This window comes from Microtus pennsylvanicus, chromosome 9 (genome assembly GCF_037038515.1).
Source record: "Microtus pennsylvanicus isolate mMicPen1 chromosome 9, mMicPen1.hap1, whole genome shotgun sequence".
Lineage (NCBI taxonomy): Eukaryota > Metazoa > Chordata > Mammalia > Rodentia > Cricetidae > Microtus > Microtus pennsylvanicus.
This window is the reverse complement of record NC_134587.1, coordinates 404,863-549,041: the sequence shown is the minus strand read 5'-3', so window position 1 is coordinate 549,041 and position 144,179 is coordinate 404,863. Positions and strand designations below refer to the sequence as shown.

At 45.0% G+C, this 144,179-nt stretch overlaps 2 protein-coding genes, 1 long non-coding RNA gene and 1 pseudogene across 4 annotated transcripts; 2 read left to right on the top strand and 2 right to left on the bottom strand.

Annotated features, from left to right (window-relative positions):
* The first annotated feature begins 23,706 nt into the window (after nucleotides 1-23,706).
* Nucleotides 23,707-27,187, top strand: Aplnr (apelin receptor). Its single transcript, XM_075984668.1, has one exon. The coding sequence runs from the start codon at nucleotides 23,914-23,916 to the stop codon at nucleotides 25,042-25,044; it is 1,131 nt and encodes a 376-aa protein (XP_075840783.1). The 5' UTR covers nucleotides 23,707-23,913; the 3' UTR covers nucleotides 25,045-27,187.
* Nucleotides 27,188-64,511: 37,324 nt separating this feature from the next.
* On the bottom strand, nucleotides 64,512-64,750 carry LOC142856714 (TSC22 domain family protein 1-like; annotated as a pseudogene).
* Nucleotides 64,751-73,449: 8,699 nt separating this feature from the next.
* On the bottom strand, nucleotides 73,450-83,972 carry Lrrc55 (leucine rich repeat containing 55). Of its 2 annotated transcripts, none has more exons than XM_075984666.1 (3): nucleotides 83,646-83,972; nucleotides 81,255-82,736; nucleotides 73,450-77,525 (listed from the first exon to the last, which is right to left on the bottom strand). In XM_075984666.1, exons 2-3 carry the CDS (start codon nucleotides 81,952-81,954, stop codon nucleotides 77,290-77,292), a joined length of 936 nt encoding a protein of 311 aa, XP_075840781.1. In that variant the 5' UTR covers nucleotides 81,955-82,736; nucleotides 83,646-83,972; the 3' UTR covers nucleotides 73,450-77,289. The 2 variants fall into 2 exon arrangements, with proteins under 2 accessions (XP_075840781.1, XP_075840782.1); XM_075984667.1 differs by having other exon boundaries at nucleotides 81,255-82,277; nucleotides 83,646-83,755.
* Nucleotides 83,973-113,076: 29,104 nt separating this feature from the next.
* LOC142856712 (uncharacterized) lies at nucleotides 113,077-136,430 on the top strand. The gene is made up of 3 exons (XR_012911710.1): nucleotides 113,077-113,140; nucleotides 118,300-118,426; nucleotides 136,205-136,430. It is a non-coding gene; the product is annotated as an uncharacterized LOC142856712 (long non-coding RNA).
* The last annotated feature ends 7,749 nt before the right edge of the window (nucleotides 136,431-144,179 follow it).

Below are 144,179 nucleotides of genomic sequence, written 5' to 3'. Positions count from 1 at the left end.
AGCTGCCATGTGTGTGTATTGGAGATTGAACCCAGTTTTATTTGGAGAGAGAGAGAGAGAGAGAGAGAGGTGTATGAGTCTATAAAGGTTCCTATGTGTGTGCACATGTAAGTAGGGGTCAGAGGTTAATTTTATAAGGTATCATCCCTTTTCATGCTTCCACCTATTTTTTGAGTCAAGGTTGCTAATTGAGCCTGGAGCTCACCAGCTGGCTGGAGACATCACTCTCTGCCTCCCCAGCACGGAGATCACAAGTGTACACCAGCACACTTGTGTAGAAGAACATGAATAAAGTAATTCCACACTAGCTCAGAATTGAGCATAAGAAAGGTTTATTTTTATTTATTTATTTTTTATTTAGGGAAGCTCACAGATTACAGTCCTCTGCATGAATGGGGAACAGCAACCAAACCCAGCACGTGCAACCTGATCCAGACTCTCAAAGGACATCAGCTGAAGGAGGTTCCTCAACACACTTGGCTTTTTTCGTGAGTGTTGGTGATCCAAACACGGATCATGTTTACGTGGCAAGGACTTTAGTGACAGAGACTTCTTCCCAGCCACCCGATCTAACTTTGATTAAAATCTAACTTTGTTTTTGGAGTTGGGAGTTTATCTCAGGACCTGGAGCATGCTAAAGCACACGGTGCACCCTGAGCAACATCCTCAGCTGTGAGTTAATGGAAATCAGAATGTCTCTCAGCGTCTACCACGTTGGATAGAAACAGTACTGAGCTGCATTGCTGCCTCCGTAAGGTTGCATGCCTTACATCATCAAGGATGAGGAGACAAGACAATCCTCAAACCATCACAGCTTCCAGCCATAAAACTGGCAGCCCCATCAATGCTTCAGTGGCAGCCCCAGCTTTTGTCCCAGTTCTGCCTCTCCCCTGATAAACAGACAAAGGATAGCCCTTTCCTGAGAGGTGCCAAAGAGCGAGTCTTCCTGCAGCAGTAGATGGACCTCTTACTTTCCTGGTGAGAGGTTAAGCACCCTGTTCTACTCTCCCCTCCCCACCTTCTTGGCATGAAGACCATGCCGATTAGCCTCCAGTTCTACTTCCCCACACAGACAGAGAGAAGCTGAGGCAGAAACTGTACCAACTGCTGTGAGCTGGAAGCCAGGCTGGCTGATGATCAGGGTTTAATTGGCTGAAATAACTGCACACAATCATCTTTCAAATAATAGTGGTTAAAGCCCAGGCCTCAGTGCTGATTATTCAACTGCCCCGCATGAGCTTCCCGTTGCCAGCTCAGCCATGCCAATGAGGCTGCCAGACTGTGTGTGCGGCTTCAGCTGCTCTTACCGAAGCTCTGTCCTGCCATTGGCTCTCCAGGTGATGGAAGAGGCAAGTAGCATTTGGGGCTTAGCTCTGCATCTCTTCAAGGACACAGATCTCTTTTTTCAAAGGCAACATGCTTAGGGCGGGGGTGGGGATGTCTCTCGGAGGTTTTGTAACACTATCAAATGCTCCCAGACAGTAGTGATGAGAGGGTCTCCATGGAGACCACAGTCAAGGAGATACTGGTCCTAGCTGATGAACGACCATAGTATAACATTTTTTTTTAAACGTGGAGACGTGTTTCTTTGTGTGGAAAATGGAGGACACCTTTTAAAAAAATTTATTTTGTGTGTATGGGTGTTTTGTTGTAATACCTGGTACCTTAGGAGCCCAGAGAGGTCATTGAAGACCCTAAAACTGGAGTTACAGACAGTTGTTAACTGTCATGTAGTTCCAGGGAATTGATTACAGTTCTCTGCAAGAGTAGCCAACTGCTGAGCTGTCGCTCTAGCCTCCATGAAAAATGGAGAATGCCCATTTTAAAGGTGTCTTGGAGTAAATTCGATTAATATAACTTAAATTATTATTATCATTTACAATTTCCACAATGCCTGACTGGATATCCTGGATATCAATTGCTCTGCAGCCTAATTCAGATTAAGAGCAAGGTTGGTTTGCTCTGACCTTCAGGGTTCTTAGCTGTCTCTCATCCTGAGTCTCACTGGTATTCTAGAAGACTCATTTCTTTGACTCTGACAGACCATCTAATTGCTTTCTTCCTGATGAGCTCTGACATTTCTGCTGCCATTGAGAATGACCTTGAACTTGATTTTGCCTATTTTCTGTTTCAGACAAAGCCAGTCTCTTTGCCGTGAGCTCTGAAACCTTCCGTGCTAATAGACTGTCTTTCCCTCTCACCAACATCTCAAACTCTTTCTTCTTCAGAGCTTGGAAGAGGCAGTGGCCCAGTTTTCTCAGAGTGACAATCCTAATTCATCTGGCAGGGGTGGCTACCTCTGCTTGTCTTGACCCAACATGAGCCTCTGTCTTAGAAATGAACCAGGTGAGAATAGTTCAACATCCCACACTTACAGTCAGCTGTACTAGGCACACTCTGCTCCGTAAGGGAAAAGACTTTCCCTGGGAAAAGTCCTCATGCTGCCAATGCAGAAGACCTCCCCCTCCCCCACTGCCCATTTCCCAGCCCGATCCCTCAAGTTCCCATGTCCACCCACCCCCACTAAGGTTCCTGAAATACCACTTAGTTTCAGACCTGGTCCCGTTCCCTTGATCCTCATGTGTTAATTATGGTAAACGTTAAAGTGTGGGTCAGAGCAACAGGGCTTCGCCATTTTTTTATTCTGTTAATCATCAAAAATATTAGATGGGTGATCATCTTAGTTGTGGTGTACAATGGCTGAAAGCAAGAGGATGCGCGGCAGCGCCCAGGCGCGAGGACCTTTTGCCTGCTGCCTGCGGGCTTATCAGAGCCCTTGCAGAGCTGATACTGGAGAATGGAGAGACTGGGAGGTTGTGGGAAACTGTGATTGTCAGAGGGAGGAGGACAGGGCACAGGTGTTTGCTGTTTCCATTTGGTTATACTTAAATAATCAAAGGGTGTATTACACCCCTTTCCAAGTGTGACCCTCTTCATTTGGGTCCAGAGAACAGGCAATCTTGGTGCTACCCTGTCATCCCCCTTTTCCTTATGTCTGCATCTAACTCCAGTCTGCTCACGTCTCTCGGCTCTGAACAGTGCGTTATTAATCCAGGCTGCTGTCATCTCTGCTGAATTGTATTCTCGTGATTGTATGCGCCACACCGCACCTGTGGTGTACAGAGGACAGCTCAGATGTCAGTCCTTGACTTCTACCTACTTTGAAGAGGGACATCTTGCTGCTGGAGGCCAAGCTTGCTAGCTCACCAGATTCCAGGCATCCTCCAAATCCCAAACTGATGTTGTCTGGCTCTATATAGGCTCCTGGTTTTCGAACTCAGGTCCTCAGACCGTGTGGTAAGTGCTTTACCACCGATCCATCTTCCCAACCCTGAACTCATCTTTTAACAGACATCTAGGCTGAGGCCAGATCTTGACTAGTATAAAAATCCCTGTAGTTAATATGGGAGCACAGATGTCTCTTCAGTGCAAGACCAATCTCCCTTCCTTTGGATGTGCCCAGTGATGGATACACTGGGCCACAAAGTAGCCCTCTTCTTTGTTTAGCGAAGCCCCTCTGTATTGTTTTCCATAGTGGTTGTAACAATTTGTGTTCCTACCAACAGTGTGTAAGTGTCCCCTTTTCCCTCATCCTTGATCACATCGAATTTTTTAAAGCTATGAAATTCATTTCAAAGAAATCATTAAAGGAGAAATAGGACCTTGCCAAGGATTTCTTTATACTCTTTTTGGAAACACTGAGGATTGGATGGAGGGTCTAACACATGCCAGCACACATAGCATTTTCTGTTTTCTTTCATCCTGATAGGTCACAGAGACTGTGGCCAGCATCAAAAGGCTCAAAGTTGGACTTTCAGAACTCTTCCTGTACTGGAACTGCATTAGTATCTGAAATGCACTTTTCTTCCCAACTCTCTCCCCCACAAGACTCTAGGTCCCATGAAGGCAGAGGCTGAGGTGGTGTTTTGACATTGCTGGACTTAACCTGGGGTCCTTTGAAGAGGAGAAACAGGTGGCAGTGTTAAGTGAATGGCAGGGGCCTAGAACTCTAGCTCCCTTTGACAGCTGATTATCTCTGCCTGTCTGTGCTGAAGTTCGTATTCTTTTCAGTGGCCAGAGCCAAAGACACAGGACAGTACAATCTCAATCAGCCCCCTCTCCTCTCCGCTCCTGTTAAATTTCTGTACAGTGTTTATTTTACCCAGAGCAAAGAATGAAATCTCTTTGCAGGATTATAAATAGACACTGCCTCCCTGCATCTGTTACTTGGGCTAATTTGATGCGTACACACTTTTTAAAAGCTAAACTTAGTAGGGATAGCACAATAGACTCCAGAGTAAAGTCCATGAAGACGCATAAGGCAAAGAAAAGGGGTTAGTGAAGAAACCAAGGCAAAGTGCATAGAAGAGGTTTTGTAGAAGATGCATTTAAAAAAAATCATTTAATTTTTTCCTAATCTCTCACACATATGTGCATTTCTGACCAGACTTTGAAGAAGTGTGAAGTCGGAATGGTAGTTCTAGAAGTAACCACCAGGTGGTGCTGTGTGCTCAGCAATGAGCTTCTCTTTGCTACGCACCTCACTGTCATCCTTTTCTCACCAATTATCAATTTATAAAAGCAATTTCGCAGCCGCTTTCTAGCCCATAATTTTCCTCAGTCAAACATTTTCATTCCGCCTTTGTTGAATAACCTTTGCAGAATGACATGCTTAAGGAAGAGTCATGGGCAATGCTGTGTTTATGCCTGCAACGCCCAAAGAGAAAATAGTAACACAAGATCATTCCTTTCCTCTCTGCCAGAGTCATAGCATAATAGTGTGCCGTGACAGCGTGCTCTAACAACATTTCAAGAAAGAACATGTACCTTAAAACCCTGAACAAGGTGGAGGGGTGTTAGCTTGGTTTTGGGGGTCACGGGGACCTGTGCTGGGTTCTGGGTTCACCCTCAAAACCATCAGCTGATTTGCTTGGGGTAAATCTCCTTCTTTAATGGTTCACTCAGTTCAAAAGACACAAGATTCTGGAGTTATCAGTTCCAGAGGCCTGGGGGTCCTTCAACAAGTGAAGAGGTCAGTCACAGTTGGATCTTCTGGGCCTTTCCTTGGTAGGTCTGAATCCCTGAGGCCCGTTTAGGAGCCAGTGCGGCAAACCCGGGAGGTGGGGAGAGAACAGGCGGAGTACCAGGACATGGCCAGCAGGGGTCAGCATCACCAAGCAGTTAGAGGCCCTGAAGAAACCTCCCAAGCCTGGGTATTCTAGCGGAGTTCACCTATGTCCAGAGCCTTATTCTATCTGAACAACCACAGCAGCCCCGAGCAGTTTCGAGTATGGACACAATGTAGCATTAGTATTTTGTCTTTTTGGCAAGATATATTGTTATTGGGCATCTGTGATCTTGGCTGTGTCTGAAAACTAATGGGCAGCTCACAAGCAGAGCCTTTGGTATACGTAGGGGCTGTTCATACAAAACCATGGGTCAGCCTGCTTGTTGCTAATAAATCTGTGGCTGGAGCTAGGTAGTGTAGTGCATGCTTGTAATCCCAGTACTCTGGAGGTTGAGGCAAGAGCAATGCTTTAGAGTCAAGGCTAGCCTGGGCTATATAATGACATTTTTTTTTTCAAACCAACTAACCAAGAAGCAACAACAACAGAACAGCCATGGATAGACAGAATGATACCTTTGTTAGTTTTTATTATTTAGTTATTTATTTTTTGAGATATGATATTGTGTAGCCCAGGCTGGATTTGAACTCTTGATTTTTTTGTCTCAACCTCTCAAGTGTTGGGATTGTAGGCATATGTCATCTTGCCTGACCAAGCTCTTGTATAGCAAGAGACGAGGATATAAGGTATCATTAGAAGAACAAGTAAAAAAAAATCATGGTTCTGTGAATTGCTTAAGACCACAAACTGTACGGCAAGATGGTTCTGACTTCAGACCTCGGGACCAGCGGTCTCCAGTTAGAATCCCAGCTTTAGCAGTTAGAAGTGGAGAGACTTAGGCAAGTTTCTGAATCTCAGTCCCCAAGTTTCTGAAATCATAACTAGGGAAGATCATTACTTCAGTTATCATTGCTGACTCTTTCTACCGGTAGGGTCCCCGAGAGGATTTACGGGTAATGCGGAGGTAATGCTAAGGAAAATCTCTGTAACCTGGTGCATTTACTGAATCCTCACTTCGTGCTCCCTCGCGCCCGCATTTTTAGTGCCTCATTATTCTGATGACCAGTGTGTTCTCCTTTACAGTTGTTTTCACGGAGGCTTGGCTACATCAGCACACCCAGAACGTAAACCAGACATTTCCCTCTCCAGGTTTGCCGCTTTCCTTTTCAGCCTGCTCAGGGAATAAACAGCCGCGGGGCCAATGAGATGGCCCAGAAGGTAAAGCACTTGCTGTGCCCGCCTGAGGACTTGAGTCCCAATCCCCAGCACCCATGTAAAAGTCAGACTTGAGGGCACCTGCCTGAAACTCCAGTGCCCGTGGGCGCAGAGGCATGTGTGTGGGTGGACCCATCTTGCAAGCCAGACAGTTCAGCCAAAATAGCAAGCTCCAGGCTCAGCAGGAAACCCAGTCTCAAAAAATATGGAGAAGCATCTCACTTAATAGTATACTTCCCGTATCCACTCATTGTCTTACAAATCTTATTTTCTTTATAGCTGAGTTAGATTTTGCTGTGTGTCTGTCCCACGCTTTCCTGATCCAGTCATCTGTGGATGGACATCAAAGCCGACCCGGTTCCTTAGCTGTAGCAAATAGACAATAAAAAACATGGATGGGCGAGCGAGTGTCGCTGCGGTGGAATATGGATAGGGTTTATGCTCAGGAATGGGATATCTGCATTCTGAGGAACTGCTACACGAATACCCACAATGGCTTACCCCAGTGTCTACTCCCACCAGCAGTGAATAAGTGTTCTTCGTTCTCTACAGCCTCTTGGACATTTATTGTTAGCTTTCTAGATGATACTTATTATGCCTGGGGTGAAGTGGTATATCACAGTAGTTTTAATTTGCATTTCCCTGAGGATAAGGGCTGTTGAACACTTTCCAAAAATACTTACTGGCTGTGTTTCTTCTTTTGAGAACTGCCCGTACATTTAACTAGCCTATTTGTTGATTGGCAGTTTTGATTTTACTGGCATTTAATTTTTGTACTTCTGTGTAGACTCTAGACATTAGCCCTCTGTTTGAGGCATAGTTGGCAAAGATTTTCTCTCATCCTGTAGGCTATCTTAAAAATGCATGACGATGTCTAATGTATCTTATGCTAATTAAAAATAAAAACGAAGAGGAATAAATTGGAGAAGCAGTCAAGGAAGACATTGCAACACCATCTTCTGGTGCTTACAGACACGCCCACACACCATTTATTGTTACTACGATTATCAACTATTATTGTAATGGAGTGATCCATGACCTGATCTTCATGTCTGTACTATGTAATCACAGACTATATTGACCTTGCAGAGTTTGATATTTTTATTTTATGTGTTTGTATGTGTGCTTGAATATATGATGTGCACTCTAAGCATGCAGGCATCTGTGGAGGCCAGAAGAGGAATTAGGTTTCCTGGAGTTAAATTACAGTTGTTTCTGAACCATCATGTGAGCAACCAAGAACCAAATCCGGATCCTCTGCAAGAACAGCAAGTGTTTTTGATCCCTGAGCCCTCTCTCTGGCTTAGCTATCCTGCTAGAATTTTGCTGTCAACTCATGTGAGTTTGCTTTCATCCAGCCTTTTCTTTCCAACAGGTAGGGGAAAGTCGGCTCTGTCTCTGAGACTCCTCTGCTGTCTCCTTTGTAGGTCTTCTTCAGTGAGGCATTAGCCGCTCGCTCGCCTCTGGGTGCACAAACTGGGTGCTGTGCACGAAAAATATTTCCAGGAAGTGTAGTTCTCAGGAGGCTGGAGTCAAAGTCAAGATCTTTATCTTTAAGGAAAAACATTATGTGTCTGCATGTGGGTATGTGTGTGTGAGTGCAGATGCCCATGGAGGCCATGTTAAATTCTCATGGAGCTAGAAGTACGTGATGCTGGGAACTGAAGTCATCGCCTCTGCAAGGGCAGTAAGTACTCTTGGCTACTGAACCATCTTTCCAGGCCCCTGAAGTCAAGGTCTTACCACTACTCAGAAGTCACATGATCCTAAACTAGTGATGGAGCCCTCTGTGCCTCAGTTTACCAATCTGTAAAGTACGTGTAACTTCACAACATTTAATATTTATTTATTCTTATTGTATTTTATGTATGTATGTGTATGTATGTATGTTTTGCCTGCATACATATGTGTACACCATGGGTATGCAGTACTCATGGAGCCAGAGAAGGGAAGCAGCACCTCAGGACTGGAGTTTTAGATACTTGTGAGCAACCATGTGGATTCTGGCAATTGAGCAGAATTAAATTAAATTAAATTAAATTAAATTGAGCTGGAAGAGCAGCTAGTACTCTTTACAGCCTAGCCATTGCCCAAGCTCCACTTAATGTCATTTAAAAGACAGATCTGGTTGGGATCTAGTTTAGTTGGTAACATGCTTTTTGTGTAAGCCTGAGCTTGATCAGAGAGTATGTGTAAAACATTCCAGGCGTGGTGGTGCACAGTAACAGGGAGCTGGAGACAGGGGGATCTTTGGGGGTCCTGAGTCAGTCAGCTTAGCTGAGTAAGTAAGGTCCAGGCTAGTGACCGAAGTGGAATGGCCTTCTATATATGTGTTGTTTTTATTGGCTAATGAATACAGCTCTTTTAGCCAATGGCTTAGCAGAGTAAAGCCTTGTGGGAAATCCGAACAGAGACAGAGAGCAGGCAGAGAGATGCCATATAGCTGCCAGAGGAGAAAGATGTCAGAACATTACCAGTAAGCTGCAGCCTTGTGGCAATACATAGATTAAGAAAACTGTATTAATTTAAGATGTAAGAGCTATATAGAAATATGCCTGAGCCATTGGCCAAACAGTGTTGTAATTAATATAGTTTCTGTGTAATTATTCAGGTCTGGGTGGCTGGGAAATGAATGTGCAGACTCTGACTACAAATGGGATTTCCCACCTGTCTTTACTCTGCTAAGCCATTGGTCAAAACAACTTCATTCCTTAACCAATAAAAGCAACACATATGTAGAAGGACATCCTACTTCAAATGACAGATACTATTAATGAACAAAAAAAGCAACAACAAGGTGAATGGGATCTTGAGTGACAACCCTCAAGGCAACCTCTAGCCTCCATGTACACGCACATCCATTAACTTGAACCCACATATGCAACTACATGCACACATACATACACTTACATACTCACACATAACACAAAACTAAATTAGACAAACAAAACAAGTAACTGATTATGACAGTTTCTCAGAAAATTGGGAATCAATATACCTCAAGACCCAGCAATACCACTTTTGGGTATATACCCAACGGTTGCTCAATCATATCACAATGACATTTGCTCAGCTATGTTCATAGCAACACTATTTGTAATAGCCAGAACCTGAAAACAACATAGATGCCCTCAACCGAAGAATGGATAAAGAAAATGTGGTACATTTACACAATGGAGTATTACTCAGCTGTTAAAAACAATGACGTCAGGAAATTTGAAGGTAAATGCATAAAACTAGAAAAAAATCATTCTGAGAGAGATAACCCAGACCCAGAAAGACAAACACAATATGGACTCACTCATAAGTGGATTTTAGATGTAAAGCAAAGGATTACTGGACTACAACCCACAGCCCCAGAGAAGCTAGGTAACAAGAAGGACCCTAAGAGGGACACACATAGGTTGCCCTAGGAAGGGAAAATAGATAAGGTCTCCTGAGTAAACTGGGTGTTGGGAGGAAAGAGGGGGAGAGGATCAAGGATGAGAACATGAGGGAATGGGATGGTTGAGTTGTGGGAGGGACAGAGAAGAAGAGCAAGGAAAGAGATATCTTGATAGAGGAAGCCATTATGGGGTTAGGGAGAAACTTGGTGCTAGGGAAATTCCCAGGAATCCACAAGGATGCCCCCAGCTAAGACTCCTAACAATAGTGGAAAAGGTGCCTGAACCGGTCTTCTCCTGTAATCAGATTGGTGACTACCCTAATTGTCGTCATAGAACCTTCATCTAGTAACTGATGGAAGCAGATGCAGAGATCCATAGCTAAGCACTGGTCTGAGTCTGGTCAAAGAGAGGGAGAGAGGATTATATGAGAAAGTGGGGGTCAAGATCATGATTGGGAAACCCACAGAGAGAGCTGACCTGAGCTAGTGGGAGCTCATGGACTCTGGAGGGACAGCTAGGGAGTCTACATGGGGCTGTCCTAGGTCCTCTGAATGTGGGTGACAGTTGTGTGACTTGGGCAGTTTGTGGGGCCCCTAGCAGTGGGACCAGGAACTGACCTGGTGCAGGAACTGACTTTTTGGAGCCCATTCTCTGCTGTGGGACAATGGTCTTGTACTCTGTAAAGATTTGTCACTTGTAATGGTTTAATACAATGCTGATTGGCCAGTAGCCAGGAAGGAAGTATAGGCAGGACAATCAGAACAGGAGAATTCTGGGAAGAGGAAAGGCTCAGTCTGCAGCCGTCACCCAGATGCAGAGGAAGTAAGACGAAAATGCCTCACTGATAAAAGGCACCAAGCCACGTGGCTGATAGAGACAAGAATTATGGGTTAATGAAAGATGTAAGAGTTAATAAGAAGCCTGAGCTAATAGACTAACCAGTTTATAATTAATGTAAACCTCTGTGTATTTCTTTGGTACTGAATGGCTGTGGGACCGGGCAGGACAGAAATCTCTGTAAACAATTCCCTAAGGTGGGATACCTTGCTTAGCCTTGAACTTGCTGGGAAGGGCTTGGTCCTGCTTCAACTTCATTTGCCAGGCTTTGTTGATTCCCTATGGGAGGCCTTACCCTTTCTGAAGAGTGGATGTTGGGTGGGGTGGAGGGGAGGTGTGGGGAAGTGGAAGGAGGGGAAGAGGGGAAACAGTAGTTGGTATGTAACATGAAAAAAAATTAAAATAAAGAAATAAGTGTCTGATAATGAACTTAGCCTACCCAGATGTGAGATTCGGCTATTGCAAGTACTGACAACTCTGGCTTAGAGGGAGGAAATTGCTTCATGACAAATTACCCCTGATTCTAAGATACAAACCGCATCTCCTTTGTACTGGTTGTGAGCTGGAAAACTGCACCTGTTTCTTATGAACCCCTCCCTCCCATTCTCAGCTACCACCAGCGATGTCTCCAGAGCAAACAACCTGACGCTGATGTCTGATTCCTTGTCTCAGGCATTGCCCAGTAGTATTACACAGGCTATATATGTAATTCTAGTTTTGTAAGCAGTCAGAGAAAAGTAGGAGAAACAAGCGAATCCCATTCTAATAATGTGTCATTTGACCTAGTATAAACAGGTAACTGTTGGGAGCCATGCAACACAATTCTTATAAGGTTCACCTGCCTTCTGTTTCACATTGACCCTCTCAGGGAACTGTTTAAGGCATTTTCGTGCTCCCAAGCCAATTGCAGACATTACTGTTAACACCTCCGTGTCTAGCTTTAACTATCTTGATACTGCCATGTGCATTCCCGTCTCCTCCAGCATACCCAAACAGCCTCCGGTTTAGCCAATTCTTCATAGTCTACTTCTCATAAGAGAAAGTCCCCTCCTGTTAAGCAAGCTCTCGCCCCTTCAAACCAGTCATAAGGTGTTTTTCATCTGCCAGTGAGCCCCTCTACCAAAGTAACCTTGTAAGTGGGGGTGGTGGTACCATAGCCTGCCTGTTTTATTTCATCCAAGAGTTTATAAGGAATAAATTCCCAAGATGGACTGTCTTTCTATTCACTATCAAATATCACAGGGGAATAGGACAACTGTTCACCTAACTTGTGAGTCTCCTGGAGAGCACCCCAAATCAAACTAGAGAAGGAGAGAGCTTAAATCTTCTGGGAGCCAGAGTAAATTTAGTTAAAGAGGCCCTCAAAGAAGGCCAATTTGGATACTTTGTTGTTGTTGTTGTTTTGGTTTTTTTGAGACAAGGTTTCTCTGTAGCTTTGGTGCCTGCCCTGGAACTAAGTCTTGTAGACCAGGTTGGCCTCGAACTCACAGAGATTTGCCTGCCTCTGCCTCCCGAGTGCTGAAATTAAAGGTGTGTGCCACCACAGCCCAACTGGATTATGATACTTTGTAGCTTCCTTTTCAAGGCATCCCCAGGATCTAAAGGGTAGATCATTCTCCTCCAGACCATCTTCCTCTTCTTCCTTGAGTTTGCTGTCTTGTAAACGGAACAGTTTGAGTCGAGGAGCTTTTAGGGAACTCCGTCAAACTTCCTCTTTTTACTCTCAATGTAATATTTGGGCACCAAAGTCCCTTTCCCATGCACTGGAGTATGGGAACCGTGAACTAAATTCCACAAAGTAAATGTAGTAATAGGAATTTCAGTTTCCTCGTGTTCTGAGTACCAGGTATTTTTTATTATTTTTTTCATTTTATATACCAACCACAGTTTCTCCTCCTTCCCTTCCTCCCACTCCCCTCAACTTTCCCCCCACCCCACCCAACATCCATTCCTCAGAGAGAGTAAGGCCTCCCATGGGGAGTCAACCAAGTCTGGCAAATCAAGTTGAGGCTTGTATCAAGGCTGAGCAAGGTATCCCACCATAGGGAATGGACTCCAAATATCCAGTTCATGCCCTAGGGATAAATCTCGGTCATACTGGCAGTGGCTCCACAAATTGCCCAAGCCACACAATTGTCCCCCACATTCAGAGGGCCTAGTTCAGTTCTATGCAGGCTCATCACCTGTCAGTCCAGAGTCTCTGAGCTCCCACTAGCTCGAGCCAGCTGTCTCTGTGGATTTTTCCATCATGGTCTTGAACCTTTTGTTCATATGATCCCTTCTCCCTCTCTTCCACTGGACTTGAGGAGCTTGGCCCAGTGCTTAGCTGTAGATCACGGCATCTGCTTCCTTCAGACACTGGATGAAGGTTCTATAATGACAGTTAGGGTAATCATCAGTTTGATTACAGGATAAGGCCAGTTCAGGCACCCTATCTGCTATTTCTTGGAGTCCTTGTGGATTCATGGAAGTTTCCCTAGCACCAGGTTTCTCCCTAACCCCATGATGGCTCCCTTTATCAAGGTATCTCTTTCCTTGCTCTCCCTCTCTGTGCCCCCTGCTTCACTCATTCATCCCATTCCCTCAATTTCCTCCTCCCCCTTCCATTTCCTCCTCCCCCTCTCCCCCACACTCCCACTTTACTTAGGAGATATTACTTATTTCCTCTTCCCAGGGCAATCCATGTATGTTCTTAGGCTCTTCCTTGTTACCTAGCTTCTCTGGGATTGTGGATTGTAGTCTGGTTATCCTTTGCTTTACATCTAATATTCACTTATTAGTGAGTACATACTGGGTTTGTCTTACCTGGGTTACCTCACTCAGGATGTTTTTTCTTTAGCTCTATGTATTTGCCTGCATATTCTAAGATGTCATTGTTTTTTTTACTGCTGAGCAATATTCCATTGTGTAAATGTACCAAATTTTCTTTATCCATTCTTCAGTTGAGGTGCATCTAAGTTGTTTCCTGTATCATGAGGTAGGTTGATTCCCAAATTTCTGAGAAACGGCTGTACTGATTTCCAAAGTAGCTGGACAAGTTTGCACTCTTACCAGCAATGCAGAAGTGTTTCCCTTACCCCACATCCTCTGTGGCATAAGCTGTCAACAGTGTTTTTGAGCTTAGTCATTCTGATAGGTTTTTTTTTTTTTTTATCTCAGAGTCTTTTTGTTTTCCGTTTCCCTGATAGCTAAAGATGTTGAGAAAATTTTTTTAAAGTGTCTTTTGGCCATTTGAGATTCTTCTGTTGAGAATTCTCTGTTTAGATCTGTATCCCATTTTAAAATTGGACTATTTGGCATTTTGATATCTAGTTTCTTGAGTTCTTTATATATTTTGGAGATCAGCCCTCTGTCTGAGTTGGTGAAGATCTTTTCCCATTCAGTAGGCTGCCTCTTTATCTTATTTACCATGTCCTTTGCTTCACTGAAGCTTCTCAGTTTCAGGAGGTTCCATTTATTAATTGTTCCTCTCAGTGTCTGTGCTACTGGAGTTATATTTAGCAAGTAGTCTCCTGTGCCAATGTGTTCAAGGCTACTTCCCAGTTTCTCTTCTATCAGGTTTAGTGTAACTGGATTTATGTTGAGGTCTTTGATCCACTTGGACTTGACTTTTGTGCAGGGCAATAGATATGGATTTATTTGCATTCTTCTACATGCAGCCATCCAGTTATGCCAGCAACATTTGTTGAAGATGCTTTCTCTTTTCCATTGTTCATTTTTGGCTTCTTTGTCAGAAATTAGATGTTCATAGGTGTGTGGATAAATGTCAGTGTCTTCAATTCCCCATTTTTTCAATTGCCATTTTTACTATGTTGATCATACTTATCCAAGAACATGGGAGATCTTTCCATTTTTCTGATATCTTCTTCAATTTCGTTCTTCAAAGACTTTTCGTTCTCTAAAACCTTTATCATGAAGGGATGTTGGATTTTGTCAAAGGATTTTTTCAGCATTCAATGAGATGATCATGTGTTTTTTTCTTTCTGTTTGTTTATATGCTGGTTTTTATGCTAATACCAAGGTTTTTATTTATTACTACAGCTCTATAGCAGAGGTTGAAGTCAGGGATGGTGATGCCTCCAGAGGTTCTTTTATTGTACAGGATTATTTTGGCTATCCTGGTTTTTTTTATATTTCTCATATGAATTTGAGTATTGCTCCTTTGAGGTCTGTGAAGAATTGTGTTGAAATTTTGATGGGGATTGCATTGAATCTGTAGATTGTTTTTGGTAAGATTGCCATTTTTACTATGTTGATCATACTTATCCAAGAACATGGGAGATGTTTTTCTTACCAATGGCTTTATTATTGGCTTCTATTTTTGCTTTAAGAAATACATCACAACTTATGGAGGCCATCATGATCATTACGAAAGCCCCCGTTGTTCCCCTTTATGCTTCCCCAAATACATTTTCCCACTCTTGCATAACCTTATTCTGGATGTAGAGATCAGCATTTTTGGAGGGTTAACCAAATATGGAGCCAGACACACCCTGCTCTGATGTCAGCTGTCAATCACGTGCGGTTATCAAGTTAAAAAATAATAGACATGGGCACAAAGGTATAAGGGCAACAATACTCAATCCCAGATAATTCTTCCATGTCTGCAAGATATGCTTGTATACAGTTCCCTTTTCCACAAGAGGGTCCCCTGTCTCCACCTTTCTGTAAAAGGCAGACTTTGATAAGGCACTCTTTTCCCATCCCCTATGCCACACTTCTTCCACCAATATAGGCTTCTGTATGTGGTAAAGATGGGTCTCTCCATCCCATATTTTGCATCGTACTTTTTCCTCTTGGAGCATACCAGATCCTACCAATGATTCTATGCTTGCTGCCCAGCGAACTTACTCTAAATAGTTAGCAGTACGTGTATTCTTGAGACCTTCTTCATAGTCTGTGTATGTATGTCCTGTTCTCCTTCTTGGAACTGTAAGACGTGGTTAATGTTCCAAGTGTTGTTTTCTCATATGTACCTAACTAACGCCATTGAGTCAGAAAAGTTCCCAGCGTTGGGAGTTGTAGTTAGTAATTCCAGGTAAGAAATGTAAGAAGGATTAACCCTCTGCTAAATTTTAGGGGAAATATTTGCAAAAGAACAGAATTGCTATGGAAAAATTTTAGCTGTTGCACATGTGATTGACAAAGTAAAACTAAAAACTGCCCAAAGAATCACCAATATCACGAAAGAGAAAAGAGCCCGGAAGCTGCACAAATTTTGCAGATTCCTACACTGTCTCATGGATTACTGGTCCTTCCGAGTGAGAGTGTTTCCACAGGTGTCTTGCCCCGTGGAAACCCGTCCGACAGGTACCCATATGCTGGTCCGAGACCAGGCTGCAGCTCCCAAGAGGCAACCTGTATACAAATTTCAAATGAGTTCTGATCACAATTTTTCATAGTTTGTATCCCTGACACTCAGCCTGTGTTTTATCCTCACCGACGCCCTGTCTTCTAGGTCACGTGTCTGTGGTCACATATCCGTGGCTCATGACTATGTGCTGGGATGGGTCCTCAGAAGTACATTATCTAAGATAAAATGGCTGATTTTCTGACCTTATCTGACTTTATATGTGTTTATTAGCATATGTAATTGTATAAAGCAAAGAATTTCCCACTGGTCTTTCCACATGTGCACAACGTATATTCCTCTTCCATTCCCCTTCCCCATCCCTAGTGGTTTTCCTCTCACTTCCAAGCCCTTCTCCTTGCCTAAATCTCACACTGTGTTTGTCTTCATGAGACTGGCTTATTATTCTTGACATGATGATATCAAGTTCCATCCATTTAGCTGCAAAAGACACAATTTAATTCTTTATGGTTGAGCAAAACTCGATTGCGAACATATACCATATTTCTTAGTCTATTTATCTGTGATGGGCATCTGTCTGACCCCGCACCTTGACAATTTTGAGTGCTGCAGCAGGGCCTTGACTGGCCGCAGCCTGGGGACATGCTATGCTCTTTTCTCTGTGTCCCCATAGCTTAGTCCGTACACCCTTAGCCTTTCCTGAGTGTAGTACCGCTTCACCCTCTCATTCTGCCCTCTTTACCCTCATTTCCTCTCGAATATTCTTGCTCTTCACTGACTTCTAGCTCTAGTCCCAGGAAGTAGAGCAGTCTCTAAAATGATTTCTGTCTTACAGATGAGGAAAATGAGTCTTGTAAGGATTGAGCTTTCAAGACTTCAAGTAGCAGCACCAGCCCCAGCCCCTGCTTGAACCCTGCTTTAGTGGCAGGATACTGTAGGAGGGGTAGGGCTGTCCAGACTGGAATGAGAATGGACTGTCAGGGTCAACTGGGGAACACAAGAGGTTCCAGGGTGGCCTTCAGGGTTCAGTAGAGGAGATTGTCACACTGGATGGAGGTGGGAAGGGCAGGCTGAAGACACTTTGTGCAGCTCTGAAAATGCAGCAGGCTCGCCTTTCCTCGGAGAGAAGGGACATGCACTGTTGTCTGCAGTGCTGGCGGGCTGGGATTTCCTCCTTTAGCTGTGCAAGGCTAGCCTTCCCCAGCCTCAGTCCCCTCAAGCAGCCCCTGGTGCTCATTGCGTTGATCTTCTCCCCCTGGAGGACCCAGCCCCACATCCTCCCATTGTCAGAGCTGATATAGTGCCTCATTAATTTAGACTCATGTAAATATTTTTGGAAACGTTGCTTTGCTGTCCTGAAGGGTGGTAGGGCTGAGTGTGAGCTGGCTGGGGTCTCATCCGCCTCTTCCTGACCTCCTTCCTGCTTCTGTTGTTTCCTGTCCTCTGCTTCTTGCCCAAATCCCTCACCACAGCCAGACAAAGGCCAGGGGGCTGTGGGGAGAAAGGCTTCCTCTCCAGGGCTTCTTGGGTTGGGATGGGCAGACTAGGCGGCCCAGGGACAACTGGGCAAAGCCCTTTCCCTCCCGGGACCTCGCCTTCCTCCCCGGTAGAACCCAATGTGTGGAATAGCTTAGTTACCACAACCTTTCACCATCAAAGGCCACTTTGCTTGCTTTCCTGTTCTCCCCCAGTGAGTGCTCTTGGGGGAAAGATTCTGTTTGCATAACCCACACAGTTTATTAAATAATAATGATTCTGTCGTCTCAGTTTTTATTCAACAAAGGCCCGCTGAGCAGCGTGAGATGAACGAGAGCCACCACATGGACTCGCTAAAACCCAGGCTTGAGCTGCTGGTGCTTGGCATTTAGAGGTTTATCTTGTGAAGGGAACAGGGGCTGTGCCATTTCTGAAAGGTTTTATGCAGTGCTGATGCTGGGTTCACGATACTGCCCTCTCCGCCTTTACTGTCTTCTATGGCCTATGAGCTGAACTTCAGCAAATTCAGGAGTCTTCCCTGTTACAGGTTCTAGGAGCTCAGTCCTTACACATGGCCACCCTGATCCCTTCTGAGGTTTATACACATGATGGCACTATGACCCACTGGGTTTATTAGAGTTGTCATATATGGGGTTCTGTGTGTGGGGCAAAGGTGGGTATCGGTGAGTAAGAGCACAAGCGGGTGGGCAGAGAGATCAGGAAAGACTTCCAGATCCATCAGACAGGGCTTGGTGACATGATCGCCGTTCAGGGACTGCAAGATGGGTTCACGGTCCCGATTTGACATTGTTGGCAAGAAACCCACTTGACCAACGCTGTTGGAGATGCTGCCACAATCACCAGAATCCTAGTGAACTAGGTCTGACTGGTCCTGCGTCTTCATGGGTAGATGGAGGAACTGGTTCAGGCCATAAAGCAAGCTGATTGATCATTCAAGCTAGGATGTCAGAGACCCCCAAGAGGTCTCCACAGGCTGTGCTTTCTTAAGCTGCCAGCTGTCATTCATCTCCTCAGCCTTGCCCAGCTTCTGTGGTGCTCATCAGGACCCCACTGCACGGCCTTTACTCCCCCATCACCCTCACTCCCTCACCTCTAGCAAGTGCAGGCAATCAGAGGCATGGTCTGAATTATTCGCGTGTTCTCAGAGCCACAAACACAGCCCGCCACAGGCTAGCTGCTCAGCAAACACTTGCTGAGTGACTGAAGCAGGAGGGCATTGGAACTTTCGTTCCTGGGTCTCAGTCTAGCCCACTGTTTCTGCCTTCACTGTCCCGGAGCCCAGGGAGCCTGCAGAGTCTGGAATAGGGCCGAGAAGTTGGAAATAGTACCAAATGGTGGAGTGAATGGAGGCAAGGGCTGTTGTCGGTGGGGGTGGGGTGGGGAGGTGGGGAGATTGGCTTTAATTGCTGCAGTTGACCATTTGGCTTTGGCCAGATAAGGCAGGTCAGGGTGGGACTGTAGTGCTGCTGAAGGCAATAACGGTACAATACTGAACTGAGGTGGGTAGTCAAGTTTAAGCTAGGTCTGACCCCCTGCTCCCTTCTGACAACAAGCCAGCTGTTAGGGACACAGCTGTGGCTGCCTCTTGGGGAGGAGAGAGAGAGAGAGAAAGGGCCCTGTTGCCCTGGGTGAGTTCCCAAGCTGTGGAGTTCAAAGCAGACCTGTGAAGTCAGAGACTGGAGCAGAGAGCTGGGAGGGAGGGGGTGAGAAGTCAGCAAGGGGCAGAGAAGGGCTAGGCTTCCACTTTGATGTCCCAGCACAGAACCCGAGCCAGGTCTGGGTGGGGTCCCAGCAGATGGCTTCAGGTTTCCTCCTCAGCTCAAAGTGCTAGAGAGAGCCAATTAAGCACCCTTTCCTGTCTTGTAGCCAGGATGTTTATCTAGATTCCTGATCCGATGACAAGCTTGTGTGTGAGTCCAGTGCACACACAAACCCGCTGCATACACACAAGCAACTTCTGTACCCAGAAGCGTGTGCCCGGTGCACATTCCTACCCCACCATATACACGAAATCACATTCCCCTACATATGGTGATGTATGTGCCTACTGCACATGCAAGGAAGCCTGTGGACATGTGAATGTATACACTGAGTGCCGTTCATATCTGCATTCTGTTTTCTCGCACCCCAGACTTCAAGTCTACGTGGCCTCATCATGTATAAAACTCGCGCCTTACCATTCACATGACACTGTTCATCACAGTGCAAGGCTGTCTCTCTCCTATGTCAGGGGCCAGCCTGTGGGCCAGGTTGGGGAGGACTTCTGAACCCCTGACTCTAGAATTCTCACCCTCCCAGCAGAGTTTGCTCTTCTTAAAGAGCGTGGAACAGGTCCAAGGTGCTTTTGTGCCAGGAGGTATTTCTCTCTGGCTTGTCACAGTGCCTGGCAAAAATCACCCAGGAGAGAGGAATCTTCTAGGATACCTGCTCCTTTCTCTCCCGGGATAGTAAGTTCTGGGGCCTCTGGCCAACAACCCTGTCTTAGTTTCTGGCTGCCAATAGATTATTTGGGAGCAGCTTTGCAAAAAGTTGCCCTTGCTGTTCTGGTAGAATGACTACTTCTTATCAACCCTCTAACACATCCCTAGTGCTTTCATGCAGCAGACACTAATTAGCGGCTAGGCAGAGAAGTCGGATGACAGACAGCTAACCATCCCAGGCCTGGGGTATGTGCAATTTATGGGGAGCCTCTGAGTCCTGGAGCACACAAGACTAGCCTTCACCCTCAGTTCTGAGTACTAGTCTTGCATCTTCTAAAATGCCTAGTGTAGGGGGACACAGGCATGGATCAGCTCCAAGCTGGGTGAGGAGTGAGCCTGACCATCAGTGTTGGGATCACTTAGGCCACCTGGCTCCAGCTGGCTGTAGGCTGTAGGCTGTGTTTTATCAGCACCCCGCCACTCCAGGCACAGATCATTAGTCTCTGCCCCGTCCTTTCTGGCTCCCAATTCCCTTCTTTTTCAGCTAAGTCAGAGAATTAAAGAAATGCATCCATTTCTCTCCATGAAGAACTCTGGGTTTGCATCTGGCTTGGGATCCAAGTGGGGACAGCTGGGAGAGATAGACAAGGAGTTGATTTCAAGGGTATCACATGCCTCTCTGCTTCCCTCCCTCTGTGTCCTCAGTTGCCCAGGACTGCTTCTGGATCTTTCTGGAACCAAAAAGAAAATATGTGTGTGGCTGATAGTGCTGTCAGATTCGGTCTTTATCCTAGAATGGCTACATCAGGAGTCTACTTTCTATCCTGATCTGACCCGAGAAGACCCTGCACCACCCTTAGGTCCTTCCCTACAGGCGAATGAATCTGAAGTGGCTGAAGGTTAACTATTTCTATGCCACTGCACAGCCGTTCTGCCACCTGTTTAGAAGTGAGTGGGCTTGCGTACTGTGAGGTTGATGAATCCCCAGAGCCAGGTAAAACTGAGTGAGATGATCGTATTCTGTGGGAGTCAAGGCTCGAGAGGCAGAGTCCTGTTAGCTCTTCAGTTAGCACAGCCAACCAGGTGTTCTCTCTGGCCATGGCCAATACGTAAATTACAGTCACCCTAGCATCCTCCGTGTCTCCATGATGCTTACCATGCAACAATTCCAGTTCTAAAAGGGTTGAAGGCCTTGCTGTAGTGGTTGAGCGAACAAGTTAAGAGCATATATTTCCTAAGGTTTGTGTGAGTGTGTGTTTGCACGTGTGCGGTGGTGTGTGCGCATGTGCATATGTGTGTGTGTGCCTGTGTGCTCATCTGTGCATACGGAGGCCAGAGTTTGATGTTGGGTTGGTTCTCCCAATAGTTTCTCCACTTTGTTTTTTGATTACAGTCTGTTATTGAACTTAGACCCAACTGCTTTGGCTAGACTGGTTGACTAGCGAGGTCCCAGAATCTCTGTCTCTGTTCCACCTAGCACTAAATCACAGATGCCTGCTGTCTTTCCTGTTTTTATGGGTATGCTGGGGATTGCTGGGGTTATGAACTCAGCCCTCCAGGCAGTCTCCCCAGCCTACTCCTCACACTGTTTTGATGACTGAAAGAGACAATAAAACCTAGAAGAATGCCCGGCACTCAGAATGTGAACAATGTATAGTGCTCACGAGAGCCAGACAGGGCTGTAATTACAGCTGCTCATAACTAAAGGTCAGGGGAGGCCCCTAGAACTTTTCTTATCTTTCTCTCCGTTCATCTTTCCTGTTTCCCCATTGCATTCTAAGACCATGGTTGTTTTTATTTGTTTCTTTCTTTGCATTGTTTGTTCTGGCTTCCTGTCTGTGGATCTTCAGTGTTTCTTCTACCTTCCAATCTCAGGAAGCTCCTCCAAACTTACCAACTGGAGATGCTAGGATCTGCTTTATAGCTTTTTTATGTTTGAGATGGATGTTAATGGACTTGAACTAATGCATCTTCAGTTTCTGCTTCTCAAGTGCTGGGATTAGAGGCATGTAACACCATGCCCAACACCTAGTCTACCTTTTTTAAAAAATGGAATTAATTTCCTTTGATAATAAGTCTGGAAATTTCTGATAAACATTTAGAATAAGATTTGGTCTTGAAAAATCTTGAGGTTTGGTTGACACTGTTCATATTCCTGCAGGGACCAGAGACCAGAGACCAGAACTGAGATCTCTTGTCTTATTATTTTATTCGAGACAAAGTCTCATTGTGTTCCCCAGGTTGTCCCTGAACTTTGGATACAGGTGATCCACCTGCCTCAGCCTCTAAAGTGGCTGAAACTGCAGCAGGCATGCACATTGCCTGGCCAGTTTCCTCTGATGGATAAACTCCAGTTTGTCATAGTCTAACTCCGGTTATCACAGACTTTGTCCAAGTACATGCTTAGCTTGTTCACGCGGGTGTCTGAATTTGGGGTCTCAACTTGAAGATCCTTGTGGGACGTTTACTGACAAACCCTCCTTCCAGAAAGCAACTGTCAGCTTTGTAAGTCCTTCGCCATGGATGGCTAAGACTTACCAAGTTTGGGCCCATTTCATTCTAGCTCAACTTTCCCCTCCCTCTCTCCTATATCTTCTCTCTCCCTCCCCTCTTCTCCTTGCCAGTATGGGGAGGAAGGGAACCCAGGGCCTCACACTCTCCTTATTAAGCTAAGCCTGTAATCTTCCTGGCCACATTCAGGTAGCTTCCCTCACTCTTGGGGGTTGAGGTGAAAAGGATGCTTTTTGAAAAACATCTTATCTTGTGCATCCTTCCTCTTCCTGAAGATCCTGGAGAAAAAGCCAGATTGGGGGGGGGGGGTGAGCACTACAACATCTGCTCAGGGGCTGTTTTCTTTTTCTGCGTCCTCCTCTAACTCAACTTCCTGACCCTCTGTGATCTTACGAAACCTCCTGGCCCATGGATATTGGTGAGAACCTGAGCACTGAGCTGAGTTCGCGATCTTAACACGTAGTAATCCTGATATTTACTCTTCTCTTCTTCTTACTCCTTTCCTCATGAATCCATTTGCTTAGTCAGCCAACAATCAGAGATTCCTGATGACTTGCCAGAACTGTGTTCCCTATGTGCTTAGAGAAAAAGAAGAAGAAGAAGTAAACAACCAACCACAACACAGTTTATCCCGTGACTTGTGGTAAGACACTCACCTTAAGCCTGGGCTTCCCCATAGACTTTAAGGGCTTGACTAGCCGTCACTTTGTCCCTGTTTCTTTCCACCTGTGACCCTGTCACCAACTTTCTATCACCTCCTATTTGCAAACTGCAATCTGCGGTCCACCAGCCATTTATGAACTGTGGAGAAATTTCACTATGATTTTGCTTGCAAAATACCAAAGTTCTGAAAAAGAGGGCTGGAGCAAAGGCGTGCTGAGTTCCAGTGGGGGTGGGGGTGGGGTGGGAGTCAGCAGGGTCTGCAGGGACTGTCCAGATGCTGGGACAGCCTTGTGAAATATCACACCCTCTCTGCCCCATGCTTGCCCCGGATTCAGGTCAAACTGGGTTTCAATCTGCATAATTTGTCCCAGTTAGGAGAGTTGGGAGAGGGTGCGAATAGGAGGGTGAAGACTGAGCTGGGGATAGAGACCCTGGAAGCAGGCATGAGGTGGGGGCCAGAGAAAAGGAGAGGAAAGAGTCTGGGGTGCAGGCTGGTGGCAGCAAGAGAGGAGGTGGGGCCAGGAGGAGCAACAGGCTTGCAAAGCTCAGATAATTGTCAGCCCAGCACAGTAGGGGTCAATTTAGTCTACTTATCCAGTGACAAGAAGAAAAAAAAAGTGGGCTGTAACTTAAAGATCTTAAGACTCTCTAGAGAGGGAGGGCTTGGCCTGGGGGTGGGAGGAGGGAGTTCTGAGTTTAGGAGGAGGCAGAGACTCAGGAGGGTGCAAGGAAGTGTCTTAGCTGAGCTGGGGTGGGACGGGAAAGGTAGAGAGAGGCTGCTGAGGAGCACATCCTGCTGGGTCTGAGCTTTCAGAGGAGCTCGGTTTGCATGCCGGCAAGGGCACCCTCAGATCTTCTCTTACCTTGAGGGCACTAGCTGAGTGGGTGCTGTAGCTCCGGAGCTGGTGCCCCTGGGACTCACGCCTACCTTCGCCGCATTCATCAATATGGAAGATGATAATTACTACTATGCGGCCGACAACCAGTCGGAATGTGAGTACGAAGACTGGAAGTCCTCTGGGGCCCTCATCCCTGCCATCTACCTTCTGGTCTTCCTTCTAGGCACCACGGGCAACGGCCTGGTGCTCTGGACCGTGTTTCGGAGCAGCCGGGAAAAGAGACGCTCAGCTGACATCTTCATTGCCAGCCTGGCAGTGGCCGATCTGACCTTCGTGGTGACTTTGCCCCTGTGGGCCACCTATACCTACCGGGAGTTTGATTGGCCCTTTGGAACCTTCTCTTGCAAGCTCAGCAGCTACCTCATCTTCGTCAACATGTACGCCAGTGTCTTCTGCCTCACCGGCCTCAGCTTTGACCGATACCTGGCTATAGTCAGACCAGTGGCCAACGCTCGGCTTAGGCTGAGGGTCAGCGGGGCTGTGGCCACAGCCGTCCTGTGGGTGCTGGCTGCCCTTCTGGCTGTGCCTGTAATGGTGTTCCGTTCCACTGCTAATACAGAAAACGGCACCAAGGTCCAGTGCTACATGGACTACTCCATGGTGGCTACCTCAAGCTCAGAGTGGGCCTGGGAGGTGGGCCTGGGGGTGTCCTCTACTGCTGTCGGCTTTGTGGTACCCTTTACCATCATGCTGACATGTTACTTCTTCATTGCCCAAACCATTGCGGGCCATTTCCGGAAGGAGCGCATTGAGGGCCTGCGGAAGCGACGCCGGCTGCTCACCATCATCGTGGTGTTGGTGGTGACCTTTGCCCTGTGCTGGATGCCTTACCACCTGGTGAAGACGCTCTACATGCTGGGGAATTTGCTGCACTGGCCCTGTGACTTTGACAGCTTCCTCATGAACGTCTTTCCCTATTGCACCTGCATCAGCTACGTCAACAGCTGCCTCAACCCCTTTCTCTACGCCTTTTTTGACCCTCGGTTCCGCCAAGCCTGCACGTCTATGCTCTGCTGCGACCAGAGCAGGTGCAAAGGCAGCCCTCACAGCAGCAGCGGGGAGAAGTCAGCCAGTTATTCTTCCGGGCACAGCCAGGGCCCTGGCCCCAACATGGGAAAGGGAGGAGAGCAGATGCATGAGAAATCCATTCCCTATAGTCAAGAGACCCTGGTGGACTAGGGCTGGGGCCAGAGAGAAGTCTGCTGCCTTGGGTCTGACCCAAACGTTACCCTCACGCTCTGAGAACCAGGTAGCATGGTTGCACCTTCTCCCTGACTGACCCCTGGCTCCATTCCCTGCTTCCCGGCTCCAAGCTCTTGGTCTTGCCGACTTTTTCCTCAGATGTTTGTGGTTTAGAAGGAAGAGATGGAGCCTTGCAAACAGACTCTTGCTCAGCTGATCAGTATTCCCAAGGCTCGCACAAGTCTTCCGTCCTCTCTAAGACTCAGTTATTTTGTTTGTTTGTATTAAATGGGGGAAAGTTATATGGACCCTAAAACGTTGAAGTATGAATTTTGACTAAACGTGTTTCTGCTCTTTCCTCAGCCCTGTAGCCCCCCTTTCCCCTCTCTTCCCTTTTTGTTTTCTGTGCTGCAGAAACTTTCACTGTTTAATTACCCGCTCTCTCTAGCGGATTCCTCCTCCCTCAGTCTGTCCTTCACCTGCCTATACCCCCACACCTCTTCTCCTGCTGGACTCCTAAGGGTTAAAAACGCTGAAGCATGAAGTATAACCCTTTGAGTTCTTATGTTTTTTTTTTGTTTGTTTTTTGTTTTGTTTTGAGAGCCAGCAGGGCAGGGCGGGTTGTGGGTAGGCAAAGAATTAATGCTTCAGTCCCCAGAGCCAGGAGTTCTGGATTGTTCCAAAAGTTGGATGAGTTCGCTCTTGGTCCAGACACTGGGGCTAGACTGACTTTTGAATAGAGATTTCTCTTTGGCAGAATCTCTGTGTTGCTTAGTAGATAATGTATCCTACCAACAAGCCAGTGTCCTTTCCTGCTTGTTTATAACTGACTGCGAGAATCACAAGGCCACAGCACCTAGGAAGCTGTGGACCATCCCGTCCCCGTGAACGGGAGCTGGGAAGGGGAAACACAGAGAAAGGAGAGTTGGAGGGGAATCTGTATTTAGTCTGTTTGCTGCTTGGCTCCCCTCCCCCATCCTCACCCACCCATCTCCTACAGAACTGTGAACAGTAGAGGAGATCTTTCTCCTGGCTCCTTCCTCATGCCATCATCTCTTGGTTTTCCATAGGTGTTGGTGCTACTTGGCCCCAAGAATCATTTGGTTGAGTAAGGCTGTTTGCTTTTTGTCTATGTGGGCATATATAAATGAGTGTGCGTGCACACACACACATACACACACACACATATCATATAAACTTAGATGAACTCTCACCCACTTTCCCCTGCATCTCTGCAGGTCTTGCAGTCCACTTGGGGAAGAATGGACATAGGGAGGAAATGTAGACTAGGTATGAGTCTACCCCCACTGGATTTGGGGAACTCTGACGGCTGGTCCGTATTTAGGAAAGAAGTCTGTGTTTGTGCTAGGCTTTCTTCGGTAGGGAGCTATTTCCTCAGTCGCATCTGGTGCTAAGGCTGGAGAAGCCCAGAGCTTGGCCCCAGTTCCTCCCCAGTTCCACAGTGGGAAGAAGAGACTTAGAGACTAGAGCACAGCTTTCGAGTTATTCCTTGCTACTCTCACTTTCTTCAGGGTATGTGGTCCTCTTTCTAAGGAGGACACTTTCTTGCCACAGGATGAAAGATACAGGGTGAGCTTTTGTTCTCCTTCCTAACAGGACCGAGCCTCTTGGCTTATCCTGTGGAATGGGGGAGGTAGGTGAAGATTGAGTGGAGCAGCAGACCCCCATGTCTCAAGGACAAGATTCCTAGTGGGGCCTTTGTGCACTGGAAGTGGGTGTGTGTATTCCGGGTTTTGTTCTTGGAGGGCTCTGGAAACGAAGGAGAAGACATGTGCCACGGAAACAGGAAGAGCCTGGCTTGATGCAGGTGGACCATCTCTGGCACAGATCCTACTCCTGGAGCAGGAGGCTGGGGGTTGGGGTGGGGGAGAAAACAGCTCCTCTCAGCGGAGTATCTGCATGCCTCAGGCCAGAAACTTTCACACAGCCACTTTCTCTGGCCAGGGCCACCCTCAGAGCAGCCAGGACAGGCGCAGGGCAGGCAGGAAACGCAACCATGGCACGGGACAGATAGCAGCGGAGGCTGCCTCTTTCCCCTACCTCCACCCGTCTTCAGAATGTGCTCTGTTTTGATCTTGTTAGTCACTGTGGTTCATCAAATAAAACTGTGTTGTGTCGCTGGTGTGTCCAAAGGCTCCTCATTTGTAAATGATCAGTAGCCGTGAGAGGGGGCACATGGTGGGGAGGGTGGATCAGTGGAAGCCAAAGATGGAGGAAAAAATGGGGCTGAAAGGAGGTGGAGAAACAGGCGCCAGGAAAGTGAAAAGAGGGGGGCTGGGAAAGGTAAGGGCAGAGCTAAGCCTCATGCTCTAAAAGTCACAGAACAAACAGCCACACATTTTAGAGAGCACAGGTATATCTGGGGGAAATGACAGCAACTGTCTACTCTCCATCCATCTGCTCATCCCTCCCTCTGTCCCTCCATCCCTCCTTCCCTCCCTTCCTCCCTCCTTCCCCCTCCCTCCCGCCCTCCCTCCCGCCCTCCCTCCCTCTCTTCTCCTGACTCCGTCATTCATCTCTACTAATCCGTTATCACTTGCTGATTGATTCATTCACTGCCACCCATTTAAGTCAGACATCTGAAGCTCTGTTCTCTAATCGGAAGCATTGATCTGATCAATGCCTGTTCCTGGATGCTATTCCTGACCTACGGAGTCAGAATCGTCTGCAAGGTGTTTGCAGGCACTGAAAACAGCCCAGGTGCTTTCTGCGGGAAGGTCAGGTCAGGGATACCTCATCCAGATAAAGTCTACCTGAATTAAGGCAGCACACAAGCAAGACAGTTGAGGCCATGAAAACTGGGCTCTGCATTGCCATCTGTTCGAAGGGGGAAAGACTGGAGTGATCTTTGTGGGGAAAATATTAGGTTTAGATGTCCTTCAAAGAACGCGTCCCTGAGGTCAATGATTTTACAGGTGGTGCAAAAGCAGTCGAGAGAGAGAGAGAGAGAGAGAGAGAGAGAGAGAGAGAGAGAGAGAGAGACTGTATTAACAAGGAGCTAGTGTTTATATAGTTTTACAAGTGTGTTAAGAATTTTCCAGGCATTTATCTCATTTAATACTTGCAACCTTCCTCTGAGAGGGGCTTTTGTGCCTGACTTTGGTGTTAAGAGATCTGAGATACAGAGATTAGTGGTATCTCCTGACCTTAGTCACGTGACTTCTATGAGGATGAGCCAGGCCTAGAGGCATGAATCTAACTCCAAAGCCCACAGTCTTGACCATGGAATACTGCTGCTTCCCCAAGTACAGAGGAGACAGCACCAGATGGTTGGGAAGGAAAATGTAATCCCATCTGCAAGATGCCAGGCGCACATGGCACATGGAGACCGGGCAGAATAGGGACTGCCAGGGAATGGTGAAGATGCAGGAGAGACAGACAGATGGGGGAGAGAGAAGCAGATGAGAGAGGACATGTGAAAGAGATGGCAGCAGAGACAGAACAAGGAGCGAACACACTATGAGAGAGAGAGAGAGAGAGAGAGAGAGAGAGAGAGAGAGAGAGAGACAGAGAGACAGAGAAAGACAGAGAGAGAGAGGGAGAGAGACAAAGAGAGAGAGAAAGAGAGGGAGGGAGAGAGAGACAGAGAGACAGAGGCAGAAAGAGACACACACAGAGAGGGAGAGAGACAGAGAGAGACAGAGAGAAAGAGAGAGAGAAAGAGGGAGAGAGAGAAAGAAAAAGAAAGGGAGGGAGAGAGACAGAGAGAGACAGAGGGACACAGAGAGACAGAGAGAAAGAGAGAGGAAGGGAGAGAGAAAGAGGGAGAGAGAGAAAGAAAAAGAGAGGGAGGGAGAGAGACAGAGAGAGACAGAGGGACACAGAGAGACAGAGAGAGAGAGACAGAGGGACACAGAGAGACAGAGAGAGACAGAGGGACACAGAGAGACAGAGGGACAGAGAGAACACAGAAAGAGGGGGGCCATGAGAAAGTAGCGGCATAATGAGGACAAGGCACCCACTTTTCTTAAAAAGGAAAATCCATCAGGAATGTATGACTATACCAAGGAGCTGAGTTTTTCTTTTCTTTTAATATGGGTGCTGTTTAAAGCCGCCTGTGAAATTGAGTCAAGTTGTCCAGAACATTATACAATTACAGAGCAGTCAGTAGTTCAGTTGTTCACGCACGCCTTCCTTTGCTTACACACCAGGCACTGTGCTGGTTAGGATCAGCGAGCAGACCGCTGGGGCTCACTGGTTGCTGGTTGAGACTGAGTGCTGAGTGTTGACAGCAAGAGGGAGGGTCAGCTCTAAGATGGAAGGCTCCCGAGAGCTTATCACGGAGGCTTCAGAGTGAGTCTCGGCAGGGTAGCAGAGGAGATGTCAGAGCCCCCCAGGAACCTGCTTTTTGGAGTGTGGCTGGTGAGCTTTAATGGTGGAATGTTTGGGCAGAAGAAATTCCCAGGGATAACGCAGAGCACAGCTGTCCTGGGGAGCTGGGAAGAGCTGCGTTCTGGCGTCATACATGAGCACTCCAAGTCTGGGAGATGGGCTGGTCAGCCAGAGAAAAACTTGTCTGAATTTCAAAGCGTGGACACAAGGAAGACTGGGAGCTAAGACTGAAATCCGAGTCTTTATATGAATTGAGGATGGGGATGGATGCTTAAAAATCTTTGTTTTAGTGACTTGAGGTTTTGTCTGTCCTTGTTGACATAAGCTATCTTGTTCCAATCATCTGCCAGGGACTGGGGACTTTTAGACCCTCTTACTCTGGGCTTATTGGAAAGAGATTCTAAGAAGAGGTGGACAGATTACTTAGCAAAATCCTCCCCTCCAGCAGCCAGGGTGATCTCGAAGAGGCCACCCACCATCCAGCTTCTGTTCCGTCTTCAGCTCTGTTGAGTCGGCAGCTTGCAGCGCATGATCCAGAGGGCATAGCTTTTCAAAAAAGCATTTGAAATGCTGGGCAGACTCCTGTGCTTTCCACGTAAAGTTAGAATGCTAAAATGTTAGAACCTAGCTAGGTGTGGTGGTGCAGGCCTTTTATTCCAGCACCTGGGAGGCAAAAGCAGGTGGATCCTTGTGAACTCAAGGCCATTCTGGTCTACACTGTGAGTTTGAGGCCAGCCCAGGGTTGTATTCCCCAGTCCTTGATTAGTGTCCCCTAGTAGATGGCTGGAAGAAGAACAGTTTATGTTAGTAAGGACAGACAAAGCCTCAAGTCACTAAAACAAAAAAAATTTAAGCCCTGTCTTAAGAAGAAAATAGTTTTGAGAGAGTGTGTGTGTGAATATATATACATATATGTATATAGTTCCAGACCATTCTGTGTAGCTATAGCAAAATACTCTAAACTGATTGATTCATAAAAGAAATAGTTTATACAGATAGATCACAGTTCTGGAAGCCCAAGAGCATGATGCTAACAATTGTTTGTCTCTTTGTGAACTGCTTCATCAGTTCACGGTGGGGATATGGTCAAAGTACAAGGAGCAGGTTTGCTTTATAACAAGCCCCTCTCCCAGTCACTAATCCAATCCTATAAGATCAAAGCTGCTTCCAGGAGACTTAATCCAGTCTCAAGGGGTCTTGCCTAGTCTCTTGAAAAAGATATTAGCCCATTCTTGATGGGAATATTCCTATGAATTTTCCAACGATCCCATCTCCTATTGCTGCCATATTGAGTGATTAAGCCCCAATTCGAGCTTTGCCAGGTAACAAGCATGTCTAAGTCCTACCATAGCTTGCTCATCCAAGAATCTCTACTCGTAATGCAGAACTATCTTAGCTCGTAATGCAGAACTATCTTAGAAGCTAGGGATAACCATGGCCAACCAGCCATCACCTGGTTTGTGGAACGATTTGAAAAGCTTTCTAGCCTTATTTTCTTCATTGACTAGATAGTTCATCCGAGGCCTAAAGAGAGGAAGAGGAGAATAATTTGCTTATGGTCACACAGTGGGAAAGAGGCATGGCTGGGGCCTAGAACTCAGGCTTTTCTCTGTTAGGCAAGAGCATATCAGGCTGGTGGAGGAGAGCTATGATTGACAATACATAGGCAAATGGAGTCAGACTGAAGATGAGCCCTGCCAGGGAAGGGAGAGATGCTTGCCGGTTATCTAAACATTTGTTAAACCTTTTGTTTGAGAAGAGCTTCAGATTCGGAATCTTCTTGCTGATTCAGTACAGAGAGCTCCTGTGCATTTCACACCCAATTTCCTTTATAATTAACATCTTATATTAGCATGATAACGTGTCACAGTTAATGAACCATGCTGGTACATTACTATTAATTAATGCCTATTCCTTGCTCAGGTTTCCTTACTTAAAAAAACAAAAAACCAAACCCAACCCGAATATACTTTTTGTTCCAGAATCTGATGCTACAATTCAGTCATCCTATGTCTTAGGCTTCTTGTAGCTCTGGAAGCTTCTCAGACTTTGTATTTGATGCCTTTGAGAAATACTGGTCAGGTATTTTGTTTCATATTTCAAAAGCAAACATCCTTTTAAAATCTTCATTTGCTCGGTATGTGCTAGGTGATGAGAAAAAAAACCCCAGAAAATAACATTGAAGTCATGCATGTTCCTCTGTTGTTTAACAATAAATACTAAAGGTAATGCATGCCACTGCAGACACACAGGATGCTGTAGAGGCAAACGTCTTTTGTTTCTACCACGGAGGAGTCACAAATTAGAGCTAACATACTGGCTGGGTCCAGACACAGTTTCTATGAGGTTTGAGCGTCTGGCATTCTTTCTCTTCCAAGTCACCTTAAGACACATTTTCTTGCCTGTGTAAGTGGAGCCTGGAGTGTATGAGACAAAAGAATGTTTGTGTTTGATGGGCACCTCATACCATGTTGTCGTCATATATGACATCACTCAATCATGTGGCACACCTCTTAATTGTGTGTCTGTCTGAAGTTGCTTTTAGATGTGTTATGGATGGATTTCTTAAACCTGGGTGATAGGCACCACCCAGCCAGCACCCTGCTATTCCTCAGCCCACATTCCCTGGTACTAGGAAGAAATCTCCAGGATAGCCCTGCTTTTATAAACGTTCTCCATTATTGCCCGTGCCATCTACCCCATGGGCAGCTCTAGAGCAGGGTTGTGTTGACTGATGTTTGTATTCCCGGCGTCCGGGATGCAGTAGGCACACACAGGCAATTAAACAAGTGGAACACTGGGTGATGAAAATTCAGGAGTGAGAGGTGAGAAAAATTGTTTTTTATTTACAGCAAACAAGTCAATTTCTTTTCAAAGAAGCAAGGGAAATGAGGTAAATCATGAGCCAGGAGAGAAGCAGGGGAATTAGAAAGTACTGACCTAATTAAACCCAACGGCTCTTGTCTCTCACAGCTGCTCCCGTGGAACATGCAGTTGGAATAAAGAACAAGTTGGGTCATGGGGTGTGGACGCTTCTGGTAATTTTCTCTTGATTATTTATGGATTTTACACATATAAGCATGCATACACACCTACACATATATAAATATGCACACATATATACTGTGTGCTGAGCAATTCCCCCTCCATCCTCCATCCTTCCATTCTTCCCTTTATGCCCCCTCTGGTCTTCTTTGTTCCCCTAGACAGTTTTACTTTTGTGTCTTGTATACAAACATGTTTTAATGTTTCTATATAAAATCGAGGATACATGGATGAGGGGAACTATGATCTTTTTTTTGTTTTTCTGGTTTAATTCCCGGAGTATGATTATCCCAGTGAGTGACCATTTTTCAAACAACGTAACTTCCTCCCCTTGTGTATATACACCACACTTTCCTTATCCATTCTTTGGTTGCTGGCTCTGTAGTTTAGCTATTGTGTGTACTGCTGCAGCAACCTTGATGTTGAAGTGTCTCTGTTACACACAAGACAAGTAGTTTTTAGAGGAACCTGCATTCTGACTTCAGTAGTGGCTGGACTAGTTTACATTCTCAGCAGTATATAAGTGCTCATTTTTGTCTATGTTCTCGATGACATTTGTTATTACTTCTCTTAATGACTGCCATTCTAAGTGGGATGGAATTTCAATATTGTGTTGACTTGCATTTCTTAAGATGCCTGGTGAAGCTGAACATCTTTGCACATTTTTTCTGAACTCTACACATCATGGCTTCACAGTGACCACCATTAATGCTGGAGATTAATTTTCAAGCCTATTTTGTTGGATGAGTGAGTGCAAGGCTGGTTGGTTTCCTGGGAAAGGTATCAGTGCCAGATGGAGCCGGTACTGAGTCATTCAGCTGCTGGGAATCCATGTCTAACCATCTACTGTTCGTGGAGGAAGAATGGCTCCGATGGAGGGGATGTACTGACTGAATGGAAAAGAAAATCCCGAACTTCCTTCTCTACAAAAACACTCAAGGAAAACCTCCCCTTCCTGTCTCTGAAAAATCTGCATCAGGGTTAAGGTCATGCAGGAAGATTTGGCAATCTTTCTTCTTACTCTAAAATATAGCTATAAGTTCAAAAGGTCTTCCTGTATGATGGGATGGACAATGCCTGATGATGGCAGGGATTGAGGATTTGCCCTAGTTGGTGTTAATATGGTCTCTAGTGGACTAAGGACTTTAGGAGGAGGACTCAGCAACCTAGATTCTGGAGATTGACATCCTAAGGTCCTAGGATTGAAGAACACGGACATAACCTTTGTTCTTTGGAAGATAGACACACCAATATGGTGGCTAGTTGGTTTCCAGCTGGAGACCTGGAAGCCCTCAAGCAGTGCTGGGATCCAGCTGGGAGTGGTTTCTCTACTGGGGGTGCTGTCAGGCTTTCAGAGACCCTGGAAGATGGTGGTTGTTTGCTGTGATAACAACAAGCTATTTCTATGCTTGAGGAAAACCACATAGCAATTACCAAAGGGATAGTACAGTCCAGGGAGGAGGTTATTTCAGTTACAACTGTTTCAGGAGTCTTGGCAGAACAATGACTGACTGGCCTGAGACCACAGCATCATGGGGGCTGGAAGGGATTGCTCCAAGCCTCCCCTCTCACTGGAGGAAACAGAGAGTCTCTGGCATAATGAACAACTTCTTGAACGACATTGCTAATTACGGCTGGTTGGTTGATTAGCTTCTCTTGATTCCGAAATTTACTTGAATGCTTTTCATAACACCAAGTGCCTCTTTTCTGTGTAATAGACTGCTTTGGAGGAAATACTCCAAGATAGGTGGTCTAAATAGTCTTGGTACTTATGGTTTATGGTGGGACAAGTTAAGTTGTTTTCTTAAAAAAAAAAGAAGTTTGTATGTCTCTTGTTTATTGTATTAAGAGAGATTTAATTTGAATCTCAGCTTAGCTTGTATTGGGTGTGCCATCTAGATCATTGATTTCCAAAGTTCTGTGTATGTAGAAGAATTAATAGACGATGTTATTAAAATACAGAACATGACTCAATAGGTGTAGGAAGTAACCAGAACATCCCCCCTTTCATTTTCTTTTGGTATGATATATAGATCTGCATATAAGTGGGTACTCATATATTTGGAGGTCAGACATTGATGCCAAGAATCATTCTGGATCACTTTTCAACCATATTTATTGAGGCTGGATCTCTTATTCAAACCCAGAGCTTGATCGACAATATGACGAGTCTTGCTAGCCAGCTTTCTCCGGGAACCCCTTGTTTCACCTTCCAAGGCTGGAATTGCCGGTGAGTTTCCACACTCAGCCTGCATTAATTGTGACTCTGGAGATCCAAAGTTCTGGTCTCATGCTTACACGACAAACTCTTAAACCACAGATCCATCTCCTTAGCCCTTGGACATCTTGTTTCTAAAGGAGTTTTTTATCCATGGTAGAAGCTATAGTCCTTGGACCGTGCTCAAAAGATCAGCAAATTAGAGCACAACACTCATTATTATTATCTGTCTTCCGTCATCCCCCCCTTTGCCTTTCTTGTTACAAGGGAAAGCGACTTGATGACCTCCTTTGCACTGCACAGGGCTTGGAGCACCTCTGCCTCTGAATGAAGGGCAGTCGGAAGAAAGGAGTGCTGAACTTGGGGAATGTGCCATTGGCTTTTATTACTTCTTGCATTAATTTTTTTATTATTGTGGTGGTAACAACAAAATAAAGCTAGGAACATTCGACAGAAGTTTGCATATAAGTTAATCTGGTCAGAAGTTTGTTGGGAAAGAAAGATCCAGAACAGTATACTACATAAATAGTTTTAGATTTTAAAAATTCACAGTCTCTGTAGCCTTTCAGATTTGTGTGGGCCTCAGTTTCACTGATTCAGGGAGGAAGGGTAGAGAAAAATGCTTGAAATATTTCCAAAGTGAAGGACTAGAGTGACATACTTTTTTCAGCCTTGTCTCACTGTCACCCAGAAAGTCATGGGATCTGCCTCAGCTCCCCAGGTATAACATGAGGACAGACAAACAAGAATGGAGTGCTACCCTGGTCTCCTTAGCTGGAGTTTTGGAGGTTCCAGTCTGTGACTGATTGGCCTGACTTTTCTGTGTTTCTGGAGAGTTAGGGCATGGTGGTGAGAACATATGACAGAAAAAAAAGCACCCAAATTATGGCCATGAATTAAAGACCCCTGGTCCCCTTCAAGGACATCCCTCCAGTGGTTTAAATCCTCCCTTCCTAAGTGTTACACTTCCCCCAATGGGCCACCTCAGTGATCAAGGTTGTAGCACATGGGAGATATTCACATTTCAGCCCACAGTAGGTGGTTGGAAGATAGAAAGCTCTAGACATGAGCATCCTCTGCGGAGCAGCACTTCAGGCAACTGAAATGGCAAATGTAATTCTGATGGTCTATGGCATACATATCATTAATGGTGGACTCTCAGGCATCAGAGCTGATGATGTCTCTGGAATGATGACTAGGTTTTTGGCGAGTTGAATGTAGACTTGGGTGGCTTGAGGCATCCAGACAGAGGAGATATGGCAAAGGAAGGCAAGAGAGTAAGAAAGGACTCGGGGAATGTAAGAAATAGGGTAGCTTATGCTTAAGGTACACACGTAAGAACATTAGGTTGTAGACAGTCATGACGGTTCATTCGTTAGTCTACAAATTTATACTGAGAAATCTCTTTATGCCATTCAACTAGTTATTGAGACCATAATGGAGAATACACCTTCCTTTGTATGAAATCTAGCATTTTCATAGGGATAGATAATAAGCATATTCATAAATGAAGCTACTAGACATCCTGTTTTGAAATGCTATGAAAGAAATGATATCCAAGGTGAAAAATGACATTAAGGTGGTCTAGAAATGCATCTTGAAATGCGACCTCTCAGTAGACCCTTAAAGATCAGAGCGGGCCTGCTGTTTGACATGCTGTCTAAGAGAGTTCTAGGCCCAGGGATCAGCAAGGCAGGCATTGCAGTGGAAAAGATACTAGTAGGTTCTAAGGTTAGGGCAACTGGAAAGTTAATGGACAGGAAGCCAGGGGGAGGTAGCATGAAACAAATTTAGAGAGACAGGTAAGGGCAGGACCCCATGGGGCTTTGAAGGCCAGGGCAAGAGGGTAAGTTTATGCTAGGGGCAACGAGAAGCAATCTTACAGGCGTTTGTAAAGAGATGGAATAGGACAGAAGCAGGAGGAACTCAGAAGCACCAGATGGATGCTACTTTAGAGGCCAGGAGGAGCTTGAAGGCGGGTCATAGAATGGGGTATCCATAGAGACTGAGAGGAGAGGCAGATTTGAGTCATAGTTTTTGATGCAGAACACGTAGTACTTCTGATGGCTGGGAGGCAGGCACACGTGGGACTTTTCAAGGTTTTGGGCTTGAGTAGCTTGGGAGAGGAGGGTATCCAGTAGTGAGAGGCAGTACAGAGGAAGGCTAGGAGAGGGAGAGGGAGGGTGAGAGGGAGGTGTGAGGGACTAGGGAAAGAGAAGGGAGAAGGGGGAGAGAGAGAGACAGAGAGACAGAGACCGTGAACATTCTAAAATGGTCTGAGAGAGAGAGAGAGAGAGAGAGAGAGAGAGAGAGAGAGAGAGAGAGAGAGAGAGAGAGAGAGGACATTCTGAAATGGTCTGACTGCTAATAAAAATCCGAACATTGTGGAGATGGTGCAGTGAAAAGAGGTACTGATTCGTCATCCGAAATGAGGTTGGAAAGCTTTTCTGTGGACTGGGACCACAGATGCCCTTGGTGATCTGAATCAGCGTCGTTACATGAGCTGTGTTGTTAGAAGCAAATTGAATGCTGCTGGAGCCTAGAGAGGAGCATGGGAAAATGCTTGCTTGCAGAAACTTCAACGACTGGGGGTAGGGGGACGGACAAACAGAGAAATCAGCAGTAGCTAGAGAAGAATGCACGCTGAAAGGAAAACATAAACACTAGACATACCAGGGCAGACTCTGTGCTAATAGTGGCCTGGGAGAGCCCCCTACTACAAGGTAGGATGTGATGAATAGGAGATTATTGAGGGTGATACTTCCATGGAAAAGAGATGATTGGAGGAGAATGTAAGCCGAAGACATTCCTACCAATAACCATGGCTCCAGGGGCTTCTGTGAGGATATAGATGCAGTTAACTGTTGCTGGTTAAAAGATAGGCAATGGTGGCGGTGGTGGGGGGCTTGCTGGGAAGAAGAGGTCATTAGGAGTTGGGGGAACCAAGAAAGGTTATGGGGTGGATGTGATAAATATATATTACATACACATATGAAAGTGTTCTAATGAAACCCATTATCAGATATAATTAATGTGTATGAAAAGCTAGAAGAAGATCAACACAAAGGAGAAAATACATTGGTAAACTTCGGTGGTGGGACCGTGATGGGTTCTACCTTTGTGATTTTTAGTTCTTAAATGAGTTATATTATGATCTCAGCGCTGAGCTGGGTGTAGTGAGAGGCTTATAGGAAGCTTTGTGGGAACAGTTTTTATTTCGGGCAACGACAAAACAAAATTCCCAAGTGCTGATTCTCCAAATGAGATTTGTGTCCATGAACTGAAAACAAAATCACTTAGCCAGGCTGTGTGATTTTTCTCTGGCAGTCTTTCGCTGCAGTGTGATAGGCCCAGAGATGGTGCTGAGCAAATGTTGGAGTTTTTCAAGGTGATGCCGGCAGAAGAAGAGATTAGAGGGTGTTGAGGCAGCTTGCTGGAGTAATTAAAAGCAGAGGACAATTTGTGTCAGGAAGGAAGGGGAAGACAGAAGGTGAACACGTGGTAGGATCAGTGGGTGGTCAAGATAAGAGAAAGAGATGTGGGAAGGGGAGGGACTCGAAGTGGAGGTCAAAGACAAGGACACAGAGGTAGAGATTTCTGGTCAGGAGGGTGACCACCTGGTCTGAGAAGAGAGGTTTCTGGGTGGGAGACATCAAGGATTGAGACACACAGAGATGACGACATTTTGGGTTACTGTTGGAAGTGGGCAGTGAGGACCACTCTCAAGTCTTCTGAGCAGTAGGAGCAATGAGGTGGATCAAATGATACCAGCAAGGTGGGCAGATGATAGCTGTGACCAGGGATGTAACTGTTCTATTGTAAATCAGGATGCAACTGCCTTCTCCATGGCAGAAACAGGTCCTCCCAGTCTGCCATGTCTTGGACTGGGTTTGACTTACTCTCTAGGTGTGTATGATTTGCTGAGGCATAGGAGAAATATCATGAAAGAGGCCAAGGGGAATTTTAAATAGGCAACTCTAGTTTCACAGACAGGGAAACTGAGGCCCAGAGAACGGAAATAACTCAAAACATAGGAGGCTGGTGGAGGATCGCAACTGAACCCCACTTTCCCGACTCAGGGCATCCTGCTGCACCCTATAATGGAAGTGGCATTCTGGCAAAGTTTCCAAAATTACAAATTCAAAAATATGTTGTCCCTCAAAGTCACTTCTGTGGGAGGTGACAGACTTCTTTCTAGTGAGGCTGCCATTGTTCCAGCCATTTCTGGAAACTCCTTCAGAGAAATGATCTTTGGAGCCAGCTCCTGAGTCACAAAGACAGCCCACTGCACTGTCAAGACTTATCGAATGCAGGGGTGGGAACCACTAGGTCACAGAGCACAGAATGCAACCAGGAGACAGGGACACCAGGTCTAGCTTCATGCTTTTCAGCACGTATTATTCTCTGCTCAGTGTGTCCTAGACCCACAAAGACTTAGTCACTGGAAGTGTGTGTGGGGGTGTTGAGATGTTCCTGGGGGTTAATCTGATCAAGTTTGTTTTGCTAGGCTAGAAAGCAGGAGATTTACATCCTTCTGGCATTTTAAATGCAATCAACAGAACCTCCCCGAGCTATTTGTGCAGAAAATGAATTTGATAAAGGATATTAGGTAGCTTACAGACTCTCTAGAGGATCGGCTTCAGGAAGAAGACATTCTTGGATGATCTTAGCTGAAATAGGGGCATCTCCACTTGTGTCTGGAAGTCCAGAATGGGCTCCCCAGAACTTCCACCACTGCTCTCACTGAGACATTTCAGAGATTGGGTGTTCTTTCCTCTCTCTGCCGGAAAGAAGGTCCCATGGAGTTCCTCTGTCCTCCAGCTGTGGTTGTTCTCTTTCAAAGTGAATTCTCATGTGTGCACGAACCGCAGAGCTGCATCTCAAAATGGGAGGATGGTCAAGGGGATCCCAGCGTGAAACTTGAGAGGTAGTGCTTAGATTGTGGGAAGTGGCCCAGGCCTTTAGTCCCAGGACTCCAGAGAGAGAGGCAGATGGATCTCTGTGAGTTCTAAGCCTCCTTAGCCTCCACAGCAAGTTCCAGGTCAGTCAAAACCCTTTAAAAATTAAATAAAATAATTCACAATTTATTTATTTATTTATTGTGTGGCATTTGTGTGTGCAGAGCATCCTCTCTCTCTCTCGTGCTCTCTCTCTTACACACACACACATACTCACTCACATTTACAACACACACTTTCACACACTCACATTTACACACACATCTACAACACACACACTCACATACTCACTCACATTTACAACACACATATCTACAACACACACACTCACATACTCACTCACATTTACAACACACACACACACACTCACGTTTACAACAAACACATTCACTCACACAGTCACATTTACAACACACTTACACACACGCACACACTCACTCCTATTTACAACACTCAAGCACCACAGCACAAACATGGAGGTCAAAGAACAAGTTGCAGGAGTCAGTTTTCTCCACCCTCATGTGGGTCCTGGGGCTCAAACTCAGGTTCCAGGCTTCGCAGCAGATCCTTGACCCTCTAAGCCATCTCTCTGACCTTTCCTCAGACTCTTATGCCTACAGTTGGGAGGAAGCAGCTTCTTGATGTACAGTTGTGAATGGATCACAACCTTTTCCAGTGCTGTGACATACTTTCTTAAAGCATTATCTCCAGGTCAGAGATCTCAGCACGTGTAGGCTTTACGTACTATTACACGTGGACCGCGGACCGGCTTAAAGGTGGAACAGGAAGTTGTTTCTGAGTACCTAGATGAGGGGGCGGGGATGGCTTTCAAGGTCAAAGCTCCTCCCAAAGCACGGGTGCACTTTATAAAAGTGAAGACATGGGTCATCTATCATCCAGAATCCTTTCCTCCTGGTCTATGCAATACACAGAAAGATGCTCCAGTGGTCCTCTGTGTGTGAAGAGGAAGGTTTTGAGGGCTTGTCAGGTGGTGAGGACCAAATTTGGGCCTCAGCTTAGCGGGCAATGAGATTTAAGAGATAACTAAAATATAAACTCTGCCCACAAGAATCCCAGTCTAGTGTGAGAGATACAAGCTCAGGTTTTGCCAGTAGGGGTCAGGGAGCAGGGGAGAAAGACCTTAGAATTTTAAGTCCCATGATGGTGTCTTAGGCTTTGTGAACTGGATTCTCATGAGCAAAGCGGGGAGAATAAGAAAGTTCACGCGATGGTTTGAAGAAGCTGTGTCTAGAGCATTAGTGGCATTAGTGGCCCTCCATTCCTCAGGAGCTGTGCTCCCTGTACCACATGCTTCTTGTTCTGCTCTCGGGGTACAGTGGGGGTGGTCAGTTCTGCTCTGGAGATCAAGGACAGAAGGTCAAAGCTATGGAGTTTGGCGCTTGCTGTGTTGGCTTCTGTGTGGCAATGGGAACATGATGAGAGCAGGCTGGGAGGAGGCAATGTTGGAGAAGGACTGACGGACTTCATGAGCTACACCCCAAGCTCTGGGCTTGACATCGCCTGTAAGTCCACCCCGGGTGACTAGTGAGGTGATTTAGAGTAGGGATATTCTGGAAATGCTGGAGCAGTTGCCTTTCGATGGAAGGAAAGGTTTCTGATCTGGAACTGCTGGACTTTGGAATTCCTCACAAATAATGTACTTTGAGAGAAAGGATGGAAGGATGGGCTGTTTCTTCTCCCACATTCAGCCTGGTTAGATAACACCTTCACCATTTTAAATCAAACCGTAGTAATTCCATCTGTTGATCATCTGCTTTTCTTTTCTTCTTTTTTTTTTTTTTTTGGTTTTTCGAGACAGGGTTTCTCTGTGGTTTTGGAGCCTGTCCTGGAACTAGCTCTTGCAGACCAGGCTGGTCTCGAACTCACAGAGATCCGCCTGCCTCTGCCTCCCAAGTGCTGGGATTAAAGGCGTGCGCCACCACTGCCCGGCTGATCATCTGCTTTTCTTACGTACCCTCAGTCCCAAGCCCTTTGAGTAATGTTAAAGACCATTTTGTATAAGGCAAATAAGGGGATCCCCAAATGTTAGAAAATTTGTTTGGCGTCATGCAGCCACTATCTGGCCTTGCCAGGATATGAAGACATTTTGTCCTGATTTTAAAATCTATGCTTATTGCACCATGCCACATTAGGGGGAGATTTCTAATTGACTCTGTCTATATATCTCTGTGTACCTTCCTCTGACTCTTGATCTGCCTATGTATGTATGAATGTATGTATACATACATATGAGTATGTATGTATGTACATATGTATTATCTTTTATCTATCTATCTATCTATCTATCTATCTATCTATCTATCTATCTATCATCTATCTATCTATCTATCTTCTATATCAACGCATTACTGCATAGATCCTTTAGCAAATTTCCTCGTTGTTGTTGTGATAAAATTCCTAACAAAAAACCTCGAAGGTTGGAAGGGTTTATTTTGGCTCAGGCTTTGAAGGTCAATCAGCCCTTCAAGGAGGGGAAACCAATGTGGCAAGGACACAAAGTAGCTGGCTATGTTGTGCCTGCAGTCAGGAGGCAGAGAGTAATGAATGCTCCTGTTCTGCTAACTTAAAAATAAATAATTAAAAATGAATAAAAAATTCAGTCTGGAATTCTAACCCTTGGAATCATACCAACTTTATAGAATCGATGACCTCACCTTACTTAACCCAATTTATAAACTTCCTCAAAGACATGTCTTCTAGGTTATTCTAGATCCTGCTGACAACAGCCAACCGCCACTCGATGTGTTTGTGTGTCCAAACACCTATATAATGTTGTGCCAAAATGGTTTTAGTATCTGAAAACCTCTTGCCTTCCTTTCTCCAAACCTCTGTCAGACCCAGGTCATTCTTTCTGAATGGGAAGCTGAAAGGTGCCTGATTTTTGTCATCGAGAGTGGTTTGGGGTGAGAGGTTCTGCCTGCAGCCCCAGCCAGGCACAGAGAAGAGCAGATGCCTGCTCAGCTCAGGACTCAGAAGACAGACGCCTTCCAGAAGGAAGCTGGGAGCTGGGTGTGAAAGATAATCTTCAGACCCTGGTCTCTTAGGCAGATCTCAATCCTCCAGCTATGCCAGAAACCCCCGTGTTTCTGCTCTATTGTACTGCGGTGTGCTGGGATACAAACAGTTTATCTGGATTCAGATAAACTCAGTTGAGATGTTAGCCTGTTCTCTCCAGTGCCTGGAACCTTCTGTGAGCTGTAGAATGTCTCTGAGCTTCTCCCATTGGTCATGGTAATCACACTTCCAAACTTGTGTGAGGATAAGATGAAGTTATCTGTAAAACCCGGTCACACAGATGCTTCTTTTAAACTTCTATTTTCTGGGCTGAAAATGAATTAAGCCACGGTAGTTATTTTGAAAAGCTACAAGGGCTTAGATCATAATGACACTTGTCTATAGCCGAAAACATTGCAGGAGAAGGCATAGAAGGGGAAAAGAACAAACAGGGCTTATCAAGAGTAAAGTTCAGTGACTTTGTAAATTTCAGGGGATGCAGATTTGAGTCTACCCATCAGAACACCTACAATAGGTGAGGGTTGGCCCTAAATGCTAGTCTAGAAAAGGTTGGATGAAATCTTTCCTAACACATCTGGGCCCTGAACACAACCTTCCCATAAAGGGAAAAATGCTCTCCATAGGAGTGGTGACTTTATTTGGGTTTCTTGGGGTAGGAGTCAGCTCACAGAGACCTCCTGGCAGGAAGCTCTTGGTGGCTCCTGGCCAGACCGGTGCAGCCCTCTGACCTTTCCTCTGGTCTTCAGGAACTTCTGTTTCCCTGGGAGGAGGAAGGTGGAGGGAGGGTAAGAGGAGAGGAGGGGCAATTTGAACTTTCCAGAAAACCAAAAAAAAAAAAAAGAAAGAAAGAAAGAAAGAAAGGAAGGAAGAAAGGAAGGAAGGAAGGAAGAAAGAAAGAAAGAAAGAAAAGAAGCAAACTCACCAGCATTCAGGGAACCAAGGTGAGCAGAAATACCCCAAGGAGATTGCAAGGGTTCTTGGGCTCCTTAGTGCTATTCTTGGCTGTTGTCCGTCTGTCCTGTGTCTATCTTGAAGTCATTGAGTAATGGGGGACCTTTGTGTCTTTCACCCCATTTTCCTTCAAACCCTCAGACAGGGCAGATTTGCTTCTTAGGACCAGTTGCGGGTTTTATCTCCTCACTCTGTTCTCTGATGTTCTTTTATGGTTCATTTATCTCAGACTCAGATGGGATTGCTCCTAACAACAATATTTGTTAACCGCAACAAAACCAACAGCAGCAGCTCAAGTTATTTTAATGTTGTTTAAGATATATACTTCTCAACCCAGAATATTTCATGGACTTCACCTAGGCAGGAATTGTTGTGATCCGCTCCATTTCACAGATGAGAAGACGGAGGCTCAGAAAAATTAATTTCACATTAAGCAATTGCCCGAAATGAGTAGTTAGGAATTTAATGTGTGGAGATAGAACCCATGATCTAACAAGTTCTTCACAACTGGTTGGGAGTAATCTCTTCTCTCCTGTCTCTGTTGTTCATGAGATGGGTATCCAAGGGTCAAATTCCTTAGCAAATAATTTTTATACAACTGTGGGATTTTGTGTGTACATGTGTGCGCATGTGCGTGTGTGTGCTTGCGTGCATGTCTGTGTATGTGAGCAGATTTGCAGAGGCTAGAGATGAATGTTGAGTGTCTTCCTTAATCTTTTTCCACCTATGTTTTGAGACAAGGTCTCTCGTTGAACCTGTAAGTTGCCTATCTGACTAGCAAGCCCTAGGAGCCTCTAGTCTCTGCCTTTTCAGACCCAGGATCACAGGTACAGATGACATCTGGCTTTGTATATCCATGCTGGGAATCCAAACTCTGGTCCTCGAGCTTGGGTGGCATGTAGTTTACTAAATGAGTCACCTCCCCTGAGTTATCTCCCTATCCTCAGAATGTTTGCTTTTTCTGTTGTCAGCTCTGCTTGGGTCTTAGAGCTGTGAATATGTATGCACCAGTATTCAATTGGTTGGTTCAAAATGAATTTGGATGAATATAGAAAAATTGCTTACAGACTTAACAGGCATGAATGTACACATACCCTCTGTACCTTCCTTGTTCTACAAAACATGGCAAGAGAGACTGTGGTCTAGATATGGTAAGACAGATTGTCTTACCTCTACCTAGAGCACTGAAGAAAGCTGCAAGGATTGAACCAATTTGTGTCAGGCAGTTCAGTATTCCTAGACTCACAGTCACTGCAACTACCTCGGGGGAGGGGGAGGTGCTGTATCATAGTATATTACATATTATGATGATCACATTAGAGTGATTAGGCACTCAGAGAGTTGGAACCTGAGACCACAACACGAAGGGACCATTAATGCTGGATGAGTTAAATAAAGCGAGAAGCGGATTTACATAGCATTCTGCATGCCGGGGTGAGATTAGGTGGAAGAGGATGGTCTACTTCTTGTTAGAGGTAAACAACTTTGTAGGAGTCTGATGGAAGACACGGAGTCAATGGACTTGAGTCCACGAGCCTCAATATTTGCCCAGCGAGGACCTCGGAAATATCTGGTCTCTCAAGCAGATAGGTGCTGACTGTGAACCGACCCCTAGCTTATCTCATTTGCTGCAACGTTAGGCTGAAACATCAGGGTGTACCACCAATAGTCTAGGCTCCCTGCAGCGTGGATGAGAGCCACCTGGAATGCTCATGCCTTGCTCTGCAAGGCAAAGGCTGCGTTCTTAGGTTCACCTGTGGGAACTTTGTGAAGGATTACTAGAACTCGGAGGACTTTTCTCCAAACTGAATTCACTGCTAGGGGTTTAGCACCCCTCCAAGCTGGGACTCCTTAGAGTGCTGGTGCTAGGATTTAGTACCCCTCCAGGCTGGGACTCCTCAGAGTGTTGATGCTAGGGTTTAGTACCCCTCCAGGCTGGGACTCCTCAGAGTGCTGGTGCTAGGGTTTAGTACCCCTCCAGGCTGGGACTCAGAGTGCTGGTGCTAGGGTTTAGTACCCCTCCAGGCTGGGACTCCTCAGAGTGCTGGTGCTAGGGTTTAGTACCTCTCCAAGCTGGGACTCCTCAGAGTGCTGGTGCTAGAGTTTAGTACCCCTCCAGGCTGGGACTCCTCAGAGTGCTGGTGCTAGGGGTTTAGTACCACTTCAGGCTGGGACTCCTCAGAGCGCCCAGATGAGGTGTTTACCTCTTACCACCTGCCCCCTAGCTTCAAACAGGATTGATGGCTTCTGTTGAGGTCTCCTGGGGAAGCCTCCAGTGGCCTTCTAGCCTGCTGAATTTGTAACTCTGCTGTCACCAAGTGCTTACAGAGGTGAGAGGCAGGCTTTTTTTTTTTTTTAAATGTTATTCTTGAGACAAGGGTTTGGAGGGTTAAGGTGTTGGGGAATCAGGCTGTTGAGGGGCATCAGCTCCCGGAGGTCACCAGAAGGGTATTTATACTCTGAGAAATGTCAGGGGCTGCTCTAAGTGCAGGACCATGTTTGTCACAGAAGAATTGCTTTCTTAATGGATGGATCCCAGCTGCACCTGGGAAGATGGGGCTGGGGAGCTTGTGCTTGCACGCATGTGTATCTGTATAAGTATGTATAACTGCACGTGTGTACTAGATATGCACATGTTTGCGTGGGGGCATCTCTATCACATAGGAAAGAATATGTATATATGTATATTTATGTATGTGCATGAATATGTATGCATGAATGCTTGAATATGTGGTTATATGAGTGTGTATGTAAGCATAGGTTTTTTTGTGTGTGTTGTGTGTTCATTCCTTTAGGGCTGCTAGGCCATATGTGACTTAATTCAGCAAAACCCCTTTGAAGTGGAAATCAGAAAGCTCAGTTCATCCTTCCTTTAAAACAGATACAGGCATCAGGGTCAAGACATTCTTAAGCCATTTTCAAACTTTCATACAGTCTCTTCCATCTCGTAGAATAGCACAATGTCGTTTGAGAGACCTCTGGCTGCTAAATCTCATAGTTCCCATGGAAACCATAAAGCCCACTTGAAGTAGGGAGGGAGGAGAGGTCAGGAGAGAGAGCTGGGAAGCTCCAGACTTTGTGGGAGGGGGGTAGGAGTCTTCATCTCCCACAAAGAGGCAGAACAAAGTCTCAGGGGAGGGCCAGAGAGGTGACAGCAAGGAAGAGATTTACTGTCCTTTTCCCTGGCTCCCTGAATTGATTACTGAATAGTGGAGCCTTAGGGAATGGAGGAGAGGGATGAAGGGGTAATAACTTGAGACTGTGGTCCTGGGGTCCCAACAGGATTAAAGGAAGGAGCCACCCAGGACTCAAGGTACCCAAACAGTCTCTGATTCTGGGTTTTCTCCCTGACAGTTCTGCAGGGGAATGCCAGTCTTGTTTCTGTAAGTTCCTCCAGGGCAGCAACCATCTCCAATAGCCCTGAGCTGAGCTCTACACTTAGTCAAGTGTGTGTCCTGACTCCAGCACATCCAGCTCAGCCCTGACTGCACAGGCAGTCCTCAAAGCCCAGCGACTGCACTTCCCAGATGGGCTGTATCCTCTTCCAGCTATTGACTGAAGATACTATGATGTTTACCCAGCCCACGCTAAGATCTTCAAAGGATGAATATAGTTCCCTGGTTTGCAAGTGCATATTAATATATCTGGTTTCTCTGAACACCTGTGTCTGCAGTTACTCACAGCCTTTTTGTTTGTAAAATGCAGGCTTTTCCCATCCTCTTGAAAAGAACACACAGCTTTGGTAAACAAAAAGCCTTATCAGTAATTCAGACCCTATTATGACTGTTTGCAGGGAAGGTATCATTTGAAGTAAAATACAGTCTGGTTCTGCGTCTTGGCTCTGTGGGTCTATTACTTGTGAACTTGATCAAGACTTCTCAGTTCTCTGAAATCCAGTTTCCTCACAATGAAATAAGAGAAAGAAAACATCTCCATGGCCAGTCTTACAGAAACAAGACTGCTCAGCTGCTTGTTTTGTAGACCGTGGCCATACTGTTAACGTTGTCAGAAGAACGCTTTGAAACCTGGATGAGAGTAATGGCAGTTATTGTCACAGGTAAGAGGTCCTTGGCCTCACAAAGGGGTTTTGTCCTTTCGTTTTGTGTCACACAGACATACTCGTGGGTCCCAATTCATGCAGCCAGAAACACACCCGCATGATTTGAGTCCAGATAGAGGTGTAAGGCCGGAAAGGGTCTTCATGGTATTTGTGGGGATTTTCTTAGGCAACAAATCCAGAGGTCAGTTGTCACAGATGTTGTTATGAAGAAAAGTCTACAAAAAGGATCTGGGGAAGCTTAAGAAACTTGCTAGGGGGATGGATCAGTGGGTAAAGTGCTTACCACACCAGCATGAGAGCTTGAGTTTGGATTACCAGTACTGATATAGAATCTGGGTGCCTACACCTCTAATCTCAGAAGCTCATTGGCTGGCCAGACTCATGGAACCCATGAGCTCCTGATTCAGCGAGAGACCCAGAAAGATAAGATGGAGAGTGTCTGAGGAATGCACCTAATGTCAGCCTCTGGCCTTCTTCATGCAAACACATCTGTACATACATATACATGTTTTTACCCACACCCACACCCACACCCACACACACACTAAGGAGTGAACATAGGGGAAGCTCCAACTTGGTTATCTGTTGCCTGTTGGATGCTTTTACTCAGTAGTTGTTCTCTGGTTTTGTCTTCACACCCATCCTATCAGACGGGTACCACATCTTAAAGAGCCAAGAGGCTTAGAGATTTGCCTTGCCTAGACCCAGGACCGTCTCTGTGTCTCTGTTTTTCCTTTCTCCTCTTGGTCCAACTTCTGAGGAGGTCCCATTATCCTAAAGGAGCTAAAGTAAGGTGACCCTTGACAGGCCTGCTGAGTGGTCCTGGGGGAGAGGACAGCCATAGGTGTGGTGGCTATAAGGAAACATTTGGTGGAATATCACACTTGTCATCAACAAGTGTTCTCCCACCAGGGAAATGAAACCCAATAGATAACACTTCCTGTGTTATTGTCCGGGTGGTCTGTTCCAGGCAAGACTGCCTGTATGTTTAACTAACAAACATCCTTCACCAGAAGGACAACGGAGAAGCCAGGAGTATGGAGGGGGAGGGGAAAACCCCTAGCTACTGGGACAGCTGGCCTCCCTGGCCTCTCCCCCAGGGCTGTAAGGTTCTCAGGGGGCAGGGGTGAGTCTGATTAAGAATCTTCTGTCAGGACATGCCTACCAGGTGCCTGGTGACCTCTGAGGCAGTTAGATGTCCAGCAACACAATGTCAGTCACAACCTTTGCCCTGTCTGTGCCGTTGGAGGATAGAGCTTATTTTGAAGAGGAAATCATATTTTAAATAGAAACTGGCCACCTTGGCCTGCCCCCTGGCTTTTCCTGTCACTTCAAGGCTCTTGTTGGAAGCCTGGAGATATGTGTTTTCCTTCTTCATCTGAGCTAAGAAAGGGGCCAGGTGGGAGATTACCAAAAGGAGTATACCACTGGGACCAGTAGTCTTAGATCCTGCGAAAACATTCTGATGTCCTAGGAAATGGTCCAGAGAGATTATCCCCTTTTATGAGTGAAGGTCTCTCTTGTATGCTTATTTTTTTCTGTGTATGTGTGTGTGTGTGCTTGAGTGTATGCACACGTGTGAGTGTGTGCCACTGAAACAGTTTGGAGGACATCCTTGATGCTGCCCATCGTCTTTGATCTTGTTTGAATCAGGGTCTTTGTTGTTCACCACAGGTTAGCTGGCCCGTGAGCTTCTGCAGATTCTCTTGTCATACCTGCCTCTCACCTTGTCCCTGGAGTGCTGAGATTATAGATGTGTGCTTCATAGCTGGCTTTTATGTGGGGGCTGGAGATCTGAACTCAGTTTCTCATGTTTGTGTAGAAAGCTCTTTGCCCACTGAGCCATCTGACTCTTTTGTTTTGGTTCTTCTTCTTGTTAGCAATATATACTCTGAAGTAGGATGTTTGGTGGTCCACTAGGGTAGCTACTGATCACAGTGGCTTTTGTATTACCTTGATGGAAATAAGTAAGAATTCCAGTCCTTCACTTGCACTGGCTATATGTAGATCAGCCCCACCACACTGACAGAGCTGATATATGACATTTCCTAAATCTGTTTTCCCTGAGCCTACTCTATCATAAGGATTCTAGAACATTCTTTTTGTATAGATTTGGGTGGAGAGAAGAGGTTCTCTACCCTGGCTGCACAATGGAGTCACCTGGGTACTTAAGTAAAATTCTGGTAGCTGTCTGGGCTCATCTATAAGACTCTAAATGCATGGGTCTGATGGTAGAGATTGACATTAAGATTATTTAAAACTCAGCCAGGAGACTCCCAAGAGTTGCCAGTGTCCTACTGAGATGCAGTTTATCTCATTACATCATATGGCACTTCTGAAGAATTGATTGCCACTAGCTTTCTCTGAGAATTAGAACTCAGCAAGTCTGGGGCAGATGTTAGTACAGTTTTTTAAAGCATTATACATAGAACCCTTATGGTCAATTAAGTTTGGGGAAAATAGAGGTACACTACAGAGAAGAGAGCCAGCCTAATCGCTCAGATGTTGTGTTAGGGCTGTGGTTGCAAGGCCACAGTGACTATAACATTCTTAGGAGGTACACGTTATCTTGTGTTGTAACATAGGACACAGAAAGTCAAGAAAAGCAGAGTGCTTGCCTAGCCCCATCTACTTGAGTATAGGTGATGACGTTGGTCTTTGGACCTGGTCTAAAGAACAGAAGGTGCTGCATTCACCTCACACTGCTAAGCGTGTGAGCTTGGGCAAGTCACTAAACTTCATCTAAAAATATCAGCTCAATCTATCTATGTACCATGTGAGCATGTGTGCAGGCGCATGCGTGTGGACACAAGAGCACAACTTGTGGGAGTCAATTTTCTCCTGCTGCGTGGGCTCTGAGGATTGAACTCAGGTCATCAGGCTTGGTGGCTATGCCTTTACCTTCCGAGTCATCTCACTACAGCCTCTTACAGTTGAGCTCATGTGTAAAATAGGAATTACAAGGTTTTACTATTTGTAAGATAGTATTTACCTCTGAGGTACACTGTGGTGATCAGTTGGGTTAACGTAGGTAAAGGATTCTGTGTGGTTCTGTACGCATCAGGTAGGTATGTGGTAAGTTTGCAAAGACAGAACCACCCCTGGCAGATCTGCCTTCTGCCACACCTTTCTGCTGAGACACTTATTGTGTCTCTCTGCCTTTGCTTTCTGTTTCTTCATTCAGTGTGGGTCTAGATGCTGGCTGCATGAGGGTCTGTGGTCCAGGTGGACCCAGCCACCCCCTTGTCTCTGGTCTACTGTGTCTAGGGCTGTACATACAGCTCCAGGAAAAGTGTCAAAGGACACAAGTAACGTGATAATAGTCATCTGTTGTTCTGAGAGTGTGTTCTGACACACAGTGTGCCAAGGGCTTTGCGTTCCACTTTCCTTAATCATCTCAGCTCACTAATGAGGCAGTCTCTCTCCACCAAGAAATACACACTAATAGGATTGTTAAAATACATGCTCACTTGTGGTCTTATAAGCAGTAACCCCAGGTTCAGGACCCATGGCTGCCAACCAAGCCAAACAAAGCAAGCAAGCAAACTAGCTGTGTAATAGAAACAGGATTCCTTGTACGGTTCAGTATATAAGGCACTTTGTTATGTAGGAAAATAATTAGATTTCAGGTCCCTGGAAGGATATCTGGATGACCAAGCTGTGGGAAGAGAGCGAGATGTTGGAGAAACTATGGTATTGGTCCCTGGAAGGATATCAGGATGACCAAGCTGTAGGAAGTGAGCAAGATATTGGAGAAGCTATGGTATTTTAAACATTTTTATTTGTTTTTATTTTATGTTTATTCACATTTTGTCCGCATGGGTGTAAGTGCCCTAGTACCTGTAGAGACCAGAAGAAAGCATTAGATGCTTTGGAACTGGAGTTATAGATAGTTGGGAGCTACCATGTGGGTGTTGGGAGCTAAACTTGGGTTTTCTGCAAGAGCAGTAAGTACCATTAGGTACTGAGCTATCACTCCAGCCCCGAGCCATCATTGTTTGAGCCTCACAGTTCTTCTCTGCCTGGCACAAAGTCTTGCACGATCTTAAGCTTGTGATCTCTAGCTTTGATTGTCCTCATCCTTCATCTGCCTCATCCTGTGACAAGGGGTGGAACCTCTTTCTCCATGCGTGGAAGTCCTGGGATTTGGTTAAGGCCTGAGCAAACTCAATATGGGAGTTCACCTCTCATCTTGTGCTAACTCTTTCCCAGGGTTGAGGGAAGATCCTGTGACCTCCAGATTCCTTTTAGGGAAATTCTGGCTCCCGGGAAGTCATTCCTCCTTAGTCCACTGCATTTCTCCACGGACACAGAAGAAAAGTCTGCTGGATACTATGGGCCTGTGGGCTAAAGATGGATGCCCCAATGACACAAAAGAACTTTGGGTGACTGTCCAGGCAGCAAGATGTCTTTGTCAATTGTAGAGTTTTGGAAGTTGCTTAAAATGCACTTCCTGTTTACTCAAGTAATATTATATTCTTCTAAATGGAATTGATGGAATTGAAGAATATATAGTTATAATTTTCCTTAGTTATGACAAAAGATAAAGTAGACAACAATATTGTAACTGTAATTCTTGCTTGATACCTGTTTTGTTATATGTAATTTTACTATGTTAAAGTTGAATCCTCCCTTTTTATTTAGACAGAAAAGGGGAAGTGATGTGGGATTCCCTTCTGTATGCTTGTGAATACCATTAATGAGTAAAGAAACTGTCTTGGGCCTGCGCAGGAAAGAGAGGTAGGCATGGAAAACTGAACTGAATGCTGGGGGAAAGAAGGTGGAGTCAAAGAGAAGACACGGGAACTTTATCTGGCAAGCCACAGCCTCATGGTGATATACAGATTAATAAAGATGGGCTAGTTTAAAATATTAGTTAGCTAGAAATATGTATAAGATATTGGCCAAGCAGTGATTTAAATAATACAGTTTCTGTGTAGTTATTTTGAGTGTCTGGACAGCCAGGAAACAAACAAGCAGCCTCATACAACAAATTGGCGCCCGACCACTGACAAAATGCATGATATCCGGATAAGACAAGCAGGATACAAGAAAAAAGACTGTCAAATCCTGCCAAGACAGAGTAAGATGGTTTTGAAAAACTTCCTGCCTCTGAAAATGGTCTGTCAGTTTACTCTATGTCTTAGCCAAAAAGGATCATATAATTATCTGCTAAGGTCACTTTTGCCCTTTGGAAATAAGATTTTCAGAAAATATGGAAGCAGATGAATCTTTTTAAAAATTTTTGATTTAAATAACATTTTTATTTGTTTTACATACCATTTCCCTTCCCTGTTGCTTATCCCCTCCCCTTTTTCATCTACTCCGCTCTCATCCATTCCTCCATCTCCACTCAGAAAGGGACAGGCCTCCCATGGGCTTGCACAAAGCATGGTACGTCAAGTTGAGGCAGGACCAAGCTCCTCCCCTTATGTCGAGTGAGGAACAGGTTACCAAGACCCAACTAAGTACCAGGGAGAAGTCCTGCTCTCACTGTTAGAGGCCTTACTAAGAGACTAAGCTACACGATTGTTGCACACATGCAGAAGGCCTAGGTTGGTCCCATACAGGCTCCTTTACTGTTAGTCCAGCATCCACGAGCTCCCGTGAGCTCAGGTCAGTTGTCTGTGTGGGTTCCCCCATCCTGATACTCTGGCTCCTACAATCCCTCCTCCCTTTCTTCCAGAAGACTCTCGGAGCTCAGTGTAGTTCTTGTCTGTGGATCTCTACCGGGAAGCAGATGACTCTAAAAGACCCTTTCCATACCTGCAAAAAGCTTATGGCCTGGAATTGAGTGAATGATAGCACAGGTGATAAGATGATCGCTCTCAGCAAGCACTTAGGACTTAGGTGGGATGAGGGATCTGGAGAAGAACCATAATGAATATCTCATTAATTTTACTGCTGGATGATAGGCACACGGATAACACCATAACAAGCTACATTTCCTCTTCTCTGGGAGCATCCAGGAACCGTATTTAGCGGATTCTTCTAAAAGAAATGATAAACATTCCCATAGGCCTTTGGAGGTCCTGGCCCAGAGAGTCATAATGAGGCCCATCTGCTCAAGCCAGGGAGTCAGAGGGAAAGATGTCAACTGGATTAAATTTCTGGCTCTGCCAATGAATGACATGTCTATGACCTTGGGGGGAGGGGATATGTAGTTTCTCCTCTGTGGGATTTCGTCTTCTCATGTATAAAATGAGTTTTCCCAAAGGACAGTTGTTTCTGAAGCGCTGGGTTCCAAGGATGGAAGGCAAGGGCCTGGGGAGACAGCTTAGGCAGGAAGCCACTTACTATGCAAGCATGAGAACAAAGATTCAACCCAGTCATGCAAACAAACACAAAACAAAACAAACAATCAACCAAAGAAACTGGGTGTGGAGGCTCAGACCTGGGGTTCCAGTGCTGGCGAGCTGGAGACAGGAAGACTGCCGGCCAGGTTAGCTGAAATGATGAGCTGTAGGTTCACTGAGAGACTTGTCTCAGAAAATAAGATGGAGAGCAATTGAGGAAGACATCTGAGCCTTGACCGCTGCCTCATCAATGCACGTGCATGATTGTGCACACGTGTGCATGCACGCACGCGTATGCACACACACTCACGTGGCCTGAGATGTAAGACTAGGCCACTTTGGCTGGGAAACCTGCAGCCTGGTTTGGGAGACAGATGCAGAAACATAAACACTTAGTGTTCTGTACAGAGCACAGTGCTGAGGTTATGCTCAGTGCTCTGGGGTAGGGGTATAGAGGCACAGAGAGAGCCTGAAGTATGGCTAGTGAGCAGCCTGGAGCGCGAGGCCGCTATCTCACTTCAGTCATCAGTGCATTGAGTGGTAGGGGTGGGAGAGCAGGCACGTTGGATCTATCTGATCATCTTGACTCTCCATGTATGAATGCAGGCCCGTCTCAGTCTCCGGTCTGATGCTCTGGAGCCATTGCTCCATGCACCCCACTAGCTGGGAGGACAGTCAGCTCCCAGAGGTATCAGGGTGAACTTGTGTGTATCCTCTGCTGCAATGAACCTCTAGGGCAGCCCACAGCCGATTTCACGTTACACGCTTGCCCCTGGCAGAGTTCTCCAGCATTCAGCGGCATTTCTGATGGGTAGCCTCAAAGGCATGGATTAGAGTGTTTCAAGCCTCCGTGTCTGCCAGAATCCGTTTTAGGAGATGCTGTCCTTACCCTAGGAGATTCCTAAGGGCAGAGCATCTACTTCCGGCTTATCAGGGCAGCACTGATGGACGGTAGATGGCAGGGTAGGGAGGAGTAAGAGAAAACTGGTCCTCTCACTACAAGTCGCATATTGAACACGAGCAGCTAGCTGGGCACATTCCAGGGAGGATTCCTGAGCAGGGATGCTGGAGGTGAGATCCAGGGACAGGAAGAAATGCACTACTTTAAGAATAGGATGGAGCCGGGAGGGGAGTGAGGGTGGGAGTGGGAAGATAGCTGGGGGACTGTCGAGATGGCTCAGCAGTTAAGAGCACTAGCTGCTCTTCCAGAGGACCTGGGTTTAATTCCCAGTACTCACATGGCAGCTCACCATGGTCTGTCACTCCTCTTCCTGGTGATCTGGCACCCTCACACAGACATACACAAAGATAAAATAAAGAATAGGATGGGGCAGACAAGGAGCAGATTGGTGTTCCAGACAAAGGGAACAACACGAAAAGAAAGCCAAGTGGCTGTATGCAGAAAGGGCAGTCAACACAGGGCAGGATTCTGTATGCCATGTGACATGAGAACCTTCAGTAGCAGCAGGCTACTGTGACTTATACGTACATATAGGTGTGCGTGTGTGTATGGATGTGTATGTGTGCAGGTACACATACATGTAAAAGTGTGCATGAGCTTGTGTGTGAGCACAGTATGGAGCCAGAAGACAGCCTGAAGTGTCATTCTATAGGTGTTATACATCTGTTTATTGAGACAGTCTCTCCATTCCTCTCCATGTTTAGAGACGGGGACTCTCACTGGCTGGGAACTGACCGTGATTAGGTTAGGTTGCTTGAACAGGGAGTCCTGGCGATCTTCCTGTCTCTGCGTGTCTAGCAATGAGGTTAAAAGCACACGTGCTATGGCTTGTTTTAATTTTTAAAGGACACGTCTTATTTTTAAAAAAATCTAATAATTATTTTTTGATATGCATATGTAATCGTATCTCAGGGTAAGTGCTGAGATCAGGGATCAACTTCAGGGAGTCAGTTCTTTCTACTGTGTGGTCCCAGGGATTGGACTTTGGGACCCAGGCTGGGCAGCAAGTGTCTTTACACCAGAACTATCTCAGAACTAGCTTGCTGGCTTCTGATTTTTTTTAAAAATAGTAGCTTCTGGGGGATTGGACTCAGGCCCTCGTGCTTGTGGGGTAAGTCCTTTATTGACTGAACCATCTCCCAGCCCCAGAATAAATTTTGAAACAAAACAAAACCCCAAGCAACCAATGCCCCGAGTGCCTGTGGAATAATGAATGGGGCAGGAGATAACTCAGCCAGGCATATTAGGAGGCAGCTATTATCATTCTGGAAGGAGAGCAACATGGATTTAACTAACAGGTGGTGATGTAGATGCTGAAACAGGGCCGTGTTTTAAAGGACAGGATTTGGTCATGGAGCACATACTGGTGATAGAGGCAGAGAGCATGCCAAGGATATTTCCTGATTTCTGTGGATCTCAGAGATCATCTAGCCTCCTCCCCCACCTCCACATCTAACTACACAAGGAGACCGAGACTCAGAAATAAAGAGGGACTTTCCCATGCTGGCAGAGCAAGGCCAGTGTTTAAGCCAAGTCATATCATGTCCATCCTTTTCCTTTGCAGAGCAAGAGAAGGAAGCACCCTTAGAAAGCACCCAGCTCAACTCCTACATTATTTTATAGATAAGGAAACCGAGGGGAAAAGCTTAAGCAGTCTGGCCAAAGGCCACCCAGAGAGTTAATTAATTAATGAGTGAAATAGTTTAAGCATATATAAACACGGCTGTGTTGACCCTTAGATAGCGAGGCACAGTTGTTTGCTCAGGAGGGAGATAACTTGGCAGACTCCCTCCAAATGGTTTCCCAAGCATCCATACACTGGCTGGCTTCTTTCTGGGCCTGTTGCCTGGGGTTAGGGAATCCAGATGTCTGGGGCCACAAAAGCCAGATGGATTTTCCCAGACCATGGGTTCCCAGTGCTTGGGCTCAATAGATCAACAGGGATGTTGCAAGGCATGTGGGTGGCTGGGAAGGAATGTCAGCCTGCTCTCTGTGCGTTCTCTGGCCACTTGAGTTGACTACTGGAAGAGTTGATTTCTTTTCAGTACCTCTCTCACTTGGATAGCCCTACAGCTAAAGCCACTACTTACCAGTTGCTATCTTGTGTTATATACAGGGACAGTATTCTTTAGAATTCCGTGCTGTGACAGGGCATGGCAGATGATATCAAATATTGTACTGTTTGCAGATGCGAAAGATCCCTGGGGGATGAGATGGTTTGCAGGCCAATATGCTAGAAGTGTCATTCTCTCTTTCTTTCTCCCTTTCTTTTGAGAAAAAAACCATGCAGAATACTTGAAATTAGGATTGCATTAGAATTAAATTTAGAGTTAAAATTAGAAAAATAAAAAAAATTATTTTTTTGATGATCTGGCTTTGTCCGTTCGGAGACTCAGATCTCCGAAGTGCTATCCCTTTTAACCTCTCTCAGGAATATCCAGGAAAAGGGGAAAAGGAACTGGCTTTTGGGGTGGCTCAGGTGGCTTCAGGGAAGGGTATGAAGTCTTTGAAATCATGCTCTCTCAGGGCTGTGTCCTGACTTTACCACTTCATGTCTGTGTGACATTGGTGTTCACCTCTCTGAAACTCAGTGTATTGTTTTGTTGAGTGGGAGTGAGGATTTCAGTTTTATAGCGCCATTGTACATGTGAAATGAGGCAATGGATACAAAACACTTAACACACTGTCTAGCACAGAAACAAAAAAGTGTTCAGTGAATTTAATATGGTATTATCTCTTACCCTAGGACTCTCAAATCAACCAAGACTGAGTCAAATTGATTGAGATCAACGGAACTTTCCTCTTCAGCTCTGGCTACTTCTAGGTCCCTCTTGGGGTTCACTGTCATGGCAACAGCTTGGTGGAACAGTGTGGACATTAATAGGGGTAACTAGACAGCCAGAACACTGCCTGGTCCTGCTGGCGCCACAGCCAGAATGGGCAGCTGTCTGATTAATGCCTGCCTGACCCCACTGGCTTCATTTCAGGTCACCTTGGAGAAGATTCTTGCTCAGGACAGATGCAGCCTCACTCATGGGGATGAGCCAGAACCCTGGTCAGTGGGCACGGTTACAGGTGCCAAGGAGAACAGAGCTAAAAGGGACCCTGTAGCTTGGTTATTCTAGTACCTTCTCTTTATGGATGAATAAAGAAAAATGGTAATAAGTGTCTATAGCGTGCCCAACAAAGTATGAAAATCTTTCAACAGAGGCTAATTCCTACACCATTCCCATGGAGCAGGTATAATTATCCTCACAAAGGAGGTAGAGCCTGGGGGTGGGGTGGAAAGAGGCATGAAATCCTCTGTCCAATTTTAAAAAATGTAAACTAAAGACTAGCTAGATGGGAGATACCCTGTATGGTCAGATGGCACTACTCTTAGAAGCCATTGTTTAGCAAACAAAAAAAAATCCCAGTGCCAAATATGGGATACCTGCTGATGGGGCAGGGTCTACAAGTTAATATAGATGATCACCGTTCCTCTTGTTAAACCTTATTGCTGAAGATGCTACATAGCCTGGTTGCAAGATATAGAGAAACCGAACTGCACCTGAGCTAGAGGTTTCCTTCCTGCTGGGTAGGGGTAGCTCCCCCTGTGCTGGCAGAGTTGTGGAGGCTGCTCTGGGAGACAAGGCATCAGTGACCTTACTCATATGTGGATCCCATGGACTTCAGGGCTAACTTGCTGGGCAAGATGTGCCCACTGGTGAAATAGTGGCATACTGTTAGAGTGGAACCAGCTCCTCAGGTTGGTTTTGAGGTCTATTTCACAAGAGGAATACATGCTGTTGTTATAAATCATGTAAAAAAAATGGCTGGAGAGGTTATAGACCCTGAGGGGGACTTGACTACAGCAGTTTAGCTAAAGTGATGAGAACCAAACTGCAATCTATTTTTGTTCCTATAATCATAGATAAATGCTACTCTCTGCCTTAATAAGAGTAGTTTCTCTTTGCAGTGAATGGCGGTGAAAGCAGAGACTCCTGGCTGTCTAAGATGTTTAGAATAAATGATTCTTTGCTAATCAACCCTAGACAGGACGTTTATACCACTTCTTCTAAAGCTCAGGAAACTTAGTGAAAGAGAGATTAAGAAAACAAAGAAGAACATGATCAAGAGGAGAGATACAGTCTCTGGGTGCAGTCACTACAAGCATGATCTCACAGCAGGTGCAGTTGCCAGCACCCAGCCTTCACAAGTCTAAGCTCATCACTGTCAATCACAGATGGATAGGAGCTCACAGGACCCAGCTCTTCCCTGTTGAACTGTTGGCAACTGAAGGATTATGGGAGAGACATAGTCACTGCTTTTAGTCCTGTACCAACTGGTGAGTCCGTGAGTTCCAAACTTGTGGCTGTCCAGGAAGAACTACTGGAATCATATGGTCACAAACAAAGCAAACCTGTGGTTGGAGAGGTCCTAGACTCTAGAGAGAATCTGTTAAGACCATGCTGCTAGAATGACGAAGTGTCCAATGCCTTCTAAATATTCATCCTTACACAATAGATTAGTGCAGCGCTCACCCCTCACTAAAGAATCTTCAAGTGAGGGAGGGACTTTTGTTCCAGAGAGCCACTACAGGTCAAAGTGTAGGGAATACGTTACAGTAGAAAGCTCCTTCTCGTATGGAGCATTTATAATACACTCCCCTTGACACAAGGCTCAGGGAACCCCATTGAAGAGGAGCAGAAAGATTATAAGAGCCAGAGGACTAGGAAACTGCAGTGAACTCATGTCTTCTGCACAAAATGAAGATGTTATACCTACCACTCTCTGCAACTATGGCTGCCTGTGTAGGACCTGCACAAAACCACACCAAGCAATATTCAGGCATAGATAGGGCAAAAGCTCTCAAGGCTTCGTGTCTAGTTCAGGAGCTACAGGTTTTACTCTATCTTTCTTATGAGAAAAAGAAGATCATGTGAATTGGAGAGCAAGATGTGTGAGGAACAAGGAAGGACATGAAGGAGGAGAAGACTGATGGATAGGATCAATATGCCTTGCACTTATAAAGGAAATTCTAAAAAAAAAAAGCATGGATGTGGAATGGATAAAATGTCTAGAAAGGTGGTAATAGGGGGTGAGAGCGTGAAGAATGCACTATATATAACAAAATTGTCAAGGAACAAATCAATAAAATGATAAGTTTCTCTCCTTGTTCTCTCTTTCACATGCTTCTCTTTGCCCTCACCTTGGCATCTCTGCACAGGATGGCTCAGTCCCTCACCCTGGCATCTCTTCACAGGGCGGCTCAGTGAGAAATCCCTTACCAGAACTTAGGCTCTGGCTCTTGGACTTCCTTGCTTTTAAATGTATAAGAAATATTTTTCTGTTTATTAAGAAACACCCAGTCTATATCAACATGTAGAAGAATGAAAATAGATCCATATCTATCACCATGCACAAAACTCAAGTCCAAATAGATCAAAGATCTCAACGTAAAGCCAGCCACACTGAATCTCATAGAAGAGAAAGTGGGAAGTACACTTGAATGCGTTGGTACAGGAGACCACTTCCTAAATATAACCCTAGTAGCACAGACCCTGAGAGAAACAATTAATAAATGGGACCTCCTGAAACTGAAAAAGCTTCTGTAAAGCAAAGGACACGGTGAATAAGACAAAATGGCCTACGGAATGGGAAAAGATCTTCACTAACCCCACATTAGACAGAGGTCTGATCTCCAAAATATACAAAGAACTCAAGGAATTGGTCAACAAAAGAACAAATAATCCAATAAAAAATGGAGTACAGACCTAAACAGAGAGCTCTCAACAGAGGAATTTGAAATGGCTGAAAGACACTTAAAGAAATGCTCAACATCCTTACCCATCAGAGAAATGCAAATCAAAACAACTCTGAGATTCCATCTTACACCTGTAAGAATGGCCAAGGTCAAAAACATTGATGACAACTTATGCTGGAGAGGATGTGGGGTAAAGGGAACGTTCCTCCACTACTGGTGGGAATGCAAACTGGTAAACCACTTTGGAAATCAGTAAGGTGATTTCTCAGAAAATTAGAAAACAACCTTCCTCAAGACCCAGCAATACCACTTTTGGGTATATACCCAAAGGATGCTCAATCATACCACAAGGACATGTGCTCAACTATGTTCATAGCAGCATTGTTTGTTATAGCCAGAACTTGGAAACAACCTAAATGCCCCTCCACTGAAGAACAGATAAGGAAAATGTGGTACATTTACACATTGAAGTACAACACAGTGGAAAAAAATAATGACCTCTTGAAATTTTCGGGCAAATGGGTGGATCTAGAAAACATCTTATTGAGTGAGGTAACCCAGACACAGAAAAACAATTATCACATGTACTCACTCATAAGTGGCTTTTAGACATAAAGCCAAGGAAAACAAGTCTATAATTCACAATCTCAGAGACAACAAAGAGGACCCTAAGAGAGACATTATTGGATCTAATCTACATGGAAAGTAGAAAAAGACAAGATCTCCTGAGTAAATTGGAGTATGGGGATCATGGGAAGGGGGAGGAAGGGAGGGGAGTGGAGAAAAATATATAGTTCAATAAAAACAATTAAAAAATAAAAGAACCACCCAGTCTTAGGTCTTCTATATCAACAGCACAAATGAACTGAGACATTGTGTCTCTGGAGCTTTTCAGTGTTACTCCCTGCTCTAATGCCTGGTGTAGCTGCACCTCTGTATAAACATGTTGAACAAATGAATTGCTGTGGATAATCATGGTACCATTTTTGAAGGTATGATTTAAAGAAGGGCCTGAGAAGTGCATGCATGTGTGCAAGTGTATGTGTGTGTGTGTGTGTGTGTACGTGTGTACGTGTGTGTTGGAGAGTTTCTATCTGATACTAAAAATGGGAAAGGAAGGACTAAGCCTGTATAGGTGCAGCCCTCTCCTTCTATCTTAGGCCCTCCACAACAGGCTATTCTCTTCAACTATCTTTGCTCTAGTTACCTGGACTCCGCTCTGAACAGCCAGTATTCCTCCCTGTGTAAGCCTTCTCTTTGACTTTTCCCCTACTTGGAATGGCTCCATTTCCATTCTCTTTAAGAAGCCTACACCTGTCTTCAGTTATTTCCATCTCCATGAAGTTTTTCTTGATACCATTAAGAAATTAAATGCCATAATTTTTGTAAGTTTTTCAAGACACCCTAATCTCTTTCTTATTCTCCATATTGCTTCTTTATCATGACCTTCTGTGAACAGGTTTCCTTTGAGAATAGATCATGAGCAATTAAGACGACCCTCACTTTATTTCATCCTTTCATCATCGGGGGCACCTGGCAGATCAGCACCTGCAATTCTGAGGCACATTACTGGAATTGGATGCTGTGAACTTGGTGTGGGAAATAAAAGGCTGGTACTGAGCTGATTTCTTTAAGAAGTCTGTCTAGAAGAAGCAGGGGTGGGAGCGTGGATCTTCATCTGCCCTCCTTATTTCACTGTGGGCTGACAGCATCCTTCTCCAGGGATGTGTTATGACCTCAGCTGACCCTCACTAGGTCTGTTTTCCCATTCTCTTGGATCAGGCTGAGAAAAACAGGAAGAATCATTAAGAGACAAGAGTCTTCAGAGCCAGCAGAAATTATTGCTGATTCCTTTTACAGACACCAAAAGCTTTGTTTACACATTGTGACAAAGAAGTCGGCTCTTCCTGCTGGCCACAGGGAGACGCCTCTATTGACCTTCTGGATTCACACCGGGTACCACACCCACCCCATTCTCAGATTTTCTTCTTTTTTCAGAGTCTCTACCATCACCTATATCGTAAGACTTAAGAATCGGAGGATCCATTGGTTGTGTCCAAACTTTTTTTTCTTGAAAGATATCTAATCTCTCCTCAGAGCATGCTCCATGCACCCCTGATACTGGAGGTTTGTCAAGAGTACAACTTCCAGGTGTTTCCTGGCTACTGCCTCAGAACACACACTGTAACAAGATCCTCAAGGAGTGACTGAACATACAATATGAGAGTGTATATACAAAAACGCCAGAGAACTAGTCACAAGACACATGCTGTTTGCTAGACAGTTGTAGAAAGACACATATTAGTCTATGATATGTGGCGCTGTGGATGCAATTTAAAGCGGGCATTTCTAGTTTCTTTGGTTGTCAGTCATTCATGTGACTAAATATGGGGCTGCTTTACAACCAGTCTCTCAGCAACAATTTGTTGAATGGATAAACCTTTTGAGTTCCGACCTAGGGCTTTTTCTACACCACTCTTGCTGGCTCCCATAACTCCCAGCATCCTCGATTAACAGAAAATACTTTCAGAGAGTGGTCTGCATTCCCATTTTGTGCTCATCCTTGGCAGCAGAATCCCAAGACTCAATGAAGTAGGGCTCATAAATTGTAATTTGTGTGTCATGCATGGTATAAGAGGAACTTTTCTGGCTTCAAATTCTCCATGTAGCTAAGGATGAGTTTGAACTTCTGGGCTCCTGTCTACCTCCTGAGCGCTAGGATTATAACCATGTGCTGCTATACCTAGTGTTTTTATCCACCCACCCCCAATTTTATATGCTTTTGAAAGTTGACAAGTACAACAGTTAAATACAATAGTAATTGTGTAAATAACATGCATAGAAATGTATGCATGGAATTACCATACATGATCTGGAGAAACCCTACCGGGAAGTCCATTTCCCTAGTAACTAGCCATTTCTCCAAGCATTCAACCAGCTCAGTTGAAAAGATGTCAGTGAATAGGGATTTACATCGCAAGATTAAGAAGCCAGATTTCATATCAGATAAAGTGACGAATGGTGCCAAATTCTCAATATTTCTTAAGGTATGGTTTTTGTCATCAAGCAGTTCTTGTGTAGCTCTCTCTAGAAAGGACAATCCATTCATTTTCAGACAACCGATGTAACATCTGAATTTCAATCTGTACAACCTAAACAGTAGTTACGGTCCTTTATGGCACAATTTCATTACACCACATACACAAACATACAATAAGCAAAACAACCTTCATAATGACAACACCTAGGTCTCAGCTACCAGCTACCTGCTACCATTTTGTTGCTAATAATCTGTGTCTTCTGATGTTTCAGGAAAGAGGGACAGTATTATTGCATTTTATAAACTCTGGTGACAGCTGTGAGTTTGTGGATTGTCTGTCTCCTCCCTCATGGCAGTCTTATTTATGGCCTGTCAGGTTTCTTGAAGGGAAAGAGAGGAGAATACAAAATCCAGGAGCAGCCCACCTCTGAGTCCCATACTGGCAAACCCCAGAGCTCTTGGAAGCAGGGTGGGTGACAGGGCAGGGCTGAAAAGGCACACAACTCCTCGGCATCAATCAAACCATTCCTCAGACATCTGCCAAGTGCACATGACACATCCATGCTCATTCTCTGACAAACCTTTAATACACTCGACTGGTACATTTCTTTAAGACAAAAAGCATATGAGTGCTTAGTACCGGGGAAAAAGCACGAACAGCGCATGCGTTTCACGTCTCTTTCGTAGACAGCAATGAAACAGGTGAGAGAGGAGGCGGCTTCTTGCTAGCACATCTCTTCAGTCTGTTCAGTTCAGACAGCAGCAGCCAGTTCTGTGGGGGTCATAGCAGGCTGTGGGGTTCATCCTGAGCCCCAGGGTGCTGGCTGTGCAGTGGGCTGTGTGGCCCCTGTGGCTGGAGGGAAGCCAGTTTGCTGCTGGGCCTGAGTGTGGGTGAGCTGCTCTGGACTGACCAGTTCTCCAGCAGATTGCTCCCCTGCTCCAGCTGGGAGCTTTTCTCTGTTAGTTCTTTGATCCCCCCCTTCAGAACCCTCACTTCCTCTCTAACTGCATACATCAAATGGCTTTTTACCAGATCCATAGCTTGCTCTTGTCAGGCCTAGTCTTACACAGTCCTGGGGACTGAACCCAAGGCTTCAGCATGTGCCAGCTGAGTTGTACCTCCAGCCCGTGATGGACTGCACATCTTGGATGTAACCGAACAGGGTATACAACAGGTCCAAAAGAAACAGTCCCCACTTCTCTCCCACCAAAAGTCTAGCAAGAATTTTCATGGCGGTGGCTAGTGATTCCATTCTGCCCAGATGGGTTTCATGTTGCTCTTACATTCTGAGATCTGATTTTGTCCGTGTCCTTTTCTTCCTTGAAAGTCTTTATTGCCCATTTAGCATCAGTTTAAAGGAAACTTTAGCCATTCCCTTTATTCTAAGGATGGCTTTTCTCTTCTCTGTCCATCAAAGCTATGGTTGGGTAGTGCTCTCTTTGGCTCAGTTTTGTACTTATGCCTCCCGAGGCTGCTGCCTTGTTTCTGGAGTTCACGTTCTCTGGTAGCTCAATAGCTTCCACCGTTGTGAGGGTGTGTGAGAGTTTTAGACTTCATTTCATGGAAGAAGTCACCTATTACTCTGAGCCCAAATTGAAAATCACTTTTCCTCTGGGGGACAAGATTGCCTGCATGATCCATTTCTGTTATAACGCTATTTTGCGCAGTTGCTGGAGATGCCAGTGCTCTTCATGATCACTGTGAGAAGGGCTGTCATCTCCTCCTCTCTGTTAATTTTGTTGTCCTTGTCAAGGTCTCTTAATGTTTTGCACAGGAATTTCCTTAGGCAAAGGAAAATAAGAGCTTCCCAGCAGCCGCCTTAGGAAGGCAGGACATAGGACTGCACCCGTTCCCTGCACGGGCCAGCTTGACTCATTTACAATCAGCATCTTCTGAATCATAACGAAGGCGGAAGCCAGCCTTACATTGAATTTTTACCAAGTGTCAGGTGCTATTCTGAGTTTATTAATATGGATTATTTCTTGCATCACTGCCACGATGCTATCAGGTAGGCCATGTCTTCCTGGAATTGTGGTATTGAGTAACTTAACTCATAAGTGGTAGGACATGGACTTAAATCTGTGTGGTTATATTCTAGAGCAAGGGCAGTTACCCCCTACGTGGCTTTTGTCTAGATTGTGATAGCTACTCTGGGTTTTAATCTTATGTTGCTGATATTCTTTTTTTGTCCACGTGAATTTAAATTTTATATTGTGGCTCCACAAACAGCCCTAAACACAGAGGCTTAAGCAATGGATAAATGATTGTCACTAGCTTGGGTGGACAGTTCTTAGGCTGTTCATGGATGAAGCCAGAGGCTGGCTGGGTGTAGACTGTTCTAGCTGTATCTGTTAATGTTTCTGGTGTCTGGTGATGATAAGAAAGTTGGTCTTAGCTGACCCAATCATTTGAATGACTGGGACTTTTTCCTCTCTGTGTGGATTCTCTATGTAGACTTTCATGTGAATGAAACTTACTGTATCGAGGGTGGGCTGGGGAGAGGGCTCAGTCTGCAAAATGCTTGCTTGCTGTCTGAGCATGTGGACATGGGTTTGGACCCCAGAACCCACTTAAAAAACTAGAGTGTAATGGCACACTTAAGATCACAGCATTGAGGGGATCTTCTGGGCTCACTGGCCAGTCAGCCTTACCTAATTGGCTCTTGATCTGTGAGAGATCTTATCTCCATTTACACAATGGAATATTACTCAGCTGTTAGAAACAATGACACCAGGAAAGCTGAAGGCAAATGGATGGGTTACCTGATAAGGTAATGCAGACCCAGAAAGACAAACACGGTATGTACTCATAAGTGGATATTAGATGTAAAGTAAAGGATAACCAGGCTATAATCCACAGTTCCAGAGAGGCTAAATAACAAGAAGGCCCCAAAGAGGGATGCATGCATTTCCCTGGGAAGGGGAAATAGATGAGTTCTCCTGGGTAAACTGGGGGAAGGTGGGAATGGGAGCATGAGGGGTTGGGTTGTGGGTAGGAGAGATGGGGAGAGTACTGAATGAAATGTCTTGATGGGGAGGCATTTCAGGGTCAGGGAGAAACCTGGTGCAAAGGAAATTTCCATGAGTCTACAAGGATGACCCCAGCTAAGACTCCTCACAATAGTGACTAGGTGGCCTGAACTGGCCACTTCCTGTAATCAGATTGGTGACTACCCTAAGTGTCATCAAAGAGCCATTGTCCAGTAACTGATGGAAGAAGATGAAGAGATTCACAGCCAAGCACTGGGCCGAACTCCGGGAATCCTGTGGAAGAGAGGGAGGACAGACTGTACAAGCCAGGGGGTCAAGGTCATCAAAGGGGAGCCCACAGAGACAACTAACCAGGTTTCATAGGAGCTCACAGACACTGGACCGACAGTTATGGAATCTGCATGGGACCAGCCTGTGCCCTCTACATATGTATGGCAGTTGTATAGCTTGGTCTACTGTGGGACCTGTCTCTGGTGCTTTGGCAGGCTTTGGGAATGTGTGCCTCATACTGGGTGCCTTACCAAGCGTTAAAACAAGGAAAGGAGCTTAGTCCTCCCTCAGTTTGGTATGCCATGCTTTGTTGATACCTGTCGGAGGCCTGCTCCTTTCTGAGCAAAAACAGAGGAAGAGGGGATTGGGAGAGGTCCAAGGCAAGTGGGGGAGGGCATGGGAGGAGAGGGGGGAGGGAAACTGTGGTGGGGATGTAGCATAAATGAATAAATTTAATTAAAAAAAAAGAGAGACCTTACCTCCAAAATAAAGGAGGACAGTTCCTAAAGAATAACCCCCCCCTTGACCTGGTCTGTGTAGGGATAAGTCCCGCCCCTTAGGGGGCGTATTCGCCTCGGGCTATTGCTTACCTATAAATCTGGCGAGCATGCTGTGCTTACTTCTGCTTTCCTGGTCTCCACAGGAATGGTGGTCTGTAAGTCTATTTCTCCATTAAAGCTATATATATTTACAATCTGTCTGCATTCGTTTACGCCGTTACAGGTCTGCACATACATACACACACAGGTTCACCTGAGTGCGTGAACATGCAGACATGCATATACATGTGTGCACACACACATACTTGGACAGAGAAAAAAAGAGAGACAGACAGAGGGACAGAAAGAGCTATGTGGTAGATCAGGGCTCCCAAGAGCACACAGTAGAAGCTGCCAGTCCTACTTTGGACCAGGTGAAGAACTGTCTCAGCTTCTCTCCTATCCTTTCCTTGAGTTTAAGTTGATCCAGAGGACCAGCCCAATACAGTTGGGCAGTAGAGTATTTAGACACACAAGTACTTAAAGGTGCAACTATAGGTCCCATGGGCATAGGTTGCTAATATGACCTGTCTGGGACAGGGAAGGAGTTTAGGACAGTGGATGTGAAAGACAGATGTGGCTTAAAATCCTGGATTTCATACATTACAGATGTTAGGCAAATTAGACATCTCTCAGCTTTCTAGTTGTTTCCCAGAGGGATGATGGTAACAGCTACTGCTGCTGACTGAGTATCACTCTGCCTAGGCGTTGTTCTTTCCATTTGGGGCTTCCTTTACACTTCCAGGAGGACCTAGGAAGTTGGTACCAAATCCTATTACATTTACAAGCAGCCAAACTCAGGCACGTAGAGATGACATCACCTGCTTAAAGTCACATGTCTGGCAAGGGGCAGTGCTGGGACTTGAACCCAGGCAGTATGGCTCCTTAGTGTATGCTCTGTATTTCTCATTAGTGGTTGCCTCCCACAATGGTGATAAATTATCAACAAGATATTGTAGGTATTTGAGTTGTGTGTGGTACAGAAATTATAGTGGTTTTTTGTTCTTACACAGTTGTCACGCTGAGAGGACCAAATCACCCAAGTAACTATCATTCCTTGGTTGAGACAAGAAGTTTGTTCTCATCTTTCTTTATATAACATAATATTTCTACTTCAAACACCATTGAACCTGTCTCAGCTATCATGTGTTTCTTGAGTTTTCTTCCTTGTTTACAGCTGAGGGATGCTGTACTTTTCTTCCGTGATCAGCTTCGGGATCATGTTCTGCCTCTGGCACATCACCGCTGTGTTTGTTACAAACTCCCACCCCTGGAGCTGCGCGCTCAGGCGAGAGCCCACAGGGACAGCTGGAGTGACACTGTCCTCTGTCTGAAGCACGGCTCTCTGTTCCATGTTCTCCACCCCCGTCTCTGAGTGCTCAGATTTGGGCTGTTCCTTGGCATTGTGCATTTGTTTGTATATCTGCTTCCTTTGCCCCACTTCCAACGACTTGCTGGAATTTCCCAATTTACTGATTGTTGACTATCTGCTGGTCCTATTCTTAAAAATAGAATTAAGCTATCTTTTCCACATTTGGTTCTTTCTGAGTGTATCTGAAGGAAAAACAAAGAAACATTGGGAGGTATTTTTAATTATTCTGTTGTGCTCTCTCTCAATATCTAGTGTCTCAAAATCACATACCCCCATCAAAACATGTTCCCGAAGTCCTCCATTCATAATCCCAGCACCCCTTCAGAACCCGTTTCCCTTGCATTCACACAGAAGGTTTGTCAATGTTATTGATTCAATGAAGGTACATATTACCTTTTATAGGGGAAGCAAACCCCTGGCCAGATAGTTTTGTTGTGTCAAGCCTTTTAATTGCTGTGGGTTTTAGTTTTTATATACAGGGATCTTTGGGTTTTAATGTACACATAGGGTAATATTGGCTTAGCTATAGAAACATGATCCCTTAATATTGCAAATGTTAGCCACATTAGTATATTTGTAGGACTCATGCCGTGTCCTCTTGAAGGTTTTCATGAACTAAACGTAAAGAGGGAGAGACACCTGCTGATATTCTTTTTCTTGCAACCTTGTCACACTGGCATCTATAAAAAGAAAATCGGTTTTATTTCCTGACATAGTGACACACACCTGTAATTCCAGCATTTGGGAGGCAGAAGCAGGAGGATCATTGAAAGCTTCATGCCAGATTGCTCTTCATAGCAAATTCTAAGCCATGAACTTTGCTGTCCAGGTTCAATAAGTTGGAAATGGAGGTCAGCAATGCTTTCCCTGCAAGCCAAATCTTACTCTCCACCCAGTTGGGTTTTTTTTTTTTGTTTTTTCGAGACAGGGTTTCTCTGTAGCTTTGGAGCCTGTCCTGGAACTCCCTTTGTAGACCAGGCTGGCCTCGAACTCACAGAGATCCACCTGCCTCTGCCTCCCGAGTGCTGGGATTACAGGCGTGCGCCACCACCGCCTGGCCTCTCCACCCAGTTGTGAGTTACGTCAGTGTAGACCCTCCCTGTGGTAGCCTTTCTCTTTCCTTCATTACTTTTTTTCTTTCTCTCTTCTTCTCTCTCTCCCATTCTCTTTCATATTAATTTATTGTGTGTGTGTACATGTGTGTGTGTGTGTGTGTGTGTGGTGTGAGTGTCCTCCCTCCACCATGTGAGTTATCAGGTTGTCAGACTTGGCGACAAACATCCTGACCCTCTGAGACATCCCTTCAGCCATTTGGTAGACCTTCTACCCTTTCAATGCCACAGGTTCACTCTGTAGCTCAGTAGTCCGTTCCTTTTTACTTCCCTTCTTTCTTTCTTTCTTTCTTTCTTTCTTTCTTTCTTTCTTTCTTTCTTTCTTTCTTTCTTTCTTTCTTTTTTCCACTTTTTAATTTTATTTATTTTATTTTATCACTTAAAAAAATACTAATCCAAATTCCTACTCCCATTCCCTCCACACACTCTCCCACCCCACCCCTTCCAATTCTAAGAGAGGACAATGTACCCTGCCCCGTGGAAAGTCCAAGACCATCCCTACTACATCTAGGTTGCGCAAGCTATACATCTAAAAAGAATAAGATTCCAAAAAGCCAGTACATGCAGTAGAGACAAATCCCAGTGCCACTGCCAATGGCCCCTCCGTCTATCCCAACTGTCAACCACATTCAGAGGGACTAGTTTGTTCCCATGCTTGTTCACTCCCAGTCTTGTTGGGGTTGGTGAGCTCCCATTAGCTCAGGCAAACTGTCTCAGTGGGTGAATCCCTCTTGGTCTTGCCTTCCTTGCTCATACTCTCACTCCTTCCACTCTTCAGAGAGGGAGCTTGAACTGGCCTTGCCCCTTATTTCTTGTCATGACTGTATTCAACTAGATGTTTTATTATCTTCATGGAGTCCCATGTTGTATAACTTGATGTGGATTCATATCAAATTGATCTAAAATGGCTTTCTAAATAGTTTAACTAGTTTGCAAGAGCTTAAAATACTCAAGTAACATTTACTGAATAAAAAGAGAAGAGATGAAAAGTGTGAGAGAAGTTAAAAAAAAACAAAACAAGGCATTGAAAATGCTGAAAAGCTGGGTATTTCTGGAACTAAAGGAGCTAAAACTACAAGGTAGCCAGCTAAAAGTCATTTAGTCAGCTGGAGAGGATTAAGAACAGGGATGCTCCTTCTTAACTAGTGCTTCAAATGATTGCAGTGTTGAGAGGCAGAGGAGAGAGACGGATGGAGGAGGAAAACAGAACACCAAGGTGGGCCTGAAAACACCTTTTGGAAGGGTGTTTTATACATATGTTGAAGTGGAAAACTTAGAGAAAATTAGTAGAGCAAAATTTACTAGCATTTTAAAGGAAGTAAATTGCCTAGGAGGCACAAACCTGGTTTCAAAAATACTCTAACTCTGGAGACCTAAAACAGATCTCTGGCTGGGTCACTTGCACCAGCAGGAGGCTGGCTCTAAAAGATTCTGCATGACTTCTTTGTTCCAAACTACAGTTTTAACGAGCTGTTATTCTGATCCTATGCTGCCAGAGTGTGTTGGGCGTATGTAGGGTGAGAGGGTTTGGTAGGTGAATAACCTTCTTTTGTTGTTCCTAGGTCACTGGGTTGCCAGGAGGCCTTATGGTGAGAGAGGTGATCTACTTTTGAGCTGTCTGTGCTGTGTAGACGAAACAGAAACAGGTATTTGGTGACTGTGTATTTTTTTGGGACTGAACAGCTGTGGGACCAGGTGGGACAGAAACTTCTGTCTACATAACTGTAGACCATTTTACAAACTGGCGATGGTAACCAAAGTCTGCTCTTTGCCTTTTAGATGCATAGAAAGTCCATATCCTTGAAGTAAGGAGCTGGAATTGTTGTTCAATACTTTCAGCTCTGACTTTTCAAATCTCTCTGGAGCTCTTCCGCAATGCAGAGGATTCAGAAGAGGCATCAAAAATGGGAGATCCACAAGAGGGAAGGATCTTGGGTCTCTGAATGACTGTGGAGCAGAGCCTTTGACAGGCATTGGAATGACATGAGTAATAAATAAGTATTTACTGTGCTAAATGTTCTAGTGAACAAATGTTTATTCTGTTGACATTTTGGGGTTACCTGTTATATACCTTACATACAGTAAGCTGACTGGAGAAATGCAATTATTAAAGCAAAGAGCAACTTAGTTGCTTTACTCAGCATACTTCAATGTTCTTCTTATATCACATTGATTTATATATGTTTATTTATTCATTTGTGTGTGTGTGCATGTGCAACTCATGCATGAGGAGGTCCAAGGACAATCTGTGGAAGTTGGTTCTCTCCTTCCACCGTCATGTGGGTCCTGTGGATCAGATATTCAGGTCTTGAGCCTTGACGGCAGGCACCTCTACCTGCTGAGCCATCTTGCCAGTCCATGCTCTTCAATTTTCTGTCACCCGGTAGAGCTGGTGTTCTCCATCTGCAGGTTCCCCATCTCTAGACTCAACCAACTAAGGGTCAAAACTATTAAAAGTCAGTTACTTCTGTACTGAATACTGAATAGATGGCTTCCTTCCATCCTGTTTGCAGTACTTTACAGTGACTATGTAGTGTTTATTCTGTATTAGGCATCATAGATAATTCAGAGGTGGGTTAAGATGTGAAGAAAGCATGCATCCAAGGGATTCAGCAACCGTGGGGTTTGATATGCAAGAGGGGGCATCTTGGAATCAGTCCTCCATGCATACCAAGGAGACAGTCACAGTAGAAGGCTTCTGTGATTGAAGGCTTGCTTCTGATTGAGACTGCAGTTCCCTAAAATTAATCTGATACATCTCAGGTTTAAGTTTCTCTATATACCATGTGGCTATGATAATAGGATTTAGCTTTTTCCTTTATGTTGTTTTGAGATCAGGTCTTGTTATATAGCTTAGGCTGTCATGATTCTGAGTGCTGGGATTACAGGCATGGACCACTATACTTAGATTTTATCTTGGGTTCTTGAGAATTAGGTGAATGAACCCACACATAGTGCTTAGCACAGCAGCAACAGCACAGTATGTTTACCTGCATATCCGTTGCTGTCTTTTTATCCATGTGGTTGGCATGGGCCATCTCCCTAGCACATGCTCCTCAGTGTTGCTAATTAGGCGAGCACTCCCACTTGCCTTGGCATGTTTTATGGATGACCCAAACTGCAAACACCAACATGTCTAGAACATATGTTCTCTGCTTTGTTTAATTTCAGATACCAAAATATGCCTACACACAGGGGGTATGTGCATAAAGAAATGCATGTACTCTTTTTTCTTTTGCCTGGTAGAAATAGGCTTCTGTGATGTGTCTTTACTCCTCCCACACATGCCCCTCCATGGCTGGCACATCTCCTAATTATTCTCATCTATTACCCCCCCCATAGACCTTTTGTGTGTATATTTTGGCACACATTCTTTTGGTTCTGCCTAGCTCCTTTCTATCTTTCTTTTTTCTGCCTCCACCCTCCCTCCTCTTCACAACTCTTTAGAAAAATTAGTTAAACTATACACTTTTTATTATTAATGTACATTTATGAAAATTCTTTCCAGTTACAAAAGTGCATGGTTATAAAATAATTTCCATACAAAGGTTGGCATCTTCCCTATTCCTCCCCAACCCTCCCACCACCAACCACCAAGGCTTAGGAGAACTGAGAGGTTTATGGACCCAGCTCCTGGCCAGCACTGTCATTTATAAAAGGCCCTTGGGTCTTGTCTCCCTTACTTCCTTTTGCCTCCTTCTGGGTACACGAAAGCAGACAAGGTTTCCTAGCTTTGAGGAATGAACAAAGGTATCTTTTTGTGCTCTTCTACAACTGAAAAGAATGGGAGAGAATATGTCTATGGAGAAATGCAGCTGTTGGCTTTTCCCAAAGGTTGGGATGAAATGCATGTACTAAACTCTCCAACTCCATTACAACAAGTCCTTAACTGAGACCATGAAACTCTACAGCATCTCTGGGCAACCTAGTTCCTCAAGTTTCCATGGGAATCCTAGTAAGAATGAAAAAAGGAAGTGGTTTCTTGAGGATACGTGGTTCAGAATGGTGTGATGTGGACCTGGGGTCTTTTCTATGGAACAGTTTTCTTGTCTGGACCCTGACAAACATAATCTTGTTGGTTAGTTATGACCTAATATCTTCAGACACAGCATAAAGGAAACTTCTGCAAAGTGTCTAGGGGATAGAGGAGGACAGAGGGAAGTTGGAAGGAGCCAGGTGTTCACTACATTGCTTCAGTTACAACATTGGTTCTTTTCATATTTCCTGTGCAGCCAGACAACTGGGTAGGGTCCATATTTGTGTATTAACCTGATAGCAGAGTGAATTGTGTCCAAAAATTGAACTCAAGTTCCAAAGGAATATTCTTCAAGTCAGCAGATAACCAACACAAGTGGACCACAGATACACAGAGAGACAAACAAACACCCATCATACGCATCCTAGCCAGTGTGGAAAAAACTAAATGAAACGTCATGGGAACATAATAATAGGTTTGTGGTTACCAGGATATGCAAACACTTGCAACAAGAATTGTTTTATTTTCTCTAGACACTTAGTGCTGACAGCAGCCTGAACAGGAATGTGGGAGGAGTGGAACTCCATGTTGGTATGGAGGCTGGATGTCTCCCTTCTTGTGCCTTAGTTAACTGGGGATTTTCTAGAAGTTGGAGAGACATTTTCTACACCTATATCTTGCTTAGAAGTCTTTGCCCTTAATGGAGATCAAATTGTGCCACTCGAAAGGACACTTGATCTCAGGAGGCATTTGGTGTCTCGTCTTGTTCTAATTCTATGCAAAACAGAGTAGTATATCTTAAAATATGTTAACTATAATTCAGCAAACAGTAGTGCTCAGGAGATTACTGTAAGTGAGCATGGTGTTCCTCTATGGAAAGATAAATGATTTTGTTTTAAATCAGGAATACTATTTCTAAAAGTTCCTTTTAAAAATACTGTAGGTGATAAACTTAACTGGTGGATGGGAGCTGAAGTCCACCATTGTTGGCCACAGTTGGGCCACAAGAGAGAACAGGACACAGTTCTGTTATTTTTCATAGGAGCAGAGCTCTGGCCTAGATGGTATAAGCAAGAGTGAGGCGGGAAGTTGCTGGGGGCCTATTTTGGTTGATTAGATCAATGCAAATGAGACAGAAGCATAATCTCCTCCCCCAAGCATTTTAGAGCTACCTGGCAGGTGGTTGATGGATGCTTGCTGGGTCTGGAGTAAGATAGAAAGCTCTTGTTTTTATTCTCATTCAAGCCAGCCTTGCCAACAAGACCGGGCCTTAAGTCTCCCCATCTTCTACTGAGGATCTCACCTATCATTTTCTCAGATCCCTTGTTTCTCTTGTAACACAACCCACAGTAGGAGCTACAGCTCTTGCTTTCCATAGATCTGTTTGAAGAAGTGACTGTCAACACAGTCAGCAGTTCTAGCGATGTACTCATACATGGTTAAGGTGGTGTCTTCTGTTTAGCTGTCCCTGGTGCTGCCTCTGTTTTAGAGGATGGCACAGCCTGACTGTGAACACAATCTGGACACAGCTGGGCTTTACTGCCTTTTATTGGGTTTTGTGATTATTGTGCTAATGACTGTTGAATTTTAGGGTTCTGTTACTTCTGTTGTGCAGGCTTCCAGGACATTCTTTCCCCCACAAATGCTCAAGGAAACACTGGAAAGAGAAGCACGGCAGAACCGAGTCCAGCGTTAGGAAGGATTTAGACTCAATCCCACCCTTCTCCTTTCCTATCTGTAAGCCAGTGTTTGGATTAGTTTCCCATACCGCAGTGCGAGAAGTCAAGGAGAGGAGTGCAAAAGAAGCTCCCTGGCCTTTCCAGTGTCCAAGGAGACAGGGAAGACCATGGTGAAAACTGATGACACAGAATGAGGAAGATGAAAATGACAGCAAAGATGGTGGGGATTGCGTTTCCACAGAGTCCTTGGCTTCTACGATTAGATACAGATTTCCTCTGTGGAGACAATGACCATATTCTTTGTTTGCACAGATAAGCTGAATAAGTCGCCCAGCTTTCTACAATAAATTCAACTACAAAGTGGGAACAGTAAAAACTCTGTCAGTGAGAATGGAAAGAGATGAATCAGAAAACATAAGCATGCCCAGAGGAGTTACCTGGTCCCTATCAGCAACTTCATTAGCATGGTTTGAATAGGAATTTATGGAGCTTTAGAAAGAATTGTGGTGGAGAAGACTGATTGTATTTTGATCATGACATAGCATGTTACCTTATCCTTATTCTGAGCTTGGTGACCTCATCTGCAAAATGGGAACACTAAATCCCCGAGAGAGCTGTTGTGTGTGTGAAAGGAAACTATTGAGGGAACTTAGCACACTGCAGACACTAGCAAGAATCAGCAATTAATAGCACTCCTTCCTTTATGCTCAAATGAGTGAGCTGCTTAGAAGAAAAGACATACAGTCCCATGGTTGTGAATATGGTGGCTTTGTCCTCCTGCCCTGGGTATCAACATGCTAGGATCTGAGCCTTACAGTGCAATTTCCTGGTGAGTTCCTTTGGTGTAAGCACCATGGAAAGAACAGTTACACAGTTGGGATCCCAGGGTGCCAAGACTTTTGCTGCCCCTGTTGTAGGGACTTCTGCCTTCTCCTTGAAGACAAGCCTTAAGTCGGAGGCAAAGACAGGGAGAGAAAGAAGGAAGGGTGCTGAGGGTCATTACCTTCAGCCTGTTTTCTGGGATCTCACCATCAGGGAAGTCACTGGGAGGTCCTTTCACCCCAAAGCTGCTAGCAGGAGGAGGTCAAGGAGCTGGCACAGGAGGCATCGCACTCCTGGAGGGCAATGGCAGGCAGCCGTGGGGACTGAAAAACTGGCTGTCAGAGGGAAAGTTTTGCTTTTGTCTACACCTCCTCTATACCCTTAGGCCACAAGGAATAGTGAGCGGCTCTCAACATTCCCTGCATCGTGTGTTCTGCCATTTGCTGTGCCAACCTTTCTCTAGCTACTTAGCAGATCATTCTTGCAATTCTTCTTGGGCTTTTTGAGGCACAGACGATGGACTCCTCTAGGCTTCCCTAACACTGTGCTCAGAGCACTGACATTTTGCCATAAAAGGGTGTTTTGGAACTGCTTTCTTTTACTAAAAGTAAGTACCTCAAGGGCAGGGACTGGGTTGGATTTGTCTTTCATTCCCAGGTGCTAGCACAGTGCCGGGCCCAAGGTGGATAAGATGCTCATACAAAGTTGGTTTCCCAACATTGTTTGAGCTGTGATGGAAGCGGCCAGGACACCGTGATCCAAGGTGTGCAGTGGTCAGCAGCAGTGGGGCAGCATGGAGGGATGAGAGGCACCAGTGTCAAATCTCCTCTTCCTCACTGGCCTTGCTCCAGCGGTGACAGCAGTTGGCCGTGATGCCCAGGAGGAAGTTGGTGGCCACGGAAGCGATGGAGACCACAAAGCCCACAAAGGCGATGAAGAGGTAATCATCCAGGGTCAGAGTCAGGTGGCAGGCCTTGAAGCTCTCTTCAGTGAGTGAAAAGAGGGGGGCACCCTCAACTTCAGGGGGGCCCCGACACTCAGCCAGCTGAGAATCTGCAATACAGAACCCAGGCAGGGTAAGGCTCCTGTGGGCGAGAAGGGATGAGAGAGTCTCCTGCCCCTTCCAGAGTATCACTGGGTTTCTTCCATGTGCCTCAAATACACTCATCACCTCAATAATCCACAAAGCATTTTTGCTTATTTTTATAGATGTGGAAAAAGGCTGCTCATAGGGTTATCTGTGGGAAGTCTTGTAATTATTTCCAATGGTGGATCTGGGACTTTTGTTACACATGGAGCCTGAAATCTGGACACATCACTTACTTCTCTATACATTCTTTTGGCTTCTCATTCTCACACAGAGAGGAAGCCAACAGCCCCTTTAGGGTGCCGAGGATTCTTCCCCAGCCCTTTATTTTGCCTAGCTTTTTCTGCTCCCAATGCGTATGTCTCTATCACTCTTCCACGGCCCCAAGCATGTCTCCCCTTAGTTAGGAAGGGGGACCTCTGTATTTGCCCCTTGTGATGAAGATTCTCCTCTAAGCCTATGTGGAGATCCCTCTCTCACTTCCTTTGTGATTTTGTTCAATGCAACCTGCTTAGCGATGCCTTCCCTTGGGAGTACCGCACACCTGCATCCCCTGCATTCCTTAGCATGCCTGCTCTGCTTTGCTGTCCCCTATGGTGTCATTACCTGATGGTTTTACCATTGTCTCTTCTCCCTTGAAGCTATGCTTCTCCCACAGCAGCCTCAGAACAACAACCCTTTGTAGTAAGCACTCAGCGGGTCTTTCTTGAACAGATGTGGGACTTTAATGTAAAAGCCTCATGTCTTGTCTGTATGAAAACTAACTCATGAGCTTTCTCCGGATAATCCAGTCAAGAGCGAGGCCACTGGCGTTATCACCTGAGTGTGACTCTCTCCACCTCTCATCAGTTGTGTGACTCTGCATACTTAGTCCCTCTTTATCTGCCAAGTGACAATCATCGTGATATCTGCCTTCTGCAATTGGACTCAGGGTCCAGAGAGTTACAGCGCACAAAAGCTTCTGGGGCATACTAAGCACTAGGAAAAGGGTTGCTTTTTATAATGACCACAGATGGATCTCTCAGGTGTCATACTCAGACATCTGAGGGCTGAAGCTGCTCTTTTGATGCGATAGCCTTTCCCTCCAGCGTTGTGGAACCGTCACTTAGGGTCACTTCAACAAATGCACGATGGTTGTCAGTGGTCTAACCTCAGTCTGTTTTGGAAGTAAGTGTGGTCTTCCAAAGCATTTTCACCTCAGCTCTGGGCAGCAGCTTCAGAGCTAAATCCCGAGTCAGGATGAAAATACTAATTGAGCTCTAACCTTGTTCAAATCTTGTTTATCTTTTCCCTTCTGTCCCTCATGTGTCACCGTTATAAGCAGGGAATAATCCGATCTAAATTTTCCAAGTGAGTCAAGGTGAGGCTTTAAAAAATTACAGTTTTTAAAATACAGGCTGTGTCAGCGCTACCTAGTCATTACAGAGGTTTTGAGGGCAAAGAACAAAGTGATGGCCTGGATTGATCCTTTAGACAGATGGGTATACATCCATATTGTTAGTCTTAGAAATGTGTGTGTGTGTGTTCATTATTTGAATAAGAATGCAATTTCCCCCAAGTCCTGGGTTGAGTCAATCCCCGTAGGCTGTTTTCACAGGACCCTAGACTCTGATCAGGTCCTGGTCATGTCTAGAGTTGACTCACGAGAAGCTCTCTGCTGGAAACCAGACAATATCAACTTGCAGAGTTGATTGTGTATGTATGTAAACCTGCAGTAGACAATACAGGCCAGGTAAGGGAGGCTAAGGGCACACAGGGTGGGAGGCTGCGGGCTGACAAACTTCTCTGGAAATCAAGAGATCAGTCTCGAAATCAGATTGTACCCCAGTAGCTCTCTCAAGTCTATGTTTGAATTCTGTCTCCCAGCATAGGTAACAGGAGAATCTCACTAGGAGAAAAGAGAGGAAGTGATGAAAAATGTCTAAAGGGATGGCATCACCCAGGTCTATGTACTCTGGCAAGATTTGGCCTCTAAGAGGAAATGTAACCGGTCCTCTGTGGAGAAGGAGGGGCCTAAGGACAAGCAGTGTTCTTCTCCAGAGCTCAGCTGTCCAACCTGCATTGATGTCTGAGGCTACATTGCTGGGACTTGAGGTTCTCCAGTCTCCTGGTCTCCTGGAGGTTTGAGTTCCTGGCCTGCATTTATACATAAGCCTCGGCATATGGGAACTGCGCCTTCCACTCCTGCTGAGAGCTCAGGTCTCTTGCCCGAATTGATGTATAAGTCTACAATGACTGGGGCTGGTCTCATCTCCTCTCTGAGGCAGCCAGGCTTTCTGCAGGGCAGCCGGGCCCCCAGAGATCTCAGCAGAAGAGGAATCCCTACTGTGATGAGAGAGCTGCGTGCCCCAGAAGGCTCTTTCTGCCAATAGTGATGAGGGAGAGGGAGGCACAGCTTGTGGAGAGGTTGGGCTGGTAGGGAGATGGCTCCAGGCAGCTTCCCCATCCTGGTCCCCACCATCATCCCTTCTCAGTCTCCAGCTATTTTGGTACTGGAGAACTTCCTCCCACAGCTCTGTGGAAACACTGGAATCGTGACCCACAGCCCCCCTAAGTTATTTTAGTCTCAGGCTCCCCACTCAGTCCTCTCTCTCTTGCCTCACTCAGCATTGTTCCCCCCAAGTATGCTGAAGTTAGGCTCTAGGGAATTCCTGGGATGGGGCTCCAGCAGCTCCTCCTGTTCTGATTCCCAGTACTTAGGCCAAGGCTGGGTGCTATACCATAAGTGCATTTGGTGACTGAGGCCACGGCTAAACTTGATTGCCTCTGGGACAGGTCTCCATACCACTGGATGGGACCAGGACCCAACCCTCCATGACGCTAGCCACTTAGGGTTCAGCCCACTCTCTGGTTGGGACTCTACAGTTACACTGTCTCCGGTCCCTCTCCCCTGATGCCCACCCCATGCGTAAACCTTGAAGACTCCGCTAAGGCCGCTTGGCCTGCCCAGAGCAGGTTACTTAGTCCAGTACCTGATTCCTGACAGTACGGCCAGAGAACACCCAGACTGCTAGGATTTGAGTCCTTACTCCACGCATGGTAGTTGTGTGATTCTGACCAAGCTACGAAATGTTTCTGTACTCCTGTTTCCTCCTCATTAGGGTTCTTATGAGGATAAGAGGAGCCAACACATGAAATATGCTTAGAATAAGGCCTGGCACATAGTAAGTACTAAAATAAATAGGATTAGTCATGATTGTTTCTTTCAGGGTTTTCTTGGCACTGACGAGAGGTAGAGTAGAAGTCAGATGAATGTGTTTTTATCTACGGCTCTGCCAATTTCTCAGCGAGTGGCTGTGGGCAAGCCTTCTGAGGGTTCTACAGCTCAGCTTCTTTGCCCGTAGAATGGGGACAATAAAAAAGGGGGTTCTCTGAGACAGTATAAGCCAGGGTCTCAGCTCACTCTGCAGAAGTTCAGCAAATGTCACCAATGACCAACTTCTCCCTTTTTTTGCTTGCTGTGTGTCTTCTTTGGGATCATAGGTACCATACAGGCAAGGGGAATCTAATTCTTTAGCAAATGAATTTCTCTAGCATTCAGCGTGTGTCCCATATAGTCAACAAATACTTGCTGAACAAAAGAGGGGCATACAAAGGTAAGGGTGCACACTATCACTACCAATTTTTGGCTGGGGTGGGGAGACATTACTTCTGCAAACCCTCCCTCCCATGACCAGTCCAGTCACCTCCCTTACCCGCCGTACAGCGCTGTATCCGATTCCGCAGCCACTTCAGCAAGGGTTCCATGGTGCAACCGCACACCCACGGGTTACCCCCGATCTGCAGTGTCACCAGCCCCGGGAGGCCCTCCAGGGCTTCAAGGCTTAGGAAAGCCAGGCCACCATAGCTGAGATCCAGGTCTCGGAGATGCACGAGGCCCTGGAAGGCCTGGGGGTGCACCCTCCGCAGCCAGGGGTTGTGGCTCAGGTCGATATGCACCAGTCCGTGAGCCTCCCGGAACATGTCAGCTGGCACATGGCTGAGGTTGTTGTAGCTCAGATCCAGGTGTGCCAAGCGCTTGGCATGGAGAAAGAGGCCCTGGGGAAGCTCCACCAAGGAGTTGTTGCGCAAATCCAGCACTCGGAGTTCCATGTAGCATGTGAGATAGCCCGGCGGCACGGCCGCAATGCGGTTGTGGGCCAGGCTGAGGTTGCGGGTGTCCATTGGCAGGTCCGGGGGTACGGAGAACAGCCGCTGACTGCTGCAGTCCACGACTTGGTTATGACAGGTACAAAGGACTGGGCAGCTGGTACCAGCATCAGAGTGTATCACCCCAGCTGCCAAGAGGAAGAAGACCAGCAGCAAGGCTGGGTGGGGAGGCCCCGGCCAGGGAAGTTGGGCCCAGGTGTCGCCCATCTTTGGCAGCTGGCAGCAGCAATGCTGTAGGGAGCCCATGAGGGCTGTGTCCCTCTGTTCAACAGTCAAGGTCCAGAAAGGCTGCTACATTAGAGGCCTGAGTCGGGAAGGTGGGGCTTCTGAGAGCGTGCCATCATGGCTTAAGACTTCTTTGGGAGCCTCTAAGCACCCAAGGACTTCCTAAGATCCACAGGACGTCCCTTTGTGCGGTCTGGGGAACAAGGACTCAGTTGAGACACCCCAGGGTCTGAGGGGATAAGGGGGGCAAAGATGAAGCTGTCAGCAGGTCCTGCGAGCATCCCTGCAGATCTTTTGTGGCCTGGTCACCCATGACTGCTGGATGCTTCCTCTTGGTGCTGTGTCTGAGAGGTGGGAGGGAGGATGTGGAGAGAGATGAAAGACGGCCTTTAAAGGTCCTGGCACCTCTTCTAAGAGAGCTTAAGCTCTGCCCTAGGTCTGGGACTGATTAAGAGGTCAGGATTGCACCTGGATCTCCAGAGGCTGCTTCTCCTGGGGGTCCAGTGGGCATGAGTTCAGAAAAGACCTGGGGCCAGCGGTTTTAGAAGGAGCCTTGGAGAAGTGTGTTCCCATGGCCTCCTGAAAGCCTGGCTGTTTAGTCTCATTGGCCTCTGGAATTTCAAGGGCTGCTATTTGCTGCCCAGAGAGGGCTAAGTCCCAAGTGACAGCCACTGTCTGGGCCACTGAATCTGGAAAAAGCCATGAGTTCCGGAGGCTTAGGTAGGGGTCAGTTAGGAAAGCATTCTCTGTGTCTTCAATCTGTCACCATTGCTGTGTACTCAGCAGGCAGAGGCAGAACCGCTCTGTCGACAAGAAAAGCATTCAGGCAAAGAAACCGAGCGTCCCTACATCCCTGTCCCCTTACCTAGGTCCTTTGTCTTACCTCCCGCCTTTCTTTCTCACTTCTTTCTTCTTTGAACCTATCTGTCCCCAACCACAAAGTTCTTTGCTGGCTGTCTTTCAGACGAGGACTACGGGGAATGCAGAGCCTCGCCTCCAATCACCTACTATCCGTATCCACCTGACCTGAAATCCTCCCAGCTTTCTGTCCTGAGCTGGATGCATTTTTTTTTCCTTTTCTTTTGCTCATAGCTCCACCCTGGTGAGCACCAAACACCCCACCCTGAACAACTCCCTAAGAAAAAACATACATCCAAGCTCTGGTGGTTTGTATACCCTTCTCAAACACTTTCAACCTCTCTCTTACACACACACACACACACACACACACACACACACACACACACACACGCTCTCACGTGTTTGTAGTTTTCCCTCCAGCTTCTTTCTGCACACACTCCTGCAGAGCCCCCTCCCCAGTGTGCCCCCAGCATCTTTCACAGCGCAGCACAGCCCCTACCTCAGCATCCTTTCATGTTCCAGTTTTCAGCTCCCCGTCTCCCTCTTAAGCCCACACACATACTTGGTCTGGCAAAGGGATGGAGACCCACATCCCGCCAGGGCCCCACCCCACTGCTCATCCCTCACCCTCCGTGGCCCCAGCTTCTCTTTTACCCACCTGCTGTCCTCACTTGCCCCTCCAACCCCCATCCCTTTATTTCCCTCAGTCCTCTCCCACCCTGTTCTCCACTGCTTCGGAGCATCAGTCTCACCACCGGGAAATCACCCCGGTGCCCCCTCATATAGACTTATTTTTTCTCAGCCTCAGGGTCTCCTGCTATACTCCCACAGGCCCTCGGGAGACTACTCACTCTGTTCCAAGGACACAGACATCAATCTGCAGCAGACAAACGGCTCTGCCTCCCTCATCCTGGAATCCCCGCTCCTTTGCTTGCTAGCTTCCGAACAGATTGCCTACTGGGCTCTTCCCCTCCCCCGACTTTCCTCTTCCACGTCTCCTGGATCCCAGGCCAGCATCTTCTGCGTTTTCCTGTCCTGTGGTCCCTGTGCCCCTTCTTTTATGCTGAAGGGAAATTTGAGAGAGGATGCTTAGAAAGTTCACAGAATCTGAATGCCTCTTGGGAAACTCAGCTGGTGCTGAGGCTGCCTTGGTGTGTGGCTTCCGCCAGAGCCAGATCGTCCCCTCCCTCCTCCCTCTCTCCCTCTTTCCCCCTCCCGCCATCTCTCTTCCCTCCTCTCTCTCTTTATCGCTTCCCCTTTTTTCCTCGAGGGCCAGGTAATGACGTTTCTCTGTCTCTTAGCAACTGCCTCCACATCTCTGAGCAACAGGAGAACTGGCTGTAGACCCCATCAAGATGAGAGGAGAGAATGAAGTATTCCTGGTGAATTCACAGCCACCCTCAGGGTCCTAGTCACAGGGCAAAGCAAAGAAAGGAGAGGAGGGCAGGCAGTCCTAGGATGGGGTTAAGAGAGAGGAGACAGCAGGGGGAGAGAAGGCATGGGGATTCATCGGCAAAGGATGGAGTGGGCAGAGCATTGCCGTGGAATCTTAGATGGAGCAAGGAGAGACTTTAAGTGCATCAGACCCCAAAGAGTTAGAAGAGCATAATTTAAATTTAAAGAGAAAGGGATTTAATGGGATGGAAAAAAGCAAAATGGACGAGAACAATGAAGCCAAGAATAAGGATGAAAAGAAGAAAGGAACCCGGTTGATTCTCAGTGTTTGCTCACCTGATGGGCAAACACTTTCTGTTAGCTGTATTATTTCTGCCTTATTTCCAGGTCTGAGTGTCATCTGGTTCCCAGCACCATGTGACTAGATGCAAGCTTATTGGGAAGATTATGGGTAAATTCTTTCTGTGCTCCTTCTATCTAAGTCCTCGCTCCATGAACTCTCTGGGTCCAGGAGATTTGGCTGGAGTGCCAGCTGATCTGAGAGCACTTGGGAAGCAAAGCAACAGCTGACTATCTCAGGTGAGGGTAGCTGGGCCTCACAGAAGCTTGGACACATCATTAGGAATAGAAATAGCCAGGAGAGTATTACCATCCTGGGTGAGGGCAGTGGCTCAGGAGGTAAAAACCTTGTAGTACAAACACAAAGACTGGGGTTTCCACTCTCAGTACCTGTGTAGATGCCCCGCGTTTGTGGTTGTCTCCCTTTCATCCCAGTGCATGGAAGGTGGAGTTGGGATCCCCATGTCAAACTAGCTAGGGAGACTAGATAAACTGGGAGCTCTGGTTCAAACAAGAGTCCTTGCCTCAATGTACAAGTTAACACCACTGGCCTCCACATGCACACGCTCATACATGTGCCCCTACACAGATGAACGTGGACACACACATGTATGTTTACTGCACATATTGCACATGAGGAAAGAATATTATACTTCTTTCTTCTTTCTGAGATCCCCAGGAATCTCTTTTGTTGTTTGTTCCCTTTGAGATCATCCTCCCACCTTCTACTTGGAGTTCACATGAAGGTGAAGTATCTCAACACCTCTTTCCTTGAGCAAGTGTCTTGTTCAGCGTTTACAAATTGGCTTGACTAGTTGGTTTAAATAACTAGCTGGCTTTCCCCCTCCCTCTCCCTTCCCTCTTCCCTTTCCCTTCTTCCTCTCCTCTTCTCTTCTCTGCCCCCCACCCTGGCGTCAGGAGGGTCTTGCTATGTGGTCCAGATTGGCTTTGAATTCTCAATCTTCCTGCCTCCCAAATGCTGTTGGCTAACAATCACCACATTTGAATTCTTTTCCTTAAAAAATTAGCTTGAATATTTACTGTATGCTAAATAATCGACAAGATGGTAGTTTCTACCTTAGGAGATAGAGGTAGGACTGGGGAGATGGCTCGGTCGGTGACATGCTTTTCATGAGAGCTTGGGGCCTGAGTTCTATCCTTAGTGTCCAAGTGAAAAGCTTGGAATCCCAGTGCTGTCTCAAAAAACTCCTAAGTAATGAATGACATCCAAGGTTGACCTCTGGCCTCTACACACACAGAGAGACACAAACAGACACAGACACACACACACGCAGATGGATATAGACATTCAATGACTCTATGCATTCAGTGTGCTCACCTGGAGCTTCCTGCATCTAAATGATATCATGCCTTAGGGTGGAAACAAAATGACATTCTAGAGAAGTGTGGATTTATATAGGTTCTGGGCACTTAAGAAGTTCTCTAGGTCACCTGACTACATCCTGTCTATCAGGATTCAAGTTCACCTTTTACCTTTTACAGCATCTAGTGCACAGCAGTATGACAACCAATTTACACATGCTTATGCTCTGATATTAAGACACCAACTTACGCCAGGGGGCTCAAGGTCATGATGGAGAACCCATCGACAGCTGACCTGAGCTAGAGGGATCTCACTGACTCTGGACCGATGGCTAGGAAGCCTATGTGGGACCCACCTAGATCCCTCTGCATGTGTGACAATTGTGTAGATTGCTCTGTTTGTGGGGTTTTAAACAGTGGGATCAGGACCTGTCCCTGGTGCCTGAGCTGGCTTTTTGGAACCCATTCCCCAAGCTGGGATGCCTTGCCCAGCCTTAATTCAGTGGGCAGAGCTTGATCCTACCTTGACTTGAAGTGCCATGCTTTGTTGACCCCCATGGGAGGCCAGCCTCTTTCTGAACAGAGGAGCGGATGGGGTGGGGGAGGGCTAGACGAGAGGTGGGGCAAAGGATCAGGAAGAGAGGAGGGAGGGGAAACTGTGGTTGGTTTGTAAAATAAATGAAGAAACTTAATTTAAAAAAGAGAAAATTTAATGTGAAGAGTGATAGAGGAGAACTCTTGAGCTTGATGCCTGGCTTCCTCATGAAAACACACGGGGAGCATATTCACACTCAAGGGAGCGTGCACACACACACACACACACACACACACACACACACACACACACACGGCCTAGGCTAGGCTTCTTTCTCATCATTGGGAACTTCATTTTTCTACTTGTGGAGCAGGATAGCGACCCCTGAGCTCCGGGCATCATGCAGGCGTGCTGTCTCAATAAAGCACCAACCCAACACACAGAACCACACATAGGCTTGTCAAGGGAGCAGGTAAAAAGATCAGGGAGACACTGCTGAATAGCTATGCATAAAGGAAAACATTAATTTGTGTGAAGATAGGAGACAAAGGAAAACTATCATGTTTGCTGACAATCTGAATGTATCCTTATGCAAGGTAAGTCTCAAGGTTTACAGGAATAGTTTAGAGGAAACGATGGCAGCCTGCAACGTATCTTCTGTAAATGTGGAGTTCAGTGAAGTAGAAATATCTTAAGTATCTTTTTACTTTTAATCACTTTTGACTCATTAAGGGATTTTGTGAATCCTGAATTGGTGTTTTGTGGCATACAATGTACTGTGGAAAAAATGCTCACAAGTAAGTTTAGTGCCTTCAACAAAATGAAGCAAATTTATTTATTGGAGGATATATCTGGAGCTGAACATGAAAGCAGTCTGCAGGGCAGCAGGGAGAAGGATTCATAGCAATGTGATGCCTACCATTTCCTGTATTTATTTGAGATTTCTTTCTTCTTTTCTCCTTCCTTCCTTCTCTATCTCTTTTCTTCCCTTCTTCCTCTTTCTGCTCTTTCTCTCCTTCTTTCATCCCCTTTCTTCCTTGTCTTCTCTCCTTCCTTATTTCCTTCCTTCCTTTTCTTCTTTCCCTCTTTCCTTCCTTTCTTCCTTCCCCTTTTCCTTTCTTTTTTCTTCTTCTAGTACTGCCAATCATGGAAAAAGTTTTAAGTGGAAAATAGCTTTAGGAATACTGAACTATAACTTTTGAATTGTAATTTATTAAAGTTTTTTCTTGTTTTCAATCTAGGTCTAATAAAGGCTTATATGAACCTCATTATTTTATCTGATTATTTTATATTAATGACATTTATTTATTCATTAACATTGTTTTATCTACCATGATTTCTTTTCCTATATGGTTATAGGAAACCAATTCCATTTACTTATTTTGCATATATAAATGTATTTATTTTTATATGGGCATATAGCATTTTGGTTACTTTCATCCCCTCCTCTCTAATCTGTCCCTCATCTCATCAATTCCTCTCTCTTTTCTACAAGTCCCCTTCCAACACACAAGTTTTACTGTTTTGTGTGGGGACTCACAGAGTTTAACTAGGGCTATTTTCATGAGCATGAGTGTGAAACTACTTGCCAGAGCCTGCTGAGTTCAGTGGCCCCCTCGCCACGTGCTTATTAATGGCTGAAGGACACCATGAGCCCTTTCCCCATCCGTATGGACTGAAATGAGAGTCCTCCATGTATAAGTAACAAATCCATGTGGAGGTGCTGTCCTGGGTGGTTATGTGCTGCTCCTTGCAAAAGGACAGTCTCTCGCAGAGCAGACAGTGGGGGTTCAATTAGCAATATTGAGTCATGGCATATCTTATCTTTTCAGAATTTCTTGCAAGTTGTAGAGACTCTGGGTTGCCATCACTCTATTGATGGGCTGTAGCTCAGCTGATATAATGTTTGGTGAGCACGTATGAAGCCCTGGATTTGTTTCCCAGACTCCTGTAAACTGGGCATGGAGGTAAATGTCTGTAATCTCAGCATCCAGGAGGTGAAGGCAGGAGGATTAGAATTTAAAGGTGGTGCTCAGTTAATTTGAGACCAGTCTATACTATATTAGACCTTTTCTGGGAAAGAAAAACAAAACTTATTCTATTGTGAAGATACATAGAAATCAGTAAGGGAGCTACAGAAAATGAAATGAGTTGAAAAATCATTTTCATTATTATGATCTCTTGAATGCATGACAAATTAGTTGTAACAATGACAGAAAACTTTTAAGCAGATGAGGATTAATTTAATATACCACGTACAAATTTGTTCAGGGAAAATTATGACACGATAGAGAATAATGAGGAAGGAGAAAATGGGAAGCCGATTTCTCATATTGCTGGGAAAGTTTAAAAATAGGAAAGATGGCTTTTGCTAGATTACCATAACTTAATGAAGCATTTAGCAGGAACTGGGGAATTGGAAATGAAAGCCATCTGGGGAAAACCCTGGGCAAGAACGCACAGATGATGCTGTTAAGACAATGGTGACGATGATAATATTGGGCCACACTTAGAGTAATGACAGGAGATTGGCTTAACTGAAAGGTTAAAGTACAGACTGCACACTGGAAGACACTCAGTGGCGTTATTCAATGGAAATGCTTTGAAAAAAATGACCACAGATGATCACCCTTTTAACAAGGGGTTCTCACTACCAGCAGACACAGTATGAAAAATGGGAAACAAGCCAACAATGTTGTACACAATCTCACAGTAAGGAATGCTATTAAGATACCAGGTCCATGCTTCATTTTTTTCCCTACACAGCAAATATAAAACAAAAACACAAGGCAGGAGGAGAGTAACACATTAATCTCCACTGTGAGAGGAGGTATCTTCTTGTGTAAGGAAGTAGACAATGCCATTAGGAATAAGATTGCATTTGTCAAAAACACAGCATTGAAAGACAAGGTTTTATAGAAAGAAATGCAATAAAAACCACAGAGAACCTTGGGCAGCTGAGGATAGGGAACCTGAAATGACCCTATCCTAGAGCAATACTGACGAATATCTTGCATATCACCATAGAACCTTCATCTGGTGATGGATGGAGATAGAGACAGAGACCCACACTGGAGCACTGGACTGAGCTCCCAAGGTCCCAATGAGGAGCAGAAGGAGGGAGAACATGAGCAAAGAAGTCGGGACCACGAGGGGTGCACCCACCCACTGAGACAGTGGAGCTGATCTATTGGGAGCTCACCAGGCCAGCTGGACTGTGACTGAAAAAGCATGGGATAAAACCGGACTCTCTGAACATGGCGAACAATGAAGGCTGATGAGAAGCCAAGAACAATGGCACGGGTTTTGATCCTACTTAATGTGCTGGCTTTGTGGGAGCCTAGCCAGTTTGGATGTTCACCTTCCTATATATGGATGGAGGGGGGAGGACCTTGGACTTACCACAGGGCAGGGAACCCTGACTGCTCTTTGGACTGGAGAGGGAGGGGGAGAGAGGTGGGGGGAGGGGGAGAAGGGTGGGAGGAGGGGGAGGGAAATGGGAGTCTGGGAGGAGGCGGAAACTTGTTTTTTTTCCTTTTCTCAATAAAAAAAAGAGATAAAAAACACAGAGAATGGAGAGAAACTCAATGAAAAATAGATTTTAGGTACAAATATTTAGAATAATACAAAATATATTGAGGAATGCCACAAATGTATTTTTTAATAAATGGATGCAATATGCACTTTGCTTTGATACAAAGACAGAACAAAGCACACGTGGTATTATTTTCTATCCTTATGGCAGAGAGGATAATACCTGCGTATATGTAACCTTTTAGGGCACAGGGGACTTTGTAGATGTGTTTAAATGGAGGTGGGAAGGTTGTTCTTGTTCTGATGTAAGCCCAAGGGTCCTTACAAAGAAAAGAAAGAGACATAAGGGCCAAAGGAGGAAAGACAAAGATGGAAGTAGAGGTTGGAAATATCCCACTCCTTGATTTGAAGGGGCCACGAACCCAAAGTCAAAAGTCGTCTCTAGAGTCTGGAGAGAACCATGAAATAGACTCCCTTCAAGCATTCCAGAAGGAATATAGCCTTGGTGACCCACCAGGCTCCAGTTTCTAGAACGGTGAAAAAATAAATTTACTTTTCAAAGCTACAAATGTTGTGGTAATTTGTTACAATAGCCATAGAAAACTAACATAGTCTTCAACATGCCCACCTTCTGGGCGGGATATGGGAATAGGGTTGGGTGTCCTTCCTGTGATTAAGTTACTAGTTAGTAGACTTCATACTAATCAGAGGGGAATGGTAGAGACTGGGGAAATGGCTTAGTCTGTAAAGTACTTGCCACACAAGCATGAGAATTGAAACTCAGATTCCCTTTACCCATGTAAAAAGTCAGGTACTGGGAAGGTGGAGACAGCCAATCTATTAAACTCAATGACCGGCTTGTTCTGCCTAATTGGAGAGCTTCAGGGTCAGTGAGAGACCCCATCACCCAAAACAGAGTGTAGAGAGATCAAGGAGAGCAACCCAACATTGATCTTCATCCTACACACACACACACACAGACACACACACATCCTCATCCTTCTCAGCTAGTTTCCCTGTGGCTACACCATTAGAGACAATGACATTTCCTTTGGCCACCAATCACAGTCTTAGCTCTTTGGGAAGAGGTGTGGCCTTTGTGGCATCTCCCCAGTGTGTGCTAGAAAGTGGAGCATCAGTCTGAGCAGGTATCCAGTGTCGCTGCGTGCACTTGGTTGCAAAGCCCTTGTCCCGTTTGTATGGCAGAATGTCAGGACACTCCTCCTCAGCCTGCTCTCCTCAGTTACTCCTGCTCTCTCTTCTGCGAACAAACACCTTGGTTACTTGAGAGAAACACCAGTAGGACATTAGTTGTATCTAGTGAGCAATCCAGAGCTAAAGTGTGGAGAATTGCGTTGATGGAACAGCACCAATCAATAATCAGCAACTTACTTCGACACTCACTGGCTCTGTGCTCTGAAATTCTGACATGTCCTTATTCTGTTTTTTTTCCATTTATGAAATAAGGATAATCTTGGTATGTATTTCATTTTTGCTTGCGGGGATGAAATAAGGATAATCTTGGTATGTATTTCATTTTTGCTTGCTGGGAGAATCTGGAGCGGAAACACTAGGTACGGTTTTCTGTCCTTCAGAAACACTGAATGAATAAAGCCCTCTCACCATTATTGTGAGTATCATTTTATGAAATTGAACTAGGAGCTTTTGTTGCTGGTTTGCTGAAACCTCTTGCTTCACCTTACGAGTAAGTACTTTGGAATAACACTAATGCCTGACTCAGGTTATCAATTAGACATAAACCCTTATCATGGTGTGTCACATAAGCAGCTCTCAACAGACTTTTTGCAATTATTATTACTACCGTTGTTACTATTATTTGGAGAGGAAATTGTAGAGGTGAGCAGGACACTACAACCCAAATGAGGCCTTTGTTCTTCTTTGTCTATGACTAATTTCCAATTTCTTTCTTTTCTTTGGCTCCAGGATCCATTCTCTAGTTTGCCAGCTGGTTATGTTGTTGTGTGTATGTGCATGTGTGGTATATGTATGAATACACGCACATGCGTAGATGTTTGGAAGCAGAGGTACCTTACTCTAACACTCCCCATCTTGTTTTTGGAGACACAGTCATTCACTAAACCTGGAATTCAGCAACGTGGCTAGACTGGCTGGCCAGCAAGCCCCATAGATCCTTTGGTCTCTGTCTCACCAGCCGTGGGATTATGGGCTCGCACTGCTGTGTGTTGAAGATGTGAAGTGAGGTTGTACGTTTGTGGGAAATACTAACCGCCTTCCCAGGTACAGCTCTTGATCTTTTTCTTTCTCTTCCTGTTTTGGCGATCTTCTAAATTATCTCTTTGACATCAGATTCGGCATTCTATACAATTTCTGACCACTTGAGTGTAGGTGTGTGTTCATGTGTGTATGTGTGTAATACATATGTACAGTGTATGTGCATGTGTAATTGTAAATCAGTGTGCATATATGTGCTCAGTACCCGCTATGGACGTGTACACAACAGGGAAGGTGGATGTGGCTGCTCTGAAGTCATACACAATACATTTCATGATTGCCTGTCTCAAGGAAAGGGACATTTATACACACCGTGGTAGCTAGCTAGATGGGAAATGAGAAGTAGCTGGAGGGTAGATTCTTACATTGCCATGTATTCTTTTGGCCAAGTCTTTCCTGGAGTCACTTTCATTATCTTGCAAATCCCAGGCAGCTTGGAGACTTAAGTGTTCCCAGGGGCACACAACAGGGTTGGTATGTGTTTCTCTGAGAAATTAATTTTACTACCGCAGAAGAAAAACACTACTCTTCATCTGAATGCCTGTTTATCTGTTCTAGACGATGAGTAATCTGTGGGCAGGTATAGTGGTTTTCTATTTTCCTCTCTCCCTGGTTTAGCACAGAGCAACCATAGAACTGTCTCAGGCATTCACTGAAGTAATGGATGAATTCTGAGCACCAGATTTTGAGCACCAGGTCAGCTGTATCTGCCTGTGCCTCCTCTTCACGGAGAGCTTAGCAAGTCCCCAGTATATCTAGTGGCCCAAAGTGTATGTAGTAATACTACTGTTGTCCATTGGTGGACAAAATAGACATATTCTCTTGCTTCTAGAAGAAAGAAATGGATTGAAGAGATGAACAATAAGATACATAGTAGGATAGTAGGAATTAGAAATGACAGAGACTATCAGTCTGTGTCCTGTGGAAGGAAGTCATCTTTGCTCTGGAGGAGACAGGGTGGGGCCGAAGGAAAAAGACTGACTATTCCTTAGCTGCCCATACAAGACCGCTATGGGTATGGAAAGGAATCAATACATGCATAGCCACTGTAATGTACAAAATCAGTCCCAGATGGTTCAAAAAGGGTGGCTTAGCTTCATCTACTTGTTGAGCCCCTATTAGGCACTAGACACGTAACCATCTCACATTCTGGAGTACAGCCAAGATTAACCTGGGAGCTGTGTGCATCTCTGTCTAGATTGGTCAGTGTCTAAGATGCCTAGATAACCAGAATGGCATTCCTACCTCTAGTACCTACGCCCTCTGTTGTCTCTGACCTGCTCAGGTGGAGAAAGGTCTGCTGTCCCTTTTTGGATAGGGTGTAGAAAGCTCTGATGACTTGGGCCACTTATTCCTGACGGCTTCTGCGAGGGCACTGCCACCAAGTTCTTCCTTTTGTCACAGTTATTGCTCTCACCCAGGCCTTGCTGGATTGGAATTACAAGATCTGAGTTGGGCCTGTAGCTAGCAGAGGTGGGGCACTGGGGACAGGTCTTTGAAACAGGCCTGGCACCAGTTCTGGTCTTGATTTTTGAGTCCTGATCCACCAAGGTGCGATGAGAAGCAGCACCCCAAGTTCCCGTTATCATGGTCCATGCCGCTCTACCATGATGGACTGTATCTTCCAAAACCCAAGAACTGAAACGATTTTTCTCTTTTAAGTGACTTCTGTCAGGTATTTTGTCACAAGAAGACAAAATTTGTAGCCAAAAGTTTTTCTAATGGGAACTCCATTGGATATTTAAGAACACCCAAGCTAGCTTCCAAGACCATTTTTGTACCAAACCTTATAAGCTATGGTGCAGCCCAACTCCTTCCCACCTGTGTGTGCACAGCCTCTCGTGACATTTCCCTTGGGGAGCAGACACTAATGCTCAGCTAACATTGTTGAACACTTTTCATGCCAAGCATGTGATTGTTATTCAGGGACTAGGGACTATTTTATTTAATTCTTAGAGCACTCATATAAGGGGAAGTGTTTCTATCTCCTGTTTTTCAGATTGTAAGTTTAAAATGTTTGTTTATTTACTTTAAAATTATTTTTATGTCTGTGGATCTGTGTGTGTCTCTGTGGGGCTTGTACACAGGATATTCAGGTGCACATGCACACTGAAGCCAGAAGAGGGCATTGGTCCTTTGGAGAGGGAGTTACAAGAGGTTGTGAGTTACCTGATTGGAGTGTGAGGGATAGAATTTCCAACCTCTGTAAGAGAAGTAAGTACTCTCACCTCCTGAGCTCTAGCCCTTAAATCTCTCTCTCTCCTGCTTGGGTAAAGGGAAAGGCTTCTGAGCTTACAGTGGCTGAGAACAGAGATTTAATATGGCTTCTCCTTGCAGTAGCTGGTACAGAGGGAGCACCACAGAAAGTCCTAGCTGTTCTCTATTCTGCTGTGAACATGGGTCAGTCCCTTAACCTCTCTGAGCCTTGATATCCTCATGTGGAAATAGAAGAAAGCATTTCCTTCCTCTACAAGTTTCTAACAACAATTTACGTACCTTACTAATTTCCCCTTTTGGATCACAAAAAAGACATGTTGAGCTCCCTCAATCGAAGGAATTTAGGTCTGGTTATAATGCCAAAAGCTCAAAGGATTGAAGGAGCAAGAGAAGGTAGATGTTGAAAGCTCTGAGATGACCTTGGTCCAACTGTTTGCTCAGTTGCTAATTTTTCCAGAAGCTCCTTTCCCTGGGTTCTGCATTGCTGGGAGGAGAAATACTATTGGTTTTCCTTGCTAGGAGTTTGTGGTTTTAGGTGAGAAGACAAGACTAATGACAACTCAGAACTATTAGACGTGCAACTCAACTTAGCACTAGCTAGCTAGGAAGTGGAGGTGTAGAGTTTTTGTTTGTTTGTTTGTTTATTTTATTCTTTTTTAGTTGTTGCAAAAAAAAATTTTCGCCTCCTCCCCGTTTCCCATTTCCCTCCCCCTCCTCGCACACATCGTCCCCTCCCTTCTTCTGCTCCTCATTTGGATCTTAAGAGCTCAGTCCGGTGCTCCAATTTGGGTCTCTGTCTCTGTCTCAATCCATTGCCAGATGAAGGTTCTAAGGTGATATGCAAGATATTCATCAGTATGGCTATAGGCTAGGGTCATTTCAGGTTCCCTCTCCTCAGTTGCTCAAGGTACTAGCTGGGGACATCTCCCTGGACACCTGCGAGCCACTCTAGAGTCAAGTCTCTTGAGTTTTGCAAAACAGGAAGTGATGGAGAGATGAGAGTGAGCTGAGCCGGGAAGGTCTCCTGACTGAAGTGGGCTAACGGGGCTGAGAGCATCCGGGGATGCAGTGGAATCCGTGGAGACACTTTTCATCATGAAGTGTGACATTCTTATCATCTTGGTACTCAAAGACGCTGGGAGCCTACTGTATCTATCTGGGACAGGGAGCCAAATTCATCATCCATCCTAACCCCTTGAGGCTGACATCACCGTACTTTATTTCTCCCTGACAGGAAACAGAGAAATGGAAGCAGGTGTGTCAAGGTTATCACCAATGGCAGGGATGAAGCCTAACTGATCGGTTTGGTACATGTAGAGCCAGTGGACAACTACAAGACCAAGAATGAGAATCAAACCACATTCTAGTGCTCAGTAGCTCAGGGGAAGGATTTTGAACTAAGATATCAGGTAACCCCCAGCTCTCTCTTTCAAGTTTTCTATGGAACCCTGGGATGGACCATATCTTCTCTTTGCCTTCAATTTCTCTATCTAATAACATGGGCATTTGGACCAGACGAGGGTTGAGTAGGTGTCAAGCTCCAGTAAGGATGATGACTAAGCATTTGCCAAGATTGGCGATGCTATTTAGAAATTTTCTTTTCTGTAATAGGACGGTTATCTTTGGACTGACTGCTTGGCTTAGTCTTTAGCAGCAGACTTAACATTGGTTAGGACCTAGAAAGAGGTTGGAGACATCCATACTGCCCTAGAGAAGAAGGGACTTGCAGGGCTGGTGTGATGGAGCAGCCACAGCCTGCATCCCAGAATAGCTGCAGCCTCCTGGCATCTGCCATACTGACTGCAAAATCTCATCCCATTGGCTGCTCCCTCTCCCTGCCATCTGCCAGGTGCTGCTTTCCAGGTTTCTGTGGTACTGGCTAAGCAGTTCTGTGTGCGTTATAGCATGCCTGTTAGCTTCTTTCTCCAAGTGCCGTGGACTGTAATAGCAGCTCCTGTCTGCTTCCCTCACTTCACCTCTATGGTGGTTGAGGACAGAATAGTAGTTTGAGACAGTGGTAAGGGGCTCAGAGTTAGTGTAAAGGGTTGCAAGGTCTTTTGACAGATTACTCTCTAGGCACAAGTCTGTGCATCTCTCTTGACTTTGATATCATCATCCCCAAATTAAAGTGCAGTTGAGCTGTTATTCTGCTATTTTTTTCTATTATGGAGACAAATTAGATCTTAACTCTCTACCCATTCTGGCCACACAGTTGAGATGGAGTTTACTCCACCTCAGGTCCAGCTGGGCTTGTGAAGGTGCGCAAGTCTTTGCATTGTTTATAGAAATCAGCTGGAGGCTAAACCAAATCCCAAAGGACTTAGCAGAGGCAACCCCAAGGCAGAACCACTGAAAACACAGGTCCTCTTACGGTGGAGAAGCTTCACATGTACCAGCTGGATTATTTTTCTGACACTATTCTCATGGCGAAGGGTGGGACATGTTCTCCATTGAGTCATGAAAATAACAGATGCCATTGTCTTGATAGAATGGAGCTGAATGAGGCAGAAACAAAGGGCAGAGACAAAGACCAGAGGTGATGAACTTTGATGATCTTAAATCCTGTCTCTCAGTGATACCCAGTCCTCTTCTTATAGCTCCACCTTCAAGCAGAACGAAGAGTAAAGGGTCACAAGATGAGGGACATGCTTCACAGTTTTGCTTTGGTGGTCAGGGGAAGCTCTTTTAGTTTTAGTGTAAGCTTAGGCTTGGATAAAGCAAGGTGATCTGAGCAAAGACCCAGAAGAAGGGCTGTAAGAATGGAAAAGTCTTTGGGTCAGAGGGATCTGACATCCTTAAAGAATGGTAAATATATCCTGTGTGGATGGAAAGTCAGATGATGACTTGGAACGTCTCTTTTGGTTGTCCAAACTGTGGGGTTCCTTTTTTCCTGTACCAGAGGAGAAGTCGTAACTGAGCTACAGTTCTCTAGTGTTTGTTAGCAATAACTTGACGGTTCAGAAATGACAGAGACCAACTCTGAGGCTCATCCTATAACTAACTCTCTCTCTGTGATCCTTCCCAAGAGATATGACTTCTCTTCAACAAGCTTCCTCGGATAACTCCCTAGAATCTGTCAAAACTACTTCTGAAGGGCTCCAGAGGACAAAACAATTCTTTGCAGGCAGAAAAGCTTCAATGGAATGGATTTCTTTCATTACAATTGCCGAGGTGTGACATTCCATGAACACATGCCAATTTGTTCTCTCTGTGTTTGTTCCTTTCTTCATTCATTTAACAAGAATTTATTGAGTGTCTGATATCTGCCAAGGTATACAGAAAGGCACTGAATCTACAAAGATGAATCAGTCACAGTTTCTGTTTTCAAGGCTCTCAGCCTCTGGTGAGTGTGGAGGAAGCAGCCATGTAAATAGACAATTAGAGAAAAACATGACAGGTACTGAGCTAAATGAAGTAGGAGCTCAGTGCTACTGCGGGATCCCCGAGGTGGGGCTGGTTTCACCAAGAACCAGGGTGGTCTAGACAGAGGACATGCCCTCCAAGTTGGACACTGAAGACACAGGGTCGTCTGATAGTGGGAACTATTCATGGGAAATGATGTATGTTAAGAATATGCCATCACCAGAAAGGAAGTTGTGACTAGTCCCAGGCTGCAGGACCAACTTGTGGCTTCTGGGCTGCCCCAGGGTAACAACGAATATTCAATTCAAAACTGCAGACTTATTTAAAACATTATGAAACGTATGTATGTATGTGTGTGTGTGTGTTTTATGTAGGAAAGTCTCGTGTGTGTGTGTGTGTGTGTAGATCAGAGAACCTCAATTGTCATCCATCAGGTACTGTTCTTTTGTTTTGAGACAGGCTCTTTCAATAGTCTGGAACTCACCAAAGAGGCTTAGCTAGGTGGTTATTAGATACCAAAGATCTGTTTGCGTCCACTTTCCCAGTGCTGGGATCACAAACATGTGCCACAATCCAATCTGATTCTTTTATATTTTGAGGATCCAATACCTCCCCTTTTTTTTGCAAGGCAAGCACTGTACCCAGCTGAGCCTTCACTCTAGATCCATTAATGTATATATATATATATTAACTCAGCTGTGCAGTTCAGTAGTGAGAACTTCGTAGATGACAGAGCCATATCATAATGTTGACAGGTTGGACATGTCTGTGAAGGGTTTTTAGCTTCTAAGTTGGTTGATAAGACAGAGGAGGGTAATCGAGGCAACCTAGAAAGCATTTGGTGTTTGGTGTTTGACTTTGCTCTGTTGATTTCAAGAATCACTGGGGAATGTCTGAGTCAGAGAGTAATAAAACAGATTAAACTTTTATAATATATAGTAAAATATAATCTAACCAAATGTAAATAAGGTGATAATAACAGGGACTGACCTCAAGAATGAATGGTTAGATGCTTGATTGACACAGAGTTACACACTCAGCTATAGGTGCCACAGGAGAGCAGGAGACAAGGTCTTAGGTCTTGCTATGTCTTTACACTACAGAGGGCAAGGGCTACTTCACCCAGGAAACTGCTGTCCCAGTGGGAGCTTGGGTGTAGGGCTGCTACCACAGCCCCTGAGTTTTCAAGAGCAGCTGGAAATCCAGGTCCTTATGTAAAAATCTCACCATTTTTAAATGTTGGCAAGTAATTTAAATTCTACAAAATGCTATGTGGGCCAAGTGTAACACATCTACCAGGCTAAGCTGCTTGTAGGCTACTGGTTTGTAACTTCTGAGTTGAGGAAAGAGGTTTCTTTCTTTCTTTCTTTCTTTCTTTCTTTCTTTCTTTCTTTCTTTCTAATTTCTTCAAAAGATAGAACAAAGTGGTTTTAGGTCTCATGGAATGGCCTTCTGTTACCCTTCTGTAAGCAAAATTCTAATCATTGCTTAAGGGTCTGTGTAATTCTCTGGGACATTTTTCTCCATTATCCTGCCCCTCACCCTTCTCTGTTTTTCCAAAGAAGTCATCGTGTGTGTGTGTGTGTGTGTGTGTGTGTGTGTGTGTGTGTGTGTTGCATCATTTACAGATATTGCTATCTGGGAATAAACAGAAAGCAAATCTGTAGAACAGCAGGAGAAAAGTCAGGCCCAGAAAGACCATGGTGCTGTTGGTATGGACGTAACAGGAGAAGTGAGTGAGAGTCACAGTTCAGCTTCTCGGGATCTGGAGCTGCTGCATGACAGCAATGACCTGCGGATGGGGAGAAGTAGACTGGATCTGCATGGAAGGTGACACTCAAAAAAAAAAAAGGGGGCTCAATACTGAGTTTTCACATGACTTGGCTCTCACTTGAGAAGTGGATTATCTTGGATCTGTAACTATATCTATTTTGAGCTCTTATTGATATGCTGAATGCCAACCTGGGGTTCTCTGTAAAGAAATTTAGGATAAAGAGGTGGTGGATAGCCACTATTTTTGCTGTTTTAATTTCCTTTAATCCATTTCTTGGTTTCCCTAGAAATCCATCCATTCTTTTTCAACTTTTGGTCCAAGGTCTATGAGTGTTTCTTGTTGAAGAGTTGAGCATGTGATGGATACATGACTCTCTCTCTCTTTCTTTCTCTTTCTGTCTCTCTCTCTCTCTCTCTCTCTCACACACACACACACACACACACACACACAGAGAGAGAGAGAGAGAGAGAGAGAGAGAGAGAGAGAGAGAGAGAGAGAGAGAAGGAGAGAGAGTCTTTTTGCAAGGGTTTGAACCTGGAAGGGTCTAAATCTAGAGCAGCTGGCAACTATCACAATGGCTTCTCAAAGGAGTCAAAAGTGTCAGAGCTGGAGATGTAAGGGTTCAGGTGCCTACAGCTAGTTAGACCTAGTTAAAGTTTTTGTTATGTAGTTTATCTTCCTTAAACTGGTTTATTTTTTTTAAATTAATTGTGATCAGAGGGAGTCTCTCCATGTCAAGGAAGGCATGAGAAATGCTTCCTCCAATGAACACTTAATTGGCAAAGCATCTCTATGCTAGTTCCCCTGATTTTTCAGCTCTTCTGTGAAGGTGGTAAAGCAGATGCTCTTATTCCCTCACACAGGGAAGGCACTGAGGGCTTAATGAGGTTGGTGTCCACAGGAAGATGGATTCAGTGTCAGAATAAAATCCTTTCCTTTTGAGTCTGGTTCCAGAGTTTCTCTGCGCCAATAATGTACTAAATTAAACTTCAATAATGTTGAACTAAATGACTCTAAAGTACCCCTGGAAATAGACTCTTGGAGTCATAATTCATGCTGGGTAATTACAAAATAACTTTCTTCTCATTATTTCCCAGCTTTCATACCTCCAAGGGAAGACATGGCGGCAGATGTCGGAGTTGGGATAATTTAGATAATTATTTGGATATCTGGCTAATGGATACGTTTTCTCAGAGTTACTACAACCTGACTGCTTTTAGTTATTGCTTGACAATTAGCAAAAATAGAGACTGTCCATTTCATGTCCCCACACATGTCAAATTTGTTAGTAAAGAAATTATCGAGATAAAGTCAGAGAGATGGCTCCGTGGGTAAAAGTGCTTGCTGACAAGCTTGGAAGACTGGGTTTGATCATAGAAATCTATAAAAAATAAACCCCTAAGATACAGAGGCATGCGTCTATAATCCCAGTAAGGATGAGCAGCACAGACAGGAGAATAGCCTGAAAGCTCTCAGTCCAGCTAACCTGAAGTACTGAGTGTACCAGCAGACGAGACAAGAGAGACCTTGTCTCAGCATGGTGGGGAGTGAGAACAATTCCAAAATGTTCTCTGATCTCCACATATGCACTGCAGTGTGCACAAACCTGTATGTGCGCACACGCAAGTGCATGCTCACACAATACACAAAGTAAGTAAAAAATAAAGCAAGCTCTCCCTCATGCCATTCCATATTTTTGGAATGATTTTCTCATTGCACCTATGTCCTGCCCACTGTTGGGGTCTTGGTTTCAACAACATTGATGCGGAATAGTTGCCCTTCCTGAGGGATAGTTTTTGCCCTCTCTTATCCTCAATTTGCCTGTGTTCTATTTTTCACATTTTCCACAACTAAAAATTTGCTTAAAATGCTCTTTATCATTAAATGTTTATAAGTATGCAAGCCTCATTTTTGTATCCCTGACACCCAATTCAACGCTTGATGTGTTCTCTATAAATATTTGTCAGTTGAGTAGATGGCTGAAAGTGTGGCTTATCCCAGGATATCTTAGAAAAGGTGTCCAGTGGACCGTGGGGGATTTAGGGAAAATCAGACTTGGAGAGCTTAGCTTGTTGGCTTTCTGAACGAAGGATGGGTTGGATGGAGGGAGATTAATTCTGAGAAGCAATGGTCATTTTCAGGAACAGAAGAACCAGAATGCCAAGTACCAAAACCATGGGCTTAGCGATAGAAGTAGAAGACAAGGTGGGAGTCAGAGGGATGGCTGGAAACGGGAAGAGAGCCGCATAGGAGCCAGTACAGAATGGGGCTCATGGAGAAGGGGGGCCCACACTGTTTTTCTGTACCTCTGTGCGGTACACCTGATTCACGCCTCGGTTACTTTTCCAATTATTTATACGCCGATTGTAGCGGTTGGCAGGTTTCCAAGTGGCAGTGTGATTTCTGTTTTCTGTCTGTAATTCTCACCTCTTCAGGTTAGCAGGCACAAGTCCTCTGACCTTGCTGGTGAAGGTGGCACCTCTCATTTTAGCAGGGTTTGCAAATGGCAGATGTCTCACGCTTTCTCCACACCAAGTCTTCAGAATAGTCGCTGGGTTGGGGACTGTGGAGATGGCCCAGAGGGGGAAGTGCTCCACATGCAAACATGAGGAACTGAGTTTGGACCCCGTGCCCAACGTGAACGCTGGACGTGGCAGCTCGGGCCTGTAACGGTTCCTGGTTTCGAGCGCTTGCATGAGATCGGCATGCTGTAGCTTTTATACGTGGTAGTTTAATTGAATCCTCCTTTGAATCCCATCATGTTTTTATTATTGGCTTCATCTTACAGGTGGGACAACCGAGAGGCAGGATGGCTTCCTGAAGTGATCGTGGAATAGTCAACATGGAGTTGGGGATGAACCTCAGGCAGAGCTTTCTTCATGACCCCCTTGGGTTGGTGGAAGGACTGAGCCACCCAGGGCACCTGATGGGGACTTTGTCGCTGAATCTCCAGTCCTGTACTTCAGTGCAGGAGAGAGACAGATGGGGGAGGGGGAAGTGCCAGTTTAGCGTTAATGCAGCTCAGGGTTGCTGGTGGGGTCAAGGAACTTCCACTCAATGGCTTAGTTTCTTGAAGGAAAAAGAAAGTGTTTCTCTAGTGAATATTAAAACGAAATTCAAGCCAGGTGGAGAAAACAGTGTTTTAAACAGGGTTTAGCAGGGTTCTTTGTCATTTTCCGGCGAGAACGTTTTTGTGCTTTATTGAACATTAAGCAGGGGCATGCGCGGGGGTGGGGTATCCTCTGTGACTAGGTTGAGGGATTTCTGGTATTCACCCCAGGGCTGCCTGCTCTCCCTAGTCACATTCCAGTCCCTGCCAGGGCAGCTGAAGGGCAATCAATGAAGCAGCAGGCGAACAGCATGAATAGGGAGCAGATGAAAGCCTCCCTCCCCGGCTCTTTTCTGAGAGAAAATGCAACTAGACCACATGAAACAGTCTGAGGAAGCTGAGGACTGCAGTGGATGAAGCTGGGCCCATCACCTCCCACTCCCTGAGCTCCATCCGGCTAGTCTGACGTCATAGCGAGGCTGGGTTCTGATGGGGAGGTGCCTTAGAGTCCTATTCAGTCCCTTCTGTCCCATATCCTCCCCCTTCCCTGTGAGGAAGAGGAAGCCCTGGTTCGCTAGCAGGAACCCAGTTTGCACCCAGGAGTCTGGTTTTCATCACACCTGCTGGCCTGCATCCCTTGGCTGGGCTTACTTGCTCCTTGCTCGTGGGGAGGTCCGACAGTGATGCCAGACATTGCTGTCTCCTCTGCTCTCACTGTCCAGTTCCTGTAAGCTACTATGACTGCTCTGCACCACAGAAAACCAGGCCCAGAGCGCCCGTGGCCTCCTCCTGGATCCTCCTTTGCTCTCCAGCTGAGCGAGCTGCTCCTCAGCTCCTGTTCTGAGGCTGTTGACCTTGCTCTGATGCCTGCCCCAGATCAGCTCTCTACCGTAAATGTTTAGAGGTTTTAAAGGGGTGAGCTGGTAACTTCTTGGCCCGTGGTTTCCTCAGCCTGGCTTCCCAGACCTTCTGAATAGCTCTTATTAACCAACAACAGCATTTCTCTGTATCAGAGCGGAGGTCTCTTTTTGGGGAACCATTAAACCTACAAACGCATTCTGTTCCATAGCATCTTGCACTTTTTCTCTTGCAGTACTTGTTAGTCTTGTAAATGCGGACTTGATACTGTCTATTCCTAATATTTTGCGTTTTTCTTTTTGGCAGTACTGGGATTGAATCTATGGCCTTATGTATGTGAGGCAAGCATTCTTCCACCGAGCGATAGCCTCAATTCTTATTTTTACCAGTCCTCTGAAATCACCGTGGGACTAGCAATGAGAACTGGGATCTTCTGTTCTCACAGTGTGTTCTAGGTTCTGTACACCCTATTGAATTGAGAATCTATGATTTAGGTGTTATCATTACTTTGGCTTTATAGGTGAGACATTGGAAGATCAGGGTAAGAGACAGTAAGGATTGGGGACAGGTAGAAGGCTGGGGTTGGATCTCTGTTACCAAATGGACTGGATATAGAGGTGAATGCTCCGTTCATACCCCCTTTTCCTTTTTGAGGTAGGGTGTCACTATTTAGCACAGAACTTCTTGAAACTCGCGATCCTCCTGTTTCTGTCTCCTGGGTACTAGAAGTTTGTCACCAGGCCAAATGTGTCCTTTGTATTTGGGGAATCTAGTGGGTAGATTGGAGACAGATGTGCTGGCAAGATGCAGGGGCCAGAGCAGGGACTCCTGGGAAGAGATTCAGACAAGCAGTGAGGAAGACTCTTATCAGTAAGAACTCTTGATTTAGCTGCTTGGACATTTGTATGTGGTCAGAGAAGAACTTGATCTGAACGTTGGAGAGGGGGCTAAGGCTCAAGTGGAGCAAAGCAAGGCGGCCTTTAAGTTGCCTTTCAAGTGTAACAGTCTAGGTTGCTTTATAAACCTTAGAGAAACCAATGAAGCCTTTGCAAATATGCAGCAGCCCAGCCCTAGTGCTCTCCTCTTAGTAAAAGCAGTTGAGAGGATGTTCATGCTGTTGCAGTGAATGCCAACGTCAATAAGGCCTGAAGCCCTCTGGGGATTAGTATCACTGTTCAACCATCTAGGATTTGTTTTAACCACCACTGGTATTTATGGAGTGATTACAATATACCAGCCAGGCCCGTAAATTCTGGGCACACGTAAGCTCAATTCTAATAAAGCTGCGTGATCATAGTATATGAGTCAGGTAAAGAAAAGAGGACAAAGTAACCTGAGTCCTCAGTAGACTAACACAGCCAAACTTGTTTCTTTTCTTTCTTTTTTAAAGTGCAAAAGGGTTGGTTTAATTTTCTAACCCTTCCTGCCTAAAAAATGTGGCCTGTAAGGACGTTATGGTCATGAAAAAGACAAGGGGACAAGGTCTTGGGTGGAGCAAGGGCTCACATGCCTACTGTGTTATTCCAATGGGAATAGAAAGCCTGCCATGAAGTCAGCGCTGAGTACACAGTCATGGTAACAGTAAGGATGCTCTGGAAGGCCTTAGGGGTGACAGGCAGGTGCCCAGAAGTGAGAAGGGGCAAGAAGGGACGTTTGACACCAATACACCTGGAGTCCTCTATGCTCCTCTCAGGAAGTTCAGTCTAGAATAAGTTAAGAGACCATTCTCACCAACATCTGTTCCCATCTCATCAGAGATGGCAATGGTTGGCATGCTGGTTCTCTTTCCCTTATTTATCCATATATATATTTAATGCATATTTAATGCATGTGTTGGGTTAGTGACACTCTCAAATCCAAGAAGCCTGCCTGCCTTGCCTGGCCATTGTCAGATTTAGTGGGGTGTCTGCTACCTCACAGGCTTTCTCTGAACTCAAGCGTCTGCCTGACAGCCTCTTCTGTCCGTGTGCCCGTGCCGTCTGTCTGGTCTCAAGACAGCCAGGCTTTACTTATTTCTCACACTCTCAAGCTGTGTCTTCCTTCCCTTCTCTGCCTCGTTCCTGGGTCTATATGAACCCAGGACATGAGAGACGGGAAAGGCACGCACATTTATTCAGAAACAATTTTGCAGAGGAATTGCAGGCTTTGCCTGTAGTCAGATGTACTCTGCTGTTTCCTGATAAGTGATATTGGCCGAATTACTCATGTCTCAGTTTTCTTATCTGTAAACTGGGGATAATAAAATAACTGAATTCAGAGGATCAAGAAGATTAAATGAAGCAATCCTCATAGCCTGGAAAGAGCATTAGCCAGCATTTTAGGTATAATAACAAAGACAGTTATCATTATTGTAACCCAAATCTGCCACTGAAGCTTCTTATTTCCACCCCACTGTGTATCGTCAAGTATTCTCTTGATGCAAAGCCTGGAAAGATGAACTGATTTTTTCTCTGCATTTTGGTATATTTGCAGGAAATTCTGGAGAAGGGTATGTTTAGGAAGCATTACTGAGAGACATAGCAGGTGGCCAGGTGATAATGATTGAAAACAAGGTTCCTTCTGTCTACAAGAACAACTGAGTGGGATTCTGGTGTCTAATCAGATAAAATACACTTTCTTAAAAAAAATTATTTATTTATTTAAAGATTTCTGCCTCCTCCCCGCCACCGCCTCCCATTTCCCTCCCCCTCCCCCGATCAAGTCCCCCTCCCTCATCAGTTCAAAGAGCAATCAGGGTTCCCTGACCTGTGGGAAGCCCAAGGACCGCCCACCTCTATCCAGGTCTAGTAAGGTGAGCATCCAGACTGCCTAGGCTCCCCCAAAGCCAGTACATGCAGTAGGATCAAAAACCCATTGCCATTGTTCTTGAGTTCTCAGTAGTCCTCATTGTCCACTATGTTCAGCGAGTCCGGTTTTATCCCAGGCTTTTTCAGACCCAGGCCAGCTGGCCTTGGTGAGTTCCCGATAGAACATCCCCATTGTCTCAGTGTGTGGGTGTACCCCTCGCGGTCCTGAGTTCCTTGCTCGTGCTCCCTCTCCTTCTGCTCCTGATTTGGATCTTGAGATTTCTGTCCGGTGCTCTAATGTGGGTCTCTGTTTCATTTCATCGCCTGATGAAGGTTAATATTCAGGAGGATGACTATATGTTTGTCTTTGGATTCACCTTCTTATTTAGCTTCTCTAGGAATGTGAATTATAAGCTCAATGTCCTTTATTTATGGCTAGAAACCAAATATGAGTGAGTACATCCCATGTTCCTCTTTTTGGGTCTGGCTTACCTCACTCAGGATAGTGTTTTCTATTTCCATCCATTTGTATGCAAAATTCAAGAAGTCCTTGTTTTTTACTGCTGAGTAATACTCTAATATGTATATATTCCATACTTTCTTCATCCATTCTTCCATTGAAGGATATCTAGGTTGTTTCCAGGTTCTGGCTATTACAAACAATGCTGATAAAATACACTTCTGGAGACTTCATATGTGATTCAAAGGGAAGGAGAGCATGGTAAATTCTTGCCAGAGGATGTGAGATCAGTGAGGACAGTAAAACCAGACCATGGTAAGAGGTGTTGTTTCCTAGCCTCCACACCTGGAAGTCTAGCATCATCTTTTACTCCCAAAGCTTGTCCTTCAGAGGCTAGAAAAGAGGTCACCTCCTGATGATATCACCTCATGGACTCTGCTCTCAAGGGTGTCACCCATTGCTCAGTGACTCACAGGCCTTACTGGAAATCTCATAATGACCCTAGTCTCTGTGGGGAAGGACATTATCTTGGCGTTGGAGCTTTTCACTGGCTTACCATGCATCTCTTCTAATACTTCCTGAGAAGATGAGGTAGACCTAGTGGTGTAGTTTCTAGGGACATGCAATAGGGAGGAAATGGTGCTGGTGTCCTGCAGGTGCTGAGTCCAGGGATCTCCCATCTAGCACACACTCCAGGAGGGTCAGGTCTCCCCCTCCACTTTCCTTCTTCCAATCTGGGAAGATCTGACACAAGGAGCATGAAGAGCTTTCCAGAAGGCTGCATTAGTGAGTTCCTATTCCTTCTCACGTGAGGAGTTGGAAACTTCTGACCTCAAAATGCAAAGAGACTGGAAACATGCAAATCAACAGCTCTCAGGTCCATAAAAATAGCTCAGCGTTTCCCTTCTCCCCTCTCTCCAGAATCAGAACTGCTGTATCCCCATGCCCTTTCTTTTTCCTTCTTGTTCCTTACCTCTATATATGCTCCTTCCCTGTATCTCTCTGTCTCTGTCTGTTTCTTCCATTTGTTCTCTTTATTCCCCCGTCTCATTGCCCCCATTTCCTTTTTTCCACATTTCCTTTGTACGTTCTTATTCCAGTGCCTTCCAAATCAGGATGTAGTAGGCATATAGGATGTCTATCACCAGAGTCTGGAAGCACAGCACATTGATATTGGCAGGAATCCTGAGGTGTTTTGGATCTCCGGTTCCTATGTTGGGGCATCAGGATGACAGGGAAGCTCATGGCCTTGCTAGAGAATGACCTTGGGCAGGTAGCTCTACCCATGGGAACATCTACATTGGAGGGTTGCTAGGAACACATGAAGCAGTGCAGATGCCTTGTTCAGAGAAATTGAATCGGCCAACAATTACCAGCCATTATTCTCAGAGATAACTCTGGTGCAAACCCAAGCAAGGCCTGGGCATCAGTAAGTGAACAGGCTTGGGGCTGTCTGGGAAATGCTATGTAATTCATTGCCTATGACAACCAGTGATGACAAACTTGGGGTTACCATTGAGTAAACACAAAACTCCTGGCTTTGCGTTTTCATAGCTGTATTGAGTTTAACTCAGGTCTCATCAAAGGCAGTTTTAGACCTCACGGTCTCTGTCTGTGAACTGCCATGGACCATTGTTCTGCCTGTGTCCTATCTGCCTGTACTCTTTAGTTGGCTAATACAACTCTGACTTCATTTTTGGGGGGCTTGTTTAAAAAAATCTATATATCTATTCATTAACAAGAAAGATCTTGAAGTTGGGTGGGTGGGTAGATCTGAGAGGTATTGTGGGAAGGGCAAGAACATGATCAAAACTTAAGAAATTCTCAAAGAATAAATGAAAATAAAAATAAAAAGTTTAATGTTTTCAAAAAAGAAGTACTGTATTTTCAGGATCATGTTTCAGGTAATATTAGTTGGACTTGGAAATGACGGAACTTCTTTTTTGGAAGGAAATCACGTTCCAGTTAGGAACAAGGCTCGTCCGTATACGTTAGTGATGGCCACGAGCATTTCTTTCACAGCCACTGTGTATTGTGGTCAGGACTTGTCATGGACTAACGAACAGTGTTTACATTGCAATCCCAAGAGGCAGCACTTCTACCCCACTCACCTCTGCTGTAGAGACAAGGACCAAGTGTGGCTTAGGGTGCTCAGGTGACAATCGCTTTACAGTTGTAGAGGTAGTGTACACCACTTGGCGTGGGAGCTCAGGAATCCAGACACACACTGAGTTAGCCTGCCTCCTAACTCTAACCCAAGACAGGCTCATTTAAACGTCAGAACAATAGAACTATCGTACCACCCAGCTATTCCACTCCTGAGAATATACCCAAAGAGCCTAGTATCCTAACACAGATATTGTGATGTCCATGTTTATTGCTGCTCTCTCCCCACTACTGGGGCTGTGGCAGCAGTCTAGATTTTCACCAACACATGAGTGAGTAGTGATACACAAGCAATGGGACTTTATTCATCTGTAAAGAAAAACGACATCACGAAATTTATAGGAAAATGGATGGACCTGGAAAGTATAATATTAAGCAAGGCAACCCATTAATTACACATTATTTCTCATATGCAGACCCCGGCTTGTGTTGTTCATGTGTGTGGATATAAGTTTGGGTGAGTACAGTTATAGGCCATGAGTCAGAAGGAGAGTAGAAAATGGGGCTGGGAAGTGGGGGAAGGCAGTGGAATACAAGTGACATGAAAACAGAGATAGTTATGGATGGGGGGCATAAGTAGGGGTCAGGAGGATGAGAGACAAGAGAGAGCGAGGAGAAGGACCACCAAATTTTGTTTGAAAATGCTGTAGTGAAATCTCTGTGCACTGTGAACACTAATTTGAAAAGCTTAAGGTCTAGCAAGATGGCCCAGCAGGGGAAGATACTCGCCGTAAAAGCCTGGCAACTCATGTAAAGATGGAAGGAGGGAACCAACTCCACAGAATAGTTACTGACTTCCACACGCATGCCATCATGATTCTACATAATAAAAATCCAATCCAATTTAAAACAAAATGTCCCCGTTGATTAGAGCAAGCAGCAGCGGTAGTATTGTTGTGTTACTGGAACTCAGATCCCGGAGGAGAAGGAAATAAGGAAGGGACACGGGGGAGGGTAAGATGTGACAGAGGGAGATGGATGGGGGAGGTGACAGGTTGAGAGAAGGCACAAAATTAGGAAATGCCAGCAATGATCTTCCGTAGAGTCGCAGGGTCACAGCAAAATAAACTGTGCCCTAGCTGTGGTACAGCTGTCACGATTACTAGTGAGGCCTGATGGATGGTTGTCAATGGACATTGCAATCACTGCTAGCAACAGGTTCCTGCCATAGCCCTCCGCTTCTGGGCTCTGTCAGTGTTGGGACTGTGGGTTTTCCGGACAGGATGAGTCGGCTTGGAAGGCTGACTTGCTCATCACTTGCCGTGAGTGCTTAGTAGCATGCCTGCTTTCTTTATACCCCCCGGGAAGATGATGGGAAATGTCTCCTGACATTGCTAGATTATCCCTGAGTGGGGCCACACCAGCCCTGCTGATGAACAGACTGGAGAGGTAGGAAAACCCAACTTCTCATGCTCTGGGGTTAGCGTTGAAGTGAGTTTTGTCAAAATATTTCTTGTCTCCAATCCTGGGGTTGCTTACTAAAAATCAGAGGTAGCCAGAGGCTGGATATGGTTGTTGGTTCACTCAGGAAGCAAGGCAGAAGGATTATGAGTTTAAGGCTAGTCATGCTATATAGTGGAACATTATCTTTTAAAAAATAAAAGCCTGACTGCTTTTGGTTGGTTGAAGTTCCCTAAGGACCCTTTTAAACTTAGGCTGTCAGCAGTGGCCTCAGAAGTGTGGCCAGCGGCTCCTGCTGCCTGTTGCCCCTGCATTATTCAGTGCAGTGACACCCATACCCCATGCTGGGTAAACTGGCAGCAGCTGGCTCTGTGCTGAGCCCAGGGCTAATCTACTGTCTTCCAGAGCAGGTGTGTGAAGGGCGCTTGGTGTTACTTTCCACAGCAACACCTAGGTGACATCTTTAATTATAGTCAAAGAGAGCCAGGCTCAGGAGGTGGCAACGAGCAGTTCTTGGGTGTGAGAAAGCGATTAACACCAGGATTTGGGCCAAGTGGAGCCGCTGAAGTCATTTCCTGAGGTCCTAGTGGAAAGTTTGGCCTTTCCATTTCCTTCGAGGACTCAGGTCCCTCTCCCTTTGTCCTGGGATGAAGCAAATGTTCCAGGCAAGGGAGCAATTGTTGGGGAGGCCTTTGGCGATGAATTTAGGATCAGGATAGACAATGGTGAGGTGCCAAAAGCCTCCAGCATTGCTGCTACTGTGCTTTGTGGGAAAAGAGGACCCGCTGGGGTAGACTTTGCTACCGTGGAAAAAAGAATTAGAATCTCAGAGAGGGATGGAGACTGAATGGGAGTTCCTAGGAACCGCAGCTGTCATACATTGTCCTTACAGGGAGGTACTCTTAAGATGAGGATTAAGGTGAGCAAAGCCATTTGCCTGATGATGTTTGTTTATTAGGGGCAGAAAAATTCTCAAAATCTAGATGGAGGATAGGAGTAGATCCCAAAACATGTTTCCTGACTTGTATGTGAAGTTAGGGGTTTGGTTCCAAAAAGTCCTTCTCCACTGATTTGAGATCTGTCACTCTGTCCACCAGGCTGTCTATCAGACCCTGGAATGCAAGCTCTGAGATTTTGCCATCTTGTATAGCCTCTAGCTTTTGTATGTTTCTCCCAGAAGTGGGAGGGAAAATATAGCGTGTGTGTGTGTGTGTGTGTGTGTGTGTGTGTGACGAGCTGGGAGACAGTGATAGAGAGGGAAGACATCTGATCAGAAGCTAGAGAGCCAAAAGGAAGCAGACATGGGTAAGCTGGTGATGGGGGCAAGGGTGAGATAAGGGGTCAGGAAGATGAAAAGGCTTTTGGGAACTGGGCAATGGAGGGGAGGAACAGAGGATAGATAAGGGAGGAGACTTGGGCATTAAACAGAGAAACAGATAAGAAGACAGTGGTGAGAGAGTGACAGAGAAGGACACATGAGAGACAGAGAGGAGGGACACACACAAGAGGGGGGGAAGGAGGAGAGGGAGAGGGAGAGGAGTTTGGTTAGAATCACTGTTTCCAGATGAGTGAGCCTTTCTAACACCTGAGGATGTGATACCATCTTTATCTCTTTTCTCCAGGCTGTGGCTCTGGTAGGACAGCCTGGCATGACCGTGGTACCCAGTGATTAAGGGGGCTAGTCTCATGCCCTGCTCTGTCCACAGGAAGGATTTGACTTCTCCCCATCCTTGCTTCTCTCCTTTCTCACTTTATTCTTCAACAGTTGCATTGAAAAATTTTGTTTCAAACATAAGGGAAACCAGGGGAAGGGAGGAGACTAGCAAGTGGGGGTGAACAGGATTAAAGGGAGTAGGTGGATATAGTCAAAGTGCATGGTGTACCTGAGAGAAATTACATGAAATCTGGCATGCTGTACAATGCATACATTCCAGTTTTAAAAAGTTGCTTTCCAGTTTGCAGATACAGTAAGGTTACTGCATGTTTAGTAGGTGAGACTAAAGGTTCACAGTCACAGTCAGTAAGTGCTTTGACGTGGACACTACTTGCATAAAGAAAATATGTGTACCATGTCAGGTCATGATGGTGGTGTTCTCTCAAGCTGACCAGTGAAAGCATGCTTTTGCAAGGATGCGACCATCTGGCATGGTTCCTACTGATAGGCCGGAAGTGGCCATGGCGCTTCCTCAGGGAGACTCCTGTAAGTGGAAAGACTTGAGTCCTCAGAAGATTTGAGGAGTGGGTGTGAGTGCGGTTTGTGGGGTTGCACTGTGACAATGAGATTGGAGAGGTGGAGGGGCCAAAGCTCGCAGGTCCTTGAAATTCAGATTTTGAATACAATAAGAATGAAGAGGCAGTTTGTTGGAGCATCTGAGGTGTAGAGTGAATCTTATCAGGGGGAGGCTGCAGAGTCTAGAAGAAAGAATGCTGGGCTGGCCAGGAAACACACTTAACCTCCAATTGTCTGATGCATTCTGACCCTTGCATTGTTAATTCCACTCTCCGAGTTTCCATAATAGTTATTTATGAGCTGGAATAATGAGATTCAGTGATCTTGGAGGTCCATTTCACCATGAAGTTCGATGGACATTTGAATAGAGTCAACAAGGGCTATTTCATAAGCTTCTAGACTTCATCTTTCTTTCCTGGTGGTTTCCTTGTTTAGGTAGCAACAGCTCAGATTACTACACTCAATTGATGCATACCCTTGAATGAGGGACTTAAATTCTCTGGGTTTTTTTTTTTTTTTGTTTTATTTTTGTTTTTCAAGACAGGGCTTCTCCCTGTGTAGCTCTGGCTGTCCTGGAACTTGCTTTGTAGACCATACCAGGCTGACCTCAAATTCTCTCTCTGAGGTCTGCCTGCCTCTGTCTCTCCAGTGCTGGGATCAAAGGTATGTACCACCACACCTGTCTTAAGTTTTTTGAATTTCGACTTCCTCATTTGTAAAATGTCAATAATAGCATTTACCTCATGAGGCTATTATGAGGAAGGAAATGAGCTAATTATGTAAAGGATTTAACACGACTCCTACTCACAATTAGCTACTAATACGGGTCCTAAATATTTGCTATACGGTTAGATCTGTTACCAGAGCGTGGGTGACAGTATCTACCCAGTGACTGATCACTTCTGCTTCAGAACTAATGTCCTCCTGATGGACCCACAAATAAACATAAACCCAAATCCACTCCCTGTTTCCTACCCCCTTCTGTCCTTCCTTTCGGGATCCTTATCTCAGTTCATGGGACTGATATTCTCAGACCTGCATGGCCAATCTCAGGATTATCTTGAACTTCTTTCCACATCACTCATCAAACCCAATCACTAAAGTACCACGGTCTCATCCATCCCTCATCTTTGCCCCCTTTCCTTTCAGCTCTTTCTTGCCCCTCACGTAGGTTAATCTCTGACCTGGTTCCTGGGCTATTTCTTCCTTCCTCTCCTCATCTCTGCCATACCTTATCGCCTCTTCTCAGACACTGTTGCCATAACACACATCTCCAGCAGGGTCACTTTTCTGTTTAAATGTCTCCTCTCTCTCCTCACCCATACTCTAGGCCACCAGATCAAGCCCACCACCCCCAGGTTACTTTCAAAGACTTTCAAAATTTGATTCTACCTACTGTTCTAGGGTCTTCTATCTTCCTATCATGAACTTTAATAACACTTGTCTTCTCAAACTTCCCGAGTGTGCCTCTTTTCTAGAGAAATTAGTTTTAAAATTTCCCATAGGCCTAGAGCAAATCCAAGTTCATCTAAACAAGAATGTGAGCCTCAAGCTGCACTGCTCCATGCTGCAACTCCAGATGTTTCTGCCCTGCCAATGTGATAGATCCCACTTACATATCACCCTGTGCTTATTGACTTTTATAGAGGACATCAGCAAGTCTTCTTCAATTTCCACATATCATTCTTCTTTCTGGATATATTTATTGATCCCTGGAGGATGTGGGCTAAGTCTTGAACATCTTTTTTATTGTTGATCATACTTATTAAATAGCTTCAGATGTCTAAGCTGTGAGCCTTGCGAACCCCATAGAACTGAAACAATCCCTGGTTCCACATCCACTTACATCTTGTTCCTTGTTGCATACTGCGCATTTCCCCTTTGCACCCTCCCTCCTTGGTAAACCATCTTCATCCACCCAGTTGCTCAAGACCCAGACGGTAGAGTTCAGTGGTAAGACCACTCTGATTGTTCTGGTAATTCGTTCTGATCTTGAGTTAGTCAGCGCTCTTCTCTGGGCTTCAGCCACTGTTATTTTTGTGTCAGATTAATGAGACCCAATGATCCTGATGGCCCAAAAGGCCAGGAATCATCCTTTATTCCTTTTTATTTCCCAGTACAGCCCAATCCATCACCAAGTTAGCTTCCTGACTCCCAAGAAGCCTCCTCGCCTCTGTTACCATTGCTCTTAGCCTCCCATCTAAGGCAAGAAGGTTCTTTTAAAATGTATGTCATATGACATCACAAACTAAATTAAGATCCTTCAATGGTCTCCTGTCATAAAGAATGTCATGCAGAGGGCTCTGTCTGGTTTATGGAGCCTTCTCAATGTCTGTTTCTTGTTCTTGGTGTGATGTTTGCCACTATTTGTTCCTATGCTTGTGACGGATAAAATCACTTTTCTCGCTTCTTTCAAGATTTTGCTGTCTTTGAATTCAGTCCTTTGCCTATGGTGTGTCTAGGTGTGGATTTCCTTGTTTATCATACTTGGCACCTGTTGAGAGATTTTTAACCTCTCACTTCTTTGGGAACAATTCTTCTTGTTTCTCTATTTCCGTACACACTTCCCCTTCACCTTTGTATAGAGGAGAGTCCTGCTGTTCCCTGCTGTCTTACTACGTGCCCTGACAGACCATGGGCTGGTTAACACTGGCAACTTGGCAGAAACCAGAATCCGCTATAAGAAAAGCTTTTGGGCATGTCTGAGGAAATTTTGCATATTGGCTAATTGAAGTGGGGAGACACACCCTACCCATTCTATGGGCTGGTATTCTGAAGTGAATAAAAAGGGGAATATGTGTTGAACATCAGCACTCATCTCTCTCTGCTTCCTGACTATGGATGCGTATAGCTTACTGCCATGCCTTTCTGCCATGATTGAATTCTTTTTCTTTTAGCCTCAAACTGTGAGCAACAGTAAACTCTGTAAGTATAGAAATAAGTGACGTGACTAATACAGGTCACACAAGCAAAGTTTAACTAGTTTGAGCCAAATCCTGGTTAACTATTTCTCTGTTACCTCAGTTGTAATGAGAGAGATCAGCAGTCTTTGCTGAGAGATCCAGGACAAAGATTCTTACACATTTGTTGACTTTCAGAAGGCCGTGGGCTCAGTCTTATCCGCCTCCCTGATGTATGTCGTAGGTTTTTGACCTCGATCCTCCTAGGACAGAATGTCTGACTTAGGTGTGTATCCCCTGAGTTGCTGACTGTCTCTTAAAGAATGCTCTTCAATGACTGCAGTTACCCAGGGCTCGAGCATATGGTGATTTGGCCTCCTGATTGGTTAGTGTTGGAGCTGCGGACACAGGGTGCTAACATCATTGGCTAACCTCGCTTTTGTGTGTCATTGCTGCCTGCCCACAGGTCTGATTTAGGAGATTATGCAACTGCAGGAGAGGCTCCTCTCATTACTGTGCTGATTGATGGAAGGTGGGAATGCTTGATGATGCCTCTGCTGGGCTAAACAGCATTCCTCGAAGAACACCATCTTTTTTGGATATAATGCTTTCCAAAGCCAATTAAGATGAGGTTGTGCTGGGTCTGTTTGGACTCTAGGCTAAGGGTCAGTGTTTTCACAAGAAGAGGGGAAGTTTGGCCAGAGCACAGAGGGAAGATGACTGAGGACCCAGGGTGAAGGAGATAGTATGGGATGGAGGTGATGAACCTACAAAGCCTTGCCAGGATTGCCCGCAGCCAGAGAAGCTAAGAGGCCAGGAAGGAATCTCCCCTTTGGAGGTCTTGTGATGTAGTAGACCATCCGTGGTCTTTTGTAACGCTGATAGAATGATGGAACAATACACCTCTAATTTTAGACCCGTCAGTGTATGGCACTTTGTACATACAGCATATGGCAGCTACAGAAAATGGATGCAGCATCACACAGTCTCTGAACTTTTAAACTCTACACTATGTGGTCCTTTGAAACAATTTCTAGCTCTTATCAGGCTTCTCTATTTGTTGAGTCACTGCCGTCATATTTTTTCTTAATTCTTTAAACATTGCTTCTTGTAGGTCTTTGAATAGACTTCCTTTTTTGAGTAACTTTGGCTATTAAATATAATACTTGTACCCATTCAGAGACCATGCCTATGGAATTATTTATGTCCTGGATACAGATATTTTTTTCTTCTCCCCTCCTTCTCTCCCTTCCTTCTTTCTACCTCTTTGTTTATATTTTCTTTTGAGACAGGGTCTTATTAATCACAGACTAGCCTTGAAATCTCTATATAGTCGAGTTTGACCTCAGCTTCCCGATCTTCCTGCTTCTACCTCCCAAGTTCTGGTAATACAGACAAGCATCACCTAGCCTGATGTGTGGTTTGCACAGTGCTAGGAAGTGGACCTAGGGCTTCACGCATACTAGACAAGCGCTGTACTGAGCCCCATCTCTAGCCTAGGCTTTCCTGTTTTTACGTATTTCATAATTTCTTACGTTTGAGACTTGGATAATTCAGGTCATATACGGTAGCAATGCTGGATCTTGATCTCTTGTGAGTTTTGTTGCTGCTGTTTGTTTATTTAACCCCTGATCAGGACTCAGCCTGTGGGTACTGTTTCCTGGTGGTGTATGGCTGCTAACATTCTCTCTCATCTTCAAAAGCCTCGTTTTATTTAAGTGTGACTCCTTTTCTTCTTCCTAGTTCAGTCAACGTGTAGTCATGAGTGTTGTTGTTGCCTGCTGGCATGTTTTATTATTACATGTCTAAAGGATAGAAGTGTATTATCTACAGTATTCTAGAAGGCACATGTCATGTGTCTAAAATCATGGTACCACCAAGGATGTGTGTGGTAGGAATTCATGACCTTGCCTTCCCAGTTTATATGGGAGTTCTAGCACTCTCTAACACCGGTCTGCTCACCCATCTTCACATCTAGCGGAGAAGGTCAAATCCTCCTCAGAGCGTACCTCTTTAACTCAGCTGAAAGCATTCTGTGCATTTAGGGAATCATGTAATTAGATCAAGCCTGCCTAGATGAGATATCTCCTCTCCATTTCAAGGCTCTTAACTTTAATCACATCTGCAAAGTTCCTTTTGCCATGGTAACATAGTCACATGCTCTAGGGCTAAGGTCTGGACCTCTCTGTGAAGTGGGGAGGTGGAGAGGATGTTTTTCTGCCCACTGCCTATTTCAGGCCAGTCAGGCTCCACACAGCTCTGTCAGCTCTGAGGGTGTTATATCCACATTTAGGGAGTTTCAGGTCTTGCATCTTTTCTGTGTGGGTCTCTGTTCTGTCTAGCAGACAGTATGTGAAAAATTTGCCAAGTCCCTTTAAGACACTATTATTTCTTGGTTTATTATTGGTAATAATATAATTAGTCTTTCAGTCTGTTGCTTGCCGCAGTTAGGATTTCAATCTCAGGTTAGCAAAGCTACTGCTTTCCGGGATTCACTTGACTCCACGATTGTTCTCGTTATTGAAGATGTTGTAGTCATGCATGCATGTGCGTGTGTGTGTGTGTGTGCACACGCGCGCACGCAAACACACACACACACACACAAATAAAATAAAAAAGAAGAAAAAATTTCCACCCCTAAGCTACACGAGTCTCCTCCAGTAGCAAAGCTGTTGGTTCTCGCGGCCAGTTCCACTGGGTTAGAACCACTTTGCTGGAAGCTGAATGGAGTCCAGGGGTGGAGAAAACCAGTTCCTAGTTCCAAGCTCAAACACCCCAAACTCACACAGTCCACAGATGAAGTGCAGTTGTTACTCTGTTTGCTGTATATCTGGTTGGTTCCCAGAGCTCTTCAATGGTTGTTTTGACAACCCTGTTTTTTGTTTTTTTTGTTTTTTGTATTTCTGATTGCTTTTTGGACAGGATTTATTGGCCCCTCATTCTTCCATTAGAAATCCTGCTCTCTACCAGAGGTTAGTCCACCTGTGCGTAGGACGATTGACAATGCCGTGAGGTTGCGTTTGGGCCCTACAGACCGTTCACACAGAAGGTAGGTGGTGGAAGACCGTGAGGTTGCGTCTGGACCACACATACAGACCATTCACATGGACAGTAGACTGTTCTGGGTGTAGGATAGTACCATCGTGGAGACTAGGGCTGCCTAGCATCCCTGTGTAAAGGACAGCAGAGAACAGGAACTGGGAAGTAGGTGGGTATCAGAGCCAGTCCAAGGACATGAGCGAGGACAAAGGACTTTCATAGAGTTTACTTGCTCAGGATTTTTTATAAGATCAGAGGGCTGGATTGATGGATTAGGTCACTTTCTAAGGACAGTTCGTAATATGAGACACGTTTCTGCTAATACGTTGGGAACTCTTCTCTTCCATTTTGGTTATCTGGGTCTGTTTTCCTCATTCGTTTGTTCCTAATCTCTAGTTTCAGGTGGCTTGGCTGAATTACATTGTGGGCCCACACTGCCTCCTTGTGTTCAGTTTGTGCATAACACTTGGCATATCTGCTTCCCCAGCGGTGGAGGGGAGGAGAGCTCAGAGAATTGGCCTTGGAAGCATGGTGCTCACGTCCCTATTAGATCTTTTCTTCATGTGGCCAGGCTGACATTCTACATAATTCAACACATAGAGATACCCCGAAGACCTGTTTCCACCAGCCTTCTGGGCTGCAGGCAAGGAATGGAGACCTCTGCATACTCCTTTGGGTACCCTGACCCTATGCATGGTTCCATACTCCTTAAGTTATGATTATGATTATTATTTTTACTGAAGGAAGTACTTTTAAAAAGAAAAGATGTCTGTATTCCTTTCTAACTTCAATGAGAGTTTTGATTTAGTTTCTCAGTCCTTGGGAGAATTTGCCAAGGATGATCAGGCCCATGGAGATGAGCTCCATATTGTCTCTAGCTTATAGATGCTGTCTCTAATGTTCACAACTCTGGATGATGGAGTAGCAGTCCAGTAGCCCGCTTAGGAAATGCTGTACCCCTGAGCTATGCCCTTTGTCCTTTACGGTCCATCTAGATTTGCCCATAACTTGTTTTCCAGCTTCTGTTCTTGACCTTTTCCCCAAATCCATCCCGATACAGCCGGGAAACACTCCAAATCTCTGCACTTGTTCCCTGTGCCCCGAAAATGCTTGTTCTGCCTCTAAAACATTTATTAATTTACTTAGTGTGTGTGGAGAGGTTGGGGCACATGCCTTGTGTATGTGGCGAGGCTACAGGACAATTTGCAGGAGTCACTTCTCTCCTTCTACCACGTGGGTCCCAGGGTTGTCAGGACTGGCAGAGAGTGTTTTTACCTGAAGAGCTACACATGAACTAGTCCTGCCTGGAAAAACCAGTCTTCTTTGTTCCTTTGTTCCGGTGCATGTCCATCTTTCTTGAGAGCTTCCATTTCCACATCCAGGCTCACAGCACAGCCATTGTCTCGGAAAGTCTTCCCCAAGCCTGACACAGCTCCCATGATTTGTGCTTACCTTGCTCTAGTGCCTGACATAGTAGCCTGCTGTCCTGTAGACTCCCAGGGACTTGTTTGTGGGTGAACATGCTAACTGTCCCAGGTCTATGATAAGATGCCAGCTGCAATGTGAGTTGAAGCGGTGGGACTTTAGAGAACAGGGATCGGCAATCAACAGGTGTATGAAGTACCTTGAAGCTGGAATTCACCTCTCCATCACCGCCTACATCAAGAAATACGGTGATGATCTCCACTCCTTCCTTTTGATTAACAGGTTTTCCCTCCTGTGCTGGGTTTCTTCCTTAGTTCATGTCCATACTTCACCATCAGTCTAGGGCTGATGTTAGAAGTCAAAGAATCCTTGATCATGTTGAGTCCCTGAGTATTAACCTTGTTGAGGTTCAAGCACTTCAAGTTCAAATCCAAGATCCACCATATATGATTGGTTCAAAGTTTTAGATAAACATATTCTCCTCTTGGAACCTCAGTTTTCTTGATTATAAATGTGTGCTCAGTTCCCTTGTGTGAAAATCACATCTGATAGGAAACAGGAAAGAGCTTCTTGGCCACGCTGTAGATGACTGTCATTATCATGATAACAGATAACATCAAATGCGTGAGGTCTTGCTATTGTTCTCTGCACGCTTCCATGGAAGCTGGGGCTTAAAGAAAGGCAGACAGACTCAAGGGATTGGAGAAATATAACATCTGTTAATTGCGCTTAATCAACCAGAAGACAGTAAGCTAGTCAGGGCGTCTAAACTGCATATTCTTTTTAATAATAAAACTGTGCAGGCTAGTTTCTGAACTCATGGGGTTCTTATATACCCAGTTACACTGAAGGCTGTATAATAGTTAAACTTCTGAGGTTCGGGGACTCAAGAGATGACTCAGTGTCTTAAGTGCTTGACATGCAAGCATGAGAAGCGGCATTCAGCTCCCCCAGAACTCATAAAAAATACTAAGAGGGTGAGGTGGCCCCCTTGTGAAAGAGGACAGGGATCCCAGAACAAGCTGGCCATTGAGAGTAGCCAGACAAGCCATATTGGCCAGTTCTGGGCTTGATTAAAAAACCTCACCTCAGCAAATAAGGTGGAAGAGCAAGCAATTGGGGGCAATTCTGGACATTGGGACCTATGCATGCACACATACACATAAGTTCACACATGCATACGTGCACACGTGTGTGCACACACAAATGGAAGAAGAACAAGGAAAAGCGTGATGTTTAGAGTCCAGGAAGAGCTTCTTCAGCAACAGCACAGCCTATTTGTGCCTCAGTGTTGTTTGGTGGAATGGGAACAATGACAGTCATGGTGCTTAACTAATGAGCCTCCACTCCGCACAGCGGCCTCTGTGAGGCACCCGGAACAGTGGCTGGTGCACAGTAAATGTCAGCTTTGATCAGTTGTTCTTGCTTCCTGTTCGTAAAGGTTGGCTATTTTGCTTTTGTTCCCCTTTCAAATAAGATAATGAGGCTAAGTAATGACCTGGTGGAAAGCGAGATAATATGTCTAATGAAAAACTGGCTGGTAGCCAAGGACAGAAATGATCTTAGCAGCTCTCACTCCAATCCGTTCATTTCAGAAAACGGGAAGGAAATATTTTTCTCAAGGTTACATAACAAATTCAGTTCAACGTATTGACTATTTTTTCTGCTTATTATATCCCAAACATTATTCACATATCTGAGCATAAGTGGGTGAATGAGAAATAGTTATTGCCTGTGCAGGAGATTTTCCAAAGTGTAACAGATGCCTACTAAAGGTATCATCACTAAGATTTGACCTAGAAAATCCTGGGTGAAATAAAATATAGAGAGGTAAACTTTTTTGTTGTTGTTGTGCAGAGACTTGAACCCAAAGCTTTGTGCATTATAAGCAAGCACTCTACCTAGCCCTAAAGAGGCATTTTTGTGGGGGCTGGAGAGATGACTCAGGGGCTAAGAGCACTGGTTATTTTTCCAGAGGACCCAGTTTCAATCCTCAGCATCTACATGGTAGCTCACAGCTGCCTGTAACTCAAGTTCAAGGGAATCTGGAACCCTCACACCAGCATAGATGCAGGCCTAACACCAACGTACATAAAATAAGTAATTTTAAGAAAAGAAGTATTTTTATCTAGTGCTTTGCTTAATCTCAAGAGGGAGGTTTGCTTGCGTAGTAAGTGTAAAACAGAAGGCTTCTATTCCCTGCAGTTCATCTTGTAGGGTTTGTATTCTGTGGCCATTCAATGAAACTGTGAGCATGGCTTTAAGTTCCTGGACTATTTAGGGGGCAGGAGATACATGGAAACAGATTAATGCCACGTTCACTGGTGACGAGGCAGAGATGGAATGCAGACTGGTGATCAGATGGACTTAGCGTTGAGGGAATCCAGCCCTCTTCTCTCTGCTCAGTACTCTTATGTAGATGAAATGTCATTCTAAGAACAGTGAGAAGCTGTCTCAGCCAATGCCTAGGAGCACAAGACAACAACCAGACTGAGGAGGCAACTTAAGCTTAGACACTGAACACTGTTTGCCCAGCCTGCTTTTACTCGTTCCATTGACTGTCTCAGCACGTACATTTCTCACATTAACCCCTTGGGGTAGGTGTTATTGTTTTCCCTGTTTCATCCATGGTGAAATAGGAATGGTTCAATAAATTGTCCAAAGGTCATTTAGCAAGTAAACAGAGGAGGTAAACTTTGAATCAGAGAAACAGGATTCCGTCTGGGCTTGGGGCCATAGTTAGGCTACCTTTGGATGTGACATGTATTTGTTTTTGCCTGTATCCTGTGTACTACTCAGGAAGCTATGTTTTTTGATCACTTTGGTCGACTGTTGCCGTCATTGCGGGATGGGGAGATTGAGCCCGGTGTGCACAGGGTGTCTGTTTGCATGTGGGGACTGCTCTTGGCCAGTGTCCTCTCAAGGATTTGCTCAGATGGTACCTTCTTTGTGTTAGCCTCATGGCTGTGTTCACTTCATCATTTCTGCTCACCTCCAGGGCTTCCTGTGTTGGACCCTAAGATATGAACATAGGTCTAAGATGTTACCTAGATAATAGGAATGACTGATGCGTTCAGGTCAGGATCCGGTGCTGGGAATGACTGACGTGCTCAGGTCGGGATCCAATGCTAGAAATGACTGATGTGCTCAGGTCGGGATCCGATGCTGGGAATGACTGATGTGCTCAGGTTGGGATCCGGTGCTGGGAATGACTGCAATGTTCAGGTCGGGATCTGGTGCTGGGAATGACTGATGTGCTCAGGTCGGGATCCGATGCTGGGAATGACTGATGTGCTCAGGTCGGGATCCAGTGCTGGAAATGACTGCAATGTTCAGGTCGGGATCTGGTGCTGGGTATGACTGATGTGCTCAGGTCGGGATCTGGTGCTGGGAATGACTGATGTGTTCAGGTCGGGATCCGATGCTGGGAATGACTGCAATGTTCAGGTCGGGATCTGGTGCTGGGAATGACTGATGTGCTCAGGTCGGGATCCGATGCTGGGAATGACTGATGTGCTCAGGTCGGGATCCAGTGCTGGAAATGACTGCAATGTTCAGGTCGGGATCTGGTGCTGGGAATGACTGCAATGTTCAGGTCGGGATCTGGTGCTGGGAATGACTGATGTGCTCAGGTCGGGATCTGGTGCTGGGAATGACTGATGTGCTCAGGTCGGGATCTGATGCTGGGAATGACTGCAATGTTCAGGTCGGGATCTGGTGCTGGGAATGACTGATGTGTTCAGGTCGGGATCTGCTGCTGGGAATGACTGATGTGCTCAGGTTGGGATCCGGTGCTGGGAATGACTGATGTGCTCAGGTCGGGATCTGATGCTGGGAATGACTGCAATGTTCAGGTCGGGATCCGATGCTGGGAATGACTGATGTGCTCAGGTCGGGATCCGATGCTGGGAATGACTGCAATGTTCAGGTCGGGATCTGGTGCTGGGAATGACTGATGTGCTCAGGTCGGGATCCGATGCTGGGAATGACTGCAATGTTCAGGTCGGGATCTGGTGCTGGGAATGACTGATGTGCTCAGGTCGGGATCCGGTGCTGGGAATGACTGACGTGCTCAGGTTGGGATCCGGTGCTGGGAATGACCGATGTGTAAAACGGTATAATGTTGGGCACCATGGAGGCACACAGGAAGACTGGAAGGGCTTTTTGATCTGCAAACTATGGTGAAGGAGATGATGCAGGGGAAAGCGAGTGATGTGCAGAACAGACTATTCTGATCACACAGTTTTTTCTTTATGTTCACACATTTAAAAATATTGGCACTAATTACCATTATTTAAAAGTCCGGAGCTGGGGAGATGGGTAAAGTACTTACTGTACAAGTGTGTGGGCCTGAGTTTGAATCCCCAGAACCTGTGGGTGGACCTGGTGAACATGGTGGCCCATCTGTAATCCTAGCTCTTGGAAGGCAGAGACAAGAGATGCCTAGGACAAGATGCCTAGCCCGACTAGCAGGAATGGGTGAGCTCTGAGTTCAAGTAAGACTCTGCCTTCAATAAATCAAGTGGACAGTGATCCAGGAAGAAAGCCAGTGTTGCTCTGGGCCTTCACAATTGAGCGTGTTTCACACACACACACACACACACACACACACTTACATAACAGGTCACAGGTCCGGATTTCTGACTTTTCTGCTTCAATCTTAAGACCAAGTGATGTAATACATTTCTTCTTTAGATGGCAGATGAGTTACAGGTCTTATCAGCCACGGTATGTCCCTCTTCATGTTTGCTTCTTTGTTCAGTCTTGAAGCTATCAAAATTGGAGACTTGTTTTTTAAATTTTTTTTTATAACAATCTTTTCTCATTTTACATATCAATCCCAGTTCCCTCTCCCACCCCTCTTCCTGCTCCCCCAACTTTCCTCTACCTCACCTCCCATCCACTCCTCAGAGAGGGTGAGGCTTCCCAAGGGAGTCAACAAAGTCTGGCACATCACTTTGAGGTAGGACCAAGGCCCTCTCCACCCTACTCACACCTGGATCTAGACTGATCAAGGAGTCCCTCCAATGAGAATTGGTTCCAAAAACCCAGTTCATGATCTAGGGATAAAACCTGGTCCCACTGCCAGTGGCCCCACAGACTGTCCCAGCCACACAACTGTCACCCACAGCCAGAGGGCCTAGTTTGGGCCTATGCAGGTTCCCTGCTGTCAGTCTGGAGTCAGTGAGCTCCCACTAGCTCAGGTCAGTTGCTTCTGTGTGTATCCCCATCATGGTTTGACCCCTTTGCTCCTTCTTCTTTTCGACTGGACTCTGGGAGCTCAGCCCAGTGCTAGCCGTGGATCTCTGCATCTGCTTCCATTAGTTGCTAGCTGAAGGTTTTATGATGACAATTAAGGTAGTCATCAATCTGATTGCAGGGGAAGGCCAAGAACTGGAGCCGTCTTCACGATTGGCACCTGGGCTGTCTCATCTCAGCTCACTTTACAGTGATTCTGGATCACTTTGATAGTAACTGTTTTCTCAGGTACTAGTCAGTTTCAGGGCCCAAGAAGAACAAAGATGTGTAAGCCTTTGATACACTTTGTAGCACATAAGACAACATGAATCTGAGTCAAAACCTGGAATTCTTCAAAGCCAACGCGGCTTCGGCCAGAGAGGATGGGGAAGGCTTTGATACCGGCTTCAGTTCGTAGATTCGCTTTTCTCGGTTTCCCATTCTGTAAAATGGACCAGATCTAGAGAAGATAAAGGTGGAGGCGTTCGCAAGAGAAAGTGAAAAGTGGGCAGACAGAGGACCTGCTGGAGAGGTCTGAGCGTGGAGGAGAAAGTTACATAAGGCTTCAGAGAAACCCGTGTGGAGAGATTGTTCCTGCTCCGCACTTGAAAGAAGGTGAGGAACAAACACGGGAGAACAAAGGCAGCCGAGGAAACGCAGGCACACCAGCAGATAAGTCAAGGGAGGAAGACAAAGGGAGCTAAATTTAAACCGGAGAGAAAAGATGCCTCAGCAGGGCCAGGAGCAGTCTATAAATACCTCGAAGGAAACAAACTCCAGAAAGAAAGGAAGAATTATTCACTGTCTTCCCAGATGTAGGGCAGAGACTAGGGCCAGAAGGAAGCTGAGCTGGCGTCAGCTTGCTGGTCCCAGGAGAATAAAGTGATGTTTGTACAGTGGTCAGAACCACGCAGCGAGTGGAGGAGGCTCCGGCTCCTGGCTGGCTGCTTACTGTGGGATCTCCTCCAGCCTGGGGCTTCAGAGCCCACAAGTCCCCGGTACACCGCTTCTCTGCTGCCTCAGAGCCAGTCCAGCTGGAAGGAAGGAATCTCCCGTGCTATGGGTGCAGAGGCTGAGGGGCATTTTTCCAAGCCACTCATTTCATTCCGTTTTTGTCTTTCTTCCTTTTAAAAATGAGTTAAATGCTGTTTGCCTAACAGGGATAGTGTGAGGATCAAACACTTTCTATAGCAGGGTTGGAAGCCTCCAAGCCCATGACAGAAGTTTACTGTCTAAAAAAATCTCCTGCCATTGTTGTTTACGTGGGATCTGTCTGCTGGCCAGGAAAATTCAGAGGGTAGAGCTCATCATTGACCTAGCTGAGTGCGTGCTGTTCATCTCTGGTTCTGTTTGGCAGCCTCTTCTGCATTTCCTTTGGGTTCTAGAAATGACAGGATTGATTGGTGACATCTCATGACAGAGGACCCAAACTACTGCCAAGTAATAGTGAATGTCCCAGGACCCAGCATCTCCGATGAGATGACCCGAGATGAGGGCTATTATCCTGTGATGGGAACCGGGGCTGCTGCTGGGACCTTGGCAATCATCTCAGGGAACCAGTTTGCGCTCCTCAAGTGTTTAAAGCGATAAGATCTTCTCTAGGACCAGAGCTGAGATAATAATCGATCAGACCACTGGCCCAAACAGTATTCCTTCCTCTGTCAGTTGTACTGATTGCCCTCTACTTTGTTTCCCTGTTCTGTGAAATTACAAAGTTCTGTTTCTGCCTTTGGAGGCAGAGCTAGGACCAGTGAGACCCTTCACGGGTCCTTCCTGTAAATTCGTATAACTCCCCCAGGGGTTACCCGAGGCAGGAGCTGAGCTCCAGGCGCTCCAGGAACAGAGGTGCAGATCACCAAGTAGCAGTGTACAGAAATGGAAGCAACACACCATGCCTTAGCAACGTGGACGGGGTTTACAGTAAAGTGACAGGGTTTCCAGGGTTGGTTGTGCAGGGTCTTTGCGGCCATGTCAAGTTCTCATGAGGGTTTCAGTGCATAGTGTGGAGTTGGGGAGTACCACAGTAATCTCTTCATTAGGTCGGTGGCCTGAGCACTTCACCACCAGGTAACATGTGTGTGTGTGTGCACGTGTGTGTCTGTGTGTGTGTGTGTGTGTGTGAGAGAGAGAGAGAGAGAGAGAGAGAGAGAGAGAGAGAGAGAGAGAGAGAGAGAGAAGGGAGAGAGAGGGGGGAGAGAGAGAAAGAGAAAGAAGGGAGAGAGGGTGAGAGAAAGAGACAGAGAGAGAGAGACAGAGGCAGAGAGAAACAAACATACAAGAGAGGAATCTAATTCCCAGGACTGAGATGAAGGACTGGCTGACTCTGAGGTTAAGTGGAGACTGGTGGGGGAAGATGTTAATCAGCTGAGGATGCTTGCCCCTGGAACTGCACTTCCTCTCTCCGTGGAAGATAATATAGCGCTCCTCCCTCAACTTCTCCTGAGGAGAAACATCTCACAAAGTCCAGCTTCTATGGCGAAGCAGCAGGGCCAGGTGCCTCCCTTCATCTATTCTTACCTGCCTGTTTGCATTGCATTTAGGAAACAGACAGGGCAGGGAAGAGCAATGCCAGTAGTAAAGCTTTTCAGGGAATCTCATGGTGGAAGCGACATCTACTGGAGTCACAGAGAAGGCAAGGCAGCTTCTGAGGCCTTCCCTACCTCCACCAAGCACCCCGAGAGCAGTATTTCTGCCTTGTGCTTCTCATGCCCTCATGGGGATCTAGATTCCACTAGCTATGTTTTTACTGTTGTTGTTGTTGTTATTATTATTATTATTATTGTTATTATCTTTTGCTTCTCTAGTCATGGACCATTAGAGGAGTGAACACCTTGCTTAGGAAAACCAGCCCAACTATATTCCTAAACGTTTTAGTGTTAACTAATAGAATTGTGTAGCTTGCTGTGGATTTTTGATCCATGTACTGTAGATAAGATAGAATTGAGGTCTTAGCAGGGACGAGGAACGTCATCTTGGTTCCATGATCACAGTGAATAAGCTCAAAGAACACGTAGAGGATGAGGAAAGTTCCTTTGCAGAGAAAGTGGGTGAGGAACAAATGAAATGATCTTATAATGAAAGAGAGTGAGAACCATGGAGAAAAGCATAGGCCGGGAGAGGGGGGCGGAGCAGAGGGGACTATACACTTTCAGACTGTGGAAAGGGTGCTGACGTCTAATTTCATTTTGGCTGAGAACACAGCAGCCTCTTCGATGGGGGCTGAGGGCAGCCGAGGTTGCCAGCTAGGTAAATGAACCCATTGTGCAGCCCAAGACTTGTGGCTTATTAATGTTTCCATAAACATTGCAGTATATAGACATTCAAGGACTTTTTAGAGTTTCTGAAAAGATGGTTAGCTCAAATTGAGATAGTTTATGACCACCAGGACTTCCTCGCTGATTGCAAAAATCCACGTTTCCTCTGATAGGGAAGAAGTAAGAGATTTTGTAAACTAGCCTCATCTTATAAGGCTTTGGCTTAGTTTCTTAACTTCTGTTCTTTCTTTAAATGGGACTGAAGGCATTTCCTACCTGCGTAGGGAAAACAAATGATGTTTCTTTTGTGCTCCCTCACTTAGAGAACATCCCACTTCTGATGCCATATGTGTAGTCTTTATTCTCACACCAGTCAATTTTCCCACTCTCCAGATACCAACAGAACATCCTATATTCATTTCTGATACTTTGGACCTGGGTTTAGAACCACAGGTGAGGTACTCAGTCTAAGAAGACTGTCTCTACTTCAGACAGCGGCCAGGAGCCTGGGCCTCCTGCCCTGTTCCATGCAATGAGGGTCCTCACAAAATCCTTCTAGGGCTTTCTAAATTTGTTATGACATGTTTTTAGAGCTCAGGAATACACATTATTATTATTATTAGTTTTTGTTTATTGTAAAGGATTCAGCCAAGTATACATGTGAACAGGCAGACGAAGGGATAGATGTTGCCAGGTCTGGAGAATCTGAGTGTAGCACTGTGCTGCTGTAGGCTTGTGCTGCCCTCTGTGTGCAGATACTCTCACTAGCCTTGAAGTCTTTCATATTTCAGCTATTAATAATATTATATATTATGCAATATATAATAAAATTTATTATTATTACTATTATTCATCACCTCATAGGGAGAGTCAACTGTTAGCTCTAACCACTCTTCTCTTCCTTAGAGTTTGAGATGTGGGATTGAAAAGCCCAAGTTCTTAGTTGTGACTTGATCTTTCCAATGCCTTCCTCTTGTCCAGAAACTCACCAAGAACTGCGTATTGTAGCAAAAGATGTTCCCATCAACCTTGAAATCTGGGAGCTTTAAGTCAGGAACCTGGTTTAATGGTCAAACATCAGAACAGAAGAGTCTTCTAGGGCCTCTACTGTTTAAGGGATTATAAAGGATTTCAGTGCCTCTATGTAGAGAATGGAGAAGGAAGTACCTGCTAGTCTCTCACAGTATCATACACTTGCACAGTTGTGGTAGGTGACGCTGAAGCTTGTTCCCCACATGTTGACCGTGGCCAGCCATCTTCAGAACATGACTTCCAGGAAGCCCCAGGGCTGCAAAGGATCTCGGAACACACCTAGTGGCAAGTCTTTAGCTGCAGCAGCAGATGACTCCCCTACTGGCTTAAATAGAAAGGAAATTTTTTATCTGCCATCGCAGCAAGGCCTAAAGTGGGAAGTGCGGCAGATTTGCCCAAGATAGCAGTGAGAGGTGTCATCTCTCATCTTCCTCTCTGCCACCCTTAGGGAACTGTCAGCTTTCAAGCTGCCTTCCTGCCAGGTCATAGAATAGCTGTAGACATTTCAGGTGTCCCATCAGGGCAGAAATTCCCTTGGGAATTAGAGACCATATTTGCTGTGCCTCTCCACCAGGTGTGAGAGAACACCCCAGAAACCACCAGGAGGTTTGCCTTGTTCCTTCTGGTCTGAGTTTGGACACAGGTGTGCTCTGTAGATAATCATGATAGTGGGAATGGGCTGTACACACTACTTAGATGATTTACACTATTCTGTGAGCTCAGGTAAGGTCACTTTTCTCTGTCACATACACATAGGTTTTTATGTGAAGGTAAGCTAAATTAGTAAGAAAGCAAAGGGGAATAGACCGCTCAGTTGGCAACCGACACTTTGTAGAGGTTATTCACCTGGATTAGTTTTCTGCTGGAACCATACAAAAACATCAGAGATCAATAACTTAAACAACACGGATTTATGCTTTTGCCATTTTGGAAGCCAAAAGTCTAAGATGAAGGTATTTGGTGGGTTTGGTTTCTCCCGAGGCCCTGCTCCTTGGCTTGCAGATGGCTGCCTTCTTGCCTTCTCACGTGGCCACACCTTGTATTTTGGGTGTCCTCATTAGTTTTTCAAATCAGCGTGAATCACTTTGGATTCAGCCCCCCAAGGAGGTCAGTTAACCTTATTGCCTTTTATGAGAACGTTTTTAGCATCGTTTGACAATCTAACATCCATATCATAAGTATTAGCGACTTTGAACCCTCATTTCTCCCTCTCATCCCCCTTCCTTGTACTAAAATCCTTCCTCCCAACAGGTGAACTCCCACCTCCTTCTTGTGTATCACCAGAGTTCATCTGGAGCTTTTGCCCTAGAAAGAATGGGAGGTTATTTGCTGGAGCAAGGACAACTTATTGCCATTCCTCCAACAACAGTTAATTGCAAGTGGTCCTTTAGAAAGGGGTGGGACCTCATGGGCCACCACCTCATTCATGAATGTTGAGGGAGTAAATCTTATGCAGATAGCCGCAGTGAGTTCATGAGTATAACAGCTATGTCATGTCCAGAGGTATATCTTCTGGCTCTTACATTCTATTTTATTTTTGCTTTTGTTTTCTTCAGATAGGATTTCTCTGTGTAACAGAGCTCCAGATGTCCTGGACTCCTTGTAGACCAGGCTGGCCTCAAACTGACAGATATCCACCTGCCTCTGTCTCCTGAGTGTTGGGATTGAAGATGTGTGTCACCATGCCCAGCCTTGCTCTTACGTTCTTTCTGCCACTCTCTTCTGCACTATTCCCGGAGTCTTGGGAGTGTGTGATATAGCTGTCCCATTTTGGGATGAGCACATAACCATTAGTTAGTCTCTGCACTTTAGCCAAATGTGGGTTTTTTGACTAAACATTGCTAGCTGTAGTAAAAGCTTCTCTGATGAAGACTGCATGCAGCACTAATCCATGGGTATAAAAATGAGTATTTGGAAAGCAGTTTGACAATGTGAATTATCAGAAGGATACTAGCAGGCACCTGGATAGGGTGCTATGACTTCCCCAGTCATGGACTCCTGACCAGGTTTACTGAACTAGGCATAAATTCCCTCCTGAGAAGTGGGTCCCAATCCAATCAGAAAGTAGTCGGCTACCTCTATAAACAGTAGTACAACTATTGAACTAGGGTTTATAACTTACCTGCTAGGCCATTGTTGTACTTTCAGGGTTGTAGCTGAGTAAGGCTGTTGATGACTTGATGGTAAGACTATTGCTGGGCTGGGCATGGTGGCACATGGTTTTAATCCTGGCACTGGGGAGGCAGGGGCTAGCAGATCTCTGCAAGTCTAAGGTCTGCCTGGTCTATATTGTGAGTTCCAGAGTTCCAGGACAGCAAGGACTACATAGAAAGACTATCTCAGAGTGAGTGAGCGGGAGAGAGAGAGAGAGAGAGAGAGAGAGAGAGAGAGAGAGAGAGAGAGAGAGAGAATACGGCTGAACATCTCATGCATTTAGTTATTTAGTTACAGAACGGGAAAATCAAGTTGCAACTGAGTCGAAAGCTTCCGTGTTTGATCATTTTCACAGAGTCACAGGTTGCTGGAGGTGAAAACTCACCTTAACACCCTCTAAAAGGCCCTGTCTCTAAAAATACAAGCATATTTTTAGGTCTTAGGGGCTAGGATTTTAATGTGTAATTTTTTTTTGAGAGCACAATTCCAGCTACCATACCACTGAATGCCTCCCTTTTACAGATTGGGAAACTTAATGCCTACCAAGGGAACTGTAATCTGAGCTAAATCACACATACTCTGTAGACACAGCAGGCATGTGTAGCCTCCCACAATTTCAACAATCATTTTTTAGCCCTTTATACTATGATTCTAAACTTTAAGAATTAGGCTGTATTTGCGCATGCTCTAATGACTTAGTTTCTAGCTCATAAAGTCTTGGTAGGAGGCATGTGTTAGTTTGCTCCACAAGAAACTAGGCTGGTGAGGACACTGGAGGTTGGATTGTTTAGAGGTTGTTGCTTGGCTTTGAAGATGGCCATCAGATCTGAGAGAATGTCTCCGCTCTAGGCAGTGTCACCTGGCAGGAGAATTAACACTTCCCACAGAGGAAGAACGGGCATTGGGTCTGGAAGTATGAACAGCTTTCTTCCCACCTTTCGCTTCACTTTAGGGACTCTGGCTGTTGAGGCTCTGGAAGGCACAGTATCTGAAAGACTGGCCTGGACTCTTCCTTGTAAAACCATGATGTCATCAGGGGTTCTACTCTAATATCTTATCTAATCTGAATTGTCCCTCAAAAACCTCATTCTGAGCTAACATCAACATGTAAATTTGGGTATTAAGTTTTTAGCCCAGGGCTGTCTGGAGGATGCATTCAAACTATAACAGCTATACCCAGAAATACCAGAACCCAGTTAGAATATCTGCTTCCTTTTGAATGGGAAGTCTCTTCAGGAAAACATACTGAATAGAGAACTGTGATCTAGCAGAGAGACTTGAGGGTCTGCCTAGTCTGGGAACAGAAGAACGACTTTGTGACTTTCCTAACCACAAGGGGTATTTGCACCCCCATTCTTTGCCAGGTGGTCCTGAGAACACAGTGCCCAGCCTAAACACCTAAGGGGCCTAGATCAGACACTCAGCATCAATGGGTGTTCTCCTCTCACATCCCAGCTTCACCATCTCTGTCCCAAGCTCTCTGCTTCCTGATTGGCCAAGACATAAGCTGTACTGCAAGCTCCCGTCACCAGGAATGGGGCTCTGTTTGCCATGGCTTTCCTGCTTGAAACAGCTGAAGCCACGAGCCAAAGTAGTTCCTTCCTGTTAAATATTTCTGATCAGGTATTCCATCACAGCAATTACAAAAGTAGCTAACACAACCCAAGTAAACTTTCCCCCAATCTTGGTTTTCTTCTCCGCAAGGGGGTATAGCAGTAACTTCTTCAGAGACCTACAAACAACATATACAAAGCCTTTGAAATGTGGTCTTGGATAACCTAGTATAAGTAATGCTCAAATTCTGGTTCATTGATGGATATGCTACCTCAGACAAATGAAGTGGGGAGGAGAGGAGGCAGAGAAGTGATGCAGTGGGCAGTGTATTTGGTCCAAAGCTGGAGCTTAGTAACTAATGGGTTCCTTCCCTATAATCCTTTTATTATGTTCCAGTGACTCCACCTCTACCTGCCGGATATGCATACCCTGAAACAATGGCCTGCAGACACCCTATTCCAGCTGAAACTGGTCTTTCTGTTCTTGCTGTCCTATCCTCCTTTATTTATTACTTATTCTTCTGAGCACCATTAGAAGCTTGCCTATGACATAGTGTTTATTTTTGTCTTGTCATAATCTCTCACTATCCTGCGGCATGCAGGCTTCCGGACAGTCTGCAGACACTAGCTACAGAATTGTTTAGTGAGTGGATGAGGAAAGAAAAGAAGACACTGTAGGGGCAAACCCAGATTTTAGTGGTAAGTGGTGTGCCATACCTAGAGAGCTCAGAATCAAGAGGCACAGGTGCTGAATCCAAATCCCAACGCCATGGTTTCTAGCTGTGCTGTTTTGGGATTCACTTGTTTGGATATGAAGGCCAAGCAAATAAATACAATAAACACAGAGGATTTTGTCTGTGAGTGCTTAGAGTCACCAATTACTACTCTTAAGAAAGTAGACTATAGGGAAGGTGTTGAAGAAGATGTAATGGGTAGTATTCATGTCTTCTTGACATCTGAAAAGAGAAGAGGACAGAGCCTGGCTAAAATTACCTAAATTAGCACAACACTATAAAGCTTGGGTTCCTTTTTTTCTGTGTGTGCTTTTTCTTTCTATAACAATTTTCTTCTCTGACAATTTCATACATGTGAATAGAGCTGTCTCCACTTTTCCCCAACCCTTGTTAATTTTTCCTTTCTTATCTCTGTTTCATTATTCTTTGTCCTGTGACCCACTGAATTCAGCCAGAGTTGCTTATGTGGCCATTGGTTTCTATCTATTAGAGCCTGGAGGGCTCACTTGAGGGTGCACAAGTGAAGACAATTGCAGCCTCCCACGGCCCCTCTCCAGCAATCCCAATCCAGGACAGTAGTCAGTTCAGTGGGTTGGGGTATGGTACTGTGAGTCCCTCCCAATCTGTGCCTGACTAACGGGTCCATCTTGTGCTGGCTCAGCCCAGGCAAATTTCAGTGCTCTTGAGATCATAATCATCGTGCTCTGTGTCAGGCCCAGAATACAGCATTTCACAGCCCTTCTCTTTATCCTCTGACTCTTAAATTCTTTCTGCCCCTTTCCTCTAATGGTCCCCGAGTCTTAGAGAGGGTGACATCGTTGTCCTGTTTAAGTCTGAGCACTCAGCTCTCACTTATTCTCAGTCAAAGTCTTTTGTAAAGGGAACTTTCTTTGGGGGAAAGTTGGGTGTAGAATTTGTGGGTATGTAAAAAACAAACACAGAGAAGGCATTTTAGTGTTATGTCTCTTTAGCTAAATAACTGTCCTAAGATCACTCTTAAGACCTATTTTGTTTTAAATTAAGTTTACAATACCAATTGTGGTGATGTGAAAGACAATGACTTTCCAAAGTGAGTGGCACTGTTAGAAGGTGTGGCTTCGTTGATAGGCGTGGCCACTTTTCATTGCCTGTACAGATATAGAACTCTCAGCTACCTCTCCAGCACCATGTCTGCTTGTACGCTACCGTGTCCTGTCATGATGATAATGGACTGAACCCTGAACTGTAAGCCACTCGACTAAATGTTTTCCTTTCTAAGAGTTGTTGTCTTCACAGCAATAGAAACCCTAACTAAGACCCCAATCATGAATTTTCTCCCATGAGTCAGGCCATAAATCCAAGCATAAAATAATTGTTAGTGCTGTAACAGTCTTGTCACTACCGTGCCAGTGGGTGCATCTTGCTGACAGGTTAGTGTTGTGTGATTTAATTCTTACTGGGACCATCTCAGTTCCTCTGAGCTATATCCAGGTCCACAGCAGGGGTCTGAGGACCAGGCATTTCAACAAAACTAAGTTCATAAGAATAAGAAAGTCTAGTTAGCACTAGCAGCCTTTCAGCTCTTAACTTTGGTGTGGTCTACAGCAAGAGGCAAAGCCCCTCCGTTTGCCTCATTCCTACTTCATTGTATTCATGTGAGGGCATTTAAGTCATCAGGGGGCTGAGGCTCCCAGCAGATCAGCTGCAGGATCTAGCTGCAAATCTAAGAACTAAACAGCACCCAACCTCTGAGCTCAGTACTGAAGTATCTCTATTGCCATCCACTGAGCATACAGAGAGGGGAGGAATAGTTAAACTCTGGAGCACTCCCTCCTAGAAATAGAAACCAGTCTAATATTCTAGTATCAGTTCTACTTTGTTATCTCCTGGGAGAAGCTGACTTTCTCAGAGGTTTTGATTTCTGTTATGTGATACATGGGTTACCACAGTCTAGATGGGCTGTACTTAATGTTGTAGGGCTGATCAATTCTAAACCAATTGAAAACGCAAGTTTCTCTTTCTGGGAAAAGACAATTGTCTGTTATTGAATTTTTTGAGCCTCAAGACATCATTTTCCTGCAGTTAACAAATGAGGAATTGTCCACGTACGTGTTCTGTTCAGAGGTAAACCTAGGCTATGTAGAAAGTTGAAGCTCCATGTATCTCAACATAAAATAGAATTGGCCTAAGAACTATGCCGAGTATTTTGTATGCATTGTATACATTTCTCCCCAATTAAAAATCAGAATAGTTTATAGGAGAATGGGAATTTTATTATTTATATTTATTATTATTATTAATTAAATTTATTCATTTACTTTACATCTTGACTGAAGTTTCTCCTCCTTTCTTTCCTTCCATTCTTTCCTTCCCCTTGCCCCTGTCACTCCCAACCCACTCCTCCTCCGTTTCTGTTCAGAAAGGGGAAGGCCTCCATCGGTGTCAATAAAGCAAGCATGTCAAGTTGCCTAGTGCTAAGCTCCTCCCTTGTGTTAAGATGGATCAGTGGGCACAGGCACTGCTAAGCCTTGCCTGAATGTGATTCCTGTATCCCTCATGGTGGGAGAAGAGAAGCTGTTCCTACAAGTTGTCCCCTGACCGCATAAGCACTGTGGCATGACTTCTACCCCTTATCATCAATCAACCAATCCACGCAAAATATTAAAAGGATAATTTCCAAAATAGTTTCTCAGTATATCAAAGTTGCAAGGTCTGCATAGCAATAGATAAACTGTATACATAGGATATTTCCATTAAGGAAAGATGGATTTACTGGAGTTTGACTTTTTAAGAAAAATTACTTCATTGTTAATAAAAAGAACAAAATAAGAATAGTTTATCTTATATTCTAGATTTCTTTTTCTTGTGTGTGTGTTTTTAAGCAACAGTTGAGCCAAAATTGTGGGTGCTCCCCCAAATGAGGTATGTGTTCTTTACTTTGATATCATCCTCTTCATGTGCACTAATAACTCCTCCATTTCACTGAAGTTGATGGACATCTGGCAAGACATTTCAGTAACAAGTGGAGCAGCACTTCACTGGGAGAGGGAGCCTGGAGAACCTCTTATGATGTCAGAACGCTTCAACAGCATTGGGTGACTTGCTGAAGCCCATTAGATTTTACTAGTGGAAAGGAAGTATGGTCTCATCAAATACAATAAGCTTTATTAGTTATTGGTTATTAGAGAGAGAAAAGATGTTTTTCTAAGTTGAAAGATGCAGGGTGTGTGGAGGACACATTTTGGGGTTAGGTTATCCAGTCTAGGGTCCAGGGGAGTCTTTCAGGATGAAGGAAAGGCTGAGACTTGAAGGAAGAGTATTGGACAGTGGGTAAAGGAAGAAGAGAAGCATCCTAGACAGAGAGAACAACATGTTCCAAGGCTTTAAAGGAGAAAGATAAAGCCATAGCTAGAAATAAGGGGAAAGGGAGTAAAGAAGACTGGGGTGTGCAGAGAAGCCATGCTATGAGGGGATGTGGGAAGCCCATGAGGCCGAGAATTATTTTGAGACTGTCTTATTCTGGGGGTTCAAACATTTTATTTCGAGTCTCCCTTTTCAGCTATTCAAGGGGCATCAGCAAGAAAAGTAGAAGCTGGTCCAAAGTACTAACAGGGGGTGTGGTAAGGTTCAGAGATAGTATAGTAATAAAAGAAAACGACACTGGCACAAAAAGAAACGTGTAGACCAGTGAAACAGGATCGAAGACCCATACATGAACACATGTAACTTCAGCCATTTAATATTTGACAAAGATGTCAAAAGTCTAAGCTGGAAAAAGAAAGCAACTTTGACAAGTGGTGTTAAGAAACATAGATGTCCATATATATGAAACCAGACTCATATATATTAATTTGCACAAAAACTAACTCCAAATGGTCAGAGACCTAAGCCTAAAACCTGAAACACTGAAACCACTAGAAGAGAAGCGTACGCTGCAGCTTAAACGATACAGGTGTAGGAAGGGACGTCCGAAATAGGCTCTGTTTGCCCAAGAACTGACAAATGGAATGTCATAAAACTAAAAAGCTTCAGCACAGCTAAAGAAACAATCAGCTGAGTGGAGAGAAAGCCCACAGAGTGGGAGAGAGTTATTGTCAGCTGTATATCCGACAGAGGATTCATATTGAGGTTACTAAAGAGTTCAAAAAACAAAGAATCAAAAAGCAAGCAAGCAAACAAACAAAAAACCCAAATAAAACAATTGAAACAAATGCCATTCTGTAAATGGGCCTGGGATGTGAGCAGAGAGTTCTCAAACGAAGAAAAAATGGACTCTTTTTGAAAACTTTATATATTTTTGATATTTATCTCCAGAACCACATGACTTAGGTCTGGTAGCACATACCTGTAATTCCAGTTTTCAGGAAGTAGAGGCAGGAGAATCTGTTCAAGGTCATCTTCAATTACATAGCAAATTTGAAGCTATCCTGAATTACTTGATACTGTCTCCAAGAAACAAACAAGCAAGCAAGCAAGCAATAGGATAAGTTATATTTTAAAATAGAAAACAAAGCCACCTGGGTGAGCTCCTTTTGTGTAAGGGGATTTGGCTACAGTATGTGGTGGCTTGCTTTTGGCTGAACTACTGATTCAGGGCATCTGAGAAATTAATCAACTTCCAAATAGGTTTCCCAGAAACTAATTCTTAACAAACTACCATTAGCAACTTTAGAAAATGTTGCCTAGGTGACTTTTAAACAAAGTCAGTAGCAGAGAAATCGTTACTCAGGGCTTTTAAAGAGATTTGATTTATGTTCCCCTGAAAATCTAGGCCAGATCATAGTGCAATGCAGACGTTAAATCTCATAAGTTTCCAGTTGAATTTTTGAGGATAATTGAGTAAAAAAACTTTCACAGTACAAATACGTCTTTAGTTATTTTAAAGAACTTTTAAAAGACTCAGAACCCATCTTACTATGGTAATTGCTCATGTAGATATGAATAGAAAAATCTCTTTTTTTGGTGTGTGTATGTGACAGAATTATACTCTCCGTTTGAGTGTGTGTGTGCATGTGTATGTATGTGTGTGTGTGTATATGTGTGTGTATGTGTTTGTGTGTGTGACTGTGACCACCTACTACCTTTGTCCTTTGCTATGGGCAAATCAATATGCTCATTTCTTTCTTCATTAATGTTAAAGTTTTTGGCTCCTCTCCAATCCCAGAGCTTGTTTTAAAGTGGAGCAGAGTATGAGGCATGCCTTCCCACGCGGTCTAAAAATTCCTATTTAAAAGGATTATCTGCATTCCAGTGCATAAACTGGAAAAGGAAAAAGAGCAACCATTTCTGTTTTCCTGGACCACCCGGATTGATTGTAAGTGGCCAAGGTGCTCAGGCTGAGTTTCTCTGGGAAGGCCGTTCTCAGGAAGTGGCTGGGAAGGCTCCTTAGTGCAGGACTGGTGTGGGTCTCCATTGGCTTTCTCTGAAGGTAGGTATTCATGCATTATATGCTCTTTAGAAAAAGAGTGCTTTCACTCTCCAGGGGAAAGGTAGCACTAGGTGTAAGGAATGATAAATAACGACCATTGTAATGAGAATTAAGGAAAACTGAGCCCCTCCCCCGTCTGTGCTGGAAGGTTGATTGGCTCCACCCTGTGTAGGTCTTGTGCCTGTCTGTCGTGAGTTCCTGCCCAGTCCAGAAGACATTGTTTCGCTCTACTTCTGTCCAATGTCTGGCTCTTAAATCTTTCCACCCTCTCTCCTGCAGTACCCACTGAGACTTCTTAAGTTGTTGCTCTTCCTATTAACCCATGTCCTTTGCATGAAGAACATTTTAGACCTTTATTGTGCAATAGGTTTAAAAATGTAGTTTATACTTTTTTTCTATTTTCTTTTATTTAAAATAGATATCTTATACAATATATTATGATTATGGTTTTCTTCCCCCAGTTCCTCCCAGATTCTCCTCAGTCCCCCTCCCATCCAATCCCACACCCTTTCTTTCTTTCATTAAAAAACAGGCATCTAAAAAAATAAAATAAGAAAAAACAAAACAAAATAAGACAAAACGAACAAACAGAAGAAAAATACCAAAGAAAAAGCACAAAACCCAGATATAGATGCAGAGACACACGTGTTCACACACATAGAAATCCCATAAAATCATAAAGCTGGAAACCATAATATATATTTGCAGATGATCTGTAAGGTTAAAGAAAAAGCCCCGATGAAGCATTATGACACAAAGAACCTCCAGAAATGTTGGAAGTCATCTATCGATGGGTATGGGGCTATGGGTCTGCCCTTTGTGGTGGTTTGTTGTCCCAGGGAGACTCAGTAGTAGAAAACCAACTTTTTAACATCCAGCATCATGATCAAAGTGCTAGCAGACTTAGTGGCTAGCCAGGATCATTTTCTGGTTTCATGTAAATCAGAAATACACACCCTGGAGAAGGGGCTAGGGATATCTGTGGGTTCTCTTTAACAATCACTTGTCTTATTCCCCAGCACCTCAGTGATTGTGTTTAGGCCATGCAGATGAGTTCTGAGAAGACATAGCTGTGAACAGCTTAGCAGTCTGTCATGAAGAAGCGAACACTTCGCTGTTCTGCTCACGGACACATCCCGAGTGCCTGGTCTGATGCCCGTTCTGTTTTATCTGCTCAGCAAGTCCATGCTGTGTGTGAAACAGGCAGCTTACAGCTTATGAGTGACCTACCAACCTGGATTCTGAGTCCAGATCTGAGATTCATAAATCGCAACAGGGTCATTCCTTTGCCAGTGCTGTGTTGAGTTCGCCAGTAATATGGAACATTTAAAATAAAGCTATCTTTCTTTTTATTGATTTTTATTGAGCTCTACAGTTTTCTTTTCTCCCTTCCCTGCCTCTCCCCTCTCCTTCAACTCTTCCCCAAGTCTCCATGTTTTCAATTTACTCAGGAGATCTTGTCTTTTTCTACTTCCCATATAGATTAGATCCATGTATGTCTCTCTTAGGGTCCTCATTGTTGTCTGAGTTCTCTGGGATTGTGATCTGTGGGCTGATTTTCTTTGCTTTATGTTTAAAATAAAATAAAACAAAGCTATAATATTTTCTAATTGCTCTAATATACCATTTTATTTTAAAATATGCCATCACACATAAAAACTATATTTACTTATTTATCTAGTGTGTTGAGGACACACACACTCGCTACATGTGTATACAGAGGTCAGAGGAAAACTTGCTGAAGTTGGTTATCTTCCAGCATGTGTGTCCAAGCGACCAACTCAGGATGCCAGGCTTTTATCCACTGAGCCATCTTGCCTTCCCTAATATGATAGTTTAGTAATTTAACTGTGAGAGGAGAAGAGATGGCAAACATGAAGTGTGAACTAAATGCAATGGGCTTCTTTACAGCATTTTTGTACACACATGTCATTCTTCTCACTCCTTCCATGCACCCACAGTCTCCCCTTGCCTACTGCACCCTCTTGATTGCCTTTCTCCCAGATATTAACAAGTGTTCTATTATCTCCTTGGTTTCCCTTGAAAAAGTATTTTGAAAATAGTAAAAAGTGCCTACAGCTGCTAGTTCTTGGGACTGTCACAGTCCTCTGAGATTGTCACTAAGAGCTTTGATCACGTTGCCCACTGCCACTCTGAGTTTTAATCCAAAGTGATTATCCTTGTCTTATCAAACTACCCAGGAGTCACTAGCAAATAACTTTCATAATTTTCTATTTTTAAAATTTATTCTTGGGAAAACTATATTATTTCATTAATTGGGAAGCAACAGAGTAATTAGCCATAAATTAAAAGTATATTAAGGGGCTAAGGACATGGGTCCATTTGTAGAATATTTCCTAGCAGGCATTTATTCTGGGAGATTCAGTTTTTAGTGGCCTATAAATTGGACACGATGGTATATACCTATAATGCCAGAACTCTAGAGGTAGAGGCAGGAGAAAGAAGTTCAAGGGCATCTTTAGCTTGTTAGTGAATTCAAGACTAGCTTTGACTGTATGAGATCATGTCTAAAATAATTAAATACATGAAATAATTTATAGTTATTAAATTTAAAAATATCTGTATCAGTCTAAAAATCTCATCTGCCATTTCTGGTATGATGCAATGCTTGTGGCGATCTGGTCACTAACATTCTCTGGACTGTGGCAGAGCATGGAGAATTGACAATGATTTTATAGGATGATGGCTACCGGGCTTTTTTCAGTGATTAATAAAGAAGCTAGGCATGCAACTCTTATTCCATCTGCTGGTATAAGTGGTTGTTTCAAAAGAGCAAACTTAATTTTATCTCCAGGAAACACACATCCCCATCCACAGAGAAAAATCTTCAGAGAAAATTAAAGGTTAAGTGAATCCATTTAATAAGATGACATTCCCTGAAAATACAGGTTTCTCTAATGAAGTGATTACAGACGAATATTTATGGCACCCATATAGCCCTTCTGAGATGTGTGGGTCCTCAGAGATGATGTATTTCCATTAGCTGAAAGTTAAATTGCTGTGACAAAGAGATCCCAGAATGCAATCCTCACCTTTTCCTTTCAGGGTGAGGAATGGACTTGTCATATACCACCAAGGAAGCTCTCTGGTGAACCCTTGCAAACTGCTGAATGTCCGCATTACCTTGGTAGAAAAGGGGAAGCAAGAAAACAGAAAAAGACAAATCTATTCTTTCAATGACTCCAGCACAAAAAGGATGTTTGTGAACCAGGTACCGTGACTGAAAACTTGGATGCATAGCTACCCATGGCAACCTTGTGTCCCCCACTGAAGAAGGACAGTAGATATGTGTAAGTGGAGACCACTTGTTTGTTTCCCAGCTGTCCAGAACTGAATAATCACCAGAAACTATATTAATTACAACACTGCTTGGCCAATCACTCAGGCATATTCCTAGCTAGCTCTTACATCTTGAATTAACTGATTTCTATTAATCTGTGTATTGACATGAGGCTGTGGCTTATCAGTAAACGTTCTCATCATCTGTCTCCTTCGGCAGCTATATTGTGTCCCGTTGACTCTGCCTACTCTCTCTATCTCTGTTCTGATTTCCCACCTGGCTTTCCTCTGCTAAACCATTGGCCGAAACAGCTTCTTTCTTAACCAATGGTAATAAAACATATTCACAGCATACAGAGGGGAATCCCACATCAATTACATATAAATTAAACAATTACCAATCTGTACCACATGCACCCACATTTCATAAAAAGTAGAAGTAGGGACTGTGGAGGTAGCTCAGTTTGCAAAGAGCTTGTGTAAGGACCAGTCCTAGCACCCGCGTGAAAAAGCTAAGGGTGGAGGTGTGAGTCTATAATCCAATGCTGGTGGAGGTGGAAACAGGAGAGTTCCTGGGGCTCCTTAATTATCCATCATAGCTTAATTGGTGAGTTCTAGGCCAAGTCAGAAACTCAATAAACCATGATTGATAGCTTCTGCCCTCTCACCTCCACAGTGTATATGCACCTATATGTGCAAACTGCACACCCTTGTCAACATGCATATCTCCCCAACAGAGAAGAAACAAAAGGCCACAGAACGAAATGACTCTCCTCTATCACCATGCCAGCTGATAACTATCAGCGTAATTTAGTTTATCTTCTAGCTCCTCCAGCAGCCTCTCAGTGGTGGTCTACTGAATGCTATGTGTTGCTGCAGACCAGGAGATAACAAAACAGACAAGGCTATCACACTCGAGGGTTTTAGCCTCAATTCAGAGGAGGCAAAATAAACCAATTGAAGTAAGGTAACCTCAATATCACAAAGAAGGCCGGTGAGAGACTAGAACAAGGTCATTCACTGTGTTCAAGGGTTCCTGGGGACTTCTAGGCTCTTACCGTATGACTCCTTTGCCCATCTGGGTCTTGTGTTGTGCTGAGGTCCAGCAGAACACTAAAGGGAGCATCAGCTATCCTTAAAGCATCACATCATGTCTAATAAGCCATGTGCTTTCTCTTTCTAAGCTTAGCAAGGTCTGAAAGGCTGTGACTGCCAATGGAAACCTGCAGCTTTCTTTCCGTATCAGCGTTTTTGAATGTGTCCCAGATGAACAGTGCAACCAAACAACCAGTGATTATGAGGTGCCTGATGTGACAAGATTTTGATGCCTTAATTTAGTTCCCGGTGGGAGGATTTCATGCCACACAAACTGCTTAGTGTCACAGAGTGGAAAGGGAGCTGTGTGTAGAGTCAGGAATTGTAGCTGAGAGGCAGGAGAAGGGTGGTGGCCCAGGAGGCAGAGATGGGCCTGATGAATAAGGGGAGAAAAGCTGAAGCAGAAAGCAAAGGCTTATCAGCTGAAGGAAGGCCGGCTCCTTATCTCAAAGTAATAGCCCAAACTCTCCAATTGCCTTAGAGAGATAGTTATTTTTTATTTATAAAGGAATGTCTGAAACCCAGGTCATCCCCTCAATTAAAAAATATAATTTAGAGCAGTGGTTCTGAA

Coding starts and splice junctions, on each gene's coding strand:
- Aplnr (XM_075984668.1), top strand. CDS start 23,914: ATGGAAGATGATAATTACTACTATGCGGCCGACAACCAGTCGGAATGT.
- Lrrc55 (XM_075984666.1), bottom strand. CDS start 81,954: ATGGGCTCCCTACAGCATTGCTGCTGCCAGCTGCCAAAGATGGGCGAC. Junction 77,526..81,254: donor GATACAGCGCTGTACGGCGG/GTAAGGGAGGTG, acceptor TCTGTATTGCAG/ATTCTCAGCTGGCTGAGTGT.